The sequence below is a fragment of the Orbicella faveolata genome, unplaced genomic scaffold, assembly GCF_042242905.1.
Source record: "Orbicella faveolata isolate gen_17 unplaced genomic scaffold, um_ofav_v1 contig_14, whole genome shotgun sequence".
NCBI lineage: Eukaryota > Metazoa > Cnidaria > Anthozoa > Scleractinia > Merulinidae > Orbicella > Orbicella faveolata.
Genome location: NW_028301541.1, coordinates 10486403 through 10612942, shown reverse-complemented (window position 1 = coordinate 10612942; position 126540 = coordinate 10486403). Strand labels below are relative to the sequence as shown.

The window sequence follows — 126540 nt, the reverse complement described above, 5'->3', positions numbered from 1 at the left end:
TTTTCTAAATTATGCTAAAAATTATGCTAGCACAATCTACCAAAGCCTAGGCACGGTAGTCCCATAAGTACTCACCCCTGCACGGTTCACTTCCGGTTTCTGTCTACCTTGTTAGTCTGCTACGGCTTTTCTCCTTTGCAGTGTGTATGTTTCAAGGTTGTATTTTCATTCAAGGTCCAAAAATTACGCACAAATTAATTACTACTGGTGTTTTACGTTGATTTTCGTTCATTTTAAATTCAATAATACGCTGAAGCAGCAAACGTGACAATTTAGCTCTTCACGTCAACTTTGTAACTTGATACTTTTGTTTTCCTCGTAAAGGCATGTAATATGAAACCCTTCTTTTCTTTAAAACATACGGAAGATGTCCTTGGTTTTTGGAGATAAATGAAAGAACTTTAAATATCTGATGTAGTGATGAAGAAACGGAACAGAAACGATGTTGTTTTACTAAAAATGCAAATTTTTACCGATGAACAAGAACTAATTTAATTATCAGATAGTCACGAAATACCACTTTCTTTTTCTGTTGCCATCTTTGTTGTCAACAATAAAAACAATTCAAAATTAACACACAACGATGCTGATGGCTGAGAAGCATTTCAACGAAAAGTATTGAAGATAAACAGCGCTACTTGGCCGATATGAATGAGTCTCCTCAAAGACTGACTAAATTAATTTGCGCTTTCATTAGGTGCCACGGCGTCTGCAGCAATATTTGAGCATTTTCCTGGTTTCTTTTGTTACAAATTTACAATTTGCGGAGTATTAAAGCCACTAACTTGGGAACTTTTTGGTCTCTCTTGCAGACACAATTAAGGCAAGAAATAAACAAGCCGCTAAGGAGAGGCAATACATTTGAACCCTGACAAGCACACTATTGTAGATTGAAAAGAGCAGATGATATTTGTTGAACCGACCTGTGTGTAATTCTAAAAGCTACGCAGCCACAGTAACGTTTCGCTTTTGCAATAAAAAGGGACAATTGGCGCTACCTGAAAAATAACTACGGTCCTTGGTCACATGACATGATATATAAAATACCGCGTGGAAAGATAGTGTATAACACTAACGATGCTAGAACGCATGCGTCTTACATGTTGAGCTCTACCATAAGGAAAACCACTCAACATTTGTGCGTGATTCCGTATGCAATGTGTCCTTCACCTAATATAGAAGCAACGAACGCTAACCAATCTACGCATGCGTTTAGGGCAAATTAGTTTTGCTCTAAGGAGAATGGTACCACAAGGAGAGCAAGGAGTTACCTGAAACAAATATATAGCTTTGCGATGTTCAAAGCTAGGTGACGGTGATGGAATGTGTTTTACGTAGAGTACACATGTACCTTTCCCACCCTACCCCCACTACTTCCTTGCCTCTAGACTAATTACTTAACTGAAATTAATTAATTAAACAAACATTAAAGTTTACACCTTAGCGCCATAGGCCCATAGGGCCATAGCGCCTTAGTTCCTTAGCGGCAGGCAGCTTCCATAACCATCCCAATAGTGCACTCTGCACTAGAAAGTACTCCTCTTTCAGCCTAACGCCCACTCCCTAGGACACCTTTACGTCTCTCCCCAAGTCTCTTCCGAGTTCGAATCCAAGATGGCGCTCTCTTGGTCAAAATGCGCTCGATCGCTCGCCAAAATACGCCTGCATTGCTGGCTGTACACATCCGTATTGGTGATTCCCGCGAAAGTCGTCTCGGTTAATTGTATACGCGTTATAGGGCGGTCAATCAAGAGGGAAACCGCTACTTCCGGTGATAACGTAAAACTTCCATTGCTCCGTCAATAGTTAGTCTTTTTCCATTTTTTTCAGAAATTAGGGATTACTCTTCGACCATTACTTTGATCCAAAAATCCAAACTTGAAGAAAGTTGCCGATCTGAAGGTATGCGGTAACCTTGTCTCTATCATTACTGACAACTGACAGATTACTCCATTTTTTAACTTGTACTATTCATGTTTTGATTTCAATATGTTTTCTGACAACTTACATATGTCTCCAAATAATTGTAATCGAGAAATTATGTTCTGGTATGAGGTTTGGTAGATCAACAATTATCAATGGACTTCAAATTTTGTTGACAAATCATGCATGTATCTCGACTTACAACACCAAACAGATAACCTCAAATTGTAACTGAGAAATCTTTTACCGATCTAAACATGTTTCTTTTAACAATTTATGGATCACTGAAATCAGGGAAAAAGCAGTCAGCTTCCTTTACATATTCCGAAATGAGAAAGAGATCTTCTTTTTTGTATGGTGAAAGCCAAACTGGTTGGCAAACATCAGCTGAACTGTGTAATTCATGAGACAATTAGAACTAGATAACTACTCGAGTGAAGATATTGTTTCCCTACTCTGTACAGTAGACAAAATAAGAAACAAGATACCTGAACAGAGTCAATGTTTTAGCGGTCGCAAGCTTTTGACGCTAAAACATTTTTCTTTTTTTTAGATCCGGATTCAAGGTTGGTTTTGTCGCAACATGGAAGGCTTCATGTGGTAAGCCTTGAGACTGCTTCACGAGATACACAAACCCTCAACTTGTCGCGAAATGTGAGCAAATTTTATGAGTGACAAGTTGTGCGTTTGAGGAACGAGCGGCAAAGCCAAAATTTGTTGCTCAAAGCATTGCTCAAAGTAGACCCGGTCTCTACTATTCGCAACAAGTTGATGTTGATCACGCAAGGTGAAAAATTCGAAACATAGATCAGCCAAGTTGAGAGTTTTGTATCGAGTATATCGTCGCCGCCTTTAATCGGCGATATACGAGATACGGGTTTTTGTTTCTCGTATTTCGACGCCTTTAGAACACAGCGCAACATATTCATTTTTTTATTTGCAGAACACGTTAGGTGGACTGCATGTGTTCAAAGAAAATTCGAAGGTGTATATTTAATAAAGAACCGTCGAAATAACCTTTTCTCGTAAAGGGAAATCTCTGAATTTTTCTCATTATGTGACTCCTATCAAGCCAAGATCACACAGGTCATCAGGAGCTTTTTTATATGTGAGAAAGTCCCTTCACTCTCGTATTTACTTGTCTTTTTTCCCGATATTTTAAGATCATTTGACCACAAGTTTGTTTTTCGCTTCTGAGCACGTGCAAGGTGTCGTTGAAGAGTCGTCGTAAATGTCACCGTTGCATAAAGGAAAAGGGAACTGTCACAAAAGCCAAATCTCCTGGAAATGTCCTCCAAAAAACGCACAGAAAAAATGCCCAGACTTGCCAACTTACCCTGTGACGTGCCTAATCATGTTCCATTTTCGAGCTGTTTCAGATGAGTCTTTTTCGTACCAGTATGAAACATCAATCGCTGGCTTTCAAAAGAAAACAATACAAACAAAATATGTTTTTGCTAGCTCTTTGATAAACCTCAAGCTACTTGTAGAAACCATGTGGTAGGAACCGTTGACTGGAAGCAGCTGAATGCATACACAGAGAGTTGCTTTTTCTTATAGAATTTTTTCCTTAAAAAGGGCTAATTATCATCATCTTACTGGGTTTACGTATCTTGCCGATAATTTCATGTACTCTTATACGTTTGTTAAAACAGTCCTTAATTGTGCTTGTTTTTATTTCTTTACTGTAATTGGCAGGTTTTAACTACAATTTTATTGGCCGTTTTTATACCAGACACATTATCCGTCTGGACGAACTTGAGCAAACATTTGTAGTTCGTCTGGCTATGTGTCTCTAATATAAAGACGGGCACAAGACGTATTATGCGTCTAGACGAACTATACTTCGAAATTCGTCTTGAACGACGAACTAGTACGAGATAGTACGAGAGATAGGACGTCTTCCATAATACGTCTTGTGCCCGTCTTTTTACTAGAGACGCATAACCAGACGAACTACAAATGTTTGCCCAGGTTCGTCCAGACGGATAATGCGTCTTTAGTACAAAAACGGCGCCAGGACGCATTATCCTTCTGGGCGGATAATGCGTCCTCTGGTATAAAAACGGCCATTAATATCTTTTATTTCCTCTGCAGAATTGGATGGCGTCTACAAATCTGAGGGTTTACAATTTTACCATAACCGACAGTCTCGTGTTTACTAATACAAACTCACCATCTGATCAGGATAACTACGCCTTCTGCCAAGTAAGAATAATTATTGCCAGCCCGCGGCATTATTATTTCTTAACTTAATCCTCTTTACTGATAGGGCATCAAAAGGGCAACAACAGCAATGCTTTCATAACAATACAGGAAGTTAAAATTGACTGTTAACATGGAACCCTTTGATCCGTGGGCCCACAAAATCTGTCATTAATAGTTTCCGAGACCCAATTTAATCTTCGGTGATCAATTGATCAAACATACTTTACCTCTTGTTCAGCATGATCAAAGCCGCTGTGATTTGGAATCTAAACATTGGAATCAGTGCATTATAAATACCAATACGAATTATCTATCAACCTTACCTCTAAAAGAGACTCGCGGAAATACAGTCGATATTAAATTATTTTTTTCTTTTCCATTGCAGACAGTGAACTGCACAAAACTACCAGGCTTCTTCTTTCCAATTGCTTAAATTGGAAAATTTACTGCGATGATCATTCTTCACTTTCATCTACAACCGCAGTTCATATATGAATTATTTCATATAAACTTCACATCATTTCACTCCTCACGGGAAGATATGAACTCAATTAAGTGGCCTCGCTCCCAATGTGTGGCTTCATAGCTCAGTTGGTAGAGCATCGCACCGGTATCGCGGAGGTCACGGGTTCGAATCCCGTTGAAGCCCTGATTTTTTTCAGGCTTCTTCTTTCCAATTGCTTAAATTGTAAAATTTACTGCGATGATCATTCTTCACTTTCATCTACAACCGCAGTTCATATATGAATTATTTCATATAAACTTCACATCACTACCATTTTATGTTCGTCCCGTTGTGTCAGTGACGCCAAAACGCACTGACAACAACAACAATGCTAATCTTTCTGGGTCACGTTGTAGCGCTGTCACCGCTTGGGTTGAGGTAAGGATTACCTATTTGTGTGAGTTTAGCAAACACTCATCAGGTAATGGCACAAATATTCCAAGTTCCTCGGGACCCGTGAACATTATTCGGACATTGCCTAACAACGTAAATATAACGGCTTGTATGGGAATGTAACATTCGCATATAACAGCTTGAGTTCGAAACAACATTCACTAAAAACAATTACTTTAACTCTTCTGCTTGCTACTTGTGTTTCTATGCTGTTTTGGGACCGTTTCACAGCGATTTCAGCGAGTTTTTGTTTCCCTGTAACTTTGTTTTATATCAGTTTTTTTAAAATACTATTCCGGCGGTATAACAACATGAACCAGGCCGGGTTTAATTCTTGTTTGTTTTATTCAGCATACATCTACAACTGATGCACATGTGTGTGTGAAGAATTACAACAGCGACGCCAACAATAAAGATGTTATCACTGTCGACTACATGGTCACTGGAGGTAGGCAAAAAGATTTCATTTGGATATTGAAAAATCACTCGGTATATTCAACAGTCTCTTTCTCGTATCCTATTTACCCCTCTGCGGTGTTGTTCATTGCAATAATATTTATAGAAGCTTGCAAACCCACGCTAGGAAGGCAGAAGTGTGGATAACTATCAAGCAAGTGCGTCAGTACTAGAATATTAAATCGTCTCTTGACAATTGCTTATATGTCTTGCCAGACGTGGATCCTTGCATCGACGTGACATGTCATTATCATTGCCTGTGTAAAGCGTTTGGACCAAATGATGCTCGCTGCTGTAGACAATTGTCCATCGTACCAAGAATCAGTCTGCTCATCAAATGGCACAACATACGACAATGAGTGTTTGTTTCGACAGGAAATGTGCATTGAGCGGCTGAATTGCTCTGTGCAACACCCTGGTAGTTGTGAAGGTTAGAAATTGTTTTAGGCTGAAATTTCTGACGATGTCGAAGAAGATGATGATGATTACGATGAAAAAAACCTGGCAAGTGTAAATCGTTTGTACTGATTAGAGTTTTGTACTGTTATTTTTTGAAAGGATTCCTTTTCCAGCGAGGTCGCCGTCCCATGCCACACATTCCTTCAATGGGATATTCTCATTGGGAAGTAATTCGCCTCAAGCCATATGTGTTTTATCCTGACAAACCATTTGAAGTCCAGATCACTGTCAATCATATTGAAAGCAGTGACAAGTCATATGTACACGATGTCCCTGTGTCGTGGGTTGAGAATGTCAGTTATGATCGATTCACTGCGTGTGTGATGGCGGCAGGCTACAATGAGCGGAAATCCAAAGCTAACGTGACAGTTGATTGGATGGCGTACCAAGGGTCTCCAGTGGGTGGTGTTGCTGGGGAAGTACGGATATCACAGTGGTGGACTGGAACGACTTGTAAATCTATCAATTTTCCATCGTAGGTACTTTCTCGTTTCATTTTACAACTCAAGTTCCCGAAAAATATATTAGAATAGCTTACAGTTATCGGATTTAGTTCAATATTAGATGATTTCCGTCAGACTAATGGACCTAAAATGTCACCTACCACTCAGCCATTACAGCATTAGCCGTCCCTAGATTCCCAAAATCTTCGCTAATGTTAAACAGAACTAAGGTAACAACAACAACAGTAGTAACATCAGCAAGAGGAATATCAACGGTAACAGCTCGTGCTGTGTTTGTTTTCTATGCAGGGAAAATTTTCAGTGATACCGTCAGTGTTTGTTACCGCGGCGCACTATCGAGCAGGACTCAAGCGTGACGATGCCAGTGTGTGGATTGAAGACGTCACGCAATCCTCCTTTAAAATTTGTTTGAGAGAGCTTCAGAACTACGCAGGATGTCACGAGGATGTTTATACTATAAGTGTCTACACCTTTTTTATGTACCAACCATAAGGAAGTGAGAGATCTTTATCACTTGCTTTAGCCTCTTAACACTGGTCTTTTGCATTGGCAGCTGTCTCTAGCATACTTTACCATCGAGACATATTAATAAGAAATAAAATCTTGATTTAGACGTTTGCTTATGGATATCTCACTTAATTTTTCGAAAAAAACAAACAATCTCTATCTTAATTTTTAATTAACAGTTATTTATTTTTCTCTTTTAGAAATGGTTGGGGCTTTCTTCTCTCCACAAGCCTCTTTTTATATTACAGAACATGATTCAGTCTATTTTGCTAACGCCCAACATCCACCTGCAAAGTACAACAATGCCTATTGTAAGGTTGGTATCTTTTTCGTCTTACTAGCGAGCTTGCCTGGAATTTCTTTTTCAAAAATTTCAAGAGTTAGTTTACAGATTCTACAGAACAACGTCAATTTAAACAATCACTCAATCAGTATAGGTTACTATAAAATTTAGTTTGCTAGTAGTGGTCAAAGTTGGATAACATCCCGCTTACTTAATGAGAGTTTTTCTTTAGGATATCCGCTTCACTGAAAAGTACAACAGCACCCCGAATGTGTTTGTTTCAGCGAACCATTCATCTAGCGGTGGAAATCCGTCAACAACCAGTACACAATGGAATAACTGCTTGGGTGGAGGTAATTTTGTAATTTCTTCACTTCTTTAGACATTTCCATAGCAACTGCATTTTTTGACACGCCAGTCGAACCAAATCTCGTCTATTTGAAAGAGTTCTTGGTTTCTTCCAATTTTCTTAAACGTCAATGCAGAATTAGTATGCATCTTTTTACATCCATCATTTTCCATCAAATTGAATGGCGGGAAAATCGTAAAATCCAAGATGGCGTCTTCAAGACGGCTGAAGTCATAATCGACTAAAACATTTCCTGTTGTAGAGAAAGTTGAGGGATATCTGCTAGTGGCAAATAATATGATATTGTTATGTCTTACTAGAATGAAAACCCAAGGCAGGCATGAGTTTGCTTTTTCTTCCGAAGATTAAATAATATTCAGAATATCACAGTAAGCGTTGTAAAAATTATCTTTTCGACTAAAGTTTTACTTTTCTCAAGATCAGTAGTTTAGCTCATTTGGTATTCATGTTTTAGTAACTTCTGTCTCTTACGCTGTTAAAAATAAGATCTTAGCAGCCTATTCTTGAATTTGATGGTCAGAAGTCAACAGGATATGGCATCGAATTACAAGGGTTTATATGGGATTTTCTACAAGATATCCATGAAGGTAGTTAAAAGAGAAAATTCTCAATAAAAATGGCTTACCTTATTCTATACGTGTGTTGTTTGCTCTTGGTGTAGTTATTTTGCTGATTTAACTTGATTTAAGCGAATTTTTTTAAGGGGAAACCGGAATTCAAAAAAGGCGCTTAAATCAAGTTAAATCGGAAAAATAACTACACCAGAAGCAAACAACAGCCGTATGGAATAAGGTAAGCCATTTTTATTGTGAATTTTCTCTTTTAACTACCTCCATGGATATCTTGTAGAAAATCCCTTATAAACCCTTGTTCGATACCATATCGTGTTGCTTGTGTGGTTCATAGAGAGAGCTTGGGCTGCCTGTGAGGTGATATGCTTCTGCCGTCGGTTACTGAGCTAAACCATGCCTGACTAGGCGTTCAACTGTCGACAAACCTAGGTTGGCTTACTTTTGATTTTGCCGCCATTTACCGAGGTTTGCTACTGTGTTTACACGATTAAAAATTTCACTTCAGTAAAGTTAAAACAAAACCAAGGTAAACATCTCTCGTGAAAAACACGGTTTTTATGTGGATCAATAGGTGCTTATCCCATAATTTACAGACTCGTACCTAGTCCTTTTCGGTTTGAAATCAGGCAAAAAAGGCCGCCATACGTATGTACCGTTGCAGTTATGTCCTGTGTTGCAGACATGTCCTCTGACGTAATGTGATATACTGAGCCAATCATATCATGCGTTCTATCTAATAACACGTAGCATAAGACTGGTAGCTAAACTCCGTTGCAGTTCGGTCTTCGAGCAAAATTGATTTTTCGAGGGGTGGCGCACGGAAGCAATATTTGACTTTGTATATCTTGACTCTGAACCAGAGTGACTCTGAACGGAAATATACAGCGGCTATTTGCAATAATTGTATTTACCTCACAAGATTTCTATCGGAAATTGACCGCTTAGTGTATTTTCAGTTTTAAATTCAACATGAATATGTTTGATCGAAGATTGAAACAGTGGTTGCTCTCCGGTTTGCGAACTGCGTGTTCCCGACCAGCCAATATTAAACTCCTCGCTTCGATTATCCTCAAATCGTTCAGACCGTTCAATGATATTACAGAGGCAAAACGAAATCTGTGAGAAGTAGTGTAACCATTAGTTTCGGTGCTGTAAAACTACCACTCGATCTGCGCAATATTTCTCTATTCCCAATCTTGTCACTCGCACGAAAGCCGGTTCGCGAAAGCCCTCTTCTCAGTGTAAGTTTGTTGAAGCTGACTGAACCTTTTGGGTAAGCCGTCTCCTGTAGCATCGAACATTTATTACAGGAAGTTTCTTGTTGAGTAGATTTTATGGCCGGAGTGCTTTCTAACTGTCCCTAGTTCGCTTTGCCTTATAAAACAGAAGTAGTAGTCGAAACACCACACAGCACTTTGTGGCCTATTCAAAACACCACAGAGTGCTTTGTGGCCTATTGATAACGCCACAGAGCGCTTTGTGGTGTTTTATTTTGGGATTTAACATTGAAAACTTGATGGCTCGTTGACACGCAAATATCTCACAGCTATTTTCTGAAATAATTTGGTTTTTCCAATTTTTCACACCACAAAGCGCTTTGTGGCCTATTCAAAACACCACAAAGCGCTTTGTGGCCTATTCAATACACCACAAAGCGCTTTGTGGTCGTCATAATTATCATAGCGATTCCGTCAGTTGAAGTTATACTATGCGGACAAAACTGGCAGAGGGGAAAGGAACCAATAGATTTTCGCAAACGTGCTGAGGCAGGTTATGTTGAACACTATTTTTGCTTTTAGAAAGAAATATCACCGAATCTCCAATGTAAGACTCGATACCCTTAAAAGTACTCGTTATGGTTATCAGATGGAGTACTGATTGCTAATGCGATTTGCATTCCTAAGATCGGCTGGAACTAGCTACAACGGGTGCCTGTTATTAACCGGGAGAACGATGAAATGAAAGCAGAAGGTTGAAAATTAGGAGTTCAGTGATACTTCAACAATAAATCACTTGTTTCGGTCGGAGAATCATAGAGGGATTAATTATGCTCATTGATTTATAGCTCTATTGTTAGTCCTCGTTTGTAGGCACATCCCTCAGGAATTTAGCATTGAACATGGAATGAAACTTACGTCGGATACTGATATGGGTATTTCTTTCTTCACAAGTCTATGGATCTCGTCATAACATTGCAAGGTGAAGAACTCGTCCAATGTTTTACCAACACGGACCTCGTGCTAGTTCAATAACATAATTCAGTTACGACAAAGAAGACTACAAATCTTTTTTTATTTATCGCTAGACTGAAATTTATACAACTAGTGTTTTCATGAGCAGGTATAATTACCAATACCACTATCAACTGGAATCCTATAGATCTTTCTATACACGGGCGAATGAAAACAATGACTTTTGACCTTAAATTAATTGGCTTGAATTATCTGCAATGCTAGACAAAATTATGGGCACATGAGCTCACGGATGATACAAACCGTTGCTTTATCCAAACAGTTTCGAAAGTTATATTTTACGGCCTGTTTTTAGCCTGTGTTGTAAAACCACTATAATTTCGAGATTCGTATTGTTACAAAGGCAAAATAATCAAAGTTAGAATAGGTTGGGAAATTCTATTTTTGACAGGTAAATGCCCTTTGGACATACTAATATAATACTTATCATTGCATTTACAGTGGTCACCGTACCTTGTTCATGCATTTTGATTAACTTACTTTAAGGGCCCATTAGCTGATCTTTTCGAGCCGTTGCTGAAGAAAATTTATTCTCATATAACCTCATCATTTTTAGTTAGTTCAGAGTTATTTCATGTGTTTTAACTTTTCATGATCAGTAACACCAATGATGACGTCATCAGGCCACGCCCTTGGTCATGTGACTAATACTGAAAAAATGCAAAGGCTCCCTGGAAAATTACTTTATCGGGATTTTTTTCATTGATTTAATGTTTTAAATTTAATCCTCATTACGCTATGCATAGATTTTGTTTCATTTCTACAAGGTCAGATTTTGGGGAATTTCAAAATATTGAAAAATTCGTAATTTTCAGAAAAAAGTATAATTTCGAAAAGGGAATCCATAGCTATGTTTCCAAAGTTGGCTTTAAGTGAAACTCGTCGAAAAAGGCTAGATTTAATGAAAAACCGCGTTTCCTTTACCATTTAAAAAAACCGGACGTGCGCCCGCTATTTATTGGAAGTTACCCTATCAGCACGTGCGCACTTCACTAACAGCGCACTAACAGCGCACTTCAGTACGATCAAACATTGTGGCACGGAATTAGTTTTTCTCTTTCGTTTGCTCTGTTTTTCTGTTTTTCTCTTATTTGTCTTTGCTCGTATTTTTTATCTTGCATTTGTGAAACACAGAGAAAAAAAATCATCTAAAATGTAAGCGAATTTGCAAGGCATTGAGTTGTTTTTATTTTCTTCGCTCAGGCTGACGTAAGTAACTGGAAGTGAAATTTCACCTCCTTAGCAACGCGCGCGAGCGCGCACACAAATCGGTCTTTGGGCTCTTAACCAGAAAACCGAGGAAGGTGGCCACAGTTAGTCATGCACGACTGTGAATGGGTGTTTATAACAAAGATGAAATGTTCCGTCACTATTTTGTCCCTTAAATCTAGACCCAACAAAACTATTCACAGACAACACAGTGATTTGTGGTTCATTTAGTAAAAAAAAAAAAGTAATGACATATTTTCTTCAGCCTTTGAGTTTGGGTTAATTTGAATAAGCTGTTGTAAATGTAGAACAATCAAAACAATTTCAGAATCATCCTCTATTCACTTAATTATTAATTATTAATACATCTGTGAAAGAAATACTGACAAAAATTTAAAACATCTACAAAATAAATACTGATTATTCTACATCACTATCACTAAACTCATCCTCTATTAACTTTCTGTAGAGGTCTTCATCATCATTGTCATGTTCTTCTTGCCCTTCCTCTTGTTCTTCTTGATCCTCTTGTCTTGTTCTTTTTCTTCATCATCATCTTCTTTTAACTCCCCTTCCTCCTCATCCATCATATCATCTAATGCCTCCAGGTATGGTTTGGCCAGGCTATTAAAAATATGGAGAGGGATTTACTTCATTAATAGACACCACAATATTGTGGAAAACTGACACTTTCTGTGAAGGGGCCCATTTCTTGAAACTTCCTGGCTACTCAAGGGCTTGTCAACTTACAGGGACCGTTTTCAGGCTGATGTTTTGGGCCCAAAGCACCACACTACATAATGAAGCTGAAATCAGTTTTTAACAGAGCCTGGTTTTCTGGTTAAGAGCAATTTATATCATTAGGCTAGCAAAACTAGTGCCAGTCCCAAACCCCACATTAGAATTTAAAATCCTTAAAACTCATAGTCTTGTTGTTATTGGGATAAGATGTTCTACAATCAAGGACAAAAGTATTGGGACAAATTTGTACTTTTGGCACTTTTGGCACTTTTGCACACATGCCAGATGTGAATACAACTTCACCTGCCTAACCTCGTCCCCCCACCCCCATACAATGTTGAAAACTATTACCTGTAATTTCTTCTGATTTTAAACATTGTATGGGGTGGGGAGGGGGAACAGTAATGCGTCTCTAAAAGGAAAGCAGTGCTTTTTTCAAACTTCAGTAGTAAAACACATACAATTCGTTAAATTATATAAGTGTCTCAAGGACTTCTGTCCACGATTGTAGGTTCTGAACCACAGAGCCACAGATTTAGGAAAGCCATTCCCTAATATGAACGTTTTAATCAATGTTTATGCCTAGAAAACAAGACATACTGTCCAGTGTTTGTGTGCTTCCTATTAATGTCAATGGATGTTCTTTTCAGAGAAATGTCCAGGAAATGGACCATGCCATCTTCAAATTTGTTGACTGTAAAACATGTCGGATTTATTTGATTTGTCCATCGACAGCATATCATCAAAATAAGTAATAATAATTGAAGGGGTGAGTGCAAAACCATGCTAAGTGACGATTTGGGTGAAAAAAAAAATTTTCGCGAAAGGGCTTGAATTTTTGCATGTGGTCTTCAATGTAATAGAAAAACGCGGCCCTGTATTTTTGTCGCTGGTTTTTGCTTCGTTTTCGAGTTACAACGTATGCAAAAATACTTGGCTTTTCCTAGCCATGTCTTTAGGAGTTTATTTGTTGAACAGCAAACAGGCAGACTGTTTATAGTGTATGAGGTCAAAATCAAATCTCACAACATATATAGAGCGGAAATCTGGGAACAGATTGTTTACGTCGGTTATTGTGACGTGAGCACAACACGTGAATCGATCGAGCGTCAAACGAAATTCATCGAACAAAAAAGAGATGTGCCGCATTAGAGCTCTGTCAACTAATATCTTAAGCATTGTTTTAAAGTACCTTGTATGCCTGCCTGGTGGTTGAGAGGCATCATAAAGTCTCGATAAACCCGTAAGTCATCAGCACGTTTTAAAGAATCAAAATGTGTTCTGAAACTTCGAAGGCAGCTGATATACCGTAATCGTGTTATCGCCGTTCAAAGTCAGATCGAGCCAGGCAGCAAAGTCCAAGAGCAGTTCTTGCCCAAGAAAACTACCCTCTGGTGAGTCGTAGCCCATTTGCCAAGCGTTGCTAACGTCAAAGTTTGGAAAGCGAGAACTGGTTTTAGACTTATAAAATTTGTCTTGTGTCGACCGCCATGTTTTCCCGCACAAGAGGTGTAAAGACCCTTCCCGGCATGCATTGCGATCACGTTCTGCAGACGTTTCTCGAACTGGCAACTAGATTGTTTAAACATAAGAATGGCCAACAAGTAGCGATCGATTGTAACATAGATCTGTGATCTAGGTTGCGTTGATTTTATTTCAAATCGGCATGATTTGTAGTGTTTTGAGCTTCTGGGATCAGCGGACATGCAGATGTATGGAGACCCGTACGTTGCGGAGAAGGGTTAATCTGTCAGCCCTATTTATAGCGCATTTTCACGTGAAATCAACATCATTGAGCTTACAAGTTGCGTGAAATTACCATTTTGCTGTTTTCTAAGTGAAACTAGCATCCTTGCCGTCACGCGTTAACGTGAAATCAACATTTTAACCTATTTAGACCTGAAATTAACATGATTGAGCTTATGCGCTGCGTGAAATTGACATTTTCCTGGTTTCTAAGTGAAACCAACATCCTTGCCGTCACGCGTTAACGTGAAATCAACATTTTAACCTATTTAGACCTGAAATCAATATCATTGAGCTTATGCGCTGCGTGACATTGACGTTTTGCTGGTTTCTAAGTGAAACCAATGTCCTTGCCGTCACGCGTTAACGTGAAATCAACATTTTAACCTATTTAGACCTGAAATCAATATCATTGAGCTTATGCGCTGCGTGAAATTGACATTTTGCTGGTTTCTAAGTGAAATCAACCTCCTTGCCGTCACGCGTTAACGTCAAATCAACATTTTAACCTATTTAGACTTGAAATCAACATCATTGAGCTTATGCGTTGCGTGAAATTGACATTTTGCTCGTTTCTAAGAGAAATCAACCTCCTTGCTGTCACGCGTTAACGTGAAATCAACATTTAACTTTTTTTGACCTAAAATCAACATTTTTGAGCTTATACGTTGCGTGAAATCGACATTTTGCTGCTTTCTAAGTGAAATCAAAGTTCTTGCGGAGGCGGTGGGCCGATCCTTTGTTATGATAAACTGAGGCGAGACTTCCACTTATAACAAAGGCTTTGCTTGGCTATTATAACAAAGGATCGGCTCTGTTTATCATAACAAAGGCCCGGCTTCGTTTATTTGAAGACCTCCGCGGGAAAAGGGCGCTAGGTATTTTAATCAAAAGTGAACTTTGTCGAAAACGCTCCAAATTTCGCATGCAGTTTTGTTTAGGTATGTTTAACAATGTCCCGTAGTTTTTCCTTTAAGGTTACAGTATACCTTCAGGGGTGTCTCGCGCGCAAGCGATGTAGCGCGTGCAGTTTAAGCTGTAGATACCTAAACCCCTATATCAAATTAAAACTTATGGAGCTGGATATCAAACTATACCAACAATTTTGAAAGAAAATGAATCGTCGAATTTTTCACGACCACTAAATGCGAGGGCCCGAATCACCTTTCGAAAGCTACAAGTCAAAGCGAATTTCGTTTTTCGCCAATTTAATTTTTTCCTCGGTTTCAGGGCCCAAAGCGCTTAAAAAACGTGTCTGCGTTTTGGCATATTCGATTGCAGTAAAAAGTTACAGAACATTTTCGAAATAGGATTTAAAAAATGTGGAGTGATCGTACAAAAATCGCTCTCGAAGAAAAAGTATTTCGAAATTAACAATTCCCAGACACGCTTTTGTAGTTTATATGTTAAACTAGCCACTGTCCAAATTTAAGAGTAATTGAACAAATTCCCTTTGAGTTATAACTCTTTAAAGTGTCTGCTTCAAGTGAAAAAATTTATTCGAGAAAACAGCGCTAAGAAAAATTTTCTGCTTCGCGAACAAACTCCGCCCACAAACGCCTTCAACTGGGTTCTCAGGTAACTAAGCCAATCAGTGCAGGGAAAGTTTACTGCCGTTAACCGCCTGGTGAAATTTACGCGCGAATCTCTAAAAAACTCTTGTGTTTCGCAATGCGCTCAAGGAACCGAAGGCAGAGAGATAATTTTTCTGTAGCTCGGTTTTTCTTGAAGCTGGTCTGGCAAAATGGGGAAGACTAAAAAGGATACGAACGCTAGAGTGGCTGAGCGAAGGAAACAAACAAAAGACAGCGCGGAGAGCAACTGTGTGTGGGCAACTGTGCATGGATAATATTTCAAATGGTCTCAATGAGTCCGACGATTCGTCGATATCGGACTCATCAGAAGAGTCTCTGTCAGCATCCCTGTTATTGCTGTCAAGTTCCGAAATTTTTACAGAACCTTTCTTTTCTCTCACCACTAATATTTGCCCGCCTTATACGATAACTATAGCTTCATCCGCGTGGCGAACTTTCGCTTCTTCACTCATTGATGTATTTTCATTCGTTCTTCGCTGTTTTCGCTTTTTCGAACCGGTCCATGGTTTAAACGTGGTCTATGTTTACTTATAACTTAATAGAGACACGCCTAATATCAAAAATGCTGGGTAGTCGGAACAACAATGCTGATCAACTGAGTACTCAATTCGTGACATCCATATAGGTAATTCCCGCGAAAATCGTCTCGGTTGATTGCATACGCGCCATAGGGCTGTCAATCAAGAGGTAAACTTTTACTTCCGGTGAAAACGTAAAACCGCCATTTCTCCGCCAATATTTAGCCTTTTTCAAAAATTTTTTTTCAGAAATTAGAGATTATTCTTCGACCTCTATTTTGACCCAAAAATCCAAATTTGAAGAAAATTGCCGACCCGAAGGTATACTGTAACCTTAAGCTTCGCTTCGTTTTCGAGATATTGCGTATGCAGAAAAACCACTCGGTTTTCCTAGCGGCGTCTATATAAACGAAGCAAAAACCAGCGACAAAAATACAGGACCACGTTTTTCTATTACATTGAAGACCACATGCAAAAATTCAAGCCCTTTCGCGAAAATTTTTTTTTCACCCAAATCGTCACTTAGCATGGTTTTGCAATCACCCCTTCAATTGGACCAAGTGGAGAACAATTCAGGGAGTAATTGCGTGAGTAATTTCAAAATAGGACGAGCGCAAAGTGCGACGCCGATTTGAAATTACGAGCATGATTACTCCCTGAATTGTACAACACGAGGTCCAGTTACTAATAGATCGTATCTATAACAAATTTCGGAATTAAAAATGTCTTTTGGGAAAGTTTTTTTGAGCGAAAAGGCACTTTTCATAAGTGTTGAAAACTGAAGGAAACATTGCGAAGGAAGCCATTAAAGCGCGTGTAATTGACGTGAAAATCACGTGGGTATCCAACAATTGGATACCTATAATTATTATAGGTATTCAATTATTATAGGTATCAAATTACAAAAAGTTCAAATTGGATACCTGTAATTGGACACCCACGTGATCATGCGCTGATTACGTGACAAATAGGTGCGTGGAGAACCAATCACGATTGAGAATTTTGTTACAGATACGATTACATCCATAAAACTACTCATTTATAAGGCCACTGTCAAGCATTTTACGAACAATATCATTTTTGAGTTCTGTCATGATAAAAAAAAAACAACGGCCTAACGAAGAACCCAACAAAATGCCATCAATTTGCTTGTTGAGTGCTCTCTGAATTAATTTGGTGTTAATCAATTTATTGTCATTTACTCCAAAGAAAACAATCTGAACAACTGTCAGGGCTTGCAAACTCCAATTCCTCTTAGTGTTGAAAACAAGTTGTTTTCCTTCCACATCTACACAGGAGAGTACCATATGTGGGTGGTGGTGGTGGTGTTGTATCGAGTTGTGTTTGACAAACCCTCTTTATTCTTTTTGGTTCCACATAAGGAATATAAAGGGACTGGTTTTTAACTGTTTAATAGCAAACCACTTTATTTTTAAAAAGTGTCTGTCAGTTTTAGTTAAAGTTAATTTGGCTAACAATTCTTTTCTATTTTAATGTATGTTGCATGAAAACTGTGATCTGGAGGGCCGTGGATGCAATTTATGTTTTTTTGTAATTTTGAAAAGTCAAGCCGAACACCATTCTTATCATGGCTTTTTTATTGATTCCATTTCATCATTACTTAAGGTGACTCTGCAGTTATTCTGGGCACACTTGCTCATGTCAAAGTTTGCAACATAAATTTTGGAGCTTTGAAGTCTTGGCTAAGAAATTTTGGGAAATATTTTGACTTTCACTCAGAGATAATGTTACTTAATTCCATTTACTGGGGATAATATTTTTTATTCTAGCATACTGGTGTTTAACTGGACCCCATTATTTTGACAACAACACTACCAGTAAAAAAGATAATACCAATAATATATAACAATAATATTAATGATGATGTTGTGCTTCAGGGCATGAATTATGTTTTCATTCATGACAGTTGGTTCATTGTATTTGACCAATAAAGTGCTTCAGTGGGTCTATTTGTCAGAAAAGTGGAGTCTCATCAAAATGTGTGGGCACAGTTCATGGATGTTTAAAATCTTGCGAGGGATGTGCTCTATGACTGATTAATCACACAATGAATCACTGTTGCAACACCAAAACAAGAAGGCAAGTTTATAAAATAAAGTTGAGCATTTCTGCAAGTTGAAATTTTCTTATGAGTGCTAATGGGCAACAAACGTCTATTAGGTAGGCAACTAAAAAGACACATGGGGAACCAACAAAAGCAGAACTAGTTACCCAAAGGGTGAATTAGAAAGAAAGTTAGTGTCAAACACTGCATGAATAGCTGTCAAGCTCATTCTAAGAGTTTTGTGGCTTCTTTACTCTGCCCCTTCGACTCCTCGACCGCTCTTAATTCATTTATGTTTGTTGTGCCCCAAACCATTGCAGGAAAGAAAATGAGTGCTTTGCAGGCTGTAAGTATACAGTCATGTAGAATACAGTAGGGGCAATTGTACATGTATGGTTTACCAGTTTTGTCATTTAAGTGCTGTTGTTTACTTTGTCTTGTTCACATCTTTTAGGGTTTGAAACAAGAGTCACAACAAAGAATAGAAAAAATATGTGCACTGTGACAAATGCTTAAGTAACTACATATGATATGCAAATATCTTCTGTGTAACACGCAGCAAAAATTGCTTGTACATGTATAACTGGGGATACATCTGTACCTTAACCTATAATACACCACACAACCTCCCAAACTACCGGCAAATTGAGAATTTTATTTCATATCAATTTTAAAAACAAAATTATTTTGTTGTAGTGGGGACAATGGGTTGTTGACGAGTTTAATGGATACACAAGGATATTAAGCTATGCATTAAAGTCAGGTACTGTACAATCACTTCTTACTTAAGATTTTGAAACTCCATCCACTAAACACTCCCTGTGCTAAATTTTAAGCCTTCATAGCAGGGATGAAAAGGAATTAAAAATTAGAAACTGGCTAATTTATCCAGGTTCAGAGAAGATGTGTTTTGAAAAGTAATAGCCAAAACTATAAGTTGGCTTTCTCTACCACATTTGCTTTGCAATGTTCTTCTTAGTATTGCTGGAGTATTTAGTGTTCAAGAAAAAACTCATAAGCTAACGAGATATTAAAGCATAATATAAAGACATAAACCCTAAAATTCTTGAGAAAGTGCTGCCATTACAATTAAGGTGGCCGAACACAGTTTTCGCGAGCGTTTTTGCTGATGCAATTCAGCACGTGCACAAGGATTGCAAAAAACAAACATGCCGTCAATAGAGCGATCATTTTATTTACTCAACACCCACAGTATCTGTGCTATTTTTCTCTATAACTGAACGCAGTAGTGTATTGATGACTTAAGTCTTTTATCACAAAGATATGTTAGACAAGGTAACGATGCAAAGAACCCAGCAATTCTTAGCTTTTCCTTTGTTACCGAAAGAACCCAGTTAAATGCAGCGCATGCGTAGTAAGTAAAAAAATTGCGATTCAATGAAAATTTGCACTCTCGGAAATATGCCAATTTCTCGAAAAACCACTCATTAGAATTTCACGAAATTTTGCACGAAAATACTTTAGGAAATAAGTAACTGGAGTATCGAAAATTATTGAACTTTAATAAAGGAAATTCTAGATATTCCAGTGAACCTTCAACAAGGGATAATTAAAGATCTCTCTGTTAAATTATTAGCAAAATAGTGTTAACTTGTGAGAATCATTACAAGCTTGTTGCACGCAAATTATAAAGAAAATCTAATGACTAGATTTTCTACAAATAAACAAAACCGATTTTAAAGGCCTGTTTATTTTTATTTGTGTTGCCATGGCAATGGCACATACATCAGCTTAACCATCAAAAAACCAAAGTTTGTGTTGTTAACTTCCCTGCTGCCATTTTTGGTGACGGTGAGATCAAGGGTTTTAGAGAAAGAGGTGAATGAAACACAGGTATCAAAAACTATGTTCAGCCACCTTAAGACCCATTTATGTACAGGTAACAAAAAAAAGAAATTATTTTGGCAAGATACAACTCTAAAAAAGTTATCAACACATGGCAACTGATACATATACTAGTAAGGGCTGATGCTCACCATCCCTAGTCCCTTCTCTGCTAAGACTTTCTTCAGTTTGTGCATGTTTTCCCTCATCCAACCCATGATGATCATCCATTACTGCAAAATAGAAATTCAAAGCATTATTAATAAACACAAAATCACACAAATGCAATGATATTTTAAGTTAGATTGACTGTTTTAAAATAACATACAGGCTTGTAGAATAAAAGTTGTTCCTCGGTAAAGGGAAATTTAAAAGAAAACAAAATTCGATCAGAAACAACTGCAAGAGTAAGACTATCTTATCAAGACCTAGGTTTTTTAAAGTCTACTTCAACTGACAGTGAAACAAAAACAGAACAGACTGAATCTGTAGTGGCAAAGTTTGGCTGGTGAGAACTACATCATATTTACCAAGTGATAAAAGACATCCTTGAGAATAAAAATACAAGAAGATAAACAAACCGTTTTCCCCTTCTTTACACATTAAAAGAGCAAACAACCCAAGTATCCAAAAATAAGAAAAAATTCTCCAGAAGATAACAAGAATGGTAATGTTCCTGACACAAGAGCTGGCACAAAGAGATAATGGCAATGCCACCTAATGAAGACATGACAAGGCATTGGCATGTATCCCTCCTGGTACTAATTAATGGACTAGCCGCATAGAAATGGAAACCTGGGCAAGTACTTCTTGAAGCAGTGTCACATGATGACTATATACACTACATGTACGTGTCTGCAAAACATTGCTTCATAACAAACAGCTTAAAGGATGCCAGTCAACAACAGAAGAAAAGAAGGACAAACAACCCTAACCTTTCCTGCTTACAACTAAGGTGATTCCTTAGTACTACATTGCAAACCCTTCGAGTGCAGAATTTTACACTTACTCAATAGCATGCAAACAAAATTATTACTCATGGACACAAATTATGACTTTGAAATCCAACAATGTGAGGAACATTTTGATTCTACGTCATTTAGATTATTTTAAATTCTTTCCCATAAGTTGTTTATTACATTCTTCCTTATGCTCAAAACTTCATGTATGCCTATCAAAGGTCATCAAAAAATTAAACTGTACCTTCCAGCCACCGCAAAATGTAATGTGGAGTGATGAAGTAAATGAATAGTACTAGAACTGGCAAAATAGTGTAAGACTGGTACATCATATCTCTTTTGCAAGCATGCATGGTGACCTATTTTAATTTACGCTTAGGGTTGGTTCACACTTTGACATAAGCATAAGCATAAACATAAGCATAAGAAAAATATGTGTGAACCGGGGTTACATAAGCATTAGCATAAGCATAAGCATAAGCATAAGCATAAGCATAAGCATAAGCACAAGGAATGGAACTTTTTCCATTTTCTTATGCTTACGCTAGCCTTATGCTTATGTTGTGAATACTTGAGTGTGAACCGGGTATACATAAGCATAAGCGTAAGCATAAAGAGTTTTCTTTTCAGCGGAATACACAAAAATAAAATCCAGGCCCACTCTGTCAGAATCTATCAGCTGAAAACATGGCAACGCAGGTGAATGAAAAGTTGGCGGAATTTGTCCGCAGTTATCCTTGTTTGTACGACAAAAAAATCAGCAGACTTTAAAGACAAAAACAAGAAAATGTTTAGCTTGGAGTGATGTAGTAAAGGAGGTTGGATTAGAGAATGGAAAGTGATACACATTCGAATGATAATAGAGAGGTTAGTTCCATTGTTTTGACAGGTTAAGCAATCTTCTTCGATTTCTACCGCTTAACAATAGCAACAATCCAATTTCGACTTCGTTATCTGCCATCTTTGATTCCTGAGAGGTGAACTGCGCCTGCGCAATGGCCATCCTTATGCTTATGTTTATGTAACCCCGCTTCATACATATTTTTCTCATGTTTATGTTTATGCTTATGCTTATGTCAAAGTGTGAACCAGCCCTTAGCTAAACGTAAATTACTGTGCTTGGCAGGGAACAATCAGGGAAATGTATTGTACGTTTGTTTTCATGGTTGTACCCAGGAGTTTTGCTTACTTTAAAATCGGTAGAAATCATTGCCAATACTGATAGAAGAAAAGAAATATCAGACAAAATAAGGGCTAAAAAGTTAATTCAAACTGTCACAAGAATTGTAAACTTGATTTCTTGACATCCTGAACTAAACTCAAATTTCTTGAACTGTAACCAATTTCAATCCTCGCAATCCTACACTTTATTTCGAAACTACTGCTTTTGCTTTGTTCTATAGAATTTTCTATCCATCTAAGTTGTATATTTGGTGGCATTTGGTGATACAAGGTGGAAATAAGCGGCAGGTTTCTTCCACAGGTCACAGGTCACAGGTCACCAAAAATATGCCAAAACGTCATAAAACAGATGCATTCAAGTGCGTCCCAAGTGCAACTATAACAGCTCTTTTCTGCGAAAAAAAAAAAAAAAAAAAAAAAAAACGCGTAGGGGAAATCAGTTGTAGCACTGAAATAAAAAAAAAATTGATCCAAAGAAAGTCAAGACTTACTTCTGTTGAAAACATAAATTGTTTGTAGCCTTTCAATATAATATGAAAACGAAAGAGGCTTACACTGATCTGTGAATTATGCATTTACTTACACGTGATTTGTGAACCAACGACTTTTGCGGGAATAATTGTCTACTTTTTTTGGAGATTTTAGCGTCATTAAAGCTCGTAAACTACACTAAACTAGATGTAAAACCTGCCCATTCCACGCAACTGAGAACTAACCACAGCGACAGTGAACCAGGAGGACCAAGAATCTAGTCTGTCACGATGTGTCACACATGCACATGGCATTTCGAGGCATCAAAATGAAGGGTTCTGTATGTTTTGCGAAACGTGGATGGAATTTGTATTTTTATGTGACACATGATTTAGCCTTTGCATTTTTACGTGAAAAGTGATCTTTTCTGTTAATGTGAAGCTGTTTTCGAATTTTTTGTTATGCATGAAAAGGCGAATTACTTATGCGTGAAATTGTTTTCAGAGTAGGTATAGGGGACCCTCTTGTTTCTGTTTAGTACATACTCGTTGTAAAGATTTCCAAAAAAAAAAAAATATGGAAATAAAACAGTTCAATTTGCTATCATAATGAATTATCTTATGACGATAAAATATATGTGACACTACATGTCTTAAAGCTACATTTCAACCCATTTTGTACATATATCACCCCTAGAAATTTTTTTCATTAAAATTATACAGTAAGACATTTTTACTTAGGGTTTGTTGCATGGAAACATCGATAAACCTCTTGGGAATCTTGGGTAAAATTTACATCGCTAGTTTTATTGAGTGCTTTTTGATTGTGACCTGTGACCTGTGACCTGTGACCTGTGACCTGTGACCCGTGACCCGTGACCTGTGACCTGTGAAAGAAACCTGCCGGGAAACAAGCTGAGTGAAAATTTGCTCTGACAGCATGACAGCGTTTCTTTATGCCCGTGACGAAGGCAAATGATACTACGCAGTTTAATAGCACGATAGATCCTAATTGCAAAATGCAAAACACAACAGTGTGGACTATACAAACTAGTGCCAGCTTAGTTCGTGCCGCTTGAAAGCAACACGATCAACAATACTTAGATGGCAGATAAACATGTCGAAATGGCTTCGTAAAATTGAGCCATTAATACTCACTCCATTACTACAGACGACATTATACAATACACTACACTTCACAAAGCTTCTTACCAACAATATTAAGCTTCAAAGGCAGCTGTAAATGTGTTTCGGAACATGCAGAAAGATCCGACAAAACATAAAAGTCACAATCGATAGGTTTCGAGCGTTCACCTGGCAAACACCGTCCCGTCCCCTAGTAAAATAATCTCAGAGGACACGATCACAACGCATTTTCATTGGAAGAAACAACAACACATACAACACAGGGAGCCCTCACATCCGTTTAGAACATGAATAAAAGATGAACCTACCTTTATCGCGCGTGTTTTGTGTTTTGTGGCGGCCATTTTGAATTTTTAATACGCGCGCGGTGTGCTAGTGCGAGGTCTGGAGCCGAAATTACGGAAGTCTGGGACGGGCGGGAAAATTCGCAAATTCTCGGGGGTAGCCGATCGCTCACCGAGGATAATAAAGTGACTGTCATTTTCTTAGAGCTCCGAGCAGGCTCCGAGCGATTTTCCGTAATTTCGGCTCCAGACCTCGCACTAGCACACCGCGCGCGTATTAAAAATTCAAAATGGCCGCCACAAAACACAAAACACGCGCGATAAAGGTAGGTTCATCTTTTATTCATGTTCTAAACGGTGTGAGGGCTCCCTGTGATACAATTGGTCAAAAGGTGTTAGACATGTCTGCCACGCAGGACGAAAGTGCAACGCGTGTAAGCGCCCTGGTACTACTGACCGACATTGGCTGCCTCTCCTGAGTTGGTGACGACACCACGACACTACGATGGCAACGAGTTAGGGAGATCTTCCTCAATCCATTGACAGTCCTTTGAATATTGTTGAGTGCAAGGAATTCATTTCATGGAATTCACTTCACGGAACCCGGTAAGTTGTTGTTTTCGAGGTGAATTTAGAACTGTATCTGAGATACACACCGGATCGTATCGGTAAAATGTCGATCTGTTTGAAAACGAGAAAAGACCTATTTACTCCTTGGTACTCGCATTTTCGACTGATCGAAAAGGAAATTTTGAGGTTAAATTGGCGAAACTTTACTCTTACTATTAAGATCTAGATGGAAACACGGCAAATATCTGCTCAGACATTCGGAGAATTCGACTCCGCTCCCTAAACTTTCTTGGCACTTTTAAGTGTAAACAAGCCGCCATATTGGCTTCCAAGTGGCAAATGATGTTTCGGAAATTGCGCGGAGAATCTTCGGCTGTCCGAGATGTATGGGAATTTTCAAATGTGGGTGACATGAGCGGTGGCATGTGAGTTTGTCTCGATAGCCCATGAACTTGTCCTTAATGCACCTGAGGTTGTCGAAAGTAGCTCGTGAATAGGGTGCTTGTGGATCTTCTTCTTTTGGGATCTCCTGTTGTGAGCGACCACTTCTGTTTAGTGTTGATAGCAGACAAGCGCAGTGATGAAAGTTATTTCACTCAAATAAAATCATAAGTTTATTGTGGAAGAGATGCATAAAAGGAAACGAAAGAGGTTATCCCGATCAAGGACGTTCCCTAAATAAAATATAATACGCCTTATCACGGTTTCAGACGCCATTTTGACGGGTAGGCAAAGGCTCTCGAAATAGCAGTGTTTATGCAAGGACACCGATGTCAAATAACTTGTAAAAACCTTGAATGTCGAAAAATTTATATCTGGAAAGTGAAGTTACTAGCCAAAGGATTTTAATGTGAAACTGAGGTTCCTACCTGCTCTAAAATTCTCCCAGTGGCATTTTTAATTTCTCGTACATTTGTCTGTAATTTTTCCCGCAGATGCATGGGAATAAATTTTTTGACATGCAAGGTTTTTACAAGTTATTTGACATCAGGGTCCCTGCTTAAACACTGTTATTTCTGAAGACTTTGTCTATCCGTCAAGATGGTGTCTGAAACTGTGATAAGGCCTTTTATAATTAAATATGGTAATTAATCCAAATTGGCATGTAGGAGACTTTTCTACTAGCAGCCTCTGCTGCTGAAGTCTGAAACTTTGCAGCTTATTGACTTGCAGATTTGTTAAGTGCTGCTGCAATGTGCCTATTTTAACTCGTCTTAAGGTTACTTCAAACCTTTGCGGGTGTCCTCCAGAAAAAAAATTCGTACGTGCTGTTTTCAAGGAAACCTCCACAAACTATATATCAACAGAAAGGTTATAAAATGTAGAATTCGATAAAATGTTTTGTTTTGGATTTTGTTTCCCAAAGTCGGCAGAGGCCGTCAACTCCAAAATGACCGACTGACGTGCCAGCGAATTAATCGGGTATCAAATGTGATCGTTCATGCAAAATAACTGTGCAGTGTTAATCACAAAGCCTCAATCTCCAAAACTGTGTCAGCATTTTCTTTTATTTCTATTGGTTATCTTTTTATAGATCTGTCAAGTTCGACTATCGAAAAATTCGCGTAACCTGTTGCGTTAAAGGCCGCCACAAGGAAGGTATTTAAAATAAAGGAATTCGCCGACACGCTTTTGTTCCATATCTATCAGTGAATGTTCTGACCAAATTTCATGGGAAACCGTCAAATCTGCATACCTTATTAATTCATTTAAAGAGAAGGGATTCTCTCGAAAAGCGAGCGCAAGTTTTTACCCTCTAAACATTCATAAACATATCACGTCTTTACAGAGGAATGTGTTAACTAGAAAAGCCGCGAGCCAATGAAATAACAGAACCCCTAGCATTCACAGTATGCAAACTTGAGCTTCGCGGACTTTAATTTTCTTGACCAAAAAAAAATCGATCAATGTAGCCCCGCGAAGGTTTGAAGTAACCTTAAAAGGAAGGACTGTGAACCGTTTCTTTGGGAAGACTACCACTTATTCAATTACCATATTAGTCAGTCCACACCAGTAAATGGCTTGTTGCATCCATTGTGTCTTACTAAGAAGGTAAACTTTCAAGTTGAACAAAGACTGATTTGATTACAATATTTCGCTCCACTGGTTCGTGCCGATTTCATTCTGTTGTTTCTTGACTTTGATGCCTCTGCATTGAAAAAGACTAGCCATAAGTTCAAAGAACTCACCTCTTGCAGCATCCATTTGGAGTGATTGGTTATCTTGAAACAAAAATAAAATGCTGTAAACAGCATAAATATTTTGTAACTCTTACAGAGAAGTCTAATTAGCAAATCACTGTTGGAATAACCAGTTGGTTGAACTGTGGAACTGAAGCCAAGCAGTTGCCTGCTTTGGTTTCATTGTTGTCTCTGGAAAATATTTGGTGTTTAAATAGCAAGCGTTTCCTTTCATTGTCAGCCAAGTGAATTCTTTTCATTTTGCTCCAGTGTTATGGAAGAATGACTTGCTTCATGCTTCTGCAGGCATTGAAAATAACAGGAGTTTCATCGAGACATTACCCTATAAATTTCTCAAGAGTACAAAAGCTAAAACAATATTCCTGTAATTCACTTCGGGTAACATTTGCAGATGGTTCGTTCAACTTCAGACGTATGTGTGTGACATTCCCTTGAATGTGAAGATTTCGCTAGTACTTTGGAAAGTATTTAGCATTTAAAAAAACAAGAAATTCGTGACAAACTAGAAGCGGCCTTTTTAGCCATGCCAGCCGGATTAATGAACATCAAGTCATTTGATGTCATAATTTCTTTATTTACTATCTCTTTGTTTCTTTCTCTGACCGCGCTTTTCCTTTGAACTCCATTTTTTTCCTTTTCCTTTTCTCCTTTTCTGCTTATTTTTTAGTCAACACTCTAGTTGTAAAGAGATTTTCTAATTTGACAGCGAAACATATTGGTAGAGTTTCTAAGAAATTCACTACTTGAACACGAAGCCAACTGACAGCTGGTCAAGCTTTTCAATACACCAAATGACTGGTGCTCTCATTTGTTGGACAAATTCAAAGAAAGGGAAGAATTTGTGTAACCTAGACTATGATATTTTCATGAAGATATGCAACAGGTGCAAGCAATTCGGAAAACCTTTCTGAAATCCTTGACCACCGCTGGTCGGCCGTGAACTGAATTCGTGTCACGACACATTATATCGATTTTCCTGAATTTGTCCAAAAAAATATCGGACTCTCACTTATTTAGTGTTCTGAAAACCAGTCATTTGGTCACCGCAAAAAGATTCAAACACATTCGTTTGCTATAAGATGTACATTGGAGTAATTCAATTCTGGAGAAACATTTCTTTGAAAAGGCTTTTATGATTCTTGACTCTGATGCTGAGATATTTCTGTCAAAAAGGCTCTTATAGAGACATTGTGTGACTCATTCGATTAAAAGATACGAAATTCTCCAGCCGAAACAAGTGATGTGTTAATGGCACAATCGAACAAGAAGTGGTACAGGAGCATTGTGATCAGAAGGTCACGAGTTCAAGCCCAACCGCTGATGTCATAATTTCTTTTATTTACTATCTCTACTTTCTTTCTCTGGCTGCGTGGAGCATAGGGTGAGAAATTATCAAGATGACGAGAAAGAAAAGGGTATTACTGGAAGCAGCTTATCACCATAGTGATGGTCGCTTAAAAATCAATTTTGTTATCAGCCAAATAGGTTTTTTAGAGCGAAGGGTCGTTTAGATAAAATTAACTGTGCGAAAAATGGTTTAAAGAAGATATAAAAAAGGATTAGCTCAAAGTGAGAGCAGAACCCTCGTGAACAGTTTGCGTTCACGACCACGAGCTAATTTGCGTGCCACAAAGGAATCTTTGTGACAAAACGTGAAATTTTTACTATAAATTCTTTGAATCATTTTTTGTACCGTTTCATTGCATTTTTGCTTCCCCTTGGAGGATGTTAGTGCATTACAGGATTACCCACAGTCTGTATTAAATTTGCTATACTCGGTATGGTACACATAAAATTTTATATCCTGGGATGAAGAGATACACTGAGAGCAAAGTATGTCTCCCATAAACACAACACAGTGACCCTGCCAGATCTCAAACCTGGACTGCTCGATCTGGAGTCCAGCTTTAATTGTAGGTGTGGTTCTCTTGTAGGATTTGAGTCCTTCTACCGAAATTGCTACTTTACAAGATGCACCAGCAAAAGATAATCAAGGGAAAACTGATACAGCATTGAGTGTTACTCTGTTGGCCAGTGAGTGGGATTCATCTAAGGGAGACTTGTCAACCCTAATTAGACAGCTTGCCACAGAATTGGCCCAACATGAGCAAGTAAAAGTCACCCTCTTAGTCCCACGATATTCCTGTTCTGAAGAAGGGAAGAGGAATGCTGAAAGCCACAAAGTGTCCATTAGAGAAGTAGAGAGACGCCCAGGCTACGATGACCCCTTTGAGTGGCTGAGTTCCCCACCAGAAGACCTTACCATTGACATCATAGTGGGCCATGGAGGGAAGCTTGGTAAACAAGCCCAATTCATCAGAAAATTACACAATTGTAAGTGGGTCCAAGTACTGCATACTGCTCCTGAAGAACTGGGAATGCACAAAAACTATCCAAAGGCCATTTCCAAAGGTGAAGAAAAGAGCAGAATTGAAATAGAATTGTGTGAATTGACAGATGTTGTGGTAGCAGTTGGACCCAAGTTGACGGAGGCATACTCCTCTTACTTGCGCTTTTGCAAGAAACACCAAGACATCATTCAGCTGACACCTGGCATGTTCAGTGAGTTTTCGGACATCACACGAGCAGCAATTGAGTGTGACAAGTTTACAGTGTTGACCTTTGGCCGTGGTGATCCTGAAGACTTCAGTGTTAATGGATACGACATTGCAGCTAAAGCAATAGTTGAACTGAAAGACAGCTCATATCATCTGGTGTTTGTCGGTGCACCAGATGGGAAACAGCAGGAAGTTGCTGAAAACTTGCTGCAAAGTGGAATCTCTAGAAATCAGTTGTTTGTTCAAAGTTTTATACAAAGCAAGGAAAGATTAAAAGAGTTGTTTTGTGAAGTTGACCTTGTCATCATGACGTCCAGGACAGAGGGATTTGGGTTAACTGCACTGGAAGCCTTGTCTGCTGGTCTTCCCATTCTTGTGAGTGCAAACTCAGGATTTGGAGATACACTGCGCACTTTACCACTAGGCAAGCCATTTGTGGTGGATTCTGCTGACCCTAAAGAGTGGGCCAAGGCAATTAGACTTGTATGTCTGAAAGACAAAGCAGAGCGACTACAAGAGATTCAAAGACTGCGGACATCCTATGAAGAGAAGTTCAGCTGGGAAAAACAGTGTAAAGCCCTTGTTGATAAGATGTGGAGTTTGGTTCATGGTAAGGCTCTGACTTAATTGATTTTTTTATATTGGTATGACCAATAATTACAGTCAAAGTTCCATTAAGCAGCCTCCTGTTAAGCAGCCCTCTGTTAAACAACCCTCCATAAGCAGTCACCTTTATTAAGTGGATGCAGTCATCATTTGAGTTTGCTAATTGGCTGTTAACTTTATTGTAATTCACTTCTGTTAAACAGTCACCTTGTTACATTAGGTGGTCAACCAGAGCACGGTTTTATGGTCATGAAGAACTCTCACTGGCGCTGAACAAAGTCAGTGACTTGCTTCACAAAATTAAGTTAAGCAACCGCACAGATGATCATAACTGATTTTTTCTTTTCATGTTGAATGAGATGTCAAAACTGTCAATGATCTGCTTTAAGGCAAAGGTGCGGGACTCTTGACTTACAAACATTACTTTAAAATCTGTTGGCTAGTGCATGGACTCCTTAGAACATCCAAGCACTTACATAATTATATTTTGCGTCACAGTTGTTACGAACAAGAAATGTACATTGTTTGCTTACTTTTGCTTTCTTGTTCAAGTTTTGCCCATAACATGCTAAATATTGGTCACCTCTTTTAAAGGGCCAACCTCTATTAAGCGGTCAGCAGGCTATTTCCTGAGGCTGACCACTTAATAGAGGTTTGACTATATGTTACCTAATTAAGACTTACCTGATTTGTTGTGTGGTGTTGTTTTCTCCTGTTTGTTCATATCTGTTTCACAGCATATCTACAGAATGATGCAGTAAACCATCTCTGATCCTCTTATTAAGTATTATAGAACAAATTTTACTTTAAGTGGATCCAGATATGGTCTAAAGTTGGGGGGTGAGGATGGAGGGGGTCCTAGCAGCGATATAAGGCTTTTTCTTTCTACAAAAAGTGGTCCTTCTGAAAAGCTGGGAAAGTGTTGGGAACTCTAAGTGTGTTTTTTTACTTTCCCTCAATAAGTTTTTTCAGCTCTTTATCAAGTGTTTTGATGAAAGAAATTGTTCTCAGAAGTTGGGGTGGGGCTGTTGCAGGTCAAAGTGAAGTTGCAAATAGGACTTGAAGCAACAGATGGCACTTTCCCTTCCCTCCAAAGGTTCCAGTGATTAACCTCTGTGCAATAACTTTAATTTATATATGTTTCTTTTTAGATCTGATTAGGCAAATGTTCATGAATCTTCAGCAAATGCAACGGCATGTAAGCGAGGTCAACAGTAATACTGACCTATTAGCAGAGTTGGAGAAGATTGCATCAGACAAAGGCTTTGTGATTTCTGACAATGAAGGGTCAGGGAACTGCATGTTCCATGCGCTGTCTGAACAACTGAACCTTGTGAAAGGAATCAAGATCTCGCACGGAGAATTAAGACAATCCATAGTGCAGTTCCTCAGAGAGAACCCAAAACTGGTAAGTTTAGTGTTTTATTTTGTTGTTTCGGGTTGAAATATCTCTACAATGATTTGTGCCTCGGGAAAATATGTTCTGAGTAATCAGACTCCAGCATGTGTGTCATCATTTGAATTGGACTTGCAGTCCAGTAAGATGGCAGAAAACTGGGCATCGCCATATACAGAGATTAGTTGTCTTAAAATAATTTACTTTGAGAAAAGATCTCAATATTTGGTTCTTCATTATACAAGTAACTTTAGGGAGTGACATTTGTGCCATCACACGTGTATGTGTGTACTGACCTCGTTAAAAGTTAGCCTTTTTATTCACCTTTCTTACAGCCTGATGGAATAGATCTGTTTAACTTCATCGATGGATATCAGTCATGGGCTGATTATCTTACAAACATGGAGCAAGATGGCACATGGGGTGATCATGTGATTCTGTATGCTACTGCAAACCGGTATAAAACATACATTGATGTGATTAGCAGTCAGTCAAATCACCGTGACCTTACTATAAGGCCTGATGGTCATGTGATCAGCACCAACCCACTTGTGCTGGGCCATGTTCATGAAGTCCACTACGTCAGCCTGCAACCCAAACAAGGTAAGCTTCATGCAACAGTTCTTATCTGGATCATTACTTAAAGATGTATCATCTGCGAATAATCTAGTAGAAAAAAACGTCGAAGTCTTTGGAAGGTCATTAATAAAAATAATAAACAGCAAAGGTCCTAGAATGGATCGTTGATGCACACCAGTAGAGATAAAACAGGAATCAGAGGCAACACCATTTACATACACCTGCTGTTTCCTGTTACTTAAGTCAGATTGAAACCAGTTGTATTTGCTCTGTTGTAGACCATAAAACTGAAGTTTATTTAATAATAATTGATGGTTTGCTGTATCAAAAGCTTTACTTAAGTCCAGGAATAAGGAAACCACATAATGACCTTGATCAGAGAGGAGGTTATTTCTTCAATAAGATCAATTAGACAGTCAGAGGTTGTGAGACCTGGTCTTAATCCATAGTGTTTTGGGGAAATAATTTTTTTGAGTTGTAAACTAGAACATTAGGTAAGGTAAAGTCTGTGTACGAGCCAAGTGGCTCATCAGGCCGGAGCCTATCCCGGTTTCTGTAGCATGAAGCGACTAGGAGTATTTCTACTCCCCCCAGGATGGGATGCTAGTCCATCGCAGGGTTACCCCCAGCATTAAGTTCGCCGGTACCCATTTATACACCTGGGTGGAGAGAGGCACTGTGAGAGTAAAGTGTCTTGCCCAAGAACACAACACAATGTCCCCGGCCAGGGCTCGAACCCGGACCGCTCGATCCGGAGACGAGCGCACTAACCATGAGGCCACCGCGTCTCCCACTTATGGAAGATAGAACTGAGATAGGTCGATAATAATTACATACGAAATGAGAACCTTGTTTAAAAATTGGAACAACTTTTGCAGGTTTCATTCTATCAGGAAAGATGCCTTGGTTGATAGAAAGATTAAAAGTACACTCAAACCTCCCGTAAGCGCCCACCCAAAATTTCAAGCCTAGGTGGTTGCTTACAGGAGGGGGTCACTTACGAGTGTTTAGATCATATTGGGCCAAGATTCTGCCTCATTAACATATGGTAACTGCAGAGACTTGCCACATGATTAAATGTTTCATTCATGCGAGAAGTCAATTTCGAAAAAAAATCCGGTACTTCCAATGGAGAAATTTCCGTCTCTTGTACTACCCTGGAATGCGATAATGTTACAACACCTTATTATCTCATTTTCCCTCTATTATCTGTCAAGTGGTCGCTTACGGGAGGTTAAAAACAAAAGATATTTTCAAACTGTTAGCTCTAAAAGTGGTGGCAGCTTACAAGAGTTTCCAAATATAGTGATTTGACTGGGAAACTTTTGGTATTTTGGAAAACTGGTCGCTGAGGAGTGGTGGTCGCCTACGAGAGGTGGTCACAAGCGGAGGTTCGACTGTATATGTTAAAGGACGGTATATTTGAAATGGTGCGGTTTTTAATAAAAGTGGATGAATCTTGTCACACCCGAATGACTTGTATATATCAAGACTTTCTTGCAATAAAAATATCTCTATTTCAGAGACTTGTGAAAAACGAAATTATTTTTGTTTCTGAGAAAGATAAAAGGTTGCGCTCTTATGAGATTTAGGCATTTGTGAAGATAGTATGGAAGGGACATAACAGAAAAAATTGTTAAGGCAGTTGGATAGTTAAAGATAGTTAAAGGTTCGTATTGTTTATTATCCTCTTGTTCGTATTGTTTATTATCCTCTAGTAGTTTTGCTTTATTATCCCACTGCGCTGAATACCGTCCAAATACCAGTACAAATATACAGCGATATTGTACAGTTATTTGTACAGTAGAAAACCTGTTTGCCTTACAGGTCGACGCGCGCACGCAAAACTGTCACACTCTCCCTCTTGCATTGATAAATTTATTGACTACAGTGGTTGGATAATAAATCTGTTACTAGATGTTTTGATGTGTAGTATCGCTTTACATTTTTACTCGTTGTTTGTATTTTGACTCGCCCTACGAGCTCGTCAAAATACGGTACAACTCGTAAAAATATGTAGCGATACTACACACCAAAACATCTAATAAGCTATATATATGGGAACTTGGCCACTTCTTATCTATCAATAAATTAATATTGTCCCACATCTCTTTTGTATTGTCTGATTTGGTTAATATGTCATCATAAAAGCAGTCTCGGTATATTCTATTAATGGTAGCAATTTTGTTGCGATATAATTTATACTCGTTTAGGAAGACATAATTTTGAGTAATAAGTCATTTCTTATATAATTTATCTCTAACTTTCATGGACTTCTTTAAACCCGAAGTAATCCACGGCTTATTTGCTTTATGTTTAAGTGGTGCATGTATATTACTCACTTTGTTGAAAATATGGAGGAACCTGGTATAGCTTTTGTTTACTTCATTACATTTGTAAATAGAATCCCAGTCAACTGTTTGCTAGTTTCCATGAAAAAAAAAAAAAAAAAAAAAACATTTGCTAACCCTATAAACGTGTTTATTTCCTCTTTGGTTATGAGTAAATGGCATTTAATAGAAAATCAGCCTCTGTCAAGAGAGATCTATAAAGACCCTTCCGTGTTTTCATACAGAAAACGGAGATCTTTGAAAAGGTCCTTGTTAGAGCAAAGCTTTGAAGGTCAAAGTTTTCCTTTCTTGACTAATAGGAGTCGTGTTTGGCTTGTCAACCATTTGTATTATCATCGGTGTAAAACTTTTTTTTAATACTACCAATCCAGTTCCTGCATAGTGAGACGAGGGAAGGAATATAATTGTAGTAGTATTACATTCCTTTTCCCTACAACTTCTACAATAGGCCGCCCAAAAAATATATACATGAAGGACACTAATGATTCAGTATATATAGGTTTTTTTTATTCTCAGCTGCTTTCTTATTCTTTAAACGAAAAACGAAAAAGATCGTAGATTGTACATCGAAGAGAGGAGCTGGTAGAATGAAGAGAGTACAGCGTAGATGCGGTTAGAGGGTAGATGGTGGATCGTAGGGCGTAGATTGTAGAGCTTAGAGCGAAGAGAGCAGCTGGTAGAAAGCAGAGAGTAGAGCGTAGATGGGCTTAGAGGGTACATATAGATGGTAGATCGTAGAGCGTAGAGTAGAGATCCTGTTAACAAGATTTTGCATAGATTTTTGACCTTATTCTCCACACACAATAAACGTAGAACGTAGAACTTAGAGAGTAAAATGTAGATGGTAGAAAATATAGCGTAGAGCGTAGAGGGGTAAATTCAATACAGAATTGTTCTTTGAAAAGATTATTAAAATACTGTAAACCGTAATAACACTAAACATTCCCCATACACTTTAATATTTGCTGCAATAACTGTAAGCCTCTCAGGGTTGTCAAAATAAGCCGGCAACCGGCGCATTTCACAGGCTATTCCGAATACTGCGCCGGCTCCGAATATGAGTAGGTCAGTTCTGAGCATGATATTGGAGAAATAAAATAGAGATAAAGTTGTTCAGGTAATAATTTGTTTGAACCCAAATTGGATCGGAGGGAATAAAAAAAAGTGCGTGACACAATTTGAAACTGATTTGATAAGATGTGCGCGTCAGTGCGCACGTGAAGGAAAGGAAGTCATGGTGACCGGAAGCGGCAGAGCAAAATGGAATGCAGAAAATAGAACTTTACTTGATTTTAATTTTGTTAAAAAGAAGATCACGGAAGAATCAGAAGATATTTACCAAATATCCAGTGAAACATGACTTTACTTATCACTATCTCACAAAGGTACACTCCAGAACTATAGGATCAAATTAAGAGTGGGAAAACCATTTTCAAATTTACACAATGCTTGCTGAAAATAGCCTCTCAGCGAATCATTTTTCAGAATTTTTTCCCTCCAGAGAGGGCGACCACCTTCCCATACTCTCCCCGAGAGATGCGCAGTGCATATCGTGACCAGCCACTCCGAGGCAAGTTTTTCTGGCACGCCTTAGCCGCCTACTTTTCGGATGGAACCTGCTACTCTAAAACCTACTGACAACCCTGGCCTCTACGTCTGTACATAGAACTGTGGAGTGTAGAGCGTAGATGGTAAAGGGTAAACACAATACAGAATTTTCAATTGAAGACGATTAAAACAATGTAAACCGTAATAACACTTTATTATACATGAAATATATGCAAGGAATATGCTACAAATTGAAATCGAATGTGTTTCGAAATAGGCAGGTAACCATAGTAACAATACACAACTACGGTAAAAGCTATGAAGTTGGAGGTAATGTATCTTTTCAACGCGTAGGAGGAGACTGGTGATGAAAGCGTAGAGTCGTAGAGCTCTACGAAAATTTCTACGCCAAATCGAGCTTCATAAAACTGGCGAAAAAACATTGCAATTTTGTAATGCAGAAACTTCTGGGCAGAGACTGATCAACAAAAATGTAGTAGGCAAATTTTAAAAAATAGAGACGAACTGACTGAAATTGAGCGATAAGCAAATATACGGTTCCAAAATTACTCTTTGCCGTAAAGGCGGTTACATGAGATAAAGGAAAGTTGCAGTGTTGGGGAATTCCTTTGAATACGTATTGATTACATAGTGTAGTAGTACTGGCCAAGCGCCGGGAATTGGAGTGTATTGTTTGAAGTGTTCAATGACCTCTTACGAATGCTGATAGGAGCAAAGGTTTGATTGAATTAGCACTCTTGTTTCTTCAGCACATCCCCGACTTGTTCATACGCCATGTCTCGCAGAATGCTAAAAACAGGGCTAACCACACCAACATAACTCTCACAGCCAGCAGGATGCCGCTACCACCATTTCGCTCTCTGTCCCATACATTGACGACTTGAAACACATTAGCAACACCAGAGACAAATTGCTGTTACCGAACAGATGTAATGTTTGTGACAGAATCACTTCCACAGAGACTAGAGATGAAAATGAAATACATTCGGAGTCCCACTGAAGCTTTTGTTTTTATCACAAGAGCTTCGTAAGCAGGAATGAATATATTTTCTTCGTGGCCAATGTGTCACATGACCCTTCGGATTACGTGATTCATTTCTGCTGACAAAGCTTTTAAGATAAGTTAAAAGCGAAAGCTTCAGAACGCGTTCAATTTTAATGTCCAGTCTCTGGTGAGATGGTTTTGACACAAACGAATATTCCTGAGACAAGATGCTAGTGCTGTTTTTAAATTCAAAGTTGCCTTTGTTGTAACGCTTCTTGTGTTGGTAAAACGGACAGATCTCTTTCTTTCACTCACAAGAACGTGCTAACTTTGATCAGGAAAGAGCTATTTATGAAAAGACCTATGCGTAATTGTGAGCCTTTCAGGCACATTCAAAACTTGTTTTAGTAATTTACCAGATATTTAAATTAATAAGAACACTCCACCCCCAAACTCAGCGAACAGTTAGAGAATTAGTAACATCCTGATGTTAACTGGAATCGCCAATATGAAGCTGTGGAGATAGAAGTGCTAAGATAACATGACTGATTGTAAATAAATCATAAAATTGGTAACAAGATTAAATTCAGGGAACTAAGTCGATTTATTGTTTAAAAAGAAAGTGCAGCTTTTGGTGTAGTTACTCTGTAAATGTAAATATTTTTGTTTTTTATTTTTTTCTTTGTCAGGACTGTTCTGAAAACCACTTATTATTATTATTGTTATCGTCCTCACGTAATGCTTGCTTAGAGTCCTTAGGGCCGAGACCATACCATGGTCCTGGGGCACTAGGGGATAGCCAGTTTTTAGCTTGATAGCACCCTCCTCAAAATGCGTGCTGTACCTAGCAAGGTTATCTTTCGTAGTTTACTGATGCTTAATTGGCCGGGAATTCTTCCAAGATAAGTTTCTAGTCCCTTTTTGATAGCTCCAAGTGCTCCAATGATAACTGGTATCGTTTCCGTTCTCATGCCCCACATTCGGCTTGTTTCGATTTCCAAATCCTTATATTTGGATAGTTTTGGATAGAGGGATTTACGGTGGATGTAGCTAGAGGGCCTCTGTGAGGGTTGTCCTCGTTATGGATGTCCTCTAGTACTTCGTGAGCGGAGTTTGTTCCAATGGCTGACTTTTCGATCCCAGCCTGGTTCCCCGCTGGGGGACGCGGTCCTTGTTGATCCGCGGGACGACCGATGCGGCATGAATTATTCCTAGTGCGACTTTTCATGTTTGTAGTGCTCGTAACCCAGAGCAGGGTGGCTGCGGGATTGCTGGCACTTGCCAAAGGTGCCACCCCAGACTCTGGTGGGCGGGAGCGTCCAATTTCCCGAAGTAGGCTAAAGCGTAAGCTTGTCCTACTCTATGCCCTTTTATTATTATTATTATTATTATTATTATTATTATTATTATTATTATTATTGTTATTGTTATTGTTATTATTATTATTATTATTAACTTAATGGATAATAAATAAACAAAATTATTTATTATAATTAATTCATCTTACCATTTTGCCTTCACAGCTTTGCCACCAAGGACCGAGGTGGAAGATTCCAAGCTTGAAGGTACTCATCAAGGAGTTACGCAACGAGATCGTAAGTTATCTTATTCCATTTCCGCCCATTAGTAATGGTTTAGCTTTTCATTTAGCCACCCTTATCTTTGCCACAACTAGGTTTTGTAGTGACATCAACTTCATAGGCCGTGGTCTTGAATAAAGAATAGCCTTAGGCTACATTTGTGGGATACCACAGTACTATGTACATGTACATAAGGCTAAGAACTGGTATTGGTATGAATAAGTAAGACCAAAACCGTACATATGTACTAAGTAATTTATACTCCATGATTGCTGCAGCGAAGTGAAAGCAACAGTCAACTTCGCTAACTGTAATCAAAGCGAGGTCATTATATGAACCACTGATGAATGGAAAAATCAGTAAAATCACATCACTGCCAACAAGTCTAGACTTTCAAGGAAAACTCAATGAATCCCTTTTAATTCAACCAAATATTTGCTCGGTTGTAGTAAACATCATGATAAATGGTTTAACTTTTGGCTTTGGACTTCAATTTCGGCCAGTTCATTGATAATGACAGACGCCGAGACAATTGTTGTTACCAAATACTTAATAATTTTTCCACAAGGTCAGGTAAACGTTGAATATGCAAATTGCTGGTCGGCTCGAAGGATGTGAAATGAGCTCAAAAACTACTTTTTTGTTTGGCTTAGAATAAGGGGTGTTAGTTAATGTTATTAACACTGTAGCAAAAAGGTCAACAACGTTCCCCTCCAGGCTACCAAAGAAATCTCAAAACGTTGCTCTGAAATAGTGAATAGCCGTTAAATCGGCCGAATGTTGTGGTATGAAGCATCATCGAATGAAGTATGATCACTCCGGTTGCCTAGCACATGACAGATCTGCCACCGATGACATGTTTTCTACCGCTTTCTATGAGAGGTCGGTTCGATAAATCGAGACCTCTATTGAATTACTCGACAAGAATTGTATTCGACTTTCAATGAAAATAACCGTGTTTTTATGTGGTCAAAGCCTTTCATCAGAAGGAGCGAAAAGTATTGTGAAAACGTAGTTTATCTCTCTATGGCATTGTGACTGTACATGCGATCCAGCCAAATGTCGTCAATTGTCTGACCATTTTTCAAGCGATTAAACTTTGTTCTCAGTCAAACAGTTTCGGGTAATGGTTGGTCTGGATGTGTCCAGTAAAATGTCGTCAATTGTCTAACCACTTTCCAATCGATTAAACTTCAATCTCAATGGACCAGCTTTGGTAAATGGTTGGTATGTTGCATGTTAGCTAGCTAGCTAGCTAGCACAATCTATTCATGCCAAAATCTTGAAAGTCAATTAATCCAGAACTTTGTAACCTGTATAGTGACGAGACAAGAACGTTTGAACACATCAGGTTGGTGTTGAGGAGCTTAGTTGGGCTACTTTTAATGTACATAGAGAAGTGATGTGATAATGGTTTATAAATGTATACATAACCTGGTAGCAAGGTACTTAGCAGACAAATTAACTGTATGACCTGACATTTGTAATTACAGAACAAAATATTGCAAAGCAAGTCTACTCGCAAAAGATAGTTTTTTTCATCAGGCCATAAAGCGTTTTCATTCACGTGACTACCAGCCATATTGGTTTACTGAAACAAAAGAAAATATTTGCATAAAAATAGAGTTCAATTCTCAGAAGTTTAGTTTGTGACACCAACATGACCCCCGTTTCTTTGTTTTGGGACACCAACATGGCCGCCGTGACGTCATGTGAAAACACTGAAAACGTATAACAGTGTTAGTGTCAGTGAAAAAAACGAAGACTTTAAAGACGATGGAGGAGTTTAGAAGATCAGCTAGAAGTAACCTCTTTTATTGATGCTAAAGCAATAAGTCCTAAAGTTTGCAACGACCCATGACTTGAAATTCACAACATAGTAGTGACCACTCCTGAAAATCTACCGCTCTCTGATTTAGAAAAATGTGCCTTTAACAAAGGTTTAAATTTTGTTCGTGCCATCAAACAAACCGACGAATTTTCAGTCAAACAAGGTATTGAAAGATTTATTGGCTACGTCGAACTGCAAGATTTTCTCCATGACCGCGAAAACAACTATAATAAATTGGAAAAAGATATATTTGAACCATCCAACACTCGCCAACCCAAATGGACTCCCACGGAAGGTCAGTTCACATCTTAAAATTTCTTTTTTAATAAAAGTGTCGCCATTATGTTCGAGAACTCAAATTCAAAGAAAACACGACATTTTCCAACCTTTCTAAACTATCAAAGTGACTATGAGCCACTAAACTCAGAGAATTGAATTAAAAACCACTCGTAGGTTTATGGTTTTGATTTCTCCAGTAAGGAAACGTTAGTGAAAGCTCCAAAGGAGAAGCGTGACATTTGCGTTTCATTTACGCATGATTGAGTCTTTGTAGGGTGAAATTTAAGTGTTACAACCCTCTTCAAAACAAATAGCCTTCCTTCTGTCTGTTCCATTTATCTTAGACAAAATTATCAAAAGCAAGTTCCTCCACTTCTGTATATCTCTGGCAAGTTGGCCTTTCATTATGTAACAGCATTGTAATAACGAAGCCTTGTTCTATAAGCCCTATGCTTCCTCCTAGGGCCTCCTCGCCATTTTTCTTTGGTTTTTCTTTTTATATCTTTTACCTCTTTTATTTATTTATTTTGTTTTTGTACCCTTAAGTATGATGAAAATAAAATAAACGTAGACCTAATGAACCTAGTCCTGAAAAGAGATGTTGAGAAGTGATGCTAATTGAAGAGCTCGCTGCAGAAATGATGTAAAGCCCTGACCAAACAGTGCATGATGGTTGATGATAGTTGATGACAACTGAAACGCGTGCTATCGTTTGACCAGCAACTATCATGCACTGTCATCGACTATCATAGGGTATCATTCAGTTTGAGCCTGCTCAAATTTCTCAGGATAATTGATGATATTTTTTTCCATTTGACCGCGTGCATGATAGATAATAGTTTTATAATCAGAGGTTTCCCCCAAATTGACAGGCTGTGGTTGTTGTTGGAGAGAGAAGATTGATAGAGAAAGAAAAAGTCGTTCTCCATAGCATCGCAGCCTAAACTTCAAAACTTCGCAATGTTTTTGATACAGCTTTTATTGGCTTAAATGTATATATAGCTGCTTTTTTAATGTTGGTCGTAATCAGACTGGCAAACGAGGAAAGACTAGAACAAACCAGAAATGAAAGGAATGCATAAGCAAAAAAAGCAAGCAAACTTTTCTCGTCTCTCCTTTGTATCTATTTTCTCGTCCGTCCACTCTTCCACCTACGCTCTCCAGCTTCATCTTCAGTTAATTCCTCTCTTTCCCCGGGAAAGATTCGTACTATGTTTGAAAGTTTTTCACACACCATATTCGCTCAGCAGGAGCCAGGTTCTAGAGACTCACCTGAGCTTGCCTGCATGACTATCACGAACTTCTTCAAGCCGTTTGACCGCGTGCACGATAGTTGCTGATTGTTCATGATAGTTAGGGCTCTTCTACCATCATTGACTAAATTAGCTCTACTTTAGTCTGCAGACTGATTATCATGTGAAAATCGTAGGTCTGCTTATTTTGTGACCTGAGGGCTAGAATTCAATGAATAAGCATATGGTTTTTGCTAAAAACTCAAGAAACAGAAACAACGATCTAATGCATAGTTTTGTTGTGGTCTCAGGTTAAAGTCATACGCTAGTTTTCAAATTCAGGCCTACAAATCATAAATTAACGACAGGCCTACGTTTCAGACATGACAACCAGTTTGTAGGCCAAATAACAGCGAATTTTAGGGAAATTGAGATTTTCAGGTTAAATCTATACTTACGCCTCTTCTGCACCGAGCTCTTCAATTTCATGTTGAATTAAGAATTTCCTTTCTCTTTCAATGTCACTAACATGTACAATAAATACTGCCGTTCACTCCTTCAAATGTTTACTGCTACCATATTTATACATGTATAAATTAAGAAATACTACCTTTCATTAATTTTATTAACATATTTTATTTCATTTATTTGCATTAGAACATTGTCCACCATTGTTGGCTGATGAGGATCTCATAAAATTAACTAAGAAGTTTGAAGAGGAACACAAGGAATGCGTGCGTGTCTTGCCATACAGAAAAGAATGTGACCAGGTTGAGGTGTGTTTATACGTTCATAGTGGAAAGTCTGGCATATTAGAAGACTTGAAAGAAGCAGCCAAAGAAGTCTTCGCACACGAACAGGTCAATGTTCGTTGCTTAGATCTGTACAACAAGGGATCAAGAGTGCTTAAAGTAAAAAATCTTGAGTATCCTTCTGGGAAACCAGGAAGACTAGAGGGAGATGAGGTTGATAAAATCAGTGATATCATCAGTAAAAATCTACATGTCTTCTCTAACTATCGTAATGTCACTGCCGTGCAACCCTCTTTGAAAGTAACAGAATCAAAGCAGACAACAGAGCCATGTATCACTGTCTATGTACTTGGAAAAGGACACATTCCGATCGGCGAGTCTGAGATTCCTCAGAGTGTTGGTGGGTACTGTGTGGATGTGGTGGATGGATTTTGGTATCACACAGCTGGGAAACCATGGGATCCATGGCAACCAAATGACGCACAAAAGTCATTCACCCGTCTTCGTTTGGGTGCCAGCATTGGTGTCCAAGGGGAAAAAGCATCTGGGACTCTTGGAGCCATTGTGGAAGACGAAAATAACCGCGGCAAGTTTTATTTACTGACTTGTAATCATGTGGTGAATGGTGGAGAACAGCCGGAAATTATTCATCCTGCTTTGGACGACTATCTGAATGTCGCATTGTGGAACTTAAGATTCTACATGCAGCGGTTAAAAACGGTAGCCCCTGGACCTCGTGCAGGTGAAATTGATGGTCTTCTTGCTGTTCTTGGTGATCTTGATGATCTTGATGATTTTGAAACTCGGGTAAGAGGGAAATTCGACGTCGTCGAAGAAATAGAAGGACAACATATTAACCTTATTGAGGAAAATACAACAAACCCTGATGAAATCGTCGGATTCATGGATGACAAGTACAAACAGCCCTTCAGATATTATTTTCCGGATGACGGGGAAGTACGGAAAAAGCGCGTAAAGACCTTGTGTGAGACGAAACTACCCGAGTTAAAGGAGTACAAGGACAAGTTTGTGCATTGTCTGGAAAATCCACCAAGAAAGGTAGCAACTTTCACAAAAGGTATCAAGAACAATGTAAAGTTGCATGGCAAGGACTATTACGTGGATGCTGCTGTTGCTGAGTTGAGCCCAGATGAAGTGGATGCACTAAGAGACATAGGCACAATTGAATTAGTTGGCACGGAGTATGCCCCCAACGGAAATTGCACAACAATGGATGATTTAAAGAACGCTCGGGAGTTATGTAAGAGTGGTCGAACAACAGGATTCACTACCTCAAAAGACCTTCTCCGCAAGAAGGATGAAGCGCCAGTTTATTTGCGGGATAGCCGTTACTTTAGGGTACGGGACGGTGTCCTGCATGATTCTTTGAAGCTCGATCGGGTTAAAGGGTCCAGAGTGAATGAACCAGAAGAGCCATTTTCTCAGCCACGTGAAGAAAGTGAAAGAGATGAGCTTTATGCTCCTGATGGAGAGTGGCTTTATAACTGCTTGTGCATCCTAAGTGAGAGATACCCATTTGCAGATTACGGGGATTCAGGGGCAGTTATTTTCGAGAAGTGTGATGGGACTTCAGTTGAACCCAAGTGCTTGTCAGGGTTTGGAGTTCTCTTCGGAGTTTTCGAGACTGGATATAAATCTTTTGCTTTGGCATCACCGTTAGAAGTTGTTCTCGAAAAACTGTCACAGGAGTTCTCGGACGAATGCAGTTTAAAACTAGTTTCAGACTTACTCTGAGAAATGATATCATTGGCACCATAGAGTGGTTTTCATTTGAGTGTCGTAAAACCAAAGTAGTTACTCTGTTCAATTACAACAAGAGCAAGCAGTTTATTGAACCAATCAGCAATCGGAAAAATTATACGTAGCCACTGTTGAGCGTGGGAAAATGCGCGTGAGTAAGTCGCGATTGGTTTTTGCTTCTCTTTTGGTTGAGAAGGTGGTGCGGGTTTTGACCACCAATCATGGAGCAAAGTAAGGCAAAACCAAAGTAAAACAAGAATATTGTCGACATCCAGTTGAAAACTGCTCTAAAAGAGCTACTGAGCCATTAGCACGCTGTCAACAGGTTTGCTTTGCTTTTCCACAGGTTGTTCTAGTTTTCTACCAGCTATGTTGCTCGGGTTGCAAGTAAATAGTTCAACAACCTTGTATCAGTTGAAAGGTAGTTTTGTTTAGAATTACTGAACTAACGTACTGTAACTATTGTTCAGTATTTGTATACCTTCTTCAAAAACACATTGGTACCTAAGCAAGGGATCATGAGGGAAACGTCTCCCGCCATCTGCAAACTTACAGGGTTTATATCGAGAAGTTTACGTTACTCGGAGAGGACGCATGGGCCATGAGGAGTTAATTCCACAGATGCTTTTGAAACTGACCCATCACGTTTGTTTTCTTCAGGCTATTGGTTAAGCCGAATTCTCGGCAGGTATGAGCCAGGCAGTTGACGAGACTCTGTAGCCCTTCTTGTGTATGGGAGGCCAGGGCAGCGTCGTCGGCAAAGAGCATCTCTCGCAGTAGGAGTTGGCGCACTTTTGTATATATGTAAAGCGAAGAAGTGTCTCGTACAACCTTAACTGCCTCTACTGCATCAGCATTTTGGCGGGAAAACAATTTTTTAAGACTCATCGTCAGCTAGAACGAATGACCACCAACTTTTTGTTGCTGATCATTAGTCAACCTTGTTTCTCTTATCTTTGCTCCTCCTTTGTGCTGTGAAAATCTCGTGCTCTTTTAGTCTTGGTAGTTCTCACAGGTTTCTGTTTTGTTCCTGTTTATTGCGTTGTCGAAGGGAGAGCCAACGTTGCTAATTTACCTTCAAGAACAAGACACTCATGCTGATCGACGTTGCCCTACCATCAGAAAGTAACAGCTTTGTAAAATTATTAATTATTATTATTATTATTATCATTATCATTATTATTATTATTATTATTAAATTATTGTTGTTCAGTTATTATTGTTGTTATTTGTAACAAATGTCCACAAACTTCTAACGGTATGCATTTGAAGTGTCCTTTCACAGCAAACAACTGTCGTTGCAGTCTATTAAAACAGGCTGAAAAGGCATGACTACACTATGGGTAGTCTCTTCCTCAAGTCTATGGGAATGAGAAGCGAGACAAAAATCGCCCATAGATGAATGTTACAAACACATGTTTCTCAAAATTAATCCAACATGGATGCTACCATTCAAACACTTTTCTAAAAAACAAATGGTGTGCAACAATGTTAGAAAGTTTAGCGCTAGTTTCGTAGGCTGTTGATTTGATTTGCGTGCGCGTTGTTGCATGACAGAACGCGTCGTTTATTGAGTTATTTTTTTGTAAATAAAATACGTCGAGTGAGTGAGTGAGCGAGTGAGTGTATGCGTTCGTGCGTGCGTGCGTGAGTGAGTGAGTGAGTGAGTAATAGTAATAGTAATAGTAATAGTAATAGTAATAGTAATAGTAATAGTAATAGTAATAGTAATAGTAATAGTAATAGTAATAGTAATAGTAATAGTAATAGTAATAGTAATAGTAATAGTAATAGTAATAGTAATAGTAATAGTAATAGTAATAGTAGTAGTAATAGTAGTAGTAGTAGTAGTAGTAGTAGTAGTAATAGTAATAGTAGTAATAGTAATAGTAATAGTAATAGTAATAGTAATAGTAATAGTAATAGTAATAGTAATAGTAATAGTAATAGTAATAGTAATAGTAATAGTAATAGTAATAGTAATAGTAATAGTAATAGTAATAGTAATAGTAATAGTAATAGTAATAGTAATAGTAATAGTAATAGTAATAGTAATAGTAATAGTAATAGTAATAGTAATAGTAATAGTAATAGTAATAGTAATAGTAATAGTAATAGTAATAGTAATAGTAATAGTAATAGTAATAGTAATAGTAATAATAGTATATCTTTATTGCGCCTTACTCTGCAAAGGGAGGTATTGGTCTAGTTACAATAAAGGTTTCAACGTTAACTAATAACAATACAAAATAATATTTACCATATCCGTATACAATAAATTGGGAAACTCGTAGTGCTAATTACTTTTGTGAATTGAGAATCTCTTTTCTTTTTTGAAACATTAAATGGATATATTTACCTATTATTTTAGGTGTAACCGTGTTTTCTGCTCTAAGGAAATACTTCGTCTTCTCGTTATCACTTAAACTGGGGTAATGGGTGTCAGCGTTTGAAATATTTGAGTGCAGCTCATGTGTTAATGTGGTATACCCCCGACAATACATCAAGAAATGCTGCTCATGTTCTACGCAATTTTCTTTGCATACTAAACATGTTCGCTCTTCTACTGGGATTAATGCTCCTCTAATTTCATATTTGCCAGTTTGTATTCGTAATGCATGATATCCTAATCTAAGCCTTGTTAGGTTAATTTTGTGTGCTGGCTTTGTAATTAATGTCAAGTAGTTTTCAAGTTGATAATTATTTTTAACTTCCTTTTGTGTAAATGTCTCTCTTGAACTTGATGACTTATTCTGGGTTTCCAGCCAGTTCTGTAAATGTTGATTCTTGAGTGTTTTCTATATAACTAATCGTGCATTCTTGATGTGTTGCTAAGTTGTTGGTGTTTTTATTTTGCACTTTTTATTGATTTCTTCATTCTGTTGAATGTCAAAGAAAGTTGTATGTTTTTTTGCATATTGAAATGCTTCTCGTAACAAAACGTTGTTAGTGGAATGCTTCAATCTTTGCCAGTAGCTGGAGATTGATGCTTTTATCTCGATACTTTAAGAGTACCGCCCATGCTCTGCTCTGCAAGCAATATTTTCTGTATACCATGGAACGTTTAATTACTGTTTACAAAACTTTATATGAACTTGTTCAATTGTACTTTTATCAGAAAGTGTTTTGTATGATAACAGTTCCGGTCCCCAAATTTCGCATGCGTAAACTAACACGGGTTTAACCAGGGCATTAAAGAGTTTGTTCTTTATCGTAATTGTTGCTGTATCATCTGTGTTAGAGAAGGATCGATTTATTATCGAGAGAACTTTGATGGCTTTTGCTAAGAATTTCTCTTGCATGGGTATAACGACCAGATGATGTCATTTCTTTACCTAAATACGTTTGTTTCTCAACAATTTGTAAAGTTTAAAATTTACCCTGTTCTTGTTTTGTCCCTTACCACTGAATATAATTATGTTTGAATTTTTGATGTTAATTTTGAGCTTCCAATCTTGAGAATGTTTGTGAATTACATCAAGCGATTGTTGCATCCCTTCTGGAGAAGTGCTGATTATTAGGAAATTATCTGCATGCATTAAGCACTTTAGGGATCGATTTCCTAACACCACGCCTGGGCATTTCTTATTGCGGTAAATCATTCATAAATAAAAAAATAAAACTGTACTTAAACCATCACATTGCCTTATCCCCTTGTTACATGAAAATAGGTCTGTAAACGTGTTCTGGTCAATTTTAACAGAACTCTTGATTGAGGAATACATGGACTTTATGACATTCAAGAATTTTCTTTGAATTCCGCATTTGTATAATTTATGGCTCATACTGCATTGCCCTATCAAAAGCTTTTTCGTAATCAATGAAACCAACATAAAGCTTTTTGTGTTGTTTGGTGTATTTATGGAGTATTTGGCGGAGAATAAATAAACTATCCGTGTTGCTCGATAAACTTATTTAATCGGTTTTGTAAAATTGATGTGAACAGTTTCCCTAAGCAGCTCTGTAGTTAGCTGGGCATTTGTCACCTTTCTTTTTGTATATTGGTTTTATGACACCCATGTTCCAGTCAGTTGGGAAGCTGCCGGTTTCAATGATGTCATTGGATATTCTTTCTAGAGAGGGTATGAGATAATACCGTCCGTGCTTGATCATGTCATTTAGAAGAGTGTCCGTACCAGGTGTTTTCTTATTTTTGAGTTTAGAAATTTGATCATGAATTTCTTTCATGGTGATCGGCTCATTTATAAATTCATACGACAGCGTATTTTCGTCAGGATTGTTTGGGGGATTGGCAACTGTGTGTGATTCTTGAGTTTCGTCTGCGTCATATGAAAGGTTTTGAAATGCTTTATCCAATCTTCTGGTGGAATATCAAAACTTTCGTCAATCGTTTCACTTTTTCGAATTTTGTTTATTAGTTTCCAGAAATCTCCACTTTGGTTGGAATTCAAGGTGTTTATTTCATTTAAAAGTTTATTTTTTTGTATCTTTTACACATCTTTTTTATCAGCTTTTGTATTTCTTTTTGAGAACAAAATATTCTTGTCGCAATGATCGAGGAGTTATGGTATTAATTTTCGCAGGTTTCTGCAGCTTTTTCTTAAACTGTCTGCAAGTATTATCACACCATGGTTTGTTTTTTTGGTCTTTTTACGCGTTTTACTACGTGATGGTACTAGGCTAAGTTCTGCAACTGATTTTAGTATTTGATTGAACTGTGAAATCGCATCATCTATTGAACTATGGTGTTCTGCACTAAAAGATTTAAGCCTGTTTTGAATATTAAAACTCGACAATCTTATGAATTTATGTTTGGATTCAGGCTTCCAAAGAAATTTGTGAAGCAGTTTCGCGAGGATGCCTCTGTTCTTGGAGGTTCTTTTGGGGCGTTGTTGCTGTACATGATGCCACGATTACGGCAAACCAATTTAAGAGCGATAGAACAGTGATCAGAGTATGGTGTCAAAGCTAGTACTTGAAATTCTAACACTGCGTTTTGAAGATCTTCGCTGACTATTCCGTAATCAACGGTGCTTGCCCCATTGTATTGATACGATGTTAACTTTCCGTCTAGATCACCTGTAACTCTGCCGGTTAATATCCTCAGTTTATTTCCTATACATAATCGTAATGTCTCGCCTCCTAATTTGTTTAAGCTGTAATCCGCATTGTTTCGTTTTGGCCAGTTCTTATCAAGATTATATGCGTTATCGGCTGCGATAAAATATTGACAATCATTTTCGATAACGTCATTCAAGGTTCCAGTCCTAGCATTGAAATCACCAAGCAAAATAATTTGGCTTCGTGCGGAAAATTTGTGTATTTCTTGTTCTAAAACGCAAAGGACGTCTTCGCCCGCTTTTCGGTATTAGTCAGTGATGTATGTATGTCACACCAATCAGATTGGATCTACTATAAACAACCAATCAACTTCTTCTTGTAAAGGTAAATGGTATGTGAGAAGATTTGATCCCGATACAGTTCAGAACGGCTATATTCATTCTTCTTTAAAAGAGGAGGAAGTATTCATATATTGGGCTTACCTCGACATTTTCTGTGGGTTAGGCTGAGGATTTTGTGGGCAAAGAAGCATGGTCAAAGAAACATAGTGTTTGGGATATAATAGACCAATTTCGATATATCAAAATTCAGCCTAAAACAATAGACCTCAGCACGAGGCACTGGGGAATAAATATAGAGTTTGTGGGGTTTATTCCCCAGAGCCTCGTGCTGGGGTCCATTGTTTTAGGCTGAATTTTAATATACCGAAATTAGTCTATTACGAGCATGCGATGGAGGGTAAGCTTTTCCCATAGCCCGTTGCAAAAACGTGAGAGGACTGAGACAAGTTTCTTATGTTGATTAGATTGAAAATCTAAACATTTCAGCTGAAATATTACTGAATGAAAAGCTACCCAGTCAAGTTTGAGAGTTTTCGGTGGAAAATTGTCCAAATGGGAGCCTAGTAAAAGTTGCAAAATTCCATACAAACCCTTAAAATTTTGTGGCCCGTCTACCCAATTCATAAAAACTCTCTATTTTAGGTGATATTTGAAGAGCTATCATGCCATTTTCCTCCTCTGAATACTTCTATTCTTGCTTAAGACTCTCAAATTTAGTTGATCTTTCATTTGAATATCTTAGTTTTTCAAACAAACAGAAAACAACCATACTCTTTCCTAGTCCTCACGTTTTTGCAATGGGCTATTAGGTAAGGTTTTGAATTAAATTAGCCGCTCTACTGCTAGGTTTAAAATGTGAATGAAAGAAAAAGTTGATGTGGTTTCTATGATAGATTTTGACCATAACCCTAACTGGGTATAGGGCCAGACATTCTCCCTCGCCATGTCACCCGGTCACGAGCAGCCACTGTTGCCTCGATCCATGAGCCGAAACCCAATGCTATTCTTTCTTTTTCTGCGGTTCTCCGCCAAGTCTCTTTCGGTCTGCCACGACTGTTTCTATGATAGGTGCAATTGTATTTTAGGGGGGTGGCATGCACTACTGGGAATGTGAGGAGGTTGTGACCTGGTTCAGATCGTTTGCGTGTTGTATGGAAACCTAAATATTGCTGCAGAGTTCATAATGTGTGTTCCGGGCGTGTTGTTAATTTTATCATCCATTGATAAGTTTCAATGTGAAATGCGAAGAGACTACTCTTAATTTCGTCGACAGAATAAAAAGATAGTATTCTGTGACTATTTCACAATTATATTGGTTCTTGTTTAATACTACTGGAATGAGAAGGTCCGTTTTGAATGAAACTAAGTCTTTTGTCTTCAATGTTATCAGGGTTTTCGCTTTTTGACATTAATACCCAGCGCGAATTGTAGTAGAGGAAAAAGGAAATTATTTTTGTTCAAGATAACTTTAGTGAGGTATATGTAGTTTTGGGTGTTTTATTGTATTAAACACAAGGACCGTTTGGTAAATGAAAAATAAAGATTGGCGTGTATGTTGCCGGTTTGTGATTTTTAGTCCGGTTTGGAGCGGAGTGTGACTCTTACATACCAGTATTTTGGGTTGTTTTAGAGTGCATTGTTTTTTGTCTAATGGTGGCTAGTTATAAACGAGATGAGTCTTGAGTTTTGAAGTAGTTCAAGAGTTAGTAGTATGCAAATGGCAAGATATTTTTATTTTTATTTACAAAGCGTAACTTGATCCTTTGGTTTTTTCACAAGGGGTAAATTCAATTAGAGGTCACGAATCGTCGCTTCTAGTTCTTAGGACATGTTTTTGAGGAGAAGAGACTAGATCTAAAACAGTTCTAACGTTTACAATAGTAAGAGTAGTTAACGATTGTTTTGTTCTTTTATGCTAATATAACGAGATATTTTTAATGTTTAGTTACAAAGGGTAGTTTGACACTTGTTTTTCAAGAAAGTAAATTCAATTAGAGCTGACAAATCGTCGCTACTTGTTCCCACGAGATGTCTGAACAAACAAAACGAGATATTGCTATTTTTAGTTACAAATGTTAACTTAACACTTGTTTTTCACATGGGAATAAATTCAATTAGAGCTGACAGCTTATCGCCTCTTGTTCCCAGGATATTAAACAAAACAAATCTAACAACTTTGGACAGTTTTCATGTGGCTGCAGGAGCAGTTTAATATTTTTAATTAATGGGCATTTTATGACATTCATTTCCGTCTGAGATCTTTTTTAAAGGTAGAGAAGTATGAAAACTGTTCAAATGTTCTTTGAGACTGCATAGCACCAAGTTAAACTACAAATTAATTAAATCAGACTTAAACGTGTCAGAGAGGCTCTTTCTCTTTCTTGCTACTTTTGGTAAAGTAGTGTTGTTGCATTTGTGTAAGAGGTAACCTTATGACTCGTGTAAAGTGAGGGAAGTTCTCTTAACTTGAGTATTTTTATGTAAAAATTCCTCTTTGACCTAAGGGGTGGAAGAGCTTTGTGGTCAGTGAGTGAGGGAGCCATGCCTGTGCGCACGTCACACCAATCTCAGTGTGGGTTGTATATATCAAATAACGGATCAAATTGCCCGTTAGAAAATTGGATGGTATCTACATTAATCTGGAGACATATCGGATTACTGCAGTTTGTTCAGTCAAACATTTTACATGTCATCGATTTAGGTTTTATGGAGGTAGAATTACTTATGAACAGTATTTTGTGTGACGCTCAGCTGCTTACAACGCACACGCTGTCAGAAAAATGCTCAACACTAAATTGCGATTCGAGCGTTCGTTTTGGACGGGCTAGTTTTGCTGACCGAAGTGAAAATTGTAGAAAGCACTCATCTGTGTTATCATACAAATTGTTGCAGAAATGGTAAGAGATCTCGTCATGACATACGTATACTTTCCCTTGAAGTTGGTTGGGAATATTTCGCGTGGTACATGTAGGGGTGGTGTCATACAAGATGTTTGCTATGATATATGGTGGTGGCATGTAAGAAAGAGGATCGCAGAGAAACAATTGCAGGCGATCACCGAGACATGGGTATTGGTAAAGCTGCAGATGCTGTTGTTCACACAGAGTATGTGTGCGAAAAGTTATCAACAAAGATTCGAAGCATTAGTTTATTGAACTTTAGAGAAAGAGAAGTGTTTCCTAAAGATAAAACAAGTGAAACATTGTATGCAAAAAAGCTCGGAATTTTAAGTTCATGCGTTCGATCGATTACACTGTACTCCTTGCTCCTCCAGCCTGTTCGCAGGCTAAGAACCTTCAAGAACTTGCTCCAGAGTTAAGATTGCTATACAGAAAAATAGAAAGATAAGATGCTGATTTAAGAGTACTGGGGGCTGTTCCAAGGCCGTCTATACTCTACAAGTTCAGAAAAAGTAGTATTCGAATATTTTGTTGGGATATCAGTTAAAAAGGAGAAAAACAAGAAGGAAAAAAAGGGACAAAGTCATCTTAATAAGTGTAGGAAAAGAGACGTTCTGAAGAATCGTTGTGAAGTATTTAGGGATAACAATCATCAAAGTTTGTACAAGAATATTAAACTATAAAAACATTGAATGGAATCCGGCACCAGTATACGTGAATGAGTTACCCTTATCATAACTGTTAAGAGTCCACCTAGTGCTGCTACCTCCAGGGGCTTTTAAAGTGCCTATGAAATGAAATTTTTGACCCCTTTTTATCCCAGAAGTCTATATTGCACTGATTCGTAATTTTCCAATTTAAGCTCTGGTCCGGTGCGTAAAACATATTTTTTTACAACCCAAAATTTGCCAAATCAGAAATGTTGTTTTCCGAGGCCTGGGACTAGTGGCGTCATAAGGTGTGTTACTTTTGACGCGTCATTTCGCGTCAGTGTATTTACTGCAAGATTGCTACTCTTTGTAGACTACGAGTAGTCCCTCTTTCTCTTAGTCCGTCGTGCGTGACGCGAAAGAAAACCGCGAGAAAAAAATGGCCGCGCGAAATCCTGGAGGCGAGGAGCGCGCGAAAGGAGGGACTACCGCCTAAGCCCAAGAGTTTGAATTATGCGTTGCTCTCACAACGCAAAAATATGATTGGCTTATGTTAGGAGCGTTGACAACGTGTTGTCAACATTCGAGATACGTGTGACGTCTTGCAGGAATGTTTTGGAACCGGAGCAAATCGAAGCGGTACCAAAGCAAATCGAAGCGTTGGAATCGCGCTTCGCAAGCCATGATGTTCTTGCGAATCTGCCAACAGGCTTTGGAAAGATTCAAATTTATCCAGTATTTTGTGTAGCAAAGCTTTCCGCCTCCAACCCGACTGCGAGCGTGTTGGTGATTTCGCAGCTCAACAGCATCGTCCAAGTCAGCGAATATAAATTCACTGAGCTTGGCGTTTCTGCCGTCCATTTGAAAGATTGAACCGGACTTTCACTTGAAACCGAACATTCACCTGAAACTTTCCGCTGCTATCGGCAAACACTTCACCGCAGCTTGATGATATTCTAAGTCAAATACATAATGTAAGTTCTCGGTTGAAACTCTGCGTTCGAAATTTTCGCAATAACTTTTAGACTTACACCTACAGACGCAGCGAAATCGCAGTTTCGCTAAACGAACACTGAACGAAGATATACTTCTCACGGCATATGTTTTTGCCTGGTTACTTGAAGAGTAGAGTAGAGCAATTTTATTCAGGCTATCTCCCGGGGTTATTGACAACAGGCGATAATAAGAGGACGTCAAGATGACAAATCCTACACCGAAAAATCACTCGGCCGTGAAAGGGCAAACTCTTGGGCTTAGACGGTAGTCCCTCCTTTTGCGCGCTCCTCGCCCCCAGAATTTCGCGCAGCCATTTTTTTCTCGGGGTTTTCTTTCGCGTCACACACGGCGGACTAAGCGAAAGAGGGACTACTCGTAGTCTATACTCTTTCAGCCGTTTTCTTTATTTTTTTAAAAACAAAAAACAACAACAACTGTTGCACGCCTTGCGTGCCTATGTTTTCTAATTGTATTTCTAATTGGTCCCAACACTTATCCTTCAATTGAGAAAATTCAGGTAATTACTCCAGCGCGGTATATTCATCCCACCAACAAACAAACAAATATGGATTTTGCAAGTCGATGGTTGAGGCCTTAGAGTGTTAGGCCTGAAATAGGCTGCGAGAGAACGGACTTTCGCCCCTCAACTGACGAGTTGTAGACTTTGATGTGTCCTTTTTACAAGGCCTTTTGACGTCATGAACTAATAAGCAACAAAGTTAAGGCCATTAACTCAACTAAATCCAATTTTTATTCTTGATTGTGACATGAGTTTGAAACTAGCGTCGACTATGGACGAACGAAAGCCATCTATTTTACTACACGATCTTCCAGACTCTATAATATTTTATAAATTCACTATCAAAGAACGCCTCCTGTTGCGTGGAGTTTGTTGGAATTGGCACCATCTCCTGAATGACTATAGCGTCTGGAAAAAGATCGACCTAACTGAAGACAGTCTTCTTTCAAGCAAAGTCAACAACAAAATACTAGAAAGCTGGGTAGCCGCTTGAGTAAAAATAATAATAATAATAATAATAATAATAATAATATAATAATAATAATAATAATAATAATAATAATAAAGTTTTTTGGGCGCATTAAAAAACTCAATGCGCTTACATCACTATAAAAAATAAATTAGTTAAATCCTATAAAATATTTATAATAACACTAATAAATAAAATAAATGAAATAATTAATTAAAGTACAGTTCCTCATAAAATTCCTCAAAACCATCCAACACATCAATGTAAGCGACTGTAAATGGCTCACAGATCTTGTGATTCATAAAGTCGCCGAAAATTGTCTCGATTTGCGAAGCCTTAACATCAAAGGTTGTTTCCAAGTGTCCGACTGTGGTATGTATGAGATAGCATTTAACTGCTCACGCTTACGAAAACTCAAGTGGTGTCTCCGAAGAGGGCTTTGTCAGGCTGCTCCGACAGTGCACTGACGTGGAGAATATCAAGCTTGGCAGCAGAGGCAACTGTCATCGTAGGTTATTGTCTGTGTGCCATAGCGTCAAGGACTTGAAGGTAGTCTCCATTCATGATGTTATCACGTTTGACGAGGGTGAGCCCGCTTTCCATGCCTGATCACCATCGATTTAACCTGGTGTTGTTTTATCACTAATGATGCGCTGCTAGCAAGTTCCTTATGCTGTCCTAATTTTGCATCGTTCACTTTTCGCGAGTGCCGTCAGATTTCAGATTGCGGTATTCGCGCAGTCCTTCAAGTTTGTCATGAAAGGCTATTAACAGTTCAATTGGAACGCTGGTTTAACATTACCGACGTTCTGTGCTTTTTCCCTGATGAGCTCCAACCGTTTCCTAACCTTTCTTATTTGAAGGTGATAGACGCCTCGATTTCCGACCTCGGCATTATGGAGATTGCCGAGAAGAGCCCGTACTTAGAAACTCTAATCGTCGGAGAGCACTGTTTTAACCCGTATAACATTCACGGCACCTTTGTCTCTACGGTTGGAAAAAAATGCAAAAAATTGAAACGGCTTAAGTCATACTCGGCTAGAATAAAAGAAAGCCATTTGACTGCTATCGGCGAAAATCTACCCTTGATAACGGACCCATATCTTAGAGACTGTCGCGACTGCTCCTCCTCCTCCTTATTGAAAGCTTAGGAGAGTCATACCACTGCGATCGAGAGCTTATGTTAATGCACAAAGCAAGCGAAGTTCGTAGGTTGTACTAAATGTAGTTGAAATAAGGGCAACGAACCGAAAAAGATAACCTTGTCTGTGCTCTGATAACTGTCTCTGTCTGTCGCATTACGTCTCAAACAGGTGCAACGATTTATTTTAGCGAAAAAAATATTTTGGGGTTATGTGAACTTTAAGGAGTTGCAAGTAATTGGAAAAGTGATGCAATCATTTCTCAAGGCTGGATAAGTACACAAGTCATTCAGTCACAACTGCCTCATCAGATGCTACAACGCATGCATTCAGGTTGACTGGAGAAGTAAAGCAATATGTTCCATTTACCATGATACCAGTTCCTGGCCTTTTGACAACTCTGTCCTGACGCTCTCTGCAAATTAGAGTGACTTGCAGAGGCGGTAAACGGCAATCTTAAACGGAATTTCCCAAATTGTAGTTAAATTGTTGGTCATTCACCCGAATCTTGGACTGACCAGTTTTTCCATGTAAATGGTAAACAACCCGTGTACTGCATCCTCGCTATAGTCATACCTGTTTGGAAAACATTTTAATTTGCACGACTGTTCCTCTCCAAAGATTATGAATTCCCGTATAGTTAGTCTACATGTTTCTGGCACTCGTTTTCCTGTTTTTAGGAAAGATTGCTAGATTCTTTGTTTGGATGAAAAGACCAGGTAAAGCTAGTAAAAACGACAAACGGTTTGTGCGGAATAGTGAAGACCTTCGTATTGGAGTTTAGACCTGCCTTTTCCACAAACCAAACTCCCACTGCATCCAATATTTCACCCAGCTTCATTGAACGGTAGGTTAACACACCTTATCAACCTGTAAGTTTTTGGTCTTGGGTTTGCGGTCTTCAGCGGTCTTCGTTTTAAATTGACACACCCACATTGGGGTTCCCCAAGAATTTTGATGACGCAACGCCAAAGGTCTACTCAACCAACTTTAAAGGGTCACAGTCACGGAAATTCTTGTCCAAATTCGTTCAAATTGTGAGGAAGTACGTTGTCTATTACAGGAATGGCCCACTTCGTGTACCACGAGGAGGTAGATTTCAAATGACTACTTGGAAGAAAAAAAGAATATATAAATTTAGCCAAGCCTAAAGGCGGAGCTCATGATTGCAATAACTGACGATAAAGGAAAAAGAGAATTATTTTTTATTGGATCAGAAACTCAAAAAACGATCAATTGTGAGCATGTAATTTTGTTCAGCGTGTGGTTTTGCTATTTTTTCGCTTAAATTTTAACAAACTATACACAACAAGCCTAACCAAGATTGTAAAAATTACCTACGCAATATCTCAGGGACTTTCCTAGAGACGATCGCACAAGGAATATGTCAGAAGAAAAGTCAACAACGCGCCAGGGGTTAATTTGCGCAGAAATTTTGCCTTTGCGAGTACGCCTTCCTCGCAGAGAAATAACGTGACTCAGAGAAATAACGTGACTTGAGCCCGCGATCCAATCGGTAAACCAGTAACTGGTCAGTGGTCAACTTTAAAAAAACACGCAACCTCGATGAGCTCTTAACCTGAGCCCGCGATATGGTCACGTGATACTGGTGAGCGGAAAGCTTGTGACAGCTGTTAATTAATAATAGCCTGGACGCCCAAAATCAAAGATGCAGCTATATGGTAATGGTGATACTCTCTTAGTTTTCAAGGTATTAGGCACCTTAAGATACCAGGACGGGACGAGGTCGGACGGCTACCGGAAGTAAATTAACTCAACCGGGCATGCGCACGAGAACTCTCGACTCATCTCTCTGCCGTCCTCATCTCGTCGAGGACGCCATTTCGCCCGACTAGCCGTCGTATCGAAAACGTGAGTATTTTGCACTTGTTTTGCCCCGATAACTGTTCCAATCGACTTTACTTTAAGTTATATTGATAGGAATGTTTAGAAGGTTCACAGTTTTCGTCAGTGTAGTGTAGAATACTACGCTGAGATACGAAAATGTGAATAAAAATATTCCTCGTCTGTTCGTTTGTGTTTCAGCAGTCACTGTTCAGACGCTATCACGAGTGTGCAAGTTCAACGCAAACTGTATGCATTGAGAATACATCAGTGTAAGTACAGTCGGTAAAATGTTGTAAGAATGAATGCCATGGAGCATCTATCGAGCAAATAAAATGCACATTTTCAAACTGATGTTAAGTTGTTTTTTTGATGCAACGTTTGTTTGATTTTTATAATGCTTGTTACAATTGCAGATGGAAATTGAAACGTTCACCAAAAGTCAGGATTCTTCGGCGACAGAATTCCCAAACGCCTTAGTGGTAAAAAGCCATCTGAAGCAGGTCGATCAGATTGTTCATTTAATTTTTTCATACGGAAATTATGGTTTCTCTATTGAAATATTGACAGATGTTTGCTTCGCCCATAAAGAAAAAGAAATTCAGCATCGCTGTTCACTATCGTTTAAGCCTAATAGGATAAGATTTCTACCATCTCTTTTGTAGTCTAATAGATGTCATTGCTTCTGTGAATAGCTTGTACGAGGTTCGAATTATTGACGTCGCCGTCCTTTGCGAAAATTCACATCTTAAGCGTTTTGTTTTTGGCAACACGACGGGACTCGCGAAAGTTTCCCGCCTCCACTGCCTTTGCTGTCCTGGCCTTCCCGTCCTCGTGTCTTAAGGTCCCTATTGGCGTAAGGACATACGTACGTACGGATAGTCACGTGACAACCAAAATTTTTCAGATCGATCGGTTACCAAATTTTCTAAGATATGGGGCCCGCTCCCGCGTCTTCGGCGCGCAGGAGCTCCGTTACTAGTATTATTTTATAGCGATTTTTTCAAGACACAAGGACAAAACTTAAAAAAGTTTAGTGCCAATCCATTTCCTCCTCATCATCTGTGGCCATAGACAACCCAAAGTGGTATCAATGCACAGATCAACTACTTCGTAAGAAACTGCCAAAGAATTTTGAAAGATCCATTGTTGCAAATACACCTTTTGGTTTATCCAAATTACGATCCAACGACCTTCGGTGTAATTAGCCGAGGATTGAGTACTCCGCGCCATTACATGATTCATTTACTCGCATACCTTACATTGTATGTAATTCCCTCAACAAGAAACCCCAATGACAAACTACTTTAAAAGTTATGAGATCTTTTTTGTGCAATCAGTGATTGCTGAAGATGTAGAGTTTAATCTCCTAGCACTATCAGGGTGTAGCGTAAGGCCAAGTTCAGACGCCGTACTTCACATGACCCGAATCGAATGCAAATGAGAAAAATCCTTTGTTCTCCCTCATTAGTATTCGATTCGGCTCATGTGAAGTACGGTGTATGAACCGGGCATAAAAAAGAACGATAATATCAGGTTAAAACATAACAGCAATTTATTACATATTCAAACATATGATAATTACATAATTCTGTTCGTTTTTGTTTATAAATCGGATAAAATATTGAGAATTTTAACGTCAAATTGTTTCTCTTTTTGATATTTCTGTCGTTCCTTTAAAAAAAACCTTTATATCCACGGTAATAAAAATACCAAATTTCAGATCAAAATGCTAGTCCTCAAGTCTTTAACCTTCTCACTCATCGTCATAAGATTGCCAAAGAAAATTCTTTCAAATAACCAACTCTTTTTCATTTGGTGTCTTGTATGAAATATGAAAAAATGCAAAACTGTTCAAAGCTTCGAGAGATAAATCTGCTGTCCCTTGAGAACGCGATCCACCATTGAACAGGCTTCAATAGCATAGCCCCACGAGAAAGACACCCCCAAACCCCTGTGTCCGTAGTTGTGCAGAATAGAGGGACACACTGGATCCCAATCCAACGAAAATTGCCTTTACGAGCGGGCCGCAGTCCCACCAGCACATCTTCCACGTCCTCGTCTCCATAGTTACGGAGTGGAGGGTAGAACGCCTTGACCTTCTCAAACAGTCTTCCGATTGGTGGATAATCCAACGTGAGATTTCCGTCCCACTAGTTGGGTTGCACCACGCCTCCCAGCCACAATTTGTCGTCACCTCTTGGTAGGATGAACACAAGGCATTGTTTTTCTCTTTTGGACTCGTCAATGTCCTCGATCAGGGAGATGCACATGGAATGATTGAGCTTTGCCATCAGGCTACCGTCATTTCTTACTTTAACAATCACCCCTGAAAAAAGACCAGCAACTTTATGATCAGTAGTCATAACTACAGACGCGTTAAATGGGGGACACGACACACACACAAAAAAGACTGACAGTGAGATTATTGATTGAGTGGTTTAATCGCTCATAACAGTGATGTATATGTAAGAAGCGAACTCTTAAATAACTTTGGAAGATGAATTTTAAGGTTGTTAACTAATTCTTCTGAAGGAAGTACTTGAAAATAAAACCACCAAGTTGAGTTGGTTACCTCTCAGAGGATACACATCCTCATCTCCAGCCAGTTCCTTAGCACTGAGTCTAGAGCAGTTGAGGATCAGCTGTGCTTTGTATTTGTTTTTCAAGTCCTCTGCCTGGTCTCTCAGAAGTCCTGTAACTTCATCGTGTACAAAGCGACAGCCCTTGTCTTTACACTGTTTATACTGTACATGACTGTGTCAACCATGGGAGACATGTGTTGGTAGGCATCCACTACACCAGTGTCTGTGTTCACAGCTAAGAGAAAGAGAAGAAGACGGGTCTATGAGAAACGTTCCTCGTTATAGAAGCAAACGTGCTACTCGAACACTTAAAAGCATTAGGGCTCTTTAGGAATGAGTATGTGCATTCAAAAAAACACTGCAGGCGGGCTTTTTTTTTTTGCAATGGTGGGGATTTCCATAGATGTAAAAAGACATTACTGCCGAATCATGGTTTAGGTTTAGACATACGTAAATGCTTCTGAAGAAGAACAGGAGTGGAATTATGACAAAAATCGACTCAAACTTATGACAAGGGTAAACATTGAATTCATGCACATAAAGACTTACCAATTTCTTGAATAAGCTTTGCATCATGACGATATCCTGGCAAATGACAGAGTTCGTTTATCTTGTCGAACTGGGTTGGAAGATTTACAACCTTACGAAATCATATCTCTATCAGTGAAGACTCTTATTCAGCATGAAAAATCTAGAAAAATAAGGAGGAGCTACCACTTTCTCTGAACCTGAACGCATCAAACTTTATCAGAATGATTTTGCAAATTGATACATACCTTGTCCTTAAAGTAGAATATAGATTGTCTGAGGTAGGCTCCAGTTTCCTTTGGCTTCATGGCCAACTCCATGAACTTAGCATAGCTGTCCATGCACCAATCCTTGTATTTCTCCAAGGGATTTTATGTCTGTGTGCCTTCCACACACCGCAGGAGGCTATTTCCACAAAGCGCCGGCAGTCTCGGAGGTGATGCATTCACCAGACGTGACAGGGGAGGCATACTCCTTTGCTACAACTGTAACTTTTTTCCTGGAGAAAGAAATTAGAGAATTAAAATGTCTGTAAAAACTCATGGAATTGGTGGGTTATTGAGCTGTTCTCAAGGTGTAATGATAATAGGAAAGGAAAGCGAAAGTTATCAGTACCTCCGCGCGAAAAGATGTGATTGTGTTGAGGTTATCTCTTTTCAACACTAAAACAAAAATCTTTTAAAAAAGACTTAGCCAGAGGGGCTGGCAGCTACCTTTGATCTCGCCGCGTTTCTGGTTTCGATGATCGCCCTAGTAAAGAAATCTGTCAGTCATTTGAGAACCGTAACGAGCATGCGCATAACTTGAACATAACGAACCGCAACCTGTTTCGCCGCTATTTCTGTCTTCGATTTGATAATTTTTATTATTCGCTGTCAGTACTTTTTAGCAACAGCCATGAGGCAATTAGGACTAAGAGAATGAAGGCCCAACTTTGTGTCAGATAAAGTGACAAGTTTCAGGTTGATATTTTCCTGCTGAGCGTGGTGAATTTCACATTCTTGGTTACTGTATCGGGAGGATAACGAAGCTGAAACTTTCATTTCGCTGTGGAAATTTTGAAGCTCATTACCGCCCATCTTCCCAACGATGAGGGAGAATATTTCCTTTGCAATTATTCTTCTCTAATTTCTATGGAAAATAGCGATGTCGAACTGTATCTAGTCTGCCATCAAATATCGCGAAGCCTCTCAGTGGAAGTCTTTAAACTGTTTCTCAACTGTTCAGAGTTGTATATTAAAACTTGAGATATAATTATATAAGCTTTTCTGTCTGAAGAAATTTTCCGTCTTAACGTACTATAATTTTGAAACACCGCATTTAATTTACTTCGTGATTGTCCTGTAATATGTGTGGTTTGAAAGACGTTCTAGGAATGATTTAAATCATGAAACTTGAAGGCAGTTACGGATAACTCAACAACACTGAAATAATAATAATAATAATAATAATAATAATAATAATAATAATAATAATAATAATAATAATGGCATTTCGGGCAGTATATCCACAGGGTGGCTCTTCGCCTGCCCGATGCTAACTAAATTTACAATTGTAAAAAGGTTAAAAGATATCTAATAGCCACTAGATGTTGGAAACCTCCTTTCCTTACTGTTCAGTTCCACTTTGAACTCTCAAATGTGAAAGCATTCCTGCTTCTGCATGGGAACGCCCAAAATGAAATTGCTGGGCACAGACGTACTGTGAACTTTTACTAGGCTGAGGTGTTTTATCACCAAGCTATTTACAATTTCTTACATGCTTTGGCATAATTTGTACTAATGATAAGCATCCGTTTTATTTGTGTGCGGGTGGAAGAAAATTGTGTCATACATCTGGGTATTAAAATAGGGCTGTCATACACTCATCTGCAAAGTGAGATATGAGACCCAGAGAAGGCAAATGAGCCATGTTATCTGTATGTGTGTGCTAGCTAGTAATGGAGTTGACAGAGGAAATGGTCATTCATTCAAAAACTGACTTTTACTTGGACAAACCTGAGTCAACAGAATCTCCACAATGTTGAATTAGGCCAACGTTGATACCTGGCTCCAAGGCTTTGGAGAATAACAAGAATTTGTATCAAGCGCAAGGGTTACTTGATTTATTTGTCTTGTAAGGCAAAGAGATGAGTAAGGATTCTAATACATCAAATTTGACCTAAAGTTTTGCTTATCAGTGGCTAGTTCCTGTAATGAAAGGATATTTAAGTAAGACAATAAGCAAGGTTAAAATAAATTCAGATGATTGCAGTCTTAAATAGTAGTTTTCTCAACTGGCAATTCTTGGTGCAAGAGAGGAGCATGAACTGTTTGAAAACTGTGTCAGAAGCGGCAAAAATAAAGTGCCAGGGACTACAAAGAGAGCAGCAAAATGAGATAGTAAAGCCAAATTTCCTGCACAGTCTCCATCCCAAATATTTGATTGGGCTCATTATTTAAGCAGTTAAGTCTAGAGGATCAAAGCAAAAGTCTGAGGCTGATTATGAAGAAACAAAAACAAAAATTATTAGTTTCAAATTTAGACCAAAGAGATGGTGATGGTTCTCAATTCTGCCGAGGGACCTATCCAGTATTCACTTTGGTAAATAATGCCAGATGCTTTGTCTGAAACCGAAGCAGACCTCTTGTATAAACAAGCTATTAGGTGAGAGGCCAAGTCGTCAACCTTAACGTAACTGAAAAACGCTGTACCTACTGTGCTCACTATAAAACGTGCTCTAATTGTTGGGAGTTTTAACAAGTTCTGTTCTATTTATATTGTTTGCTTATTTCAGTGTCCAAAATTAGTACAGCAGTGCTGAACACTTCGACACATAAAATGATTTAGGGTTACGAAGCTGTTTAAAAAGTGAACCCTTGCCATCGTGGAGTCCAGAAATACAAGCAGAAACACTCCCGTTGATACTACACAACTACAAACAAAAAAGATATGACGAATGAAATATTACAATCTCGTGTGAGCAATCTTGCTCACACGGAAATAAACATCCACGTCCATCATCCACATCACTTCGTAGTGGGGTTCCCGCTCACAGGTTTACAATGGAGTGTTTATCCCCGCTCCTTCAAAATGTCCAGAGTTTAGATGTAGGGCTTTCAACTGGAACTTTACTTTAGATGTTTTGAACGTGAAATACGCAAAATGTTGACAAAGCTTTACAAACGCTTTCCGCTCACGGAAGTCCGCCATGTTTTTTTTCCAACGAAACCAGTACTTAGTTTCGCTCGGCTAAATTTTTTAACTAGGGCGATCATAGAAACTCGGTTCCAGGCCTCGATGCCAGCCCCCCTGGACTTAACGAATCTACCAAACGTTCCTTCTTTAACACCTTTCAGCGCCTTACTATAACTTATCTTACATAAATTCACTTACCCTTTGTTCAATAGTTGAAGTGCATTGGTCATTCCCACAACTCCACCACCAATTATGAGTATACGAGGGGCTCTCTGTGGGTTCTGAAAGGAGAAACAAAGTGTAAAATAATTTGTTTAAGGGACCAGACTACTGTCGAAGCTATAAGATAACAAAGAAATTCGATGTTGGTATAGAACTGTGATGAACAATAATGAATGTTTCGTAAGATAATCCGTGCATTGTTAATCTGAATAGCTGAGACATTATGATGTGTGCATCTTGTGCCACACTTAAGAGGAATTTATTTTTTAGGCAAGCACTGAAATTAAAGAGTTAAAGACTTGTAATATCTGTACTCAACATAGCGTAAAGTGTCAATAGGTCTATTCATTCATTTTCCTTTTTGAAAGGCTATCGATAAGAAAAACAACTGTCTGTTACCTGAAGTTTCTTCGTATTGTCCAAGGTTCTTGTAGACTGCAATGCTATTTTAAAAGTCTTATGCTTCTCTTTTCGAAAGTAAGTTGAACTTTTTTTAAGGTCAAGCTATCTAAGGTTTCTTCCTAGTGGAGCCCCTTTGAGCTGCTTTTCTCTGCTTTGGAAATGCACCCATTTTATAACCAGTCGGCTCAAAGAGGCATTCAACATGCATCTCAAGAGGCTGAAACAATAAAATTCCTGATTATGACAATGGTGACGTTAAAGGCTGAACGCTGTGCACGTATGAGATTAAGGTCGATGACTAAGCGCATGTTCTTAGACCATTCACGTAGGATAGAAATGTGTTGGAAACCAACTTATTAACAGTTCTACTTATGATAAAATTTGTTTTTGGATTATATATCATGTCCCTATTTTATACATTTTAAGGCGATTATTGTCATATGCGGCATAAAAGCCGATATGGATAGATGCCCACTCCTGTTGCCTTTCTCTCAAATTCCTCTTCGTTCACCACATAAAACCAGTCAGTGGGGTTCAGTTCTCTCGGCTTCCATTGTATGCTTTCACTTTATCTTGATGGGTTTAAGAATTTGTCATGTGAACGCATAATGCTCGAACTTAAAATTGGGCTGGTAAATTTTTAGCGGGTCCAGTGTTTGCGGTATATTTGTCTAGTGAAGTCACGTGCAAAGAAACTTAACAAAAGTTTCGCCTGTTTTTGGCCCATTTGTCAATCTTCAAAATTCTCTCAGTTTATTGGTTGTCTTTAGTCATCGTTGTCAATTCTAGTCTCTTAAGTTCTCTTGTTACCTTCAGTTGTATTTAGTTGTACCTAGTTGTATATTAATAACTCGTCCAAACATGACCCGCCTAGATTAGCTCAGCTATCCGCGGGCATGTTACAATTGTAATTTTAATTTGATAGGAAATAAAATGTATGTGTGTATATGTATGTATGTATGTATGTATGTATGTATGTATGTATGTATGTATGTATGTATGTATGTATGTATGTATGTATGTATGTATGTATGTATGTATGTATGTATGTATGTATGTATGTATGTATGCATGTATGTACGTCCAAACAAAATCAAATACTGCACTTATTTGCCTGTCGTCATGGAAACTTGTTAACGAAAGTTAAATATCTGCTGAGAGGAGGAGAACGATTTGTTTCATTTAAAACGTAAATTTTCATTTCACCGCTAAACAAGAACTAATCTATTTATCAAAAAGTCACGTTGAATCACGGAATAGTGCGTTCTAATTCTGTTGGCAGCCGAGTTGGTTTAAACAATAAAACCACATCAAGCTTATACACAATGCTATTGAGTAATACAACTGAGGAGCGTTTCAACGAGGAGTATTGAACGTAGAGATCTTTATTTGACCGAAATTATATCCCACATCAGTGAGCGAGTCGCCTCATCGACTGATGAAATTAATTGGAGGTTTCAAACACTAATGCTGTGTTTAGACTTGAACGGTTTACCGAGGTACCAGAGTTTACTTACCTAGGTAAACATTTTCCGGGTGTAAACGCCAACTGATACTTTGGTAAATGACGCAAAAGACAAAAGAAATTTAACCGAGGTAAAAGTTGTAATTACCCTGTGATCAGGCATGGTTACAGTTGGTAACGGAGGTCAAGATGACAAATATATCCGCTTGTGGCGGCGTAATATTTCACTTCCCGTGGTGAGCAGATTGTGCTATTGTCGACAAAGCGTTTCTTTTCCAGTTTTCACTAGGCGATCATGGCAGATAACGTGGAAAGATTGGATCGATCTTCTTACAGCGAACAATCCGTCACGTAAAAGAGGGCATTGCATTTTTCATTCTCAGTATTATTTACAACTTTCTCTCGACAAACTTCGATCCTATGTTGTGTAATTATTGTCGATATATTTTGCCACCAGGGAGGATGCTGCATATACAACGTATCCATGCATACTCTAGGTATGATCAAGCAGCTGAATTTTCGCCGCAATATTATGGAATGAGGTCCTCGCCTATGAAAATGATGGCACCTCAATTTGCTCCTGTTCCACTGCGGTGGGATCCTCGTCCAAGTTCGATTTCATGACGTTGATAATGCAGCGCGCGCGAATGTTGAAAGATCAACTTGAGTTATTTGAGCCGGTATAAACATTGGACGAATGTACCAAGGTTAAAAAACTTGACCTTAGTAACTGTTTACCTTGGTAAAAGCTCAAATGTAAACACAGCATAACAATGCTAGAACGCATGCGTCTTATATGTTATGAAATGTATCTTTCACCTAACATATAGTCGACTTCGACGCTAACTAATCTGCGCATGTGTTTGGAGCAAATTGCTTTTGCACCACAAGGATAGCACGAGATTTGCAAAACCATATATATATTTTTGCCATGTTATCAAAGAAAGCAACGTAAGCATGACACGTTTTGCGTAATGCACTCGGGTACCTACCGCACCCAGCTCCCCTTCCCGCAAGGCTAATTATTAGTTGAAATTAATTAATTAAACAAACATTAAAGTTTACACCTTACGGCGTTATAGCGTTAGTGCATTTGTCCCTTGGCGAACAGCAGCCCCCTAAACCATCCCAATAGTGCACTCTGCACTAAAAAGGAAAAGATTTGTTAAAAAATTTGTAGAACTTAAATAGTAGTTGAAAAATGATTTTTTGGATAGGTAACTGCTCGTCACACAGGTTTAAAAGAGGCAGATGTCTCTGACAAAACGAGTCAAACTTACCAGTTTCCTCGATGAATTTGGCGTCATGACGAAATCCTGGCAAATGACAAAGCTCGTGCATCTTGTCCAACTGGGTTGGAAGATTTACAACCTAATAGAGACAACAGCGCATCCTTATTAAATTCTTCTCGATCGTATGGAAAATTCCGCGTCAAAACTAAAGGAAACAGCCATGGAGAGAACGTATTGTTGAAATACATCGGTCACTCAAATTAAATCACAGAGATTTTGTAAGTTGACGCGTACGTTCTCCTTCAAGTAGAATATAGATTGTCTGAGGTAGGCTCTAGTTTCTTTTTGTTTCATGGCTAACTCCATGAACTTAGCATAGGTGTCCATGCACCAAACCTTGGATCTCTCCAGGGACTTTGTGTTTGTGTGTCTTCCACACACCGCAGGGGGCCATTCCCACAAAGCGCCGGTAATCTCGGAGGTGATGCATTTGCCAGACGCAACTGGGGAGGCATACTCCTTAGCTACAACTGTAACTTTGTACCTGGAAAAAGAAATCGGACAATAAGTTTATGTGTCAAAGCGCATGGACTGGCGGAAGATCAAGCTTTTTTAGTGAGCAAATATAGCAAATATCATTGATGGAAACGAGAAAGAGAAAAAAAAAACGCAAAGGAGAAACCGACCATAATCGCCACACTAACCTCGCGCCAGTCCCCCTTTTTCCGCGAGGCGATGCTGCCTAGCGAAAGAGGACGTTTCGCAACTAAGAGCAGTCACTGTTTGCGCAGAACAAACGTCACTATGAGGAATTTAGTTTCTGCTTTTTCATCTCGGTCATTGATTCCTTTTTTGGAATACTATTCATTTATACTGTATGTGTCAAGGAACTTCCCGGTGTTACAAAATCACGGAACATGCTTCAGTTGTTGATAAGAAAAGAATGTCCTGATTAATGTACTCGTGACAAGAAAATTATTAATTCGCTGTTTTCTTTACTAGTTCTTCCTACCAACAATTCTCCGTAAAATGTCGATCAAGAGAATGAAATCTTGGTGCAATATTTTATCGGTTTTGAGAGAAAAACAAAGTTTTCGCTTGATGATGACGATTCTAGTCATATCTATAGGGTAATTTTGTGCCCATCAACAGTAAATTTATTTCACAATTTAAGCTTTACTTACTCTTTAGTTTTTTGACTTACGGAAAAAGCGCACGCATTAAGAGCTACATCAATACGTTCGCACGAATAGTCATGTCTTAGGATTTCATCGTCAGACTCAAAAGTTAAAACTAAATTAGACTACATAATGTGTACCTTCGAGAAGTATTTTTTAAAGAGTTTTCATAGGAATGGTCATCGAGCTTTAAAATGACTTCATTCATGGACTCAAAAGAGAAAAGCGAATTAACTAGACGCAGAAGGTTCCATAAGAGTTGAACTAGATTTCAAAATTAAGGGACTGTGCAATAATTGCTTGGAGCGGGGGCTGGGAAATGGGTGAAATATGCCCCAAAACGAAGTCATACTCCCCTTTCATTAAACAAAAATTAATTTCAACCCCCCTCACATAATGATAATAATATTAAGGCTACTCCCCTCCGCCCCCCCCCCCCCCCCCCGTTGAAAAAAGTCTCCTCCCATTGATTCCCTCATATCTAGTTTGCTTGTTGCATTTCTTCCTCTGGTACAGACATTACTTCAAATGACTCTTCGACGTATGTCGAAGAGTCATTTGAAGAGTCATCAGAATCATTGGACTCTGAGCTTGTGTCATCTTCGCATGAATTGGGATATTCCTCATCTTCTACAGCATCTCTGGCACTAAGGTTCCCACGTGCGTGGGTGGGAACTCGATCAATCAACTCAGCCTTGCTTCCACTTATCTCAAGACCTTTTTGCTTTAGATACATTTTCAACTTCTTGTTGCTTCAATTGTCCAACAAATAAGCGGAAGACCGTTCCTTTCTTCGACTCTTTTTTTGGCTTTTGCATCGAGGAACTCAATGTGCTGTACATAACTTTTACATGCAGTCTCGTCCACGTTGTACTGGAAACATACCTCTTGCAATTATGATGTCATGTGTGCTAATATTGGCATCTGATTGGGTGACATCGAAAAAACAAGAAAACATCAAAGAAAAAAGTTAAAAAAAAAAACACTCGCTTTATTGCATGTTTCTTTTCCAAGCCCCTATTTTCCGTCTCTTGGCCTAGTTTGGCCATTGTTCTCTGGGCCAATCAAAAAAAAGAGCCGAGAATGTGCTGCACTTTGCGCGACGCAATATTCAAAAGTGAAAAGTGACAGTTTTTTTGAGGAGTTCTTTACAGAAATAGTCATTTTTATATCCATCAAATTTACATATCAGAGTTTATCAAAGTTTAAGTACACTATTTGCAGGAATTTTTACGTTCTCTGGTTGGATCGCTTGTCAAGAAGCTTTGTTGTTGCCCGCAAGATGCGGAATGGAGTCATGGAGATCCAGGCGTGAAACAGATGTTGAACGGAACTTACGCGGAGGAAAAGTTGTGTGGTACAGGGAAATGGAGTTCTTCTGGACACAAAGAACGGAGAAGGAAGATCTGTACTTTCTGCCGGGAAACAATTCGGCTTCAAAAAAAATGCAAAACACTGGAGATGAGATACACTGATTTCATAATGCTTGTGAGGTTCTACTCCACTTGAGGGCTATGTATCCAGGCGCATCTTCTGAATTATATAAATAGGCATCGAAACGTTTTCTTTTGTAGGCTAGGATTGATGCACGAGAAGAGGATCGACAAATGTGCGACGATTTCGACCCTGATCTACATATAGATCTTCATGAAGTAGAAACAGATGATGAATTGGATGTTGATGCAACAAAGCCTTCTCAGGACGTAGCATACCAATTTCCTGAAACGAGCTATCTTCGCTTTAGTTACGAGTTGCTTCAAGAACACCGAAAACGTGAGTTGAAGTCAGAAATTTTTAACAAAATGAAGAATCTCGTCGAAAGCTACACGTCTTTGGGAAAGGCTGGAACTCGTGCTATAATGAGAGACATCATGTAATCAAAAAAATTCCAGAGCGAGTACAAAGATCTATTTTCAACGTCTTCTGGAACTGGACATGATGACAAATTTTTGAAGTCGCTAGCAAAGGATTACAAGGAATCCAAAGACCGTGAAAAAGGCAAGCAAGTTCAGGGTCAGAGAACAAAAGTTTCCCAGAAGTTCTTGATTGGAAGAAGCATGAAAGATAGTAAACTGGAAGTGAGTGGGTAAGAGGTGCAAGGAAAGGAGAACAGAGCTGAGGTGGCAAAAGCTTTTGCAAGAGTCAGTAAACGTGGAGATGAACGACGGAGGCTTCTTTCAATTGTGGCATGGAACTTCAGTCAATCAGTACTGCAGTCCTACTTTAGTTGCTCAAAGAGCACCACAACAGCGGCCAGAGTTCATTCGATATTATTTGGCAGGAGCGGTGTCCCTCAAGATGGACTCCACTTCATGGCAGGCTGTTAGTCCAGAGACAATTCATGAAATACAGGAATTCCTTCGCCAGGATGACTTATCCCGTCCATCGTCCTGCAGGAGTGTTATCGTGGATGGAAAGAAAATGGTGTTCGCTACTGGGTGGGGGGAGGGACAGGGGGGTCAGAACCTCCCGCCTCCCGTACCCTGTTCCCCCGCTTCACGTACCTTTATCTCCCGCCTCCCGCCCTTTTCCGTGCTGCTCCCGTCCCCTGTAGATTAGCAGAGTCAAAACACATTCTAGTCATTTAGCTTCGCAATTCTTAAGCATTTCCTTTGTTTTTAAATAATTTAACAAGATTACCACTGCCGTATGTTTCAATTCAATGAAGTTTTGACCTACTTGTTTATCTTCTTTGAGTTTCACCATTTCAGTCCATTTTCATCGGCTCTTCAGATTTGTTTCTGAAATCCGTTTTCAGTGACGACGGTCTCAAAAGTTAATTCTAAATTGTATCTTGTTCTGATAAAGTATACGGATTTCCAGTAACCAGTCCGGCGTTTATTGGGATCAGACAATTAAATCATGGAGGTAGGATTTGACGGAATTGCAGCCAAACGTCCCAGGCGGATTTCAGATATGCGTATCTGGACTCACTGGCAATTTCCTCTAGCCAATGCACACATGCAAAATCTTTAAGAATTTAGAAATTTGGTGCTGTTGTGTTTCAGAGAGTTATCGTGAGATACAGTATCTACAGTGTTAGCGAATGCGAGGAAACAAGGAAAAACTCAAAATATATGTTAAGCTTAACGATTGTTGTGGTAAGTTATTAAACGATGGCTAACAAAACAGGACATCACACCTACCGTGCAATTCATAATCTTTAGAAGCAATCTTCTCTTTGTTTTCGATGAAGTCGTTCCTGACTGCTTCCCAAGCTGTTTGTCTGCCTATTCTAATTAGAATCGATTTCGACTTGTCTAAAACAAAAATCTGAGACGTAAAACGAACCACTCCACACTCTCCAGCGCGCTCATTAAAGCAGCATTCAGTTGAGGCATCTCTACACCACGCGGCGAAATCGTTGGTCCGTTCTGATTCACGGTCGTAAGGAGCAAGCTCCCAAGAAGGTCTTCCATGCACGGACCTTTCACTGCCGCACCGAAAAATACTGAGACCTAATAAAATTGTCTTGGACGACATTGATTTGAGATCGCCTGCTCGTCTCACCTTTTGGCATTTGACAGCTTACGCGACACATGTGCACTAATGCCGCTTGACATTTCATGACCTATGACGTAACCACTGTAAACGGGTTTACTATTTGACCGGAAGTAAGCCTGTTTTTCAGCCCAAGCGCAAATTTTCATTTGCTCGTTTCCTCAGAAGTCTCAGAAGTGACTAAGAAGACGTTAAATGCAAGTCAAATATATTTTGGGTTCTTGTTTTCGAAAGCATTCTAACGCATTGTTGAATTTAAAAAATTAGCGTTTCGCATTACTCTCCCGCTTCCCACCCTCTTAGAACTCCCGCTTCCCGCCCTTTCCTCTCCCGCCCCCTATTCTCCCGGGCTCCAGCCCCCATTCCCCCCCCCCCCCCCCACACTACTGGCAGTGCGACATAAAAGATGTCGTGCAATAATACCAGCTCAAGTTTCCAAATGGAGTTAAAAGAAGCTATATTTATGCTCACATCGCAAAGAACTTTCGAACTCTGCAATCTTTGAGATCATTTTGGCCATTCCAACTTTGATTCCCTCCTGTCTATCCTTGATGACATCAAGAACCAAGGAGTTTTGGATACTACCCACTCTCAGCTTGTGAAAGATGCCAGAGATTATCAAAAGTTTCTCAAGATGAAATTTACCAAGCAGGTATATTTTTATTATTGTTATAGATAGTATACTATGATAGTTGTATAGCACACAATTGGAGCGGTTCCTCGAATGATGCTGTTAAAAGTGGCTGGTGTTCAATTGCTTAATTTTGCTTTCAATTTGCTTTGTATAGCTTTTTGATGAAAGAGAGAATTTGGCACTAGCTCAGAAGTCACATAGGGCCTTGACAACTACAATAAAACTGCATTTCTAAGCAGATTTTTTTTTTATTTTTTAAGAAGAAAAACCTACTTTAAGGTATTATTCCTTTTTCAGTTGTGACGCCTTGTTCATTGACAAACTGACAAACGTTAGAGATTGAGTCGTAGAAAGTTTACAAAGTTTACAGGATAAAGTATAGTCAAGATCATTACATTTCGATAAGTTTGTCACAAAAAGAAGGAAAAAGGGGAAATGGAAAGGAGATGGGCAAATACACTGTATAGGTCAACTGGTATTGTGCCGTTAAAATAACATAATAAACGAAATTATTTTAGGTTGTAATAAATAGTGATTGAAGTTAAAAATGACATGGTTTGTTCATCTATAACGTTAAAAAAAATGTTGAATAAATGAGAGCAACAAAAAAAGTTGGCCATCTGATCAATGGTCCTCCTTGCCTCAGCGTACAGGTAGAAATGTCGGAAGTTGTAAGGTTCACTCATCAGCATTAATGCTTAATGGAATATTTTAAGTGCAGCGGTTTATTATTTTTTAGTTTATTTATTTTGGATTTTAGGTTGAGAGTCATTCCCCTTGTGCTGAGTTGTGCCTTGACTATGCTATTGGAGATTTTTCGGCTGAACATTACCATGTTTCGTTAAATATTGAACAGTTTCACCAGGTGAGGAAGCAAGTCACTGAAGCAGTTGAGAGGGTTAGTGATCAAGAGAAGAAGGCCTCACTTGTGAAGTTGTGGAGGCAAGTTTTATTAAATCATGATGAGTACTTGGCTTACTTGATTCGCACAAAACATCAAGGTGGATACTATCAGTATATCCTCAACAACCTTTCGCCAGGGAAAATTGTAGTCATAATTGACTATAAGACGAAGGTTGAGCTTGCAATGAGAACAAGGGAAACGTTAACCAGCGTGAGTTGTATGGAAAAAGAGGAATCTCCTTTGATAGATTCTTTGTTATTGCTCAGGTAAATAAACTATGTATGTTACTGTACATGTCCTGGAGATGCTAGTATGGCTGATTTGCTGTAGTTGATATCAATTCTCCGGTTAAACCGGTAATCAACCTAGCTGAATTCAGTGTAAGTTTTATTTTTTGTCTGTAATCCTTGCATATTCCTAATCGTGACAAGTTATTTGGGTTGGTAGACCAAAATAAAATTGTTTAGACCAGGAACTTACTTTTTCTACAGAATATGACATTCACAATGCGTGTACCTTGTTCAACTTCGGTCTATTGTATTGATGCATGTGTTGTCCGGTCAGGACTTCGTGCAATAATATACAGTATATGGTTGTTTTGCCTTTGTCAAAGTTCACATAGCCTGTGATAGAGTTACAGTGTATGGCATTAGCATTTAAAGGAGTTTAAGGAGTTGGTTAAGATCAATATTTTGTGGTTCATTTTACTAGAAGGGTTGTGAGATCAGGTGGAAGAGGGTCAGCGAAACATTGAAGTAATCGACTTATGGTCAGAAGACACAAAACAAGATGCCTGGTTCACCCAGAGTGCCCTGGACATTGGTTTTAGGTGGTTAGAAAGTGTTTATCCAGTGTTTTCAGTCTACTTGTTTTCTGATAAGTGAATAGAAGTTAATGTTCAAAATACAATAAAAAATTGGGAGGCTAGAAAGGAAACAGGTCTGTAATACAAGGTTATTTTAAAGCTTGTTCATGTTTGAGAACACTGCTGTTAAAAAGTTAATTTATAGCTACAGTGTATGGGAAAGACATGCCAACTATTTTTGTTTTCTTTCATTATTTTATGTAACAAGTTTGATGATATTCATGCCCTCAGGCTCTTATTAAGTTTGATAGAGAATCTTTCAAGATTTGTTTTGTTATGGTTGTGGTATTTAAGATACTTTAAATGTTCAGTTGAAACCCCTAAGAAATTTGGATTTTCTAAGTGGCCAGTCATCCTCTAGGAAATATTTGGATATTGAAATTATAGAAACAGTATAATAAGAATGGCTTTAAAATGCTATTACAATTATTCGTACATGCAGTCGGATCTTTGAGTGTAGGCAAACATTGTAAAGTTAACGCAGCTATGTAACAATGTATTCCAGTCTTAATATTTTACCCTGTGCTTACAACCTCTTCTTATTATACTCTTAAACAATGGACCACATTATCACAACAATGTGGTCCCTTTCTACCTGGCGGAGGTCAACAATATTTTCAATTTCACATTGAAAGAGTACAATAACTTCGAAGCTGGAGTAGGAAAGTTCAGGCTCGATTCACATTTTGCAGACATCAGCCATAAAATTGTACGTTGGGTACGATTGGGTAATGATTTAAAAAGTGGAGAACAAGTGCCACGACGAAATCAATTTTCTCTGTCGGTCTCTTCTTTGCTAAAAGAGTTACTGCAAGAGTTGCCGACTTACGTGAAGCCGAATCGAATGCAACACTAACGACGACAGCTGATGAGGCAGCTTCGTTAACTTCAAAGCCATTCATTTATCTCACCCAAAACGAACAATGTCTCCCACAATACTTGGCGTCATCGACAAGGATCGGAGATAGTAAGACTTGTAACTGTGACGTAATAGTACTTAGTTACAAAGAGGAATGTCAAGACGAGAAGCCATCACACATTTTCTATGTATTTGCCAAAGAAAGCACCTGCACCACAGGACGGAATCTGCTTTACTTTGTTGCAATAGAGAGAATACGTCACAACCATTACTACATCTTCTTAGATGATGATGTACATCTTGGATTCAACTCGTTCAGTTCTCAATAAATAAAAAGACTGAAACCGTTTAGAGCCTTTGAACGGTGGCTTTTGGATGATGAACCAGTAGTGGGTGTTGTGAACTTTAAGAATAATGGTAAGAAGGCGATTGATATGTGGTATCAATGAGCCACCAGTAGTCGTTCCAGAGATGTAGTCCGATGCTCTCTTTAAGGCTTTTCATCATCAAGCGATCAAGCACATTTTGCCATTTCCTGCAAAATACGACAAAGAGAGTTGGTGGATTTCTCGGTTGCAAGTAATCTATTCTGTGGAGCTAATATTCCGAGGCCAGATGCTCTATTATTTACCAACAGCTGTCTACAACAGGCAACATCGTGCTTATCCGCAGGGGCACGAGATGTTTTCCGCACGAGTGCCTTTCATTATCGACGACAATCAAAACAAGGCTCCTACAGCTTACCAAAACCGCACCTTGTTTAGAACATTTTGGTCCGGCCAAGAGGTAGGCAGGCTAACGGCAAAAGTCATTAAAAGGTGCGAACTATTTAGATTTAATTTCAATTGAATCGAGACATCTGATTGGGTGACATCGAAAAAACGCGAAAAACATCAAAGAAAAAAGTAAAAAAAAAAAAAAAAAAAAAAAAACTCGCTTTATTACATGTTTCTTTTCCAAGCCCCTATTTTCCGTCTCTCGGCCAAGTTTGGCCATTGTTCTATGCGCCAATCAAAAGGAAGAGCCGAGAACGTGCTGCACCTTGCGCGACGCAATATTGGATCAATATTGGATCCATCAAATTTATATATCAGAGTTTATCAAAGCTTAAGTATACTATTCGCTGCATTTTCACTTTCTATCGTTGGATAAATACCTTTCAAGAAGCTTTGTTCTTGCCCGCAAAATGCGGAGTGGAGTCACGGAGATCCGGGCGTGAAACAGATGTTTATCGCAACTTATGCGAAGGAAAAGTTGTTTGGTACAGGGAAATGGAGTTCTTCTGGACACAAATAACGGAAAAGGAAGATCTGTACTTTCTGCCGGGAAACAATTCGGCGTCAAAAAAAAGATGCGAAACACTCGTGGTAAGATACACTGATTTCATCAAGCTTGTGAGGTTCTTCCACGTGAGGGTCATGTATCCAGGTGTATCCTCTGAATTATATAAATAGTCATCGAAATGTTTTATTTTGTACGCTAGAATTGAGAAGAGGATCGACAAATGTGCGACGATTTTGCCCCTGATCTACATGTAGATCTTTATCAAGTAGAAAAAGATGATAAATTGAGAAATTGATGATTTTCCTGAAACGAGCTATCTTCACTCTAGTTACAAGTTGCTTGAAGAACGCCGAAGACGCGAGTTGAAGTCAGAAATTTTTAACAAAATGAAGAATCTCGTCGAAAGCTTCACGTCTTTGGGAGAAGCTGCAACTCGTGCCATAATGAGAGGCATCATCCAATCAAAAAAATTCCAGAGCGAGTACAAAGATCTATTTTCAACGTCTTCTGGAACTGGACATGATGACAAATGTTTGAAGTCGCTACCAAAGGATTACAAGAAATCCAAAGACCGTGAGAAAAGTAAGCAAATTCAGGGTCAGGCAGCAAAAGTTTCCCAGAAATTGTTGATTGGAAGAAGCATGAAAGATAGTAAAGTGGAAGTGAGTGGGTTAGAGGTGCAAGGAAAGGAGATCAGAACTGAGGTGGGAAAAGCTCTTGCAAGAGTCGGTAAACGTGGAGATGAACGACGGAGCCTTCGTTCAATTGTGCATGGCATGGAACTTCAGTCAATCAGTACTGCAGTCCTACTTTAGTTGCTCAAAGAGCACCACAAGAGCGGCCAGAGTTCATTCCATATTATTTGGCAGGGGCGGTGTCCCTCAAGATGAACTCCACTTCACGGGCCAGCTGGCTCTTAGTCCACAGATAATTTACGAATTAGAGAAATTCCTTCACCAGGATGACATATCCCGTCCATCATCCTGCAGGAGTGTTATCGTGGATGGAAAGGAAACTGGTGTTCGCTACTGGGTGGGGGCTACTGGCAGTGCGACATAAAAGATGTGGTGCAACAATACCAGCTCAAGTTTCCAAATGGAGTTAAAAGAAGCTATATTTATGCTCACATAGCAAAGAACTTTCGAACTCTGCAATCTTTGAGATCATTTTGGCCATTCCAACTTTGATTCCCTCCTGTCTGTCCTTGATGACATCAAGAACCAAGGAGTTTTTGGATACTACCCACTCTCAGCTTGTGAAAGATACCAGAGATTATCAAAAGTTTCTCAAGATGAAATTTAACAAGCAGGTATATTTTTATTATTACTATAGATAGTATACTATGATAGTTGTATAGCACACAATTGGAGCGGTTCCTCGAATGATGCTGTTAAAAGTGGCTGGTGTTCAATTGCTTAATTTTGCTTTCAATTTGCTTTGTATAGCTTTTTGATGAAAGAGAGAATTTGGCACTAGCTCAGAAGTCACGTAAGGCCTTGACAACTACAATAAAACTGGATTTCTGAGTAGATTATTTTTTTACTTTTTTAAAGAAGGAAAATCTACTCTAAGGTATTCCTGTTTTAGTTGTGATTCCTTGTTCATTGACAAACTGACAAACGTTAGAGATTGAGTCGTAGAAAGTTTACAAAGTTTACAGGATAAAGTATAGTCAAGATCATTACATTTAGATAAGTTTGTCACAAAAAGAAGGAAAAAGGGAAAATGGAAAGGAGATGGGCAAATACACTGTATAGGTCAACTGGTATTGTGCCGTTAAAATAACATAATAAACGAAATTATTTTAGGTTGTAATAAATAGTGATTGAAGTTTAAAATGACATGGTTTGTTCATCTATAATGTTAAAAAAAATGTTCAATAAACGAGAGCAACAAAAAAAGTTGGCCATCTGATCAATAGTCCTCCTTGCCTCAGCGTACAGGTAGAAATGTCGGAAGTTGTAAGGTTCACTCATCAGCATTAATGCTTAATGGAATATTTTAAGTGCAGCGGTTTATTATTTTTTGGTTTATTTATTTTGGATTTTAGGTTGAGAGTCATTCCCCTTGTGCTGAGTTGTGCCTTGACTATGCTATTGGAGATTTTTCGGCTGAACATTACCATGTTTCGTTAGATATTGAACAGTTTCACCAGGTGAGGAAGCAAGTCACTGAAGCAGTTGAGAGGGTTAGTGATCAAGAGAAGAAGGCCTCACTTGTGAAGTTGTGGAGGCCAGTTTTATTAAATCATGATGAGCACTTGGCTCACATAATTCGCACAAAACATCAAGGTGGATACTATCAGTATATCCTCAACAACCTTTCGCCAGGGAAAATTGTAGTCATAATTGACTATAAGACGAAGGTTGAGCTTGGAATGAGAACAAGGGAAACGTTAACCAGCGTGAGTTGTATGGAAAAAGAGGAATCTCCCTTCACAGATTCTTTGTTATTGCTCATGTAAGTAAACTATGTATGTTACTGTACATGTCCTGGAGATGCTAGTATGGCTGATTTGCTGTAGTTGATATCAATTCTCCGGTTAAACCGGTAATCAACCTAGCTGAATTCAGTGTAAGTTTTACTTTTTGTCTGTAATCCCTGCATATTCCTAATCGTGACAAGTTATTTGGGTTGGTAGACCAAAATAAAATTGTTTAGACCAGGAACTTACTTTTTCTACAGAATATGACATTCACAATGCGTGTACCTTGTTCAACTTCGGTCTATTGTATTGATGCATGTGTTGTCCGGTCAGGACTTCGTGCAATGATATACAGTATATGGTTGTTTTGCCTTTGTCAAAGTTCACATAGCCTGTGATAGAGTTACAGTGTATGGCATTAGCATTTAAAGGAGTGAATTTTTCTGCTGGTTAAGATCAATATTTTGTGGTTCATTTTACTAGAAGGGTTGTGAGATCAGGTGGAAGAGGGTCAGCGAAACATTGAAGTAATTGACTTATGGTCAGAAGACACAAAACAAGATGCCTGGTTCACCCAGAGTGCCCTGGACATTGGTTTTAGGTGGTTAGAAAGTGTTTATCCAGGGTTTTCAGTCTACTTGTTTTCTGATAAGTGAATAAAAGTTAATGTTCAAAATACAATAAAACATTTGGAGGCTAGAAAAGATACAGGTCTGTAATACAAGGTTATTGTAAAGCTTGTTCAAGTTTGAGAACACTGCTGTTAAAAAGTTAATTGATAGGTACGCTGTATGGGAAAAACATGCCAACTATTTTGTTTTCTTTCATTATTTTATGTAACAAGTTTGATGATATTCATGCCCTCAGGCTCTTATTAAATTTGGTAGAGAATCTTTTAAGATTTGTTTTGTTATGGTTGTAGTATTTATGATACTTTAAATGTTCAGTTGAAACCCCTAAGAAATTTGGATTTTCTAAGTGGCCAGTCATCCTCTAGGAAATATTTGGATATTGAAATTATAGAAACAGTATAATAAGAATGGCTTTAAAATGCTACTACAATTATTTGTACATGTAGTCGGATCTTTGAGTGTAGGCAAACATTGTAAAGTTAACGCAGCTATGTAACAATGTATTCCAGTCTTAATATTTTACCCTGTGCTTAAAATCTCTTTTTATTATACTCTCAGACAATGGACCACATTATCACAACAATGTGGTCCTTTTCTACCTGGCGGAGGTCAACAATATTTTCAATTTCACATTGAAAGAGTACAATAACTTCGAAGCTGGAGAAGGAAAGTTCAGGCTCGATCGACATTTTGCAGACATCAGCCATAAAATTGTATGTTGGGTACGATTGGGTAATGATTTGGAAAGTGGAGAACAAGTGCCACGACAAAATCAATTTTCTTTGTCGGTCTCTTCTTTGCTAAAAGAGTTACTGCAAGAGTTGCCGACTTACGTGAAGCCGAATTGAATGCAACACTAACGACGACAGCTGATGAGGCAGCTTCGTTAACTTCAAAGCCATTCATTTATCTCACCCAAAACGAACAATGTCTCCCACAATACTTGGCGTCATCGACAAGGATCGGAGATAGTAAGACCTGCAACTGTGATGTAATAGTACTAAGTTGCAAAGAGGAATGTCAAGACGAGAAGCCATCACACATTTCCTATGTATGTGCCAAAGAGAGCACCTGCACCACAGGACGGAATCTGCTTTACTTTGTTGCAATAGAGAGAATACGTCACAACCATTACTACATCTTCTTAGATGATGATGTACATCTTGGATTCAACTCGTTCAGTTCTCAATAAATAAAAAGACTGACACCGTTTAGAGCCTTTGAACGGTGGCTTTTGGATGATGAACCAGTAGTGGGTGTTGTGAACCATAACAATAATGGTAAGGCGCTTTTCAATGGAAAGAAGGCGATGGATATGTGGTATCAATGAGCCACCAGTAGTCGTTCCAGTGATGTGGTTGGATGCTTTCTTTCACGGTTTTCATTATGAAGCCACGAAGAACATTTTGCAATTTCCTACACAATACGATTTCTCAGTAGATTTCTCAGTTGCATGTAATTTATTCTGTAGTTTATGTAGTTTAGTTTCTGTAGTAATTTATTTATTCTGTAGAGCTGATATTCCGAGGCCAGACGCCCGATTACGCACCAATAGCTGTCTACAACCGACGACATCCACAGGGGCACGAGATGTGTTCCGCATAAGTGCCTGTCATTATGGAGGACATTGAAAACAAGGCTCCTACAGCTTACCAAAACCGCGCCTTGTTTAGAACATTTTGGTCCGGCCAAGAGGTACGAAGGCTAACGGCAAAAAGCAAAAAGGTGCGAACTATTAAATTTTATTTTCAATTAAATCGAGGCATCTGATTGGGTGACATCGAAAAAACGCGAAAAACATCAAAGAAAAAAGTAAAAGAAAAAAACTCGCTTTATTGCATGTTTCTTTTCCAAGCATCTATTTTCAGTCTCTTGGCCAAGTTTGGCCATTGTTTTATGCGCCAATCAAAAGAAAGAACCGACAATGTGCTGCACATTGCGCGACGCAATATTCAAAAGTGAAAAGTGACAGTTTTGTTGGAGGAGTTCTTTACAGAAATAGTCATTTTATATCCATCAAATTTACACATCAGAGTTTATCAAAGTTTAAGTATCCTGTTAGGAGCAATTTTCACGTTCTATCGTTGGATAAATGCCTTTCAAGAAGCTTTGTTGTTGCCCGCAACATGCGGAGTGGAGTCACCGAGATCCAGGCGTGAAACAGATGTTGAACGGAACTTACGCGGAGGAAAAGTTGTGTGGTACAGGGAAATGGAGTTCTTCTAGACACAAAGAACGGAAAAGGAAGATCTGTACTTTCTGCCGGAAAACAATTCGGCTTCAAAAAAAATGCAAAACACTCGAGGTGAGACACACTGATTTGATAATGCTTGTGAGGTTCTACTCCACTTGAGGGCTATGTATCCAGGTGCATCTTCTGAATTATATAAATAGCCATCGAAACGTTTTCTATTGTAGGCTAGAATTGATGCACGAGAAGAGGATCGACAAATGTGCGACGATTTCGACTCTGATCTACATGTATATCTTCATGAAGTACAAACAGATAATGAATTGGATGTTGATGCAACAAAGCCTTCTCAGGACGTAGCATACCAATTTCCTGAAACGAGCTATAGTCTTCGCTTTAGTTACGAGTTGCTTCAAGAACACCGAAAACGTGAGTTGAAGTCAGAAATTTTTAACAAAATGAAGAATCTCGTCGAAAGCTACACGTCTTTGGAAGAGGCTGGAACTCGTGCTATAATGAGAGACATCATCCAATCAAAAAAATTCCAGAGCGAGTACAAAGATCTATTTTCAACGTCTTCTGGAACTGGACATGATGACAAATTTTTGAAGTCGCTAGCAAAGGATTACAAGGAATCCAAAGACCGTGAAAAAGGCAAGCAAATTCAGGGTCAGAGAGCAAAAGTTTCCCAGAAGTTCTTGATTGGAAGAAGCATGAAAGATAGTAAACTGGAAGTGAGTGGGTAAGAGGTGCAAGGAAAGGAGAACAGAGCTGAGGTGGCAAAAGCTTTTGCAAGAGTCAGAAAACGTGGAGATGAACGACGGAGGCTTCTTTCAATTGTGGCATGGAACTTCAGTCAATCAGTACTGCAGTCCTATTTTAGTTGCTCAAGGAGCACCACAACAGCGGCCAGAGTTCATTCTATATTATTTGGCAGGGGCGGTGTCCCTCAAGATGGACTCCACTTCATGGCAGGCTGTTAGTCCAGAGATAATTCATGAAAGACAGGAATTCCTTCGCCAGGATGACTTATCCCGTCCATCATCCTGAAGGAGTGTTATCGTGGATGGAAAGGAAACTGGTGTTCGCCACTGAGTGGGGGACAGGGGGGTCAGAACCTCCCGCCTCCCGTACCCTGTTCCCCCGCTTCACGTACCTTTATCTCCCGCCTCCCGCCCTTTTCCGTACTGCTCCCGTCCCCTGTAGATTAGCAGAGTCAAAACACATTCTAGTCATTTAGCTTCGCAATTCTTAAGCATTTCCTTTGTTTTTAAATAATTTAACAAGATTACCACTGCCGTATGTTTCAATTCAATGAAGTTTTGATCTACTTGTTTATCTTCTTTGAGTTTCACCATTTCAGTCCATTTTCATCGGCTCTTAAGATTTGTTTCTGAAATCCGTTTTCAGTGACGACGGTCTCAAAAGTTAATTCTAAATTGTATCTTGTTCTGATAAAGTATACGGATTTCCAGTAACCAGTCCGGCGTTTATTGGGATCAGACAATTAAATCATGGAAGTAGGATTTGACGGAATTGCAGCCAAACGTCCCAGGCGGATTTCAGATATGCGTATCTGGACTCACTGGCAATTTCCTCTAGCCAATGCACACATGCAAATTCTTTAAGAATTTAGAAATTTGGTGCTGTTGTGTTTTAGAGAGTTATCGTGAGATACAGTATCTACAGTGTTAGCGAATGCGAGGAAACAAGGAAAAACTCAAAATATATGTTAAGCTTAACGATTGTTGTGGTAAGTTATTAAACGATGGCTAACAAAACAGGACATCGCACCTACCGTGCAATTCATAATCTTTAGAAGCAATCTTCTCTTTGTTTTCGATGAAGTCGTTCCTGACTGCTTCCCAAGCTGTTTGTCTGCCTATTCTAATTAGAATCGATTTCGACTTGTCTAAAACAAAAATCTGAGACGTAAAACGAACCACTCCACACTCTCCAGCGCGCTCATTAAAGCAGCATTCAGTTGAGGCATCTCTACACCACGCGGTGAAATCGTTGGTCCGTTCTGATTCACGGTCGTAAGGAGCAAGCTCCCAAGAAGGTCTTCCATGCACGGACCTTTCACTACCGCACCGAAAAATACTGAGACCTAATAAAATTGTCTTGGAACACATTGATTTGAGATCGCCTGCTCGTCTCACCTTTTTGCCATTTGACAGCTTACGCGACACATGTGCACTAATGCCGCTTGACATTTCATGACCTATGACGTAACCACTGAAAACGGGTTTACTATTTGACCGGAAGTAAGCCTGTTTTTCAGCCCGAGCGCAAATTTTCATTTGCTCGTTCCCTCAGAAGTCTCAGAAGTGACTGAGAAGACGTTAAATGCAAGTCAAATATATTTTGGGTTCTTGTTTTCGAAAGTATTCTAACGCATTCTTGAATTAAAAAAATTAGCGTTTCGCATTACTCTCCCGCTTCCCGCCCTCTTAGAACTCCCGCTTCCCGCCCTTTCCTCTCCCGCCCCTCGTACCCCTCCCGCCCCCTATTCTCCCGGGCTCCAGTCCCCATTTCCCCCCCCCCCCTCCCCCACTACTGGCAGTGCGACATAAAAGATGTCGTGCAATAATACCAGCTCAAGTTTCCAAATGGAGTTAAAAGAAGCTATATTTATGCTCACATAGCAAAGAACTTTCGATCGAACTCAATGCTTTCTGGACTCTGCAATCTTTGAGATCATTTTGGCCATTCCAACTTTGATTCCCTCCTGTCTGTCCTTGATGACATCAAGAACCAAGGAGTTTTGGATACTACCCACTCTCAGCTTGTGAAAGATGCCAGAGATTATCAAAAGTTTCTCAAGATGAAATTTACCAAGCAGGTATATTTTTATTATTGTTATAGATAGTATACTATGATAGTTGTATAGCACACAATTGGAGCGGTTCCTCAAATGATGGTGTTAAAAGTGGCTGGTGTTCAATTGCTTAATTTTGCTTTCAATTTGCTTTGTATAGCTTTTTGATGAAAGAGAGAATTTGGCACTAGCTCAGAAGTCACATAGGGCCTTGACAACTACAATAAAACTGCATTTCTAAGAAAAACCTACTTTAAGGTATTATTCCTTTTTCAGTTGTGACGCCTTGTTCATTGACAAACTAACAAACGTTAGAGATTGAGTCGTAGAAAGTTTACAAAGTTTACGGGATAAAGTATAGTCAAGATCAGTACATTTAGATAAGTTTGTCACAAAAAGAAGGAAAAAGGGAAAATGGAAAGGAGATGGGCAAATACACTGTATAGGTCAACTGGTATTGTGCCGTTAAAATAACATAATAAACGAAATTATTTTAGGTTGTAATAAATAGTGATTGAAGTTAAAAATGACATGGTTTGTTCATCTATAATGTTAAAAAAAATGTTGAATAAATGAGAGCAACAAAAAAAGTTGGCCATCTGATTAATGGTCCTCCTTGCCTCAAGGTACAGCTAGAAATTTCTGAAGTTGTAAGGTTCACTCTCAGCGTTAATGCTTAGTTGAATATTTTAAGTGCGTGTTTTTATTATTTTTTGGTTTATTTATTGTGGATTTTAGGTTGAGAGTCATTCCCCTTGTGCTGAGTTGTGCCTTGACTATGCTATTGGAGATTTTTCGGCTGAACATTACCATGTTTCGTTAGATATTGAACAGTTTCATAAGGTGAGGAAGCAAGGCACTGAAGCAGTTGAGAGGGTTAGTGATTAAGAGAAGAAGGCCTCACTTGTGAAGTTGTGGGGGGAAGTTCTATCTTATCAAGATGAGTACTTGGCTCACTTAATTCGCACAAAACATCAAGGTGGATACTGTCAGTATATCTTCAACAACCTTTCGCCAGGAGACATTGTAGTCATAATTGACTATAAGATGAAGGTTGAGCTTGGAATGAGAACAAGGGAAACGTTAACCAGCGTGAGTTGTATGGAAAAAGAGGAATCTCCCTTCATGGATTCTTTGTTATTGTTCAGGTAAATAAACTATGTATGTTACTGTACATGTCCTGGAGATGCTAGTAGGGCTGATTTGCTGTAGGCGATATCAATTCTCCGGTTAAACCGGTAATCAACCTAGCTGAATTCAGTGTAAGTTTTACTTTTTGTCTGTAATCCCTGCATATTCCTAATCGTGACAAGTTATTTGGGTTGGTAGACCAAAATAAAATCGTTTAGACCAGGAACTTACTTTTTCTACAGAACATGACATTTACAATGCGTATACCTTGTTCAACTTCGGTCTATTGTATTGATGCATGTGTTGTCCGGTCAGGACTTCGTGCAATAATATACAGTATATGGTTGTTTTGCCTTTGTCAAAGTTCACATAGTCTGTGATAGAGTTACAGTGTATGGCATTAGCATTTAAAGGAGTGAATTTTTCTGTTGGTTAAGATCAATATTTTGTGGTTCATTTTACTAGAAGGGTTGTGAGATCAGGTGGAAGAGGGTCAGCGAAACATTGAAGTAATGGACTTATGGTCAGAAGACACAAAACAAGATGCCTGGTTCACCCAGAGTGCCCTGGACATTGGTTTTAGGTGGTTAGAAAGTGTTTATCCAGGGTTTTCAGTCTACTTGTTTTCTGATAAGTGAATAAAAGTTAATGTTCAAAATACAATAAAAAATTGGGAGGCTAGAAAAGATACAGGTCTGTAATACAAGGTTATTGTAAAGCTTGTTCATGTTTGAGAACACTGCTGTTAAAAAGTTAATTTATAGCTGCCGTGTATGGGAAAGACATGCCAACTATTTTGTTTTCTTGCATTATTTTATGTAACAAGTTTGATGATATTCATGCCCTCAGGCTCTTATTAAGTTTGATAGAGAATCTTTCAAGATTTGTTTTGTTATGGTTGTGGTACTTGTGATACTTTAAATGTTCAGTTGAAACCCCTAAGAAATTTGGATTTTCTAAGTGGCCAGTCATCCTCCAGGAAATATTTGGATATTGAAATTATATAGAAACAGTATAATAAGAATGGCTTTAAATTGCTACTACAATTATTCGTACATGCAGTCGGATCTTTGAGTGTAGGCAAACATTGTAAAGTTAACGCAGCTATGTAACAATGTATTCCAGTCTTAATATTTTACCCTGTGCTTACAACGTCTTTTTATTATACTCTTAGACAATGGACCACCTTATCACAACAATGTGGTCCCTTTCTACCTGGCGGAGGTCAACAATATTTTCAATTTCACATTGAAAGAGTACAATAACTTCGAAGCTGGAGAAGGAAAGTTCAGGCTCGATTCACATTTTGCAGACATCAGCCATAAAACTGTATGTTGGGTACGCTTGGGTAATGATTTGGAAAGTGGGAACAAGTGCCACGACAAAATCAATTTTCTTTGTCGGTCTCTTCTTTGCTAAAAGAGTTACTGCAAGAGTTGCCGACTTACGTGAAGCCGAATTGAATGCAACACTAACGACGACAGCTGATGAGGCAGCTTCGTTAACTTCAAAGCCATTCATTTATCTCACCCAAAACGAACAATGTCTCCCACAATACTTGGCGTCATCGACAAGGATCGGAGATAGTAAGACCTGCAACTGTGACCTAATAGTACTAAGTTGCAAAGAGGAATGTCAAGACGAGAAGGCATCACTCATTTCCTATGCATTTGCCAAAGAAAACACTTGCACTACAGGACGGAATCTGGTTTACTTTGTTGTAATAGAGAGAATACGTCACAACTATTACTAGATCTTCTTAGATGATGATGTAGATCTTAGATTCAACTCGTTCAGTTCTCAATAAATAAAAAGACTGACACCGTTTAGAGCCTTTAAACGGTGGCTTTTGGATGATAAACCAGTAGTGGGTGTTGTAAATTATAACAATAATCTTAAGGCGCTTTTCAATGGAAAGAAGGCGATTGATACGTGGTATCAACGAGCCACCAGTAGTCGTTCCAGTGATGTGGTTCGATGGTCTCTTTAAAGCTTTTCATCATTTTGCCATTTCCTGCACAACACGACAAAGAGAGTTGGTGGATTTCTCAGTTGCATGTAATCTATTCTGTGGAGCTGATATTCCGAGGCCAGACGCTCGGTTATGTACCAATAAGCTGTCTACTACCGAGAACATCGTGGTTATCCAGAGGGGCACGAGATGTTTTCCGCAAGAGTGCCTGTCATTATCGAGGACAATCAAAACAAGGCTCCTACATCTTGCCAAAACGGCACCTTATTTAGAACATTTTGGTCCGGCCAAGAGGTAGGAAGGCTAACGGCAAAAGTCATTAAAAGTTGCGAACTATTTAAATTTAATTTCAATTAAATCGAGGCATCTGATTGGGTGACATCGAAAAAACGCAAAAAAAAAAAAAAAGAAAAAAGTAAAAAAAAAAAAAAAAAAAAAAAAAGCCTCGTTTAATTGCATGTTTCTTTTCCAAGCCCCTATTTTGCGTCTCTCGGCCAACTTTGGCCATTTTTCTATGCGCCAATCAAAAGAAAGAGCCGACAATGTGCTGCACATAGCGCGACGCAATATTGGATCAATATTGGATCCATCAAATTTATATATCAGAGTTTATCAAAGTTTAAGTATACTATTCGCTGCATTTTTTTTTTTTTTACTTTCTATCGTTGGATAAATGCCTTTCAAGAAGCTTTGTTGTTGCCCGCAACATGCGGAGTGGGGTCACGGACATCCAGGCGTGGAACAGATGTTTATAGCAACTTATGCGGAGGAAAAGTTGTGTGGTACAGGGAAATGGAGTTCTTCTGGACACAAAGAACGGAAAAGGAAGATCTGTACTTTCTGCCGGGAAACAATTCGGCTTCAAAAAAAATGCGAAACACTCGAGGTGAGATACGCTGATTTCATACTGTTTGTGAGGTTCTCCTCCACATGAGGGTTATGTATCCAGGTGTATCCTCTGAATTATATAAATAGTCACCGAAATGTTTTATTTTGTATGCTAGAATTGGGAAGAGGATCGACAAATGTGCGACGATTTCGACCCTGATTTACATGTAGATCTTTATCAAGTAGAAAAAGATGATAAATTGAGAAATTGATGAATTTCCTGAGCTATCTTCACTCTAGTTACGAGTTGCTTGAAGAACGCCGAAAACGTGAGTTGTAGTCAGAAATTTTTAACAAAATGAAGAATCTCGTCGAAAGCTACACGTCTTTGGGAGAAGCTGGAACTCGTGCTATAATTAAAGGCATCATCCAATCAAACAAATTCCAGAGCGAGTACAAAGATCTATTTTCAACGTTTTCTGGAACTGGACATCATAACAAATTTTTGAAGTCGCTAGCAAAGAATTGCAAGAAATCCAAAGACCGTGAGAAAAGTAAGCAAATTCAGGGTCAGACAGCAAAAGTTTCCCAGAAATTGTTGATTGGAAGAAGCCTGAAAGATAGTAAACTGGAATTGAGTGGGTTAGAGGTGCAAGGAAAAGAGAGCAGAACGTAGGTGGCAAAAGCTCTTGGAAGAGTCAGTAAACGTGGAGATGAACGATGGAGGCTTCGTTCAATTGTGCATGGCATGGAACTTCAGTCAATCAGTACTGCAGTCCTACTTTAGCTGCTCAAAGAGCACCACAAGAGCGGCCAGAGTTCATTCCATATTATTTGGCAGGGGCGGTGTCCCTCAAGATGAACTCCCCTTCACGGGCCAGCTGGCTCTTAGTCCACAGATAATTTATGATTTAGAGAAATTCCTTCACCAGGATGACATATCCCGTCCATCATCCTGCAGGAGTGTTATCGTGGATGGAAAGGAAACTGGTGTTCGCTACTGGGTGGGGGCTACTGGCAGTGCGACAGAAAAGATGTGGCGCAACAATACCAACTCAAGTTTCCAAATGGAGTTAAAAGAAGTCATATTTATGCTCACATAGCAAAGAACTTTCCATCGAACTCAGTGCTTTCTGAACTCTGCAATCTTTGAGATCATTTTGGCCATTCCAACTTTGATTCCCTCCTGTCTGTCCTTGATGACATCAAGAACCAAGGAGTTTTTGGATACTACCCACTCTCAGCTTGTGAAAGATACCAGAGATTATCAAAAGTTTCTCAAGATGAAATTTACCAAGCAGGTATATTTTTATTATTACTATAGATAGTATACCATGATAGTTGTATAGCACACAATTGGAGCGGTTCCTCGAATGATGCTGTTAAAAGTGGCTGGTGTTCAATTGCTTAATTTTGCTTTCAATTTGCTTTGTATAGCTTTTTGATGAAAGAGAGAATTTGGCACTAGCTCAGAAGTCACATAGGGCCCTGACAACTACAATAAAACTGGATTTCTGAGCAGATTCTTTTTTAGTTTTTAAAGAAGGAAAATCTACTCTAAGGTATTCCTGTTTTAGTTGTGATTCCTTGTTCATTGACAAACTGACAAACGTTAGAGATTGAGTCGTAGAAAGTTTACAAAGTTTACAGGATAAAGTATAGTCAAGATCATTACATTTAGATAAGTTTGTCACAAAAAGAAGGAAAAAGGGGAAATGGAAAGGAGATGGGCAAATACACTGTATAGGTCAACTGGTATTGTGCCGCTAAAATAACATAATAAACGAAATTATTTTAGGTTGTAATAAATAGTGATTGAAGTTTAAAATGACATGGTTTGTTCATCTATAATGTTAAAAAAAATGTTGAATAAATGAGAGCAACAAAAAAAGTTGGCCATCTGATTAATAGTCCTCCTTGCCTCAGCGTACAGGTAGAAATGTCGGAAGTTGTAAGGTTCACTCATCAGCATTAATGCTTAATGGAATATTTTAAGTGCACCGGGTTATTGTTTTTTGGTTTATTTATTTTGGATTTTAGGTTGAGAGTCATTCCCCTTGTGCTGAGTTGTGCCTTGACTATGCTATTGGAGATTTTTCGGCTGAACATGACCATTTTTCGTTAAATATTGAACAGTTTCATGAGGTGAGGAAGCAAGTCACTGAAGCAGTTGAGAGAGTTAGTGATCAAGAGAAGAAGGCCTCACTTGTGAAGTTGTGGAGACAAGTTTTATTAAATCATGATGAGTACTTGGCTCACTTAATTCGCACAAAACATCAAGGTGGATACTATCAGTATATCCTCAACAACATTTCGCCAGGGAAAATTGTAGTCATAATTGACTATAAGATGAAGGTTGAGCTTGGAATGAGAAAGAGGGAAACGTTAACCAGGGTGAGTTGTATGGAAAAAGAGGAATCTCCCTTCATAGATTCTTTGTTATTGCTCATGTAAGTAAACTATGTATGTTACTGTGCATGTCCTGGAGATGCTAGTAGGGCTGATTTGCTGTAGTTGATATCAATTCTCCGGTTAAACCGGTAATCAACCTAGCTGAATTCAGTGTAAGTTTTATTTTTTGTCTGTAATCCCTGCATATTCCTAATCGAGACAAGTTATTTGGGTTGGTAGACCAAAATAAAATTATTTAGCCCAGGAACTTACTTTTTCTACAGAACATGACATTCACAATGCGTGTACCTTGTTCAACTTCGGTCTATTGTATTGATGCATGTGTTGTCCGGTCAGGACTTCGTGCAATAATATACAGTATATGGTTGTTTTGCCTTTGTCAAAGTTCACATAGCCTGTGATAGAGTTACAGTGTATGGCATTAGCATTTAAAGGAGTGAATTTTTCTGCTGGTTAAGATCAATATTTTGTGGTTCATTTTACTGGAAGGGTTGTGAGATCAGGTGGAAGAGGGTCAGCGAAACATTGAAGTAATTGACTTATGGTCAGAAGACACAAAACAAGATGCCTGGTTCACCCAGAGTGCCCTGGACATTGGTTTTAGGTGATTAGAAAGTGTTTATCCAGGGTTTTCAGTCTACTTGTTTTCTGATAAGTGAATAAAAGTTAATGTGCGAAATACAATAAAAACATTGGGAGGCTAGAAAAGATACAGGTCTGTAATACAAGGTTATTTTAAAGCTTGTTCATGTTTGAGAACACTGCTGTTAAAAAGTTAATTTATAGCTACCGTGTATGGGAAAGACATGCCAACTATTTTTGTTTTCTTTCAATATTTTATGTAACAAGTTTGATGATATTCATCCCCTCAGGCTCTTATTAAGTTTGATAGAGAATCTTTCAAGATTTGTTTTGTTATGGTTGTGGTATTTATGATACTTGAAATGTTCAGTTGAAACCCCTAAGAAATTTGGATTTTCTAAGTGGCCAGTCATCCTCTAGGAAATATTTGGATATTGAAATTATAGAAACAGTATAATAAGAATGGCTTTAAAATGCTACTAAAATTATTCGTACATGCAGTCGGATCTTTGAGTGTAGGCAAACATTGTAAAGTAGCGAAGCTATGTAACAATGTATTCCAGTCTTAATATTTTACCCTGTGCTTACAACCTCTTTTTATTATACTCTTAGACAATCGACCACCTTATCACAACAATGTGGTCCCTTTCTACCTGGCGGAGGTCAACAATATTTTCAATTTCACATTGAAAGAGTACAATAACTTCGAAGCTGGAGAAGGAAAGTCCAGGCTCGATTCACATTTTGCAGACATCAGCCATAAAATTGTATGTTGGGTACGATTGCGTAATGAATTAAAAGGTGGAGAAGAAGTGCCACGACAAAATCAATCTTCTCTGTCGGTCTCTTCTTTGCTAAAAGAGTTACTGCAAGAGTTGCCGACTTACGTGAAGTCGAATCGAATGCAACACTAACGACGACAGCTGATGAGGCAGCTTCGTTAACTTCAAAGCCATTCATTTATCTCACCCAAAACGAACAACGTCTCCCACAATACTCTGCGTCATCGACAAGGATCGGAGATAGGAAGACCTGCAACTGTGACGTAATAGTACTAAGTTGCAAACAGAAATGTCAAGACGAGAAGCCATCACACATTTGCTATGTATTTGCCAAAGAAAGCACCTGCGCTACAGGACGGAATCTGCTTTACTTTGTTAGAATATTTTTTTAATAATAATAATTATTGATCTATAGTACGCTTTTTAACATACCAGGTGATCAAAAGCGCATTACAACAATAAATAACCTAAAACTATACAAGTATTAAAAATCTACAATAAAATTTAAAAATACTAAAAACGCTACATCATTTATTTATATATACATATTTAAGAAATATTAAAAGCTAATTTAAAAAGATAAGTTTTAAGATTTGACTTAAAAGTGGAAATACATTTGATCATACGGAGGCTAACAGGAAGAGCGTTCCACAGAGTGGGCGCAGCCACACTGAGGGATCTGTCTCCCCGAAGGATGCTTTAATAAAACACCTTCAGTAGAGCGCAGCGAATAGCGTGTAATAGTCTTAATATGAATTAAATCAATGATGTAACTAGGTGCCATGCCATAGAGGGCTTTGAAAGTAAGTAATAAAATTTTAAAATTAATTCTATATCTTACTGGTAACCAGTGTAAATTTATCAAAATGGGCGTAATATGGTCATACTTTTTACATGACATAAGCAGCCTAGCTGCAGCGTTTTGTACTCTTTGCAATTTAGCTATTTCACAGTCCGGTATTCCATAGAGAAGTCCATTACAATAATCAATTCTACTTGTAACGAAGGCATGCAACACCATTTCTAATTTATCCCTAGGCAGAAAGTGGCTTATTCTCTTGATATTATGTAACCAGAAAAATGCCGCACTACAAGACTTAGAAATGTGGGTCGACATAGAAAAATGCGAGTCTAACCAGGCGCCTAGATTACGCACTACCTTAACAGGCTTAATATCGATCGTGCCAACACGGACTGAACTGTGATTAATTTTCAGCAACTGTTGTCTCGATCCGATAACAAGAAATTCAGTCTTATCATCGTTGATCTTTAATTTGTCCCGGTACATCCATTTACGTAAGTCACTAATGCATCGCTCCATGGCTTCCAATGCCTTCACTTGATCCGTAGGACTGTTAGGATTAAAAGACAAGTAAAGTTGCGTGTCGTCAGCGAAGCAGTGCGCATTCGGCAGGTGGACTTGTACTATCTCAAAGATCTTGGAGGCGTAAACCACAAACAGAAGCGGGGCGAGACAGCTGCCTTGTGGGACACCAAAACGCAAATCGAAGCTATCAGATGTAGCCCCCCTCAAACACAACACGCTGGCTGCGTCCCGACAAATACGACGAGAACCACTCTAAAGCCTTCCCGCCTATACCAAAATCAGTGGTCAAGCGTTTTAGCAAAATCGCGTGGTCCAAAATCGCGAGAGCTATCTTCGCTCTAGTTACGAGTTGCTTCAAGAACGTCAAAAACGTGAGTCGAGGTCAGAAATGTTCAAAAAAATGAAGAATCTCGTCGAAAACTAGACGTCTTTAGAAGAGGCTGGAAGTCGTGCTATAATGAGAAACATCATCCAATCAAAAAAATTCCAGAGCGAGTACAAAGATCTATTTTCATCGACTCTTGGAACTGGACATGATGACAAATTTTTGAAGTCGCTAGCAAAGGATTACGAGGAATCCAAAGACCGTGAGAAAAGCAAGCAAATTCAGGGTCAGAGAGCAAAAAGTTTTCCAGAAATTGTTGATTGAAAACACCATGAAAGATAGTAAACTGGAAGTGAGTGGGTTAGAGGTGCAAGGAAGGGAGAGCAGAGCTGAGGTGGCAAAAGCTCTTGGAAGAGTCAGTAAACGTGGAGATGAACGACGGAGCCTTCTTTCAATTGTGGCAAGGAACTTCAGTCAATCACTACTGCAGTCCTACTTTAGTTGCTTAAAGAGCACTATAACAGTGGCCAGAATTCATGCTATATTATTTGGCAGGGGCGGTGTCCCTCAAGATGGACTCCGCTTCACGAGGCAGGCTGTTAGTCCAGAGATAATTCATGAAATAGAGGAATTCCTTCACCAGGATGACATACCCCGTCCATCATCCTGCAGGAGTGTTATCGTGGATGGAAAGGAAAATGCTGTTCGCTACTGGCAGTGCGACATAAAAAATGTGGTGCAACAATAGCAGCTCAAGTTCCCAAATGGAGTTAAAAAAAGCTATATTTATGCTCACATAGCAAAGAACTTTCCATCGAACTCAATGTTTGCTGGACTCTGCAATCTTTGCGATGATTTTGGCCATTCCAACTTTGACTCCCTGTTGTCTGTCCTTGATGACATCGAGAACCAAGGAGTTTTCGATACTACCCACTCTCAGCTTGTGAAAGATACCAGAGATTATCAAGTCTCTCAAGATGAAATTTAACAACCAGGTATATTATTATTATTATTATTATTATTATTATTATTATTATTATTATAGATAGTATACTATGTTAGTTGTATAGCACACAATTGGAGCGGTTCCTCGAATGATGCTGTTAAAAGTGGCTGGTGTTCAATTGCTTAATTATGCTTTCAATTTGCTTTGTATAGCTTTTTGATGAAAGAGTGAATTTGGCACTAGCTCAGAAGTCACATAGGGCCTTGGCGACTACAATAAAACTGGATTTCTGAGCAGATTCTTTTTTAGTTTTTAAAGAAGGAAAATCTACTCTGAGGTATTCTTCCTCTTTTAGTTGTGATGCCTTGTTTATTGACAAACTGACAAACGTTAGAGATTGAGTCGTAGAAAGATTACAAAGTTTACGGGATAAAGTATAGTCAAGATCATTACCTTTAGATAAGTTTGTCACAAAAAGAAGGAAAAAGGGGAAATGGAAAGGAGATGGGCAAATACACTGTATAGGTCAAATGGTATTGTGCCGTTAAAATAACATAATAAACAAAATCACTTTATGTTGTAATAAATAGTGATTGAAGTTAAAAATGGTTTGTTTATCTATAATGTTAAAAAAATGTTGAATAAACGACAGCAACAAAAAAAGTTGGCCATCTTATCAATGCTCCTCCTTTCCTCAACGCACAGCTAGAAGTCTCTGAAGTTGTAAGGTTCACTCATCAGCATTAATGCTTAGTTGAATATTTTAAGTGCACCGGTTTATTATTTTTTTGGTTTATTTATTTTGGATTTTAGGTTGAGAGTCATTCCCCTTGTGCTGAGTTGTGCCTTGACTATGCTATTGGAGAATTTTCGGCTGAACATGACCATGTTTCGTTAGATACTGAACAGCTTCATGAGGTGAGAAAGAGAGTCACTGAAGCAGTTGAGAGGGTTAGTGATCAAGAGAAGAAAGCCTCACTTGTGAAGTTGTGGAGGCAAGTTCTATCAAATCATGATGAGTACTTGGCTCACTTAATTCGCACAAAACATCAAGGTGGATACTATCAGTATATCCTCAACAACCTTTCGCCAGGAGACATTGTAGTCATAATTGACTATAAGATGAAGGTTGAGCTTGGAATGAGAAAGAGGGAAACGTTAACTAGGGTGAGTTGTATGGAAAAAGAGGAATCTCCCTTCATAGATCTTTGTTATTGCTAAGGTAAATAAACTATGCATGTTACTGTAGATGTCCTGGAGATGCTAGTAGGGTTGAATTTGATGTAGGTGATATCAATTCTCCGCTTAAACCGGTAACCAACCTAGCTGACTTCAGTGAAAGTTTTATTTTTTGTCTGTAATCCCCGCATATTCCTAATCGTCACAAGTTATTTGGGTTGGTAGACCAAAATAAAATTATTTAGACAAGGAACTTACTTTTTCTACAGAACAGAACATTCACAATGCTTGAACCTTGTTCAACTTCGGTCTACTGTATTGATGCATGTGTAGTCCGGTCAGGACTTCTTGCGGTAATATACAGCATATAGTTGTTTTGCCTTTGTCAAAGTTCACATAGCCTGTGATAGAGTTACAGTGTATGGCATTAGCATTTAAAGGAGTGAATTTTTCTGCTCGTTAAGATCAATATTTTGTGGTTCATTTTACTAGAAGGGTTGTGAGATCAGGTGGAAGAGGGTCAGCGAAACATTGAAGTAATTGACTTATGGTCAGAAGACACAAAACAAGATGCCTGGTTCACCCAGAGTGCCCTGGACATTGGTTTTAGGTGATTAGAAAGTGTTTATCCAGGGTTTTCAGTCTACTTGTTTTCTGATAAGTGAATAAAAGTTAATGTTCAAAATACAATAAAAAATTGGGAGGCTAGAAAAGATACAGGTCTGTAATACAAGGTTATTGTAAAGCATGTTCATGTTTGAGAACACTGCTGTTAAAAAGTTAATTGATAGCTACGCTGTATGGGAAAAACATGCCAACTGTTTTGTTTTCTTTCATTATTTTATGTAACAAGTTTGATGATATTCATCCCCTCAGACTCTTATTAAGTTTGATAGAGAATCTTTCAAGATTTGTTCTGTTATGGTTGTAGTGTTTATGATACTTTAAATGTTCAGTTAAAACCCCTAAGAAATTTGGATTTTCTGAGTGGCCAGTCATCCTCTAGGAAATATTTGGATATTGAAATTATAGAAACAGTATAATAAGAATGGCTTTAAAATGCTACTACAATTATTCGTACATGCAGTCGGATCTTTGAGTGTAGGCAAACATTGTAAAGTTAACGCAGCTATGTAACAATGTATTCCAGTCTTAATATTTTTCCCTGTTGTTAAAAACCTCTTTTTATTATACTCTTAGACAATAAACCACGTTATCACAACAATGTGGTCCTTTTCTCCCCGGCGGAGGTCAACAATATTTTCAATTTCACTTGAAAGAGTACAATAACTTCGAAGCTGGAGAAGGAAAGTCCAGGCTCGATTCACATTTTGCAGACATCAGCCATAAAATTGTATGTTGGGTACGATTGGGTAATGATTTAAAAGGTGGAGAAGAAGTGCCGCGACAAAATCAATTTTCTCTGTCGGTCTCTTCTTTGCTAAAAGAGTTACTGCAAGAGTTGCCGACTTACGTGAAGCCGAATCGAATGCAACACCAACGACGACAGCTGATGAGGCAGCTTCGTTAACTTCAAAGCCATTCATTTATCTCACCCAAAACGAACAACGTCTCCCACAATACTTGGCGTCATCGACAAGGATCGGAGACAGTAAGACCTGCAACTGTGACGTAATAGTACTAAGTTGCAAAGAGGAATGTCAAGACGAGAAGGCATCACTCATTTCCTATGTATTTGCCAAAGAAAGCACCTGCACTACAGGAGGGAATCTGCTTTACTTTGTTGCAATAGGGAAAATATGTCACAACTATTACTAGATCTTCTTAGATGATGATGTAGATCTTAGATTCAACTCGTTTAGTTCTCAATAAATAAAAAGACTGACACCGTTTAGAGCCTTTGAACGGTGGCTTTTGAATGATAAACCACTACTGGGTGTTGTAAATTATAACAATAATTTTAAGGCGCTTTTCAATGGAAAGAAGCCGATTGATATGTGGTATCAATGAGCCGCCAGTAGTCGATCCAGTGATGTGGTTCGATGCTCTCTTTAAGGCTTTTCATCATCAAGCCATCAAGCACATTTTGCCATTTCCTGCACAATACGATAAAGAGAGGTGGTGGATTTCTCAGTTGCATGTAATCTATTCTGTGGAGCTGATATTCCGAGGCCAGACGCTCGGTTATGTACCAATAAGCTGTCTACAACCTACAACATCATGCTTATCCACAGGGGCACGAGATGTTTTCCGCACGAGTGCCTGTCATTATCGAGGACAATCAAAACAAGGCTCCTACATCTTACCAAAACGGCACCTTGTTTAGAACAATTTGGTCCGGCCAAGAGGTAGGAAGGCTAACGGCAAAAGTCATTAAAAGGGGCGAACTATTTAAATTTAATTTCAATTAAATCGAGACATCTGATTGGGTGACATCTAAAAAACGCAAAAAACATCAAAGAAAAAAGTAAAAAAACAAAACAAAACAAAAAGAAAAACTCGCTTTATTGCATGTTTCGTTTCCAAGCCCCTATTTTCCGTCTCTCGGCCAAGTTTGGCCATTGTTCTATGCGCCAATCAAAAGAAAGAGCCGACAAAGTGCTGCACATAGCGCGACGCAATATTGGATCAATATTGGATCCATCAAATTTATATATCAGAGTTTATCAAAGTTTAAGTATACTATTCGCTGCATTTTTTTTCACTTTCTATCGTTGGATAAATGCCTTTCAAGAAGCTTTGTTCTTGCCCGCAACATGCGGAGTGGAGTCACGGAGATCCAGGCATGAAACAGATGTTTATCGCAACTTATGCGGAGGAAAAGTTGTGTGGTACAGGGAAATGGAGTTCTTCTGGACACAAAGAACGGAAAAGGAAGATCTGTACTTTCTGCCGGGAAACAATTCGGCTTCAAAAAAATGCGAAACACTCGAGGTGAGATACACTGATTTCATACTGCTTGTGAGGTTCTTCTCCACGTGAGGGTTATGTATCCAGGTGTATCTTCTGAATTATATAAATAGTCATCGAAATGTTTTATTTTGTACGCTAGAATTGAGAAGAGGATCGACAAATGTGCGACGATTTCGACTCTGATCTACATGTAGATCTTTATCAAGTAGAAAAAGATGATAAATTGAGAAATTGATGAATTTACTGAAACGAGCTATCTTCACTCTAGTTACGAGTTGCTTGAAGAACGCCGAAAACGTGAGTGGAAGTCAGAAATTTTTAACAAAATGAAGAATCTCGTCAAAAGCTACACGTCTTTGGGAGAAGCTGGAACTCGTGCTATAATTAGAGGCATCATCCAATCAAAAAAGTTCCAGAGCGAGTACAAAGATCTATTTTCAACGTCTTCTGGAACTGGACATGATGACAAATTTTTGAGGTCGCTAGCAAAGGATTACAAGGAATCCAAAGACCGAGAGAAAAGCAAGCAATTTCAGGGTCAGAGAGCAAAAGTTTCCCAGAAATTGTTCATTGGAAGAAGCATGAAAGATAGTAAACTGGAAGTGAGTGGGTTAGAGGTTTAAGGAAAAGAGAGCAGAACTGAGGTGGTAAAAGCTCTTGGAAGAGTCAGTAAACGTGGAGATGAACGATGGAGGCTTCGTTCAATTGTGCATGGCATGGAACTTCAGTCAATCAGTACTGTAGTCCTACTTTAGTTGCTCAAAGAGCACCACAACAGCGGCCACAGTTCATTCTGTATTATTTGGTAGGGGCGGTGTCCCTCAAGATGGACTCCACTTCACGGGCCAGCTGGCTCTCAGTCCAGAGAAATTCCTTCACCAGGATGACATATCCCGTCCATCATCCTGCAGGAGTGTTATCGTGGATGGAAAGGAAACTGGTGTTCGCTACTGGCAGCGCGACATAAAAGATGTGGTGCAACAATACCAACTCAAGTTTCCAAATTGAGTTAAAAGAAGCTATATTTATGCTCACATAGCAAAGAACTTTCCATCGAACTCAGTGCTTTCTGAACTGTGCAATCTTTGCGATGATTTTGGCCATTCCAACTTTGATTCCCTCCTGTCTGTCCTTGATGACATCAAGAACCAAGGAGTTTTGGATACTTCCCACTCTCAGCTTGTGAAAGATCCCAGAGATTATCAAAAGTTTCTCAAGATGAAACTTAACAAGCAGGTATATTTTTATTATTATTATTATTATTATTATTATTATTATTATTATTACAGATAGTATAATATGATAGTTGTATAGCACACAATTGGAGCGGTTCCTCGAATGATGCTGTTAAAAGTGGCTGGTGTTCAATTGCTTAATTATGCTTTCAATTTGATTTGTATAGCTTTTTGATGAAAGAGTGAATTTGGCACTAGCTCAGAAGTCACATAGGGCCTTGGCGACTACAATAAAACTGGATTTCTGAGCAGATTCTTTTTTAGTTTTTAAAGAAGGAAAATCTACTCTGAGGTATTCTTCCTCTTTTAGTTGTGATGCCTTGTTTATTGACAAACTGACAAACGTTAGAGATTGAGTCGTAGAAAGATTACAAAGTTTACGGGATAAAGTATAGTCAAGATCATTACCTTTAGATAAGTTTGTCACAAAAAAAGGAAAAAGGGGAAATGGAAAGGAGATGGGCAAATACACTGTATAGGTCAAATGGTATTGTGCAGTTAAAATAACATAATAAACAAAATCACTTTATGTTGTAATAAATAGTGATTGAAGTTAAAAATGGTTTGTTTATCTATAATGTTAAAAAAATGTTGAATAAACGACAGCAACAAAAAAAGTTGGCCATCTTATCAATGCTCCTCCTTTCCTCAGCGCACAGCTAGAAGTCTCTGAAGTTGTAAGGTTCACTCATCAGCATTAATGCTTAGTTGAATATTTTAAGTGCACCGGTTTATTATTTTTTGGTTTATTTATTTTGGATTTTAGGTTGAGAGTCATTCCCCTTGTGCTGAGTTGTGCCTTGACTATGCTATTGGAGAATTTTCGGCTGAACATGACCATGTTTCGTTAGATACTGAACAGCTTCATGAGGTGAGGAAGCAAGTCACTGAAGCAGTTGAGAGGGTTAGTGATCAAGAGAAGAAAGCCTCACTTGTGAAGTTGTGGAGGCAAGTTCTATCAAATCATGATGAGTACTTGGCTCACTTAATTCGCACAAAACATCAAGGTGGATACTATCAGTATATCCTCAACAACCTTTCGCCAGGAGACATTGTAGTCATAATTGACTATAAGATGAAGGTTGAGCTTGGAATGAGAAAGAGGGAAACGTTAACCAGGGTGAGTTGTATGGAAAAAGAGGAATCTCCCTTCATAGATTCTTTGTTATTGCTCAAGTAAATAAACTATGTATGTTACTGTACATGTCCTGGAGATGCTAGTAGGGCTGATTTACTGTAGGTGATATCAATTCTCCGCTTAAACCGGTAATCAACCTAGCTGAATTCAGTGTAAGTTTTATATTTTGTCTGTAATCCCTGCATGTTCTTAATCGTGACAAGTTATTTGGGTTGGTAGACCAAAATAAAATTGTTTAGACCAGGAACTTACTTTTCCTACAGAACATGACATTCACAATGCGTGTACCTTGTTCAACTTCGGTCTATTGTATTTATGGATGTGTAGTCCGGTCAGGACTTCTTGCGGTAATATACAGTATATAGATGTTTTGCCTTTGTCAAAGTTCACATAGCCTGTGATAGAGTTACAGTGTATGGCATTAGCATTTAAAGGAGTGAATTTTTCTGCTCGTTAAGATCAATATTTTGTGGTTCATTTTACTAGAAGGGTTGTGAGATCAGGTGGAAGAGGGTCAGCGAAACATTGAAGTAATTGACTTATGGTCAGAAGACACAAAACAAGATGCCTGGTTCACCCAGAGTGCCCTGGACATTGGTTTTAGGTGGTTAGAAAGTGTTTATCCATGGTTTTCAGTCTACTTGTTTTCTGATAAGTGAATAAAAGTTAATGTGCGAAATACAATAAAAAATTGGGAGGCTAGAAAAGATACAGGTCTGTAATACAAGGTTATTGTAAAGCTTGTTCATGTTTGAGAACAATGCTGTTAAAAAGTTAATTGATAGCTACGCTGTATGGGAAAAATATGCCAACTATTTTGTTTTCTTTCATTATTTTATGTAACAAATTTGATGATATTCATCCCCTCAGGCTCTTATTAAGTTTGGTAGAGAATCTTTTAAGATTTGTTTTGTTATGGTTGTAGTATTTATGATACTTGAAATGTTCAGTTGAAACCCCTAAGAAATTGGGATTTTCTAAGTGGCCAGTCATCCTCTAGGAAATATTTGGATATTGAAATTATAGAAACAGTATAATAAGAATGGCTTTAAATTGCTACTACAATTATTCGTACATGCAGTCGAATCTTTGAGTGTAGGCAAACATTGTAAAGTTAACGCAGCTATGTAACAATGTATTCCAGTCACAATATTTTACCCTGTCCTTACAACCTCTTTTTATCATACTCTTAGACAATGGACCACATTATCACAACAATGTGGTCCTTTTCTCCCCGGCGGAGGTCAACAATATTTTCAATTTCACATTGAAAGAGTACAATAACTTCGAAGCTGGAGAAGGAAAGTCCAGGCTCGATTCACATTTTGCAGACATCAGCCATAAAATTGTATGTTGGGTACGATTGCGTAATGATTTGGAAAGTGGAGAACAAGTGCCACGACAAAATCAATTTTCTTTGTCGGTCTCTTCTTTGCTAAAAGAGTTACTGCAAGAGTTGCCGACTTACGTGAAGCCGAATCGAATGCAACACTAACGACGACAGCTGATGAAGTAGCTTCGTTAACTTCAAAGCCATTCATTTATCTCACCCAAAACGAACAATGTCTCCCTCAATACTCTGCGTCATCGACAAGGATCGGAGATAGGAAGACCTGCAACTGTGACGTAATAGTACTAAGTTGCAAACAGAAATGTCAAGACGAGAGGCCATCACACATTTGCTATGTATTTGCCAAAGAAAGCACCTGCACTACTGGACGGAATCTGCTTTACTTTGTTGCAATAGAGAGAATACGTCACTACCATTACTACATCTTCTTAGATGATGATGCAGATCTTGGATTCAACTCGTTGAGTTCTCAATATATAAAAAGAGTGACACCGTTTAGAGCCTTTGAACGGTTGCTTTTGGATGATAAATCAGTAGTGGTTGTTTTAAATTATACCAATAATGGTAAGGCGCTTTTCAATGGAAAGAAGGCGATTGATATGTGGTATCAATGAGCCGCCAGTAGTCGTTCCAGTGATGTGGTTCGATGCTCTCTTTAAGGCTTTTCATCATCAAGCCATCAAGCACATTTTGCCATTTCCCGCACAATACGACAAAGAGAGGTGGTGGATTTCTCAGTTGCATGTAATCTATTCTGTGGAACTGACATTCCGAGGCCAGACTCTCTGTTACGTACCAATAGCTGTCTACAACCGACAACATCGTGCTTATCAGCAGGGGCACGAGATGTGTTCCGCACGAGTTGCTGTCATTATCGAGGACAATCAAAACAAGGCTCCTACAGCTTATCAAAATAGCACCTTGTTTAGAACATTTTGGTCCGGCCAAGAGGTAGGAAGGCTAACGGCAAAAGTCATTAAAAGGTGCGAACTATTTAAATTCAATTTCAATTATATCGAGGCATCTCCTTGGGTGACATCGAAAAGAACGCAAAAAAACAGCTAAGAAAAAAGTAAAAAAAAAAAAGAATCGCTTTATTGCATGTTTCTTTTCCAAGCCCCTATTTTCCGTCTCTCGGCCAAGTATGGCCATTGTTCTATGCGCCAATGAAAAGAAAGAGCCGACAATGTGCTGCACATAGCGCGGCGCAATATTGGATCAATTTTGGATCCATCAAATTTATATATCAGAGTTTATCAAAGTTTAAGTAAACTATTTGCTGCCTTTTTTTTTACTTTCTATCGTTGGATAAATGCTTTAAAGAAGCTGTGTTGTTGCCCGCAATATGCGGAGTGGAGTCACGGAGATCCAGGCGTGAAACAGATGTTTACCGCAATTTATGCGGAGGAAAAGTTGTGTGGTACAGGGAAATGGAGTTCTTCTGGACACAAAGAACGGAAAAGGAAGATCTGTTCTTTCTGGGGGAAACAATTCGGCCTCAAAAAAATACGAAACACTCGAGGTGAGATACACTGATTTTATACTGCTTGTGAGGTTCTCCTCCACACGAGGGTTATGTATGCAGGTGTATCTTCTGAATTATATAAATAGTCATCGAAATGTTTTATTTTGTACGCTAGAATTGGGAAGAGGATCGACAAATGTGCGACGATTTCGACCCTAATCTACATGTAGATCTTTATCAAGTAGAAAAAGATGATATATTGAGAAATTGATGAATTTCCTGAAACGAGCTATCTTCACTCTAGTTACGAGATGCTTGAAGAACGCCGAAAACGTGAGTGGAAGTCAGAAATTTTTAACAAAATGAAGAATCTCGTCAAAAGCTACACGTCTTTGGGAGAAGCTGGAACTCGTGCTATAATTAAAGGCATCATCCAATCAAAAAAGTTCCAGAGCGAGTACAAAGATCTATTTTCAACGTTTTCTGGAACTGGACATGATGACAAATTTTTGAGGTCGCTAGCAAAGGATTACAAGGAATCCAAAGACCGTGAGAAAGCAAGAAAATTCAGGGTCAGAGAGCAAAGGTTTCCAAGAAATTGTTGATTGGAAGAAGCATGAAAGATAGTAAAGTGGAATTGAGTGGGTTAGAGGGGCAAGGAAAAGAGAGCAGAACTGAGGTGGAAAAAGCTCTTGGAAGAGTCCGTAAACGTGGAGTTGAACGATGGAGGCTTCGTTCAATTGTGCATGGCATGGAACTTCAGTCAATCAGTACTGCAGTCCAACTTTAGCTGCTCAAAGAGCACCATAACAGCGGCCAGAGTTCGTTCTATATTATTTGGCAGCGGCGGTGTCCCTCAAGATGAACTTCACTTCACGGGCCAGCTGGCTCTTAGTCCACAGATAATATATGAATTAGAGAAATTCCTTCACCAGGATGACATATCCCGTCCATCATCCTGCAGGAGTGTTATCGTGGATGGAAAGGAAAATACTGGCAGTGCGACATAAAAGATGTGGTGCAACAATACCAGCTCAAGTTTCCAAATGGAGTTAAAAGAAGCTATATTTATGCTCACATAGCAAAGAACTTTCCATCAAACTCAATGCTTGCTGTACTGTGCATTCTTTGAGATGATTTTGGCCATTCCAACTTTGATTCCCTCCTGTCTGTCCTTGATGACATCAAGAACCAAGGAGTTTTCGATACTACCCACTCTCAGCTTGTGAAAGATACCAGAGATTATCAAAAGTTTCTCAAGATGAAATTTAACAAGCAGGTATATTTTTATTATTATTACAGATAGTATACTATGATAGTTGTATAGCACACAATTGGAGCGGTTCCTCGAATGATGCTGTTAAAAGTGGCTGGTGTTCAATTGCTTAATTTTGCTTTCAATTTGCTTTGCATAGCTCTTTGATGAAAGAGGGAATTTGGCACTAGCTCAGAAGTCACACACTGCCTTGACAACTACAATAAAACTGGATTTCTGAGCAGATTCTTTTTTAGTTTTTAAAGAAGGAAAATCTACTCTGAGGTATTCTTCCTCTTTTAGTTGTGATGCCTTGTTTATTGACAAACTGACAAACGTTAGAGATTGAGTCGTAGAAAGTTTAAAAAGTTTACGGGATAAAGTATAGTCAAGATCATTACCTTTAGATAAGTTTGTCACAAAAAAAGGAAAAAGGGGAAATGGAAAGGAGATGGGCAAATACACTGTATAGGTCAACTGGTATCGTGCCGTTAAAATAACATAATAAACAAAATTATTTTAGGTTGTAATAAATAGTGATTGAAGTTAAAAATAACATGGTTTGTTCATCTATAATGTTAAAAAAATGTTGAATAAACGACAGAACAAAAAAAGTTGGCCATCTGATCAATGGTCCTCCTTGCCTCAGCGTACAGCTAGAAATGTCGGAAGTTGTAAGGTTCACTCATCAGCATTAATGCTTAGTTGAATATTTTAAGTGCACCGGTTGATTATTTTTTGATTTATTTATTTTGGATTTTAGGTTGAGAGTCATTCTCCTCGTGCCGAGTTGTGCCTTGACTATGCTATTGGAGATTTTTCGGCTGAACATTACCATGTTTCGTTAAATATTGAACAGTTTCATGAGGTGAGGAAGCAAGTCACTGAAGCAGTTGAGAGGGTTAGTGATCAAGAGAAGAACGTCTCACTTGTGAAGTTGTGGAGGCAAGTTCTATCAAATCATGATGAGTACTTGGCTCACTTGATTCGCACAAAACATCAAGGTGGATACTATCAGTATATCCTCAACAACCTTTCGCCAGGGAAAATTGTAGTCATAATTGACTACAAGATGAAGGTTGAGCTTGGAATGAGAACAAGGGAAACGTTAACCAGCGTGAGTTGTATGGAAAAAGAGGAATCTTCCTTCATAGATTCTTTGTTATTGCTCAAGTAAATAAACTATGTATGTTACTGTACATGTCCTGGAGATACTAGTAGGGCTGATTTGCTGTAGGTGATATCAATTCTCCGGTTAAACCGGTAATCAACCTAGCTGAATTCAGTGTAAGTTTTATATTTTGTCTGTAATCCCTGCATATTGTTAATCGTGACAATTTATTTGAGTTGGTAGACCAAAATAAAATTGTTTAGACCAGGAACTTACTTTTTCTACAAAACATGACATTCACAATGCGTGTACCTTGTTCAACTTCGGTCTATTGTATTGATGCATCGGTAGTCCGGTCAGGACTTCTTGCGGTAATATACAGTATATGGTTGTTTTACCTTTGTCAAAGTTCACATAACCTGTGATAGAGTCACAGTGTATGGTATTAGCATTTAAAGGAGTGAATTTTTCTGTTGGTTAAGATCAATGGCCCAGTTGAAACCCCTAAGACATTTGGATTTTTTAAGTGGTCAGTCATCTTCTAGGAAATATTTGGATACTGAAATTATAGAAACAGTATAATATAAGAATGGCTTTAAAATGCTACTACAATTATTCGTACATGCAGTCGGATCTTTGAGTGTAGGCAAACATTGTAAAGTTAACGCAGCTATGTAACAATGTATTCCAGTCTTAATATTTTACCCTGTGCTTACAAGCTCTTTTCATTATACCCTTAGACAATGGACCACATTATCACAACAATGTGGTCCTTTTCTACCTGGCGGAGGTCAACAATATTTTCAATTTCACATTGAAAGAGTACAATAACTTCGAAGCTGGAGAAGGAAAGTCCAGGCTCGATTCACATTTTGCAGACATCAGCCATAAAATTGTATGTTGGGTACGATTGCGTAATGATTTAGAAAGTGGAGAACAAGTGCCACGACAAAATCAATTTTCTTTGTCGGTCTCTTCTTTGCTAAAAGAGTTACTGCAAGAGTTGCCGACTTACGTGAAGCCGAATCGAATGCAACACTAACGACGACAGCTGATGAGAGAATACGTCACTACCATTGCTACATCTTCTTAGATGATGATGTAGATCTTGGATTCAACTCGTTCAGTTCTCAATAAATAAAAAGACTGACACCGTTTAGAGCCTCTGAACCGTGGCTTTTGAATGATAAATCAGTAGTGGGTGTTGTAAATTATAACAATAATGGTAAGGCGCTTTTCAATGGAAAGAAGCCGATTGATATGTGGTATCAATGAGTCGCCAGTAGTCGTTCCAGTGATGTGGTTTGATGCTCTCTTTAAGGCTTTTCATTATCAAGCCATCAAGCACATTTTGCCATTTCCTGCACAATACGACAAAGAGAGGTGGTGGATTTCTCAGTTGCATGTAATCTATTTTGTGGAGCTGACATTCCGAGGCCAGACGCTCTGTTATGTACCAATAGCTGTCTACAACCGACAACATCGTGCTTATCCACAGGGGCACGAGATGTTTTCCGCACGAGTGCCTGTCATTATCGAGGACAATCAAAACAAGGCTACTACATCTTACCAAAACGGCACCTTGTTTAGGACATTTTGGTCCGGGCAAGAGGTAGGAAGGCTAACGGCAAAAGTCATTAAAAGGTGCGAACTATTTAAATTCAATTTCAATTAAATCGAGGCATCTGACTGGGTGACATCGAAAAAACGCAAAAAACATCCAAGAGAAAAGTAAAAATTAAAAAAAAAAAAAACTCGCTTTATTGCATGTTTCTTTTCCAAGCCCATATTTTGCGTCTCTCGGCTCTTGGCCATTGTTCTATGCGCCAATGAAAAGAAAGAGCCGACAATGTGCTGCACCTTGCGCGACGCAATATTGGATCAATATTAGATCCATCAAATTTTTATATCAGAGCTTATTAAAGTTTAAGTAAACTATTCGCTGCATTTTTTATACTTTCTATCGTGGGATAAATGCCTTTCAAGAAGCTTTGTTGTTGCCCGCAACATGCGGAGTGGAGTCACGGAGATCCAGGCATGAAACAGATGTTTATCGCAACTTATGCGGAGGAAAAGTTGTGTGGTACAGAGAAATGGAGTTCTTCTGGACACAAAGAACGGAAAAGGAAGATCTGTACTTTCTGCCGGGAAACAATTCGGCGTCAAAAAAAATGCGAAACACTCGAGGTGAGATCCACTGATTTCATACTGCTTGTGAGGTTCTCCTCCACGTGAGGGTTATGTATCCAGGTGTATCTTCTGAATTATATAAATAGTCATCGAAATTGTTTATTTTGTAGGCTAGAATTGAGAAGAGGATCGACAAATGTGCGACGATTTCGACCCTGATCTGCATGTAGATCTTTATCAAGTAGAAAAAGATGATAATTTGAGAAATTGATGAATTTCCTGAAACGAGCTATCTTCACTCTAGTTACGAGTTGCTTGAAGAACGCCGAAGACGTGAGTTGAAGTCAGAAATTTTTAACAAAATGAAGAATCTCGTCGAAAGCTACACGTCTTTGGGAGAAGCTGGAACTCGTGCTATAATTAAAGGCATCATCCAATCCAAAAAATTGCAGAGCGAGTACAAAGATCTATTTTCAACGTCTTCTGGAACTGGACATGATGACAAATTTTTGAAGTCGCTAGCAAAGGATTACAAGGAATCCAAAGACCGAGAGAAAAGCAAGCAAATTCAGGGTCAGAGAGCAAAAGTTTCCCAGAAATCGTTGATTGGAAGAAGCATGAAAGATAGTAAAGTGGAAGTGAGTGGGTTAGAGGTGGAAGGAAAAGAGAGCAGAACTGAGGGGGCAAAAGCTCTTGGAAGAGTCAGTAAACGTGGAGATGAACGACGGAGGCTTCCTTTAATTGTGGCATGGAACTTCGAGTTTCATAAACGTGCGAGCCAAAGGGCGAGCCATGCGAGCCATGCGAGTCATGCGAGTCATGCGAGCCCTAGAACAAATGTTAAGATTTTTTATTTGTTACATTTATATTTACATGAGAACAAGAACAAGGGAAACGCAACAAGATGAGTAAGATCGCAATATTAAATTCTTGCAATGTTAAATTCTAAGGGAAAAGACAACTGACATGCAGCAGTCAGCCAACCGACAAAGTTTTGATAACTCTGATTCACTAAAGAGCGAACCTGTTAAAATTACGCGATTCACTCACCATTCTTGACGCCAATACACGGAGTTGCCCTGATCATGAAGTACTGTTCTCTTTTTTCTTGAATGATTTTCAACGTGGATATCAATGAATGACAGGTGTTAATGGATAGCATTCACCTACCTTTCGAGTAACGGTGGGGCGGTGGAGCCGTACGTTTCTCTCAGAAAATTTTCTTTACTTTAGCCTTGAACCTTAATAAATTTTTGACGCATTGTTTTTATTTTTTGCGGATCCTGTGCGATTTGAATAGACAAAATTTTCTCCAAACAACAAAAATATGAAACAAAGAAAATAATTCATCACACTCAGGGTAGCCATTACTATGACGCAAGACTTGGCACAATGTACAGGGCTGGGTTATTCAAAGCCCGATTAAACTAACCCAGGATTAGCAAGAACTGTGATTTCAGTTTTGTAATTTTTCGGTGAGGTTTTCTGCTTATAATGTTTGTCTTTCAGTTTTGAGCTTGACTAAGCTCAAACTATACAAAAGGCGAGCAGTAACGAACATTTTTACACAAGAAAAATTAATACTTCGGTTAACTTTTAATCCTGGGTTAGCGTTAACCGGCTTTCGAGCAACCCAGCCCAGATGTTTAGAGCATTTTTCATATTTGCCGCACCAGCAATAGTTCTGGTAACCGAAGCGAGACTAGGATTTTCTTTTGAGAATATTTCAATTGTAGGCACTTTTGTAGCTAAATTTAAAGTGCACCTAACCCCAAAAATTGTTTATCGCTAAAACGAATCCAATTGTTATTCGGAGCATTTGGGCGAAAAAATTTTTGAATTTGGTTGAATCCTCGATTTTCTAAGCCCTATCAAAGTCACGCCTGAAGTGTTACACGACCGCGTTTCAGGGAGTCTGGGGCGGTGGTTGCTGATGACGTCTACCCAGGAACCAAACACAGTGGCGGCTCAGTCAGCTCTCTGTATTTGCTCAAGAAAATGGAAAACAAAACTAATCGTTCCAATATATTTTAAGACTAAAACGTCCAAGTTTTGTTTCAGAATCATTTCTTTTTCGTCACTGGAGTCAGAGTTAGGTTTCGATTCAGAAGACACCGAAATAAACTTCGATCGAGCATGTTCGATAACTGTGAACTCACTGCTTAGAGCTTTGAGAACAATTTACAATATTTCAAGCGACGACGGGGAAGACTTCTTTGCAGACGGGCTGCTTGTATATTAGGAATGGAAAGCTAGATACGAAGTGGAGGAGCCAGCAAACGAAAAGCAGGAAAGAAAACTCAAGGACTGCTTTGGATGGAAATTTCGTCACCTAGACACAAGACTCCCACACGTGTTTATAGCACGTTTACCTTTGTCCTTAGCGAGAATGTATTTTGTCAAGGTATGGTTGTTCTATTAAATCCAGTTTGTGTTTTACTTTCTGGAATGCTTCATGTTTATAAGAGCGATGTAAGTGTTGCAGTTTTCGAGACTTGATGACCTCCAAAACACTGGCTTAGATAGATTGAAAATCGTAGAATTGTTTGGACCTGTATTTTTGAAGCTGCGGGAAGCAAGGCGGAAGGAAACATTTCATACAATTACCGATTTCACATTGTCACACGTTTTAAGTCGTAACTCCAAATAACCAGTGTAAATTTTTTTCAGAGTTTGCAGTGTAATTCGTCGGATAAGCGAAAAGGATGAGTTCCCTAAGCGGTCTGCAGATAATGTTACGCGGTCATATTTTCGACACTTATGTATAGAATGTTTGTCGCAGTGCTGATGTTCAAACCTTCGCAAAAGTCTGTGAGTGTAACAATTTTGTTATCATGTAATTTTAAAGGATTAATCTTCGACTTTTATCTAAATTGAAAGAGAAATAAGTGCTGGTTGGCGGCGTACAGTTGCGACCTCTTTAAACAGTATATTTGGTCGTAACGCTTCTTGATTGATCACACAACTTTGCCGGCTATGTTATAAATACTGCCGGACTCGAAGATATAGGTTGTCGGTAGTATTTAGAAAAATTGCTGGTTGGCTTTAAGCAGAAAATTTTGAAAATAGTGTTTGAAAGTCTGCGGAACAAATTCCAGTGAGAGTTCTTCAAAGGTTCTCACAGACTCAGTTCGCTTGTTTCGGTTCGACAAAATCAACCATCGTTTATGTCTTTATTGTTCCATTGACCGATCATCGCCAGTAAATTGTACAGTATGTCTTTTTTTAGATCTGGGATATTGCTGCAACAGCCGAGAGCACTTCTGGAAGGCATTTCTGCGCACTTTTGGAATGTGTATTGCACCATCCTAAAGGAAATGAGAGGACGTGAGATATTCGACCTTCCTGGGTAGACGTCACAAGAGCCGCTGGACTCATTCTCCTCAAACTCGGTCGTGAAACAAAATGGCGGTGTTTTGGGGCTATTTTTGAGATTTCGACGGGGCACAGAAAATCGAGGATTTAACCAAATCCAAAAATTTTTTCGCAGAAGTATTTCAAATAACATGTAGATTCGTTTAGGTGCACTTTGAAATTAATTTCCCAGGGAAAGAGAGCGTACCTTGGGAGCGAGGTTATACCGTTTATACTCGTCCACAGGGTCATCTCCGCTTTCAAGATGGCGGGCGGGCGGTTTATAGCGATAGTTTAGTGATAGTCGGGCGCGAGATCTATGTTTCTTGGTGAAAAGTCGACGACCTACCAGACCAACTGATGAAAAAAAAAAGGTACTCGCAAAAATGGCTCGCATGACTCGTATGACTCCCATGACTCGCATGACTCGCATGGCTCGCACCGTGGCTCGCATGGCTCGCTGGCTCGCAGATTTAGCAGACCCTGGAACTTCAGTCAGTCAGTACTGCAGTCCTACTTTAGTTGCTCAAAGAGCACCATAACAGCGGCCAGAGTTCATTCTATATTATTTGGCAGGGGCGGTGTCCCTCAAGATGAACTCCCCTTCACGGGCCAGCTGGCTCTTAGTCCAGAAATAATTTATGAATTAGAGAAATTCCTTCAACAGGATGACATATCCCGTCCATCATCCTGCAGGAGTGTTATCGTGGATGGAAAGGAAACTGGTGTTCGCTACTGGCAGTGCGACATAAAAGATGTGGTGCAACAATACCAGCTCAAGTTTCTAAATGGAGTTAAAAGAAGCTATATTTATGCTCACATAGCAAAGAACTTTCCATCGAACTCAATGCTTGCTGTACTGTGCATTCTTTGAGATGATTTTGGCCATTCCAACTTTGATTCCCTCCTGTCTGTCCTTGATGACATCAAGAACCAAGGAGTTTTGGATACTACCCACTCTCAGCTTGTGAGAGATACTAGAGATTATCAAAAGTTTCTCAAGATGAAATTTAACAAGCAGGTATACTTTTATTATTATTATTATTATTATTGCAGATAGTATACTATGATAGTTGTATAGCACACAATTGGAGCGGTTCCTCAAATGATGCTGTTAAAAGCGGCTGGTGTACAATTGCTTAATTTTGCTTTCAATTTGCTTTGTATAGCTTTTTGATGAAAGAGTGAATTTGGCACTAGCTCAGAGGTCACATAGGACCTTGACAACTACAATAAAACTGCATTTATGAGCAGATTTTTTTTTTTTTGATTTTTTAAGAAGAAAAACCTACTCTAAGGTATTATTCCTTTGTCAGTTGTGATGCCTTGTTCATTGACAAACTGACAAACGTTAGAGATTGAGTTGTAGAAAGTTTACAAAGTTTACGGGATAAAGTAGAGTCAAGATCATTACATTTAGATAAGTTTGTCACAAAAAGAAGGAAAAAGGGGAAATGGAAAGGAGATGGGCAAATACACTGTTTAGGTCAACTAGTATTGTGCCGTTAAAATAACATAATATAGGAACTATTTTAGGGACTAATAAATAGTGATCGAAGTTAAAAATGACATGGTTTGTTCATCTATAATGTTAAAACAATGCTGAATAAACGAGAGCAACAAAAAAAGTTGGCCATCTGATCAATGGTCCTCCTTGCCTCAGCGTACAGCTAGGTTGAGAGTCATTCCCCTTGTGCTGAGTTGTGCCTTGACTATGCTATTGGAGATTGTTCGGCTGAACATGACCATGTTTCGTTAGATATTGAACAGTTTCATGAGGTGAGGAAGCAAGTTACTAAAGTAGCTGAGAGGGTTCGTGATCAACAGAAGAAGACCTCACTTGTGAAGTCGTGAAAGCAAGATCTAACAAATCATGATGAGCACTTGCCTCACTTAATTTGCACAAAACATCAAGGTGGATACTATCAGTATATCCTCAACAACCTTTCGCCACGGTAAATTGCAGTCATAATTGACTATGCTCTTGAAGATTGTTCGGCTGAACATGACCATGTTTCGTTAGATATTAAACCGTTTCATGAGGTGAGGAAGCAAGCTACTGAAGCAGTTAAGAGGGTTAGTGATCAACAGAAGAAGGCCTCACTTGGGAAGTTGTGAAAGCAAGTTCTATCAAATCAAGATGAGTACTTGGCTCACCTAATTCGCTTACTTAACATCAAGGTGGTACTATCAGTATATCCTCAACAACCTTTCGCCAGGAGACATTGTAGTCATAATTGACTATATTATAGTCAATAATGACTACAATGTCATAATTGACATTCAATTTCTATAATATTTTAATTTCCATAGAATTCAATTTCCATAATATTTCAATCGGGTCAATGTATTACAACTAACAATTAATTCCACAACACTTGGTGGTAACAAACAACGAGTAATTACATAAGACCTCAGTTCTAAGTAGTTTTTCAGACGAACGTAATTCAGACTAAATGGGGCTTCACGATCTTTCACAAGGCCACCGCAAAATGCGTAAATTAACACGCAGGAATAGTGGCGCTGTTGTGATGTGTTTACAATTCGACATTTGAGACGGCGCACTGCACGTGATAAAATTCTCAGAATTAGAATAAAACAAAACCGATAACAATGCTTTTTGCGTAGCATTGTGTGGCAGTATAACAAAATAACTTGTCCCATATTCGGCCACAAATTTCCAGTTAAAATATTTTTCATTTTAGCAGAAATGCCCGGTCAGAGTGTCCGACCAGGCTAAGCTTTTTCCTGTCTTTTTTTCCTCATTTTTTGTCTGTAATCCCTGCAATGATATTCCTATTCGTGACAAGTCTTTTGGGTTGGTAGACCAAAATGAAATTGTTTAGACCAGAAACTTACTTTTTCTACAGTACATGACATTCACAATGCGTGTACCTTGTTCAACGTCGGTCTATTGTATTGATGCATGTGTTACACCCCTCTGTAACAGACCTGGTGGAACCTGGTTGTTTACCAGGTTTTTAAGAAAAACTCCACCAGGGCAGACAAAAATCCACCAGGTTTATCCTGAATTCTTCACCAGGGAAGCCAATGACTTTTAAAAATCTAGCCATATATGTAAATACATGTAAAACTGTGTGACCCAGTAGTTAACATACTATGTTTGATATATATGGCAAGAAACGTATTGCATTAAATTTATATGTTGTGTTCTCCGGTCAGGACTACTTGCAGTAATATACAGTATATGGTTTTTTGCCTTTGTCAAAGTTCACATAATCTGTGATAGAGTTACAGTGTATGGCATTAGCATTTAAAGGAGTGAATTATTCTGTTGGTTAAGATCAACATTTTGTGGTTCATTTTACTGGAAGGGTTGTGTTATCAGTCTTTAAAGTTTGTTTTAGGTGGAAGAGGGTAAGCGAAACATTGATGTAATTGACTTATGGTCAGAAGACACAAAACAAGATGCCTGGTTCACCCAGAGTGCTCTGGACATTGGTTTTAGGCGGTTAGAAAGTGTTTATCCACGGTTTTCAGTCTACTTGTTTTCTGGTAATTGAATGAAAGTTAATGTTCAAATAGAATACAAAATTGGGAGGCTAGAAAAGATACAGGTCTGTAATACAAGGTTATTGTAAAGCTTGTTCATGTTTGAGAACACTGCTGTTAAAAAGTTAATTTATAGCTTCGCTGTATGGGAAAAACATGCCATAGGAAAACGATCTCTGGTTAAAAATTTGTTTAAAACGAGCTTTCGACTACCAGTCTGTAGTCTTTAACGAGTAATAGATAGAAAGCGCGAACGTTGAAATGTATACTGAGGAAAGTGTGAAAAAACAAAATTATAATAAAAAACAATAGAAATGCTTGTGTGCTAGTAAAAATGCTAATGTGAGGTTCAAAATAAAATTGAATATTTTCTTGGTAATTGTTTCGCATTATTATCAGCATGGTTCGTAATTGTTGTGTGCCAGGATTCCAGAGTTTTTCTAACACGGAAATTTCCCTTGTCAATCACACGTGCATTGTCAAAGTCGATGAAATGGTCGTTCAACCAGGCAAGTGAAGCAATGTTGGAACCTTTTTTAAAGGTTTTTGTGTTTCTAATATGTTCTTTCTTCCTTGTTTGTAAACATCTACCAGTCTCGCCGATATGGCTCCACGGACAATCGGCGCATGGGATCTTGTAAACGACATTTGTTTGTAGTTCCGCGGGTGGTCTTGATTTCGGAGAAACAAAATCTTGTTGTAATGTCTTAAGGGGTCTGCTTGTAGTTTGTATTCCATTGTTTCTTAGAAGTCTTGAGAGAGGTTCAGTTAGGCCTTTGATGTATGGTAAAACTGCGGAGCCAACGTGTAAATCAGAAGGATCAGCCTATCCAAAGAACATTCCTACCAATTCTTCTGGAGATGGTGTGATTACCGGGGGTGGTTTCTTCAAGATGTTAGATATGATCGATAGTGGGTAGCTGTTCGATTTCAGAGCATCAGTGACGTGGATTAATTCTTTCGCTTTTCCCTCGGGGGTACTTGGGAGATTAGAAGCACGATTCAGGAGAGTGGTGGCAGTACTCAGCTTGTGTTTCATTTCGTGGTGTGAATAAAAATCCAGATATCGGTCTGTGTGGGTAGATTTCCTGTAAACATCGATGGTTATGACGCTGTTGTTCCTGGATACCAGGGTGTCTAAGAAGGGTATCTGTCCATTATGCTCAGGTTCAATGGTAAAGGCTATCTTTGTGTCAATTGCCTTAAGAGCGTCATGAAAGGATGGGACAGAATGTTTCTTTATTATGACAAAACGATCGTCGACGTAACGCTTCCAGATTTTTGGAGGTGTCGAGGAGGCAGTGATGGCTGTTTCGTCGATTATCTCCATGCAGAGATTTGCAACAACAGGGCTGACAGGGCTGCCCATTGCGCAACCACGGATCTGTTTGTAGATGGAGTCATTGTAAACGAAGTAATTGTTTGAGAGAGTAAAGTCCATGAGAGAAACAATATCATCTGTAGTGAGGCTGGTTCTTAGATGTAGGGTTGTATCTTCATTGAGTTTTTTCTGATGTATTCACAAGCTTTCTTAACTGGGATGGCAGTAAAGAGTGAGACGACATCAAAAGAAACCATGGCTTCGTCATCAGAAATTTCTAGATTGGTGACCTGGTCAACAAATTCTTTCATTATTTTAATTCTTTCATTATTTTATGTAACAAGTTTCACGATATCATCCCCTCAGGCTCTTATTAAGTTTGATAGAGAATCTTTCAAGATTTGTTTTGTTATGGTTGTAGTATTTATGATACTTTAAATGTTCAGTCGAAACCCCTAAGAAATTTGGATTTTTCCCAAATGGCCAGTCATCCTCCAGGAAATATTTGGATATTGAAATTATAGAAACAGTATAATAAGAATGGGTTTAAAATGCTACTACAATTATTCGTACATGTAGTCGGATCTTTGAGTGTAGTTAAACATTGTAAACGCAGCTATGCAGCAATGTATTCCAGTCAATATTTTACCCTGTGCTTACACCCTCTTTTTCTTATTTTCTTAGACAATGGACCGCATTATCACAACAGTGGGTGTCACTCCTGACTCCCCTTAGGAGATTTTTGTCGGTCACTTGACGTGACCATTGGACTTTAGTCGCCATGTGTTCAAGTAAGCGAGTGTTTTGAATCGCAGGAGTTTGTCAAAAATTTGTTATTGTGCCGTTCGTTTAGCTCGAAGCAAACAGTCCGGTAAGTTAACATTTCGCCTTTGCTATTCAAAGAAACATTTGGAACTTAATACCTTTTTGTAATTTTCAGAAAACCTCACTCACACGTATACATTCACACGCGTATACCTTTGATGGGAGTGAAGAGTTTTATTCAAGTTGTTGTGACTTTTGTTCATCGACCGAGGCCGTGCGGTCGATGTGTGCCTTTTGAGCTTGAGCCCATTGTGAACTGTGATTTTTCGACGTTTGTTTTGAGATGAAATAAAGACAGGTACTACGGTACTGACAGTGGGGTTCTTTTCTACCTGGCGGAGGTCAACAATGTTTTCAATTTCACATTGAAAGAGAACAATAGCTTTGAAGCTGCAGAGAGAAAGTCCAGGCTCGATTCACATTTTCCAGACATCAGCCATAAAATTGTACGTTGGGTACGGTTGGGTAATGATTTGGAAAGCGGAGAACAAGTGCCTCGACAAAATCAATTTTCTTTGTCTTTGTCTTCTTTGCTAAAAGAGTTATTTCAAGAGTTGGCGACTTACGAATCGAATGCAACAGTAACGACGACAGCTGATGAGGACATTTCGTTAACTTCAAAGCCATTCATTTATCTCACTCAAAACGAACAATGTCTCCCACAATACTTGGCGTCACCGACAAAGATCGGAGATAGTAAGACTTGCAACTGTGACGTAATAGTACTAAGTTACATAGAGAAATGTCAAGACGAGAAGCCATCAGACATTACTTATGTATTTGCTAAAGAAAGCACCTGCACCACAGGACAGAATCTGCTTTACTTTGTTGCAATAGAGAGAATACGTCACTACCATTACTACATCTTCTTAGATGATGATGTACATCTTGGATTCAACTCGTTCAGTTCTCAATAAATAAAAAGACTGACACCGTTTAGAGCCTTTGAACGGTGGCTTTTGGATGATGAACCAGTAGTGGGTGTTGTGAACTTTAACAATAATGGTAAGGCGCTTTTCAATGGAAGGAAGGCGATTGATATGTGGTATCAATGAGCCACCAGTAGTCGTTCCAGTGATGTGGTTCGATGCTCTCTTTAAGGCTTTTCATCATCCAGCCATCAAGCACATTTTGCCATTTCCTACACAATACGACAAAGAGAGTTGATGGATTTCTCAGTTGCATGTAGTTTATTCTGAGGAGCTAACTGATATTCCGAGGTCAAACACTCGATTATGTACCAATAGCTGTCTACAACCGACAACACAGTGCTTATCCACAGGGGCACGAGATGTTTTCCGCACGAGTGCCTGTCATTATCGAGGACAATCAAAACAAGGCGCCTACAGCTTACCAAAACCGCACCTCGTTTAGAACATTTTGGTCCGGCCAAGAAGTAGGCAGGCCAACGGCAAAAAGGTACAAACTATTAAATTTTAATTTCAATTAAATCGAGGCATCTGATTGGGTGATATCGAAAAAACGCGAAAAACATCAAAAAAGAAAAACAAAAAACAAAAAACAAAAAAACAAAAAACGCGTTTTTTTGCATGTTTCTTTTCCAAGCCCCTATTTTCCGTCTCTCGGCCAAGTTTGGCCATTGTTCTATGCGCCAATCGAAAGAAGGAGCCGAGAATGTGCTGCACCACGCGCGACGCCATCTTGCAAGTGAGAAGTGACAATTTTTTTCGTTGAATTCTTTGTAGAAATAGTCATTTTATATCCATCAAATTTATATATCAGAGTTTATCAAAGTTTAAGTATACTATTTGCAGCATTTTTCAAGTTCTATCGTTGGCTGAATGCCTTTCAAGAAGCTTTGTTAATTGTTGTCCGCAACATGCGGAGTGGGGTCACGAAGATCCAGGCTTGAAAGAGATGTTTAACGCAACTTACGCGGAGGAAAAGTTGTGTGGTACAGGGAAATGGAGTTCTTCTGGACACAAAGAACGGAAAAGGACGATCTGTACTTTCTGCCGGGAAACAATTCGGCTTCAAAAAAAATGCGCAACACTCGAGGTAAGATACACTGATTTTATAATGCTTGTGAGGTTCTCCTCCACGTGAGGGTCATGTATCCAGGTGTATCTTCTGAATTATATAAATAGTCATCGAAATGTTTTATTATGTAGGTTAGAATTGATGCACGAGAAGAGGATTGACAAATATGCGATGATTTCGACCCTGATCAACATGTAGATCTTCATGAAGTAGAAACAGATAATGAATTGGATGTTGATGCAACAAAGCCTTCTCAGGACGTAGCATGCCTATTTCCTGAAACGAGCTTTCTTCGCTCTAGTTAGGAGTTGCTTCAAGAACGCCGAAAACGTGAGTTGAGGTCAGAAATTTAAAAAAAAAATGAAGAATCTCGTCGAAAGCTACACGTCTTTGGGAGAGGCTGGAACTCGTGCTTTAATGAGAGACATCATCCAATCAAAAAAATTCCAGAGGGAGTACAAAGATCTATTTTCAACGCCTTCTGGAACTGGACATGATGACAAACTTTTGAAGTCGATAGCAAAGGATTACAAGGAATCCAAAGACCATGAGGAAAGCAAGCAAATTCAGGGTCAGAGAGCAAACGTTTCCCAAAAATTGTTGATTGGAAGAAGCATGAAAGATAGTAAAGTGGAAGTGAGTGGGTTAGAGGGGCAAGGAAAGAAGAGCAGAACTGAGGGGGCAAAAGCTCTTGGAAGAGTCAGTAAACTTGGAGATGAACGACGGAGGCTTCTTTCAATTGTGGCATGGAACGTCAGTCAATAAGTACCACAGTCCTACTTTAGTTGCTCAAAGAGCACCATAACAGGGGCCAGAGTTCATGCTATATTATTGGGCAGGGACGGTGTCCCTCAAGATGGACTCCACTTCACGAGGCAGGCTGTTAGTCCAGAGATAATTCATGAATTAGAGGAATCCATCATCCTGCAAGAGTGTTATCGTGCATGCAAAGGAAACTGGTTTTCGCTACTGGCAGTGCGACATAAAAGATGTGTTGCAACAATGGCAGCTCAAGTTTCCAAATGGAGTTAAAAGAAGCTATATTTATGCTCACATAGCAAAGGACTTTCGATCGAACTCAATGCTTGCTGGACTCTGCAATCTTTGCGATGATTTTGACCATTCCAACTTTGACTCCCTCCTGTCTGTCCTTGATGGCATCAAGAACCACTACCCACTCTCAGCTTGTGAAAGATACCAGAGATTATCAAAAGTTTCTCAAGATGAAATTTAACAAGCAGGTATATTTTTATCAAATCATGATGAGTACTTGGCTCTCTTATGGACGGTGCCTACTAAATACAAAGGTTTTTGCGCCAGGTTAGGACCACGCGGAATAAGTAGATCTTTGCGAGGGCTATTGGAATCCACGAAGAAAAATGAGGATAGCCACGCATTTTTCGAGATAATTAGCCTTGAATCTCAACAAAAATGCTGACATCAGCATTTTTCTGAAAACAGAAGGAGAGGCTATTTCTTCATAGCTTCTTTAGAATTCGCCTTTACATACAGAAAAGCAAATACATTTATAAAGATCTGAAAAGTACGTGGTAAATGGTAACATAAAAACCATTTTTGGTATGTTTTTAATAACAAAATCGTTGCAACAGCACTTTTAGCGTCTCTGACAGCCTTCCTGTGTTTCACCTAAAATACAGTCTAAATATCTTTTGCTCACAACCAGAAACTAATCACGTGCTGAATAGGCTTGCCACTTCCATTTCCTAACATAAAATATAGGGGTAACCACTCGTTTCTTAAAGTTATTGATCCTTTTTGGAACTTTTTTACGGTGCTCGTTACATTTTTTTCTGTCACCTCCCCAGTAAGTAAAACATTTGCGTATCTCGCACTTGTTTTGGACGCGCACCACGTCATTTGGAGGCACATGTTTACAGTTGGATTTCAGTATAATTTTCGACAGATAACAGCTAGTTTTTCAGCTGGAAGACGTTAACAGTTAGTGGTTAGCGATATGCTGCTGTTCTGGTGTTCCTGGTTTAAGTACAGGTTCATTAAACTTTATTTCGTCCCCAGCAGGAAAATTTTGCTTTCAATTTAGTCGTGTACTTGGTAGCGTAGTTGATTGCGTCATGTCAACCCAGCGCGCGCGTGGCGCTTAAACCGCATTCTCGTCCCCAGTGCTATTCGTCTTAAAATTTCGTTGACGAGTATCTCTGGACGCACCAAAAAATTCGAATTTTTTCATTGGCTGACAAAAAATGAATGCGCAGCAGAGATGAAAATTACAAAGCTATACGCATTCCATTTTACTTCCGACCCGGATGGCGGCACCTTCGCTCACTTGACACAGACGCCCTTTACGAAAAAAAAAAAGCAAAACAAATGTTGACCTTTCCCGATCGATCCGAAGGAATTGTTAAAGTTTCCACGTAACCAAAGAAGTACGTCGCCTGAAGCGATGTCATTCACGATCGTAATCATCATCCTTTGTTGTAACAGCCGAGAAGGTGGGAAGAAACGTTTAAAACTGAGAATCAACCAGCTAATGCAACAATTACTTTGTCGCTGACCATACCCCAAGAAATCATGAAATTAAGTTCGAATCGGCAGTGGGTTTCAAGAAACGTTTGTCTTCCTTTATGAAAAGCTCAAAAGGAAACTTAGACCGAGGTGAAAAGACGAAGGAATATCACTCTTGCTAAGCAAATGTGACAGTGGAAATCCGAGGGTGAGTGTGTTTCTCTCTCTCTGAAAGATCAAGCAGATCAGATTCTAGCAGTCCAAAATGTATTGATATTAAATTGCCAAAATGAGTCAAAGGTCCGTGTTATAATACTCTGCTACGTACCTGGATGATGTAGCAAATGTTCTGAACATGAAGTTTGGTTTGTTTCTTCCACATATTGTTATGTATGTATCTTTTACTATCTGTTAAGAAGCTTCCGCTGTTATAGATATATATAATATCTGCTTTTTAGCTCCCCTCTCTTTATTATTGAGACCTCCCCTATAGTCTCCCCCCCAAAAAACATGAACAAACCTTTTGCGGTCAGGCAAGAGTTTAGTTTGCTTTAGAGCTTTCACTCAAATTTATTATTATTATTATTTTTATAATTTACTTGTGGAAATGATGTGTAAAGGAAAATAACCATAGATAACCATAGCTGAAATTTGAGGCCCTTTCCTCTCTCCCCACTTTAGTTTGGAAGCAACTGCAACTAGCAAAACTTTATTCCATCACAATAACATTAATCAGTAAATGACAATAATTTATTATCCATGCAAATAACTGTGAACAAATATAAGAGACAATTATTTATAAATGTGTAACTGATAACGAATCATCAGGACTAGTGGGTTTCCAAATGTAATGTGGGAATTATCTCTACTAAAAACAAATCAAACATTAAAGGTGTACAGAGTTACGTTAACATCCCCATAAGAAAAATATCATAATCTTTTTGTTAGCCTTTGAAAGATAATTTATTTCCTGCCATTATTTACTATTCTTTGTTAATTTTCAGACCATAATAGTGCTACATAAATTCCTCGAAGGATGACCATATATGGATAATTCAGATAGGAATGTTGCTCTTGCAGTTCACTAAATAATACTGAAAAAAAAGGAGATGGAGATAAAACCATTGTTAATAGTAAAGATATGTGGCTGATGTTCTGATCAACCACAGGACGCAGAAAGTATGCGTTTGAGATTTGTTGTTGTACATGGTTGTATAACAGGCTGAAGAGCCTTATTACCATGAAGTAACACGAATTGTAAAAGAGCATTGACATTGCATTGTTTCCCATTCATTTTGTTCATGCAGTTTCCTAAAAAAAATCTTCCTTAATGTACATTGAGGCACACCAATATGAATCACTCTCTTCACATCAGGAACCTCTACATGTATACCAATGCCAAATACTAATGTTGTAGTTACATCATTTTAGCTGTATTATATTTTTGGTAACACCATGTACTCATATGGGAATACTGAAATAAATTGGTGTTGTTGTTGTTGTTGTTGTTGAAAGTACCCAAAAGATTAAGCTTTATATAAGCTGGTTGAAAGGTATAAACTGAACAAAAACAATTACATCAACAAAAGCAGTGGGGGCTGGGGGACAAAATGGTGTGAATAGCCGTATATCTAGTTTTGTGATGTCTGCAGGCTTTTCTCAAGCCTCAATGTACAAATATCATCATTAGATGTTCCAGATAAGCTAATTAAAATTGCTGCAGAGCCATTATGGAAGCCCCCAACACAAATTAGTTCTGTAAATAATGCACAATAAAAGTTGATTGATTGATTTAATTTGACAGTTTAATGATCTGTTGATTGTGTAAGACCCTTTTTTGTAAAAAAAAAAAAAAAAAAAAATAGAACAGAATGGGGTTGCTTGAAAAAATGAGGACATGAAAGATCATATGAAAGTGAGCACCTTCATTACATTCCTTGCAAGGGAACATGAGCAAAACTCCAATACAACAAAACTTTCCTGAGTTCAACAGATTTTTATTCTGCTGCTGCTTACAAACCTATGTAAATAACCAGGAAGCAAATAGTTCTTACCATTAAAAAATTTTCCCTTCATCTATTCGCACGGCTTATATTTGAATCCTCTGGTCAGTGATGCAATTTCCGCGGCTGATTTCCACAAACGCTTCCGTGTGTCCATAAACAAATTTACCGTGTCATCGATAGACGTAATACATGTCGTACCCTGATTACTTTGCTTGAAAACTTTCACAACTGAACCTCGCTCTTTAAACTTCTCCTTTTTATCGAATATGAAGAGAAGAAACAACAAGAACACAGCTATCGATCCCTGAATTTTTCTAAACGGTCCACCACAAAATGCACCGCGAAACCCGTTGGTAAAATATTACACAAGCTGGCAATCGTGTTTGAAGCGGCGATAGCATTTCAGGCCGCTTTCTACTCTCTTTTTAACTCTAAATCACCTAACTTCTGCGAAGTGAGAGCACATGTCAGCGTTCCGATCTGTTTACATCTGAAGAACACACTCTATTACTCTCTCCCCTCCCTCAGGATTAGTTTCTGAGCATGAGCAGATACGTAGGCCAAAATTACGCATGCGTTATCGGATGTCTGTGATTTACGGACATCCGGTGATGGTTGCTACCACAGCCCTCCGTTTCTCCGACCACGTGACCAAAAGAAACGGAGGCTCTGGGTTGTGCCTAAATCCTACCGCTCAGAAGGACAACCGAGGAGTACTAGGAGCGAGTTTCCGAGTCGAGCAGTTTTCGGAAATTGTCGGCTATTCCAATATGGCGGACTATACAAATCACATAAATATGCGAATTGCCAGTGGTAAAACTATGTTGATCAACAAGACAAGTACGTTTTTATTCACCTGACAAGTTAAGAATAATGTGTAGAGAGTAAAGCAGTGAGTTGTTCGGCAATTGCGGTATATTTCTTTAGATCTCTTCCCGTCTAGTTTCGTAAACCGTAAATTTGTACGCCGGCTAACACATTACACTGTAGACGTCTTTGACTTATAATAGGCACAAACGTTTTTAAATACGTCGTTCCTTCAGGACGAATTTTTTTATCGATTCTGTGGATCCCCGAATTCAAACTTCCTTTGCCTTGTCCCTCTGGCCGGTAGGATCTTGGAAATACTACCGTCCAGAGGGACAGCTTGTGTATAAGGTAATTGGACTTTAGTCCATGCACATTTTTATTTGTAGAGTAGTTTGATACATTGCTCTTTGGCCTTACACTACACTAGATTATCACTCTGAAGTAACATTTCAGATTTCTGTGATCTTGTCCCTCAGACCGGTAGGATCTTGAAAATACTACCAGCCAGAGGGACAGCTTGTGTACAAGATAATTGGACTTAAGTTCATGCACAGTTTTATCTGCACAATAGTTTGATACATTGCTCTTAAGTCTTATACTAGACTAGAATCACTCTACAGTTGAATCTTTTCAGTTTTCTGTGATCTTGTCCCTCTGGCTGGTAGGATCTTGAAAATACTACTGGCCAGAGGGACAGCTTGTGTATAAGGTAATTGGACCTAAGTGCATACACATTTTTATTTGTAGAATAGTTTGAAACATTGTTCTTAAGTTTTATACCACACTAGAATGACTCTACAGGTAAATATTTTCAGTTTTCTGTGATCTTGTCCCTCTGGCCGGTAGGATCTTGAAAATACTACCAGCCAGAGGGACAGCTTGTGTGTAAGGTAACTGGACTCAAGTCCATGCACAGTTTTATTTGTACAATAGTTTGATAATTGCTCTTATTGCTTAAGTCATAAAGCAGGCTAGAATATCGAGGATTCCC

The 126540-nt window shown here is 38.7% G+C and overlaps 1 protein-coding gene, 2 long non-coding RNA genes and 15 pseudogenes across 3 annotated transcripts in view; 12 read left to right on the top strand and 6 right to left on the bottom strand.

Moving 5' to 3' along the window:
• Window positions 1-10418: 10418 nt before the first annotated feature.
• Window positions 10419-24125, bottom strand: LOC110041561 (uncharacterized). The gene is made up of 3 exons (XR_016206364.1): window positions 23935-24125; window positions 20264-20344; window positions 10419-12225 (listed from the first exon to the last, which is right to left on the bottom strand). It is a non-coding gene; the product is annotated as an uncharacterized LOC110041561 (long non-coding RNA).
• A 7-nt stretch (window positions 24126-24132) lies between these two features.
• LOC149113932 (uncharacterized) lies at window positions 24133-45742 on the top strand. The gene is made up of 6 exons (XM_089286568.1): window positions 24133-24758; window positions 28858-30091; window positions 31239-31495; window positions 31819-32086; window positions 38491-38562; window positions 42547-45742. The coding sequence occupies exons 1-6, from the start codon at window positions 24735-24737 to the stop codon at window positions 44394-44396; spliced, it is 3705 nt and encodes a 1234-aa protein (XP_089142694.1). The 5' UTR covers window positions 24133-24734; the 3' UTR covers window positions 44397-45742.
• A 722-nt stretch (window positions 45743-46464) lies between these two features.
• LOC149113931 (uncharacterized) lies at window positions 46465-47704 on the bottom strand (annotated as a pseudogene).
• A 1165-nt stretch (window positions 47705-48869) lies between these two features.
• On the bottom strand, window positions 48870-49725 carry LOC149113930 (uncharacterized; annotated as a pseudogene).
• A 5175-nt stretch (window positions 49726-54900) lies between these two features.
• Window positions 54901-56451, top strand: LOC149113929 (uncharacterized; annotated as a pseudogene).
• Window positions 56452-59819: 3368 nt separating this feature from the next.
• Window positions 59820-69812, bottom strand: LOC149113928 (uncharacterized; annotated as a pseudogene).
• A 1421-nt stretch (window positions 69813-71233) lies between these two features.
• Window positions 71234-75737, top strand: LOC149113927 (uncharacterized; annotated as a pseudogene).
• Window positions 75738-75753: 16 nt separating this feature from the next.
• Window positions 75754-76771, top strand: LOC149113926 (uncharacterized; annotated as a pseudogene).
• Window positions 76772-87674: 10903 nt separating this feature from the next.
• LOC149113925 (uncharacterized) lies at window positions 87675-88737 on the top strand (annotated as a pseudogene).
• Window positions 88738-90322: 1585 nt separating this feature from the next.
• Window positions 90323-93031, top strand: LOC149113924 (uncharacterized; annotated as a pseudogene).
• Window positions 93032-93120: 89 nt separating this feature from the next.
• Window positions 93121-94884, bottom strand: LOC149113923 (uncharacterized; annotated as a pseudogene).
• Window positions 94883-95539, top strand: LOC149113922 (uncharacterized; annotated as a pseudogene).
• Window positions 95540-96001: 462 nt separating this feature from the next.
• Window positions 96002-99098, top strand: LOC149113921 (uncharacterized; annotated as a pseudogene).
• A 778-nt stretch (window positions 99099-99876) lies between these two features.
• On the top strand, window positions 99877-103319 carry LOC149113920 (uncharacterized; annotated as a pseudogene).
• A 1-nt stretch (window position 103320) lies between these two features.
• Window positions 103321-104363, top strand: LOC149113919 (uncharacterized; annotated as a pseudogene).
• A 12282-nt stretch (window positions 104364-116645) lies between these two features.
• On the bottom strand, window positions 116646-117702 carry LOC149113918 (uncharacterized; annotated as a pseudogene).
• Window positions 117703-118538: 836 nt separating this feature from the next.
• LOC149113917 (uncharacterized) lies at window positions 118539-119764 on the top strand (annotated as a pseudogene).
• Window positions 119765-125196: 5432 nt separating this feature from the next.
• LOC149113916 (uncharacterized) overlaps window positions 125197-126540 on the top strand; it is a 1635-nt gene continuing 291 nt past the window's right edge. Inside the window, exon 1 of the long non-coding RNA XR_016206363.1 lies at window positions 125197-125579. This is a non-coding gene — a long non-coding RNA (uncharacterized LOC149113916). The remainder of the gene's footprint in view (window positions 125580-126540) is intronic.

Coding starts and splice junctions, on each gene's coding strand:
- LOC149113932 (XM_089286568.1), top strand. CDS start 24,735: ATGGAATTCACTTCACGGAACCCG. Junction 30,092..31,238: donor GATGTGGAGTTTGGTTCATG/GTAAGGCTCTGA, acceptor GTTTCTTTTTAG/ATCTGATTAGGCAAATGTTC. Junction 38,563..42,546: donor AGGAGTTACGCAACGAGATC/GTAAGTTATCTT, acceptor TATTTGCATTAG/AACATTGTCCACCATTGTTG.